The sequence below is a fragment of the Delphinus delphis genome, chromosome 3 (genome assembly GCF_949987515.2).
Source record: "Delphinus delphis chromosome 3, mDelDel1.2, whole genome shotgun sequence".
NCBI lineage: Eukaryota > Metazoa > Chordata > Mammalia > Artiodactyla > Delphinidae > Delphinus > Delphinus delphis.
In genome coordinates, this window is record NC_082685.1 from 86,566,998 (window position 1) to 86,711,176 (window position 144,179).

Consider the following 144,179-nt stretch of genomic DNA (forward strand, 5'->3'; position numbering starts at 1 on the left):
CCATCTCTTAATTTCTTGCACAGTGTCATAGTTAGTGTACGTGCTCAGTAAGTGTTGTCTTTTACATTGAAACTAGGAGTATGTACCCCCAAATAAATAATTTATGGCAAGAGAACTAGACAGCTCAGTTTCCTCTGGTAAATCCAGCTAAGGTGGCACTACCTAATTTGTGGGTGATGGTCAAGAATACTTATTATTATAAATTTCAGTGTAGTTATACCCAAGTTATTTGGACAAAATTAAATCACAATCTAATTTACTGAGTGTACTTAAACTTTGAGACAAAATGTTCTTATATATAAATATGGATATATATACGTACATGAAATGGAAGACTGATCCACTTCGTAGTTTAACCAGACATCTGCGAGAGTTTTGTAGCATACTCAAAAATGAAGATGGTGAGAATGAAGATTGTTTATGAGACCAATTAAGAAGTAGTCAGAAACATATCTCTAAATTACTGAAATAGCAATACAAAGAAGTGTACTCCTGCTCAGAGAGGGTGTGATAAAGGAGAATATTAATCTGAAGTCAAGGGTGTGGCTTTTAGATAACTCAGGCTAAATATCCCCATTCCTGTAAAGAATGAGATTGACAGAAAGTTGAAAAAGCTTCTCCCTTACTGTTTGGATGAATGCTAGCTATGCATTTCCGCCCATGCATTTCTTTTTCTTATGTGTTGTTGTTTTGCTTTGTTTTAGAATATGGAAGGCTAAAAGAAACTCCGTCCAGGGAATAAAGCTTTTGTAAGAGGATGTGAGAGATGATTTCCTACTGGGCTTGGCTTGGTTGTGAAGTTCCTGGGGGCAAGTGGTAAAATTAGTAATACCTGTACTCTATTTCATTTAAAAGGAATCCTTTGACACAGAATTTGCTGGTTATTTTGTAGCTTATAAATGTGCACTCCCGCATGTGCACACACACACACACATACACTCATGGATTCTTTTTCCCAACTGTCTCATTATTGACATTTGCAGACATGATTTGTGTTACTTTGGTTACGAGCTCCAATTAAGCCTCTATTGCTGTAAGTGACCTGGTTTATTATATTAGTTTAGGTGCTTACAGCACACACGTATTCTCCAAGTATGCTAAGATTATAATACCAAGGGCAAGTATTTAATACTAGCCGAGATGGAAGTAAAGTAACTGTTTTCAAATGGGGTTGACTGAATGAGAAGCAAAGATTGCTTTAAAGCTAAAGTATGAACTGTGTGACTGGTAACACAATTAATTTATCTCTTTAAGAACTTTTTATAGCTTCCTAATTATTCCTAGTTCATACAGCTCTCATGTAACATTACTTAGAGTGCCACATACATATACTTTACACAGCACATAAAAATATGAAGCTTTGGTGCAACATATCATTATTATTATTATTTACACGTTTTTCTTTTTTTTCTTGATAAAGTAATTTTTGCTATCTATTTACATTAAATACATTATTTCATATAATTCTCTAGCTAGTGGAATATAAGATGAATAATAATTTGTCTTCCCATCTAGAATTTGAGCCCCTTGAGGGCAGGGGCTACATTTTAATTTGTCAAAATGTCTTGTGCAAATTAATCGCTCAACTGATTTCTTTTTTTTTTTTTTTTTTTGCGGTACGCGGGCCTCTCACTGCTGTGGCTTCTCCCATTGTGGAGCACAGGCTCCGGACGCGCAGGCTCAGCGGCCATGGCTCACGGGCCCAGCCGCTTCGCGGCATGTGGGATCTTCCCAGACCGGGGCACGAACCCGTGTCCCCTGCATCTGCAGGCGTACTCTCAACCACTGCGCCACCAGGGAAGCCCGCTCAACTGATTTTATTGAATTGAATCTTTGTCTTGTCTAATTCAGGGAAAAAAAAAAAAGACCTTTCTAATCTCACAAGCATAATTATCTTTTTTTTTTTATAATTATCTTTTAAGTTCATTTGCAAACGATAGGTTGGAATTAATATATTGCAGTTGTAATATGTGGCTTAGCAATATTTCTATAGACAGTTTCATATCAGGAATTTTACTAATCTTTAAAAGTACATATTTAAATTACCATTTGATTGACATCCAAATTGAAACAAAGTACCTTGCACTAAATGCAAAGAGGGAATATTTCAGCTCAACAATGTTGCTCTTGTTTAAGCAACAGTGCTTGATTAGCTGGTAAAAATATTAGTTATGCTAGATTAAAAGAATTGAGGCTGTTTTGCTATTTAATAATTTTAATTAGGAAGATTTAGTCAGCTATAGCTTATAGATATCTTAGTTTCAAGGAGCTACAATGTTGCTTAATACCAAATATTTAAAAATTTGTTTGTACATGCTTAATATCTGTACTTAATATGACCCCTAAGGCTTTGGGTGTCTATAGAGACTTGAAAATAATTATCTAACAATATTGATATAACAGCAAGGAGTGGAAATACTGTGGATAAAGAAAACTAAATTCTTCAGGCCCCTGTGTTGATTTCCATCTTATTTTCCTCCATATAAAGAGATATAAATTGACATTTTCATAAAGCTAAATATAATTTTCTTCTCTGAGCATTATTTTGGAAAACATGTTTTTTCTGTTCCTCTCTATCCTTTAGAGCAGCCAGGATGGTGGCCACCTTTCTGAGAGTGTTGGATTCTTTCTCCTTCATACCATGTATCCATTTCTAGTTGAACATATTTTCTTCTTAAGAAACAGAATCTGTTGTCCTATCTACATAACTTTCTTGATAACAGAGTTCATGCAGGATTCAGGGAATGAGGAACATTTTCCCTCAAATCATAGTTTCTCTCTACTTTCTGAAAGAGACATTTATTGGGATACTGATATAGAAATGTATGGAGCAGACAATACCAATATTTATTTCTAGACTTCTAGTTGATCTTGTGCCAAGTAACAAAGCTTTGAAAACACATTTAGGTAGCTTCTTTAAAAAATCATATTTACAGACTCAAGCAATAAAATTAGGATGTTACCTACTAAATTTAAGTAAAATGGATCTAAAATTTTGTATCAATGTAGCAATGATTTTTCAAGAATAGGATATTCAGTTGGTTTTAATTTGGTGAGTTTTAGGGCCATTTACCATAAAGCAATGCCTTTCTTTATGTGCATGAAAATACTAGAAGCATGTGCCTAAGGCCTAAAGGAAGCAAAGTAATTCTGAAGGACTCAGGTAGTGTCCCTAACAGTAATGTGAAACAGACATTTTCCTTAGTTGTGTGACCTTGGTCCTCTCCATTAATCTCTCTGGGCTTCTTTTCCTTCATCTGTGAAATGAAGGGATTCGACTAGATGATTTTAAACTACTTCCAGCATTCATGATATGTATTCCCTTTTGTGGATTTTCCATTTACAGAGACTGACTGAGGTTGTACTCAGGAGAGAGGTAATTCCATGCAGATTAGACATCAGAACGTGCTTTCCCTACCTCTACATCATTTCCTGCAGGACCCTGAGGTAAAACTAATTGACGGTAGAGGTTATTTTTTTAAAATATTTCAACCAATGTATTTTTATTTCTGGTATATTGATAGTTAACTGTAATTTATCAAAGACAAATTTTTTCACTAGCCACAACTGAATTGTGAATCACAAATAATTGCTCTTGAACATAGTTTGGTTAAAATTTCTGCAGAGAATCATCATGTAAAAGTTATTAAAAGTCAGTATCATGATCCAGAAGCACAAATCAACCTTTCAGGATGTTTTTCTTTAAACCTACACTTACTGATGGAAAAAAAATAAAATTTAATCTGTTAAAATTAGATCAGTTAGGTTCAGTAAGTTAAACAAAAGGATACATTGAGTGAAAGAGAGAGGGGAATAAAACAAAAAAGAAAATCTATTATGTGTTAAGGCATTTAACCTGATGTATAATATAATTTGATGTAACATATTCTAATTAGTCTAAATATGGCCTGTTAAATATGTTTACATTGGCTTTATGATCTTCAACAGATAAAAAAAAGCATATACAAATGTTGAGGTTCTTAGAAATGGATGAGAATATTTCAAAGTTGGAACTTTTAAGTTCATTTATATTCAACATTTTTGTGAATGCTCAGGGACAGATAATAAGCAACACAGTTTTATTTGTATATGGTACTAACTTGGATGATGTTGCATACACAGGGGAGGATAGGGAAATAATTTTAATAAAGAACCTGGAGGCATTAGAAGTGTGGTAAGGAAATGATAAAACTGAGATTTAAGTTGTAAAAATGCAAATCATTACACAAGGGGAGGAAATAACCTAATGCAGCTACTCAGAGGGTGGGACAAACCCAAGAAAACAGTTAGGGGCAAAATAAATCTCTGGGTGATGGTGCAGAGCAAATGAGATATGAACCAGCAATGATAATAGGCAGGAAATGTTCCCTTGCACTTTTGAACCACAAAGAGGCATTGTGGCATAGGAAGATGAAGGGCATGGCACCTAAACATTGGATTTAGCTTCTGCTACACATCAAAAAAGTTGGCATGAATGCACAATTGGACACACAGCTGCTTAAGGGCCTGATGGCTAGGAAGCTGCCTCAATAGAGTGAATCTCTTTTACACGTCTGTTCAATTGACTCCTTTTAAATTGATACAGAGCAAAGGAATAGAGCATGAAATAGTGACTGTCCCTATGAGCAATGTCTCATTCCCAGGAATTAAAGATAAATTCCATATAAATAGCAGGTGAGCTTCATTCTTATTAAATACAACTCAGCCTTCAAAAAACTCGGAACACAGAAACAAGCATTTCTAACACATTAAGATAAGTTAAAAAAATCTAAGCAAGCAAGTTGCTATTTGGCTTTTAGTCACATACCACATAGTAACTGCTGAGTTTATATTTGTAGAACAAATAAATGAATAAATAGATACAAAGTAGAAATTTTTCTATCCATTTCACGGGTGAGAAAAGGTGAGGCTTCACAAAAGTTAATCAATATTTCTAAACTCACCCAGGAAATAAGTTGTAAAGCCAGAATTTAAGTATGCCTAATGCTAAAGTCCATGATTTTTCCAGTATTAAATTAGTTCATTGATTCTGTAACTGACCCAGTGACCAGCAATACTTTATAACAACCTTATGTCTCCTTATTTGCTTTTAGAGACTTTCTTCGGCTTTATATTTTACAAAGCCTTTGATTATGTTTTTCACTGACTTTAATCACCTTCTGTTAAGCATATGGTAGAAAGAATACCTGGATTTGTTTCCAAGTTCATATACACAACATTTAGAAACCACGGAAATGATAGATTTCACAAGTAAAAATTCTCATGTGAACTACAACGTCAAGACATAAGACTATTATTCATGTGTTATTCAAAACTTTTTTTAAAGCATGACAGTTATTTATTTATTTATTTATTTATTTTTGGCTGTGTTGGGTCTTTGTTGCTATGCGCGGGCTTTCTCTAGTTGCAGCGAGTGGGTGATACTCTTCGTTGCGCTGCATGGGCTTCTCATTGTGGTGGCTTCTCTTGTTGTGAAGCATGGGCTCTAGGTGTGAGGGGTTCAGTAGTTGTGGCACGTGGGCTCGGTAGTTGTGGCTCACGGGCTCTAGAGCACAGGCTCAGTAGTTGTGGCACACGGGCTTAGTTGCTCTGCAGCATGTGGGATCTTCCCGGACCAGGGCTTGAACCTGTGTCCCCTGCATTGGCAGGCAGATTTTTTTTTTTTTTTTTTTCGGTACATGGGCCTCTCACTGTTGTGGCCTCTCCCATTGCGGAGCACAGGCTCCGGACGCGCAGGCTCAGCGGCCATGGCTCACGGGCCTAGCCGTTCCGCGGCATGTGGGATCTTCCCGGACCAGATGAACCCGTGTCCCCTGCATTGACAGGCGGACTCTCAACCACTGCGCCACCAGGGAAGCCTGGCAGGCAGATTCTTAACCACTGAACCACTAGGGAAGTCCCTGTTATTCAAAACTTGTTTCTCAATGTTGACTCTAGTGATCAGAGTTATCACAAGAAGCACTAGTGAAATACATCCCTTGCAAGATGGCTTAAATTCATCAGGGCCTATATGTAAAGAAAATGCACAGCTTTTAAAAATTAGTCTTTGTTCAACTTCTCAATTTTTCTTTTCTTCTGACAAATAATTTGGTATTTGGGTGTACTTCTTTAGGTATGCCTATAAGATTTTCTGAGATGAAAAGGGATGTAGGGAGCTGAGTATTTCCCACTCATTTTGCGAAATAGCACAACATGAGCACCTTCACTAGACAGAATGACTGCAGATGGCTATGGTCCAAAGTGAGCAGTGTTCTATGGGCTTTTTAATTTTAGAGACTGGTTTTAACTAGGGAAGATAAAAATATTAGTATGTCAATTTTGTAGAATGAAACTTGCACATAATTATATATAGTGCTGATTAGCTGAAGAGTTTATTGTTCACCCTCCATAATTTGCTGTATCTGTCAATAGATAACACTTTGGAGAACCATCAAGTGATTTAATTATCTTCATGGGCACAATCAATATGAAGCCACTTAAACAAACACTTTTGCTTAAATTTAATAAATATGATTATAATTTAAAACACTAATGCCATAAGCCCCAAATGAAAATTAGCCTGTACAAAAGTTATTATGTTCTGTTCCGCATTGCTTTGGAAAAAAAGGAGAGAAAATGTCAAACATGTTGATGCATTGCAAGTAATTTTTAAGTGGCTTCATATTGGTTGTGAGAAAGCCTTGACCTTCGATATAGCAACTTTAAAAAGGTATACTTTTTTGAAAAATAATTATCTTGGTGCCATGTACCAGTTGGATCAGGTTGTCTCTCCTGATTCCTGATATCAGAGCAAAAGATACTGAGAAATCACTGAGATATGGTCAAGGTTAGGGTGTTGAATGGCTCTTCTTGCTTTTTCTAATTTTTTTGAGAACATATTAAATTCAAGGTAGTTCCTGAGCAAGCAGCTGAAGTTGGAGCCAAGCAGATAAGCTAGTGTCCCAGAGGTCTCACTAGCATTACACCCATCACCAGCAAATACATTGAAAAAGAAGTCACCTGGAAAATCAAAGTATTGTATCTTGTGAAAAAGATCAGCACATAGAGAGGGGCAGGCATTTCCCGTTCTTTGTCCAATGAATCCCAATATTCTGGCTTTGTGATTCTTAAATGTGCAGTTATACCAGCCTATGTATAAACCAGAAGAAAAAATTATATTTTCTCTAGCATTCAGTGGTTTAGAGAATTAAACATGTATAGGATGGTCAGAAGTGGGAAGAAGTTATAATGCTCTGATAGAAGATAAGCCTGAGTGTTGGGGGAAAGGCTGAGACCCATACATTAGAACAGAGGCTCAAGTTCAGAGTGGGATAAGCATGGGGTGCTTCTTGATTCTGACAGATAGAAGCTGGTACTTGACTTCTGCAGGCCTCTGCTTTCTAAGATTACAATTTTACCAGAGCCTCAGGGCAAGCCTGTGACCAAAATGATGAGTCAACGTCCCTCATAATTGAGGAGGAGAGATTTGGACACTGAAGAAGAGCTAGGTAAAGCTTGGCAAATATGTAAGAAAATGACACTTTAGTCCTTAACCTCATATGCTAGAATCTTCTACCCAGTTTGGTTGCAGCAAATTACACAGAAGTCAGTGGGCAAATACATCTGGAAAGGTGCCAAAGTATTCATGTGCTGAGGAAAGAGCAAAAGGAGCAAAGGGATTATCTTGGATGTGATCTCTGAAGTGTTAAGACAGTTTGAGACTGGTGAAAATCTAAATTAAAATGCTGAATCTTTATAAATTGTTAACTTTATACATAATATATAAGAATTGGGAGGAACAAGGTATTACACCTGCTGAAGTTCCTATAGTTATCCAGGGCTTTTAATATTGCAGTTTTGTGATCTTCCAAGAATAACACAATAATTTAAACAGGTCAAATATTATTGATATTAATGAAAAATGTACATTTTCCTATAATAATAGTAAACGAGGTACATAGATTTTAAAGCAAGAGTCCCAATATTGGTAGCAGGTCAGCAATACATGTGTATTGTTTGTTTGTATATGAACCTGAGTGTGCTTTGTTGTTGTTATTTTTTTAAGGACAGATAGCTTGCTCCACTCCTAGAGGTTCTGACTCCGCAGGTATGTAATGTAACCTATGTATCTCAGTTTTGTTTTGTTTTTTAATATCTTAAAGTGATACTAATATACAACCAGGTTTTATAATTACAGTTTGAAAGAGATTTAGAATTAAAAGCATGACCTTCAGAATAATTTTGTTCCAAATAACAATTCGAGCCAAAAGAGCAAATTAATCAAGTTACTTAATCTTAGATTTCTTGATATTAAGATTGGGGTGTTGACCGTACACAAAAATAAACTCAAAATGGTTTAAAGACTTAAATATAAGACATCACACCACAAAACTCCGAGAAGAGAACATAGGCAAAATATTCTCTGAAATAAATCATACCAATGTTTCTTAGGTCAGTCTCCCAAGGCAATAGAAATAAAAATGAAAATAAACAAATGGGACCAATCAAACTTATGAGCTTTTGTACAGCAAAGGAAACCATAAACAAAACAAAAAGACAACCTACAGACTGGGAGAAAATACTTGCAATAGATGCAGCCAACAAAGGCTTAATTTCCAAAATATACAAATAGCTCACACAACAACAACAAAACAAACAACCCAATCGAAAAATGGGCAGAAGACCTTAATAGACATTTCTCCAAAGAAGACATACAGATGGCCAACAGACACATGAAAAGATGCTTAACATCGCTAATTATTAGAGAAATGTAAATCAAAACCACAATGAGGTATCATCTCACATCAGTCAGAATGGCCATCATTAAAAAAATCTACAAATGAAAAATTTTGGAGAGGGTGTGGAGAAAAGGGAACCTTCCTACATTGTTGGTGGGAATGTAAATTGATGCAGCCACTGTGGAAAACAGTATGAAAGTTCCTCAAGAAACTAAAAATACAGTTGCCATATGATCTAGCAATCCCACTCCTGGGCATATATCCCTACAAAACTGTAATTTAAAAGATACACACACTCCTGTGTTCATAGTAGCTCTATTCACAATAGCCAAGACATTGAAACAACCTAAATGTTCATCAACAGATGAATGGATAAAGATGTGGTATATATTTACTATGGAATACTACTCATTCATAAAAAATAATGAAATAAAGCCATTTGCAGCAACATGGGTGGACCTAGAGACTATCATACTAAGTGAAATAAGTCAGAAAGAGAAAGACAAATACCATATGATATCACTTATGTGTGGAATCTTAAATATTACACAAATGAACCTATCACAAACATAAAGAACAAACTTGTAGTTGTCAAGGGGGAAAGGGGATGGGGGAGGGATGGACTGAGAGTTTGGGATTAGCAGATGGGAACTCATATATATTTATACGACTTTGCTGTACACCAGAAATTAACACATTGTAAATCAACTACAACAAAGAAAAAACAAAACAAAACAAAAACACAGAAACAGACCCATAGACATAGAAGAATATTTATGATTGCTAAAGGGGAGAGGGAAGGAGGGAGAGACAAATTAGGAGTATGGGATTAGAAGATATAAATTACTATATGTAACATAGATAAGCAACAGTGATTTACTGGATGGCACAGAGAGTTATATTCACTATCTTGTAATAACCTACAATGGAATATAATCTGAAAAAAAAAAACTGATTCATTTTGCTCTATACTTGAAACTAACACAATGTTGTCAATCAACTATACTTCAATTAAAAATGTATTTTACATGGAATGAAAAATATATATATGTGAATAAAATTTTTAAATTCTTTTGAGTGACACAAAAGGAAACAAATATATGGAAAAGCATACTTTGTTTTTGGAAAAGAAGACCAAGCAGGAAAAGTTTAAAATTCTCCCTAAATTAATCTGTACATATAATGCAATCCGATTTTTTTGAAAACAAAATATTTTTTGAAACTTGACCAACTTATTCTGAAGTTTATAAAGAAAAATAAATAATGAAAAAATTTAGAAATGTTCTGGGAAAAAAAGATAAAAATGACTAATCCAAACTGATATTAAAGCATTCTATAAAATTAGTCATTTAAGGGCTTCCCTGGTGGCGCAGTGGTTGAGAATCCGCCTGCTGATGCAGGGGACACGGGTTCGTGCTCTGGTCCGGGAAGATACCACATGCCGCGAAGCGGCTGGGCCCGTGAGCCATGGCCACTGAGCCTGCGCATCTGGAGCCTGTGCTCCGCAACGGGAGAGGCCACAACAGTGAGAGGCCCGCGTACCGCAAAAAAAAAAACAAAAAAAAAAACAAAAAAAAAATTAGTCATTTAAAAAGTAAACAGTGTGGTACATGAATATAGAAACTGTTCCATTGAGCAGACTATTAGGGTCCATATGAATTAGGATTTGATAAATGAGTGAAGTGCCAATGTAATCATTGGGAGAAAGATTAATTTTTCAATAAGTGATATTGGGACAACTGAGTAGGCAGTTAAATCTTTGGGAAAATTACTTGGAAATTTTACCGTGAAAAATGTTCCCTTTCCTTAATATGTAAAAAGTTAGTGAAAATTAATAAGAAATAAGGTAGCAACCTATCAGAAAATGCGCAAAGAATATGACAAAAATTTCACAGAAAATAGCAGGTAAGTCATTTAAACATATGACAAGGTACTCACCCCGTGTATAATCAGAGAAATAAAATACAAATGAAAACTATAATAAAATTCCAGTTTTCAACTGTTAATTGGCAAATATCAAGCAGTTTGAAAACACTGTGTTAGTGAAGTTGTAAACAAACAAGAGGCCTCAGATATCGCTGACTAGAATTTTTGTCTTTTGGAAGAAAGCTCAGAGACGTGTTTATAGTGTGCTCCCCTATGTATAATTAAAAACAGAGTATTTGCACAGTTATGCTTGTATGTTCATAGAATATCTTTGCAAGTCCACACACAATCATTGTTATTATTAGAAGCAAGTAGCAAGTAATCTGCTACTTAAAATAAACTTTTAATGTTTAAAATAAATTAAAATAAACTTTTAATGTTTTTGATCATACCTACTTGGTAGCAGTTTAAAATAGTAAATTGAATATACTTACAAGTATATTTACATATACCTGAATATAAATAATTTAAACATTTTCAAGACAATAACATCAATGGAGAATTTATAGTTTTCCATGCTGTGTGAAGGATATTAGTAAATTAACTCAGATAATCACTTGTATGGAATTCAAGAGATGGATTTTTATGCTAATAGTTGACTAATAACTATGTTATGCTAATAACTACTAGTTTATTATATTTTTTATTAACCCTCCATGAAGATTAATAGATGTGACCAGTAAGTTAAACAAATCTGACTCATGACACTAAATATTTAATTAGGAGAAAAACTTTTCCTGTCTCTTTGCAAAAGCTTTATAGTCTTCTTATGGATTTTCTGCTTTTGCTTAGCTAATAGTTTTCTAGTACTTGAGTTTGAATGTACTTACTCAATTCACCAAATACCATTTGCAGCCCCATAATAACAATCAGAATTTCAAGCTTGATTTTGTATAAGATCTAAATCTTCCCTCCCCTGTCCTGTTTCAGGCCTGGGGCCTCCAGTGAGAAAAAGAGACAACAATTCACCTATGTTCTCTACTTTTTTGTCAGCTCATTTCCTCTCCCATTCCTTGCTAGTATCTTTTTCCCAGATTTCTGGAGAGAAGAGGGAATAGAGCAACAGGTAAAGGGATGTGGCCAAGCGGGCAGCAAATGTTTTAAGACTGTTCATAGACTCTCCTGCTACGGCGGCTCCTGTTATGCCCCTCACAGATCCAACTGTTTTGACACAGGCTGAACTACTCCTCTGCAGCAGTTCCTTGTCACTTTCTTTGGCACCTGGGGATCAACTCTACAGCTTTATCCTCTTTTTGATAGGATTTTAATTTCTCTTGGTAGGTCTATTTTGCAGGACCCATGATGACCCCATGCCAGCTCTCTGCATATCTGGTGGTACACATCTGGTCCAAGAAAACCATGCTCTCATCCTTTCCACTGGCTAATTTTAGCTTTGCAAGAAGACCTCAATGAGGCAGCACTCTCCTGGTTCTGCCAGCAAAGCCTTGCCTTCCTGTCATTATTATCTTACTAGAAATGAGAAAACAGTCGACTCTAGTTTTTATAGGTGGGAACCCAACCCAGTATTCTAGCTCTGTCAATTACAGGGGACGTATTGCTTAGACCAAGTGGTCCCTTTGAACACCTGACTAGGTCTGTAATTAGAAGCTGGCCTCCTGTTTTTGTCCAAATCTTTTGAGAAGATGGCAAGAATAGTATTTTTCTAGCTGAAAGCCTGTGTAGAGAAAATGGGTAGGGATCCAGAAAGTCTGGCAGAGCCTTCAGACCTAATGCCAGTCTGACCCTGAGTAAAGGAGAGTGGGAGGGAAGGTTGTGTTGAATGGTCATAGACTGCTGTGTAGTCAGATGAAGGTTTGGCAAGGCCATGTTGGAGTCCTCAAGCCACTGTTGTCTGTGAGAGGAATCCTGTGACTCCTAAGAGTAGGTTTTCATCAATATCCCTGAATCCTTGAGTCATTGGCTAAGAACGGTCCATGCGAAGTGTGGCCTTCATATAAACCACAGCATAGCAGCTGGGACCCTTGACCAATACACTTTCTCTGGTTGGAGATCCGAGAGGCATATTCTCATGGCCACTTGGCATACCTCCCTTTTCTTCCAAGGTGTAAGAGTATGAACTAAGAGCATGGAAAGGACTCTCTCTAAATACTGGGTTGGCCAAAAAGTTCATTTGGGTTTTTCCATAGCTTACATAAAAACCCGAATGAACTTTTTGGCCAATCCAACATATCTCTTTACTAACAGTCTCCACAAAGGCCTGTACCTCTTTATATTTTCAAGGTGCATAAAGGGATTCAAGAGTCATGGAATACGTATTTCCCATTTCATCTGAAAACCTCTATGTGGTTATTTGGTTTTGCTGTTCTGTAACAGTTTTGACTGGAGGTCCTCTTTTGACACTTTAATTTTGACATTCTGTAACATATCTATTCCTGAGTCTAGTAAAAATCGTAAAGCTAAAGGTTAGCTAGTTATTTTCATCAAAATTGAATCTGATAATAAATTATTTAAATTATTATTAAAACACTTATTTTTATATGAGAACACACATGAGGGTCCCCAGAGAAGAAATTATGGTATTTGGCAGATCTGTTAATTAAACGTGTTATTGTGACTCATGAGGGCATTACACAAAAGTTTTTGTTTATTTGTTTTATATAGTTGAACATTTATATCAATTTATATGCAGTACTGGAAATGTAGGTTTTGCATATTTATCCATTCCTTCCTTTCAAATATGAATAATTTGTAAGAAGCCATTTTTCCATTGCCTTTCCTGCTCTTTTCTATGAAACATACTGATTTATACACAGTTTTACAAATGCAAACATATTCCAATCTGAAACTAGTAAACAAGAAAGAAAATGAAAATAACTTATTTTAAATGTTAAGAAGCTAATGTGTAACACATGAGCTCTTTGTAATCGAAACTAAAATAAATGATTGGGTGACAGACTATTTTGCAAAAATATTTCAATTTTGTTAATTTTCAAAAGCTATCCCAGGTTAGAGTAAATTGATAGAAAGAAAATAAAACCAAAGAATGTATTATTTTTGAACTCTGTCATCTTAATATCTAGGGAGACTTAATACCTCATTACAAAGTTATTGATTTTGGTGTACAGAACACAGAAATTGTATATTACTTATCCAAAATAATGGCATGTTTTAAACTGAATCTGTAGTTAGCCTAAGCAGGTTTCTTTGAGTGCTTGGAACATGAAACAACTTCCTAAATTACTGAACAATTTCTAATAATCCCAAAGCAAAAAAAAAATGGCACTTTTCAGCAATTAAGCTTTACGTATAGGTTGAAGTCAAATTTAATAGAGTGTTGCTGGATTATTTCTAAATTCTAGTCCCAAAATACTTTCTGGTCTAAAAGTCAGCATAATTTGGTACCTGATCAGAATAACTGACAGTTTAGGAACTCATCTGGTTGTATTTTTTTATACATTGAGACAATTATTTATGTATGCTTGTAAAAACAGAAGTATAAGTCACATCTATAATATTGAAATTTGATAGAGCTAAAATTCTAGGTGGTTCTAAAAATTAAATAAAATAAATTCATCTTACAAATTTAAATATCAATAGCTTAAAAATCTAGCTACAAAAACAAGCAAACAGGCAAGCAAAACAAGTTAAATTTTCCTTTTGGCTGGGAAGATAATCTCAGAAATGGAAAATGAGAACAAAAATGTGTTTTCCTTATCTGAAGAGGATGTAATATCTTCCTATAGAAAAAGCTTATCTCAAGAACAATTAGAAAAACTCAATAAAAAATTTAAAAATAATTTATTTAAAGCATGAGAAAGTTGCTGAAGCAATAAGAACTGAAAGGCCAAGATTCTGCAAAGGAGAGAATGGAGGTGAAGTGAGGTGACTTTCTGCATTTATCTGGAGTCATTTGTGATTCTAACCATTTCAGTACACTAGTTGAAGAATCCAGTCTTTACCTGGACAGAGGGCAACTTCTGGAAAACAGTGATACCAACAGAACTTTTAACAAGATATAAAATTTGAGAAAATGTTGGAACATGAGGGGCCAAGACCTCAGTGAGAAGGGATGAGGAAATAGCCTGATACAAAGCTGGTTTTCCCCTACCATTACTTACCCAATTTTGAAGCTGCTCAAGGTGAGGGGCTGAAAAGCTAAGCAGAAATATTTTTAAAAGAAGAGCAGAGTTTTCTGCTATCTCATTGTTCTGTCTTTTAAAAGTAGGGTTTGGGACTTAGTAGAGAGAGTCTGTGATGAACACATCAAGTTTTCAGCTGAAAGTCCTGGAAGTTCTTCACTTTAGAAATAACTATGAACTAGAGATTCATATGAAAATTACTAGCTGGCCTCTACTCAGCTCAGTCCCTGATTGGTTTATAATCATCAGATGCTACCCTGTCTAGCAAAGGGAGAATGAACCATTCCTAGGGAAATATAACAGAGATTTTTAAACACAGAATGTCCAACGTTCAATTAAAAAATGACTAGAGGTGTCAACATGCCCTCCACACACATGCACATGAACACACACACACACACACACACACAACTAAAAAGAGACACAGTTGATCCAAACACTGGAATTAATAAAAATACTTTAAAATAACTATGATTAATGTCAAAGAAAATAGACAAAGAGATGGAAAAATACATGAGAAGATGGAAAGTTTCATTAAAAAATGGCATCTATGAAAGAGATTTAAATAGGAAATCTAGGATTGAAAATTGAAATATCCAAAATAAAAATGTTCAACAGATGGGTTTACAGGCCATTAGACACAAGCAGAAAAGAGTATTAGTGAAGTGGAACACATATCTCTAGCAAATATCCAAACTGTAGCATGGGGAAAAAAGAGGATAAGAAGCATACAAAATACAATTAAGAGGTGTAATATAGATGTAGAATTGAAGTTTGAAAGAGAGTAGAGAGAAAGACTGGGACAGATGTAAAAATAGAAAAAAAAAAAAGCTTGAATTTTCCAAAACTGATGAAAGACACAGACTGGAGAATCTCTTTGAGCCCCAAGTGGGATAAATACAAAATATATCACACCTAGGCACACCATAATAAAATTATTGGAAGCTAATGACAAAGAGAAAATTTTAAAAGTAGCAAAAGAGGGAAAACAGGTTACTTTCAAAGAAACAAAAAATAATATTGCCAATCAAATTGATCAAAATTCCCCTACCCAGCAAAAATATTCGTAAAAAATAAAAATATAAAATAAATATTAAAAAATAAAATTTAAATAAAGGTGAATTAAGGATACTTTCAGACAAATAAAAACATAGAATGCACTGTCAGCATACCTGCATGAAAAAATTAGAAGGGAATTATTTAGGCAGAAGGAGAATGTTCCCAGGTTACATAAGTATATGAAGGAAAGTCCAGCAAAGGAGAGATTCATATAGATGAATGTTGACTGGACGGAATAATAATAATAATATTTGTGCAGTTGTACATATATATAAACTGCATGAAAATGGTGTGAACGGCGGGAGGTTGCATACAGAGTTGAAGTGTTCTATGTTGCTAGCACTGTAGAGGAAATGCTGAAAGTAATAATTTATATTAAATTATAATGATTCAAGATAGATGCTCTAATCTATAGTAATCATTAAAAGAATAAGAAGAGATGCTATAACGAATCAACAAAAGGAAAATAAAATCGTTATAACAGCAAAACAAAAACAGATTAATCCAAAAGAAAGCCAAAAAGCTTTACAAGAGCATAAAGCAGGTTAGCCAAATAGAAAACAAGTATTAGATGGCAAATATGAAGTAAAGTATACTTTATAATTACATTTAACATAAATGAACAAAATACTTCAAGTTAAGAATAAGATTGTTAGATTGGATTATAAAAGACTCAACAATATGCCACTCCTAAGAGAAGCATCTTAATATAAGACTATAGGGTGATTGAAATCCAAAAGATTGAATAATAGATAAACCATGCAAATACAAAGTAAAAGAAGTAAATTATATGGCTATATAAATATCAGAGACAATATTAAGGCAAGAGTATTGCTAGAGATAAACAGTGAAATTACATAATGATAAAGAGGTAAATCAATTGTAAAATATGACCATTCTAAATTTTTATGCCATCATTATGTAGATTCAAAATATACATGAAATTACCATTCGCATAACTTCAAAAGTTGATAATACCTGCAGTGAAAACATATCAGTAAGGACAGAGAAAATATGAACAACACAATTAACAAACCTGACCTAATTAACACACCTAATTGTCATATAGCGTGCCCTATATATAATGAACACCATTAACAGATCTAATTGTCCTATAGTGTGCCCTACATTTAACAATGACAAAATTCAAACTATTTTCAGGTTCACAACGGTGCATTTACCAAAATAATAGGAGATGATCTTTGTAAAGTAAAATTTTACCATCTTACCTAGGAATTGTTTCATGCTAACCTACCAGGTATCCTAGCAGAACTTCTATTAACTTAGGAGTGTATCTTGAACAAGGAAAATGAGCAAAATTCTATGGCACTTTTCTGTCCTATGAGTTAATGTTGCTAATGCAATTAAGGAAGACTGCAACCTCATGATAAATGTCTCACGGGCTGCTGTTTTTGCCATGGAAGATTCATGTTATTTCTTTTATTCTAAGAAATGATATTTGCACAGAGGGAGGAAGAAAAAAAATGTGTTTTTTTTAACTAAAAAAAAATTTACTTCCAAGTATTTATACTGCTGATTTCTTCTTTTAGTTGTGCATATATAATTTATATTGCCTCAAATAGAAATTCTCCTTGATGTTGACACTAGGATTAATGCACCTATCAGCCAGTTAGCCCAAATTGCCATTAAAAATGCAAAGGTCATGGGGTCTACTATTCATTGGCCAATGAGTATTGTATCATATTATGCCTATAATAAACCTCTAGCCTGCCTGGACATTTTGTAAAATGTGTGTGGCTAAAATGGGAAGTAAAATATAAAATGTAGATGGATCAGCACAATTAGAAAAGACTGCTTAAAGAGCATACCCTTTGAATCAATAACATCATCTTTGTTTAATAAGCACAGCCCCTTGATCTATCAGAAAAGACTCAGATTCATCCCTCATTAATGAAAGACTGTGCTGCAGGCTTTGTTTACTTAGAAAACCAAATTGGAGCAAATGCTGTTAGATTGTACTTGTATGGGTCTCGATAATTTGCAGTGAGCAAAATAGGTTTGCATCCTTGACAAACTAGAAATTATTTCATATGAAGTAAATTATATAAAAGTGAAACCAGCTCAATTTTAAGACAAGTTCATAATTACCTGTTTTTAAAACAATTGTCTGCAAAGTATGATAGTAATATAAGACTAGTCTAAAATAGAGCTAAAAATCCCCGGTAAAAAATCTCCTTTTGGGCTTTCCAGGGCCAAAGTGTCATCAACAAAGATAGATGTAGAACATTGAAATGTAAGATTACACAAAGTTTAAAGAAACTTGGTAAAATGGCAAAATCAGATACCTTAGTCTGAAGGAAGGTATATTTGCTACGTAAGGCAAATAATTAGGCATAATATGTAGTTCATACAATATTCAGAGAATTCATTTCACAGATTTGTCTCTGGAAATGCATATTAAACTGAGAACCCATTTTGAATTCTCTGATTTCTAGTCCGTATGTATCTTTGGCTAATGCATAGAAATGTGGGTAGGACTTGACATTTCAGTTTTTAATTAAGTATCTTGCTTGAATGTACTATAGAAAGGGAAAGTAAGTACTTCTTTGACTAAAATGTCATTATTTTTCACAAACTATACCAAAGGGCAGCTTAATGGGTTACAGTTTCACAAATAATTAGACTAAATTATAAAATGTCAAAATAAATGAACAGACATGCCCTTTGATGTGTTTTCTTTATTTAAAACCTTACTAATTTGCATATAGGCCAATTTGCCAAATTGGCAACATTTAGTTGTTCTTTCTAGCATTCATGTGAATCATCTTGTTTCATCTATTTAAGTGCTGTTTCCAATGTATAAAGCTGCCATTCCTAAGGTATATTCCTGTTAGTTTTTCTTTTGCTGAAAGGAAACTTATGTTTATCTGATAATCTCCCACTGTACAATAAAGACTATCTTTTCTACACAACATAATTTAAGCAGTACTGTTACAAACTTACCTAACCAAAATCAGTTCCCTCACTGACCCGAAATCTTCTCCATTAATTACTAATAATTTAAATGCCTAATTGTATATGTGGAGTCCCATTTCCTGAATTATGCATTCAAAATAAGGGTATGTAACCTTGTATACTTTCTTCATTATCTTCTACTATTTAGTCTTTATAAAGTTACTATCTTAATTATTTGCAACCTTTCAATGACCAACTTCTCATTGATTTCAGTTCATTATTTCTAACTCATCCTCTAAGCCATTAATACCTGATTTATGAACCTGTCAGCATGTAGTCAATAATCTTTCTGAAGTCATCAATGTCCTCTATGAGTCAGCTTTTGCCTCTAAAAACCAGAAAATCTCAGTGGTATACAAAAATCTGCATTTATTTCACACGTATTTATGATTCGGCTGAGGGGGCAGCTATAGTTGAATCCAGGTATGTATGCTCCATGCTCTTATTTTACTTGGACTAATAAGCTGTCCAGGGCACAGTCTTTTCATAGTGATGGCAAAAGTGCAGGATAAGTGGAGACATGAGATGCCGCTTTAGGCCTATGCTTGGAACTGGTCACTCTCATTTCCTTGCATATTTAATTGGCCAAAGTAAGTCCCACGGCCGAGCCCTATGTGAAGAGGCTGGGAAGTACATTTTGTCTTTTGTGCCACAAACTGCAAAGTTACAAAACAAAGGTCATCAATGCCAGGAATGGTGAACAACTGGGGCCATACAGCTCCCAACAGCCAAAAGGATGATTTCTTCTATGATGTCTTCCTTCTATGATGTCTTCCTTCTATGAACTCTTTAGAACTGATAGGTTTCTTAATCTCAGTTCCATCTTGCTTTCCCTCTACTCATAATTCTTTTGTGTCTTGCTTCTCAAAAGTTGGCACTTCATAAGCCTCCTTATAAAAGTCATTCTTTTCTCATTCTAATTTTTCTCCCTGAGTGGTCTCTTGTAGTTATGGTTTCTATTATTACATATATTCTGAAAACACTTAAATCTAAATTTTCAGCCCTCATTTCTCACTTGAGTTTCAGACTCAGTTTTCTGTATTAGACTTATCAGTCTTAAAGGACATTAAAAATTCCAAGCTCAATATGTCCACAACTAAATTATTGTTAGACATTCCAATTATCAAACCTATCCTGCTTTCTTTAAATATCTTAATGATATCATCTTATATCTAGATATTCCAGCTGAATTATGAAAAACAAACTTAGCAACTTTCCCTTCCAAACCCTCCAAATTTAATCAGTTGCTAAATCCTGTTGAGTCTACCAAATCCCTCTCCTAATATTTCCACAGCTCTTCCTCTAATTTATTTGACAAATTTTATTATAGCTAAATTGTCAAGGTATTGTGTTAAGCCATGTTAAATGCCCAGAAAGAATTTAGTCTCTTATAGGATGTAAATATTAAGGTAATGATAAAGTCCTAAATAGTGTCCAGAATATGAAGGGATAATTTTTAGCAAGATGAATCAGGGACAAGGCAATGTTCTAACTAGCTTTCGGAATATGTTATAAAATGTTATAAAATGTTATAAAACATATGGGTAGGATTTAGGTATGTGAGGAACACAAGATGGCAAGGAAGAAGAGCATTCAAGATAAATAAAATTACTGAGTATAATTACAAAAGAAAATTGGAGTATTTAAGATTAAATCCCAGGAAGTCTGGGATATAACCAATATTTGGCCTTCCTCCGATCGTATGGGTCCAATTATTAAAGTCAATCAGGCAGACATTTTCTGTTCTTTATATTTGAAGGGGTAGACACAATTTACACTGGAAGCGCAGAGTTGAGAGTCTACTGGCAGAGACAATGCCTGGTGGTGGAAGCGTTACTGATGAGGAGATTTTAGCAGTGGTGACACAAGTGTGTGTGAACTATACCAACACATATATTATGGTGTGATATTGTTTGTGTTGTTAGCTTTCCAGTTAATTTGTTTCTTACTAATTTTCTATTCCAGTTTTTAAACGTCCTAGTAATCTCCATCTCCTGAGCTGATCAACATGCCTCCAATGTATCATTTTTCTGCTTAAGTTAATCAGAAACAGTGTTATTTGCTTTCAACAGGGCCCTGTTGTTGGTCAGATTTTCTAGAAGCAGACTCCAAAGTGAGGATTTCTGTGCTAGAGATTCATTTAAGGAATAGCATTCAAGGTTAATGAATGGGTCAGGCAGGATAGCGAAAGGAGAGAGTAAGCATGGACATGATTTCAGGAAAAGTCCTATGGAGGGAATTTAGCCTCCTCCCCAAGGGGAACTCTCTATTGTAAGAGAGTAAGTTCTTTATTTACACCGATAAAGACTGTCTTCTTCAAGGCAATGATACTGGACTTTATACTTATATACAGCTCAGTTATTGGAGAAGTCCCACTTCAGGGGGACTTCTAGCTGTCTACTTATTTAGGCAAAACAGCTCCAGTAGTTGTATGGCAGTCCTCCAAGGAGAGTTGTAGGTGCAGGCTATAAGCAAAAACACAGAGATTCCAGGGGAGCAGAAAACTAACCCACAGAAATGACAAGAGACAGAAGGTTTTTAGATGAGGCGCTGACAGTGCTTGCTATAGACTACAATGGGTTAAAAAAATACTGGGTTTCAGATAATGTAGTTTCATGGAAAACTAAATGAAATCTTCAGTTGGTTATCTGACCTATTGGGGTGCAAGCAGTGGAATTACTGTTAGTATTCAGGCATTCTTATCTAGCAGACCATGACTTGCAGTGAGAGACAGCATGGAATAATGGTTAAGAGCATGGACTTTGAAATCCAACTCTCTTGGACAAATTTTAGCTCTGTCGCTTTCTAAAGAGTGGCCTTTGGTAAGTTACACAGTGTCATGTCTCAGTTCTTGCATGAGTAAAATCATGGCTAATCATAATATCTACATCAAAGAGTCTGTGTGACTATTGACTCAGTTAGTATTCCTGTAAAACTCAGGACAGCATCTGGCTCATGATAAGTAGTAAATGGTGCTTAATAAATAAATGCAGTTGTGAAATATCTAATTAAATTATCATCTGCAACTTCCTAACCATTTCTTCGGTATAGAATATTACAAATGACATAGATTCAAGGCAGGTGCATTTGAATGCTGGGTGCTAATGATTTTGAGCATATAAAAATACAGTATTTTTGGCTACCTGGCATAAACTTTGTTCTTCTTGTTGGAGGCAAGGGTTCCCATGGTGTGCGTCTTGAAGGGAAGAAGAACACTGCCTCCTTTTTCCTCTCTCTCTGTTGGCTCAGGTGTAAATGTATTAGCCAGGCTCACAAATCAGATACTTTTCCGGACTTTGACTCAGGATGGAGAGATTAAAGCTCCTGCAGCAGGTGAGAACATTCATAGAGGCAGTGGCAGTGTGAAGGGTAGGGGTGTACCAGTAATAGTATTTGAAATGGACTGTTACTTGAGAATGCCTTGGCTATGTTTTTGGCATCCAGTTTCCCTTGATTTCTGCTCATTTTCTGAGCCTGGTTCTCTAGTCATCCCAGTTGCTTTTGTGATTTGCCCGAGATTCTGAAAATAAAGTCCTTTAATGTTCTAGTTAGCTAGCCTTGACTACTGTTGCAACCAGGAGCCTATGTGGTCCACAAGCCTTGTCTTGGAAAAGTATATGGAGAGGGAAAAAATATGAGAGGAAATGCATAGAAGCTATTTAGTGAAAACAATTTGTCAGAGACATGTATATATACATTGTTGTACATGGGTCTAAGAATTTCTAAATTAACTAAATTTTAAAAACTACTCAATTCTCCCCTTCATAGTTGCCAATGGACAAGAAAATGTGTGCATTAAATGCAGCTTTTCTTGGATCATTATCAAAAAGCTAGTAGAAGGTATGCCTGAGGTCAATTTTTTTTAAACTAATGATCATTTGATTTTAGTGTCACTATACTTTGAATCAATGGCATATACAGTCATACATTCTTGGGCTAGATTGTCTGGATTTAAAATCTGGGTCCATCATTTACTACTTTATTTATTTCACTGAGCCTCTGCTTACTGATAAAAAAAGAATTATAACTATAAGTTCTATATATGGTTGTTGAAAAGCTTAAATGAGTTATTATATGTGAAGAGCTTAGAATGAAGCCTACCTCATAGTATCATAGAAGGAGAGTTCTTCTTCCCCTTTATCATTAATACTATTCTTGTTGCTTTTATTATTATTGTTATTTGCTAGTTAACTTGTACTAGTATATAACATGGTCTCAAAATTATTTTTATAACTAAAATCACAATATATCTGGTCTTATAATCTATAAACCAGATCTCTAGTTAATTTGTGTTATATGTTACACTGTCATTTGGCCTTTATATGTCTTCTTTAATAAATCTGATATTATAAATACAATAGTTAATATTTAGAAAGTAGGCTCATAGGAGTTAGGGTTAAAAATTGCCCCCACACATATCCCTACCATATTTCTTATATGTAAATCTGAGGCTTCTTTTCTAATTTTCTTAGAAAAATGCCTAAAGTAGTTAATGTGTACAAATTAAGTACAGATATAATTTGTACATTTAAATGAAATAAATCATTTTAATTTTAGAAGTATTACACAAAGCATTTTAAATTTAATAAAACTCTGATATGGGTTTTTAAGAACTTTCAATGTATTCTTTTTTATAATACTAAATTTCAGGTTAATACTGTAATATAATATTATGAATGTGGAGACTATTTTGACTGAGTGTATATTATACCATCCTACACAAGATAGTATACTCCATATGGAATAAACTAAGTACTTTATTCAGTGGCAAGAAAGTGTATAGAAAAATTTCAAGGTCAGAATTTACACTATTTTCCACTTCCAGCTCTCAAGTAGCGTTTTAAAAACACACTCAACACATTTTATCTGCAAGGAAGTACCAATCTAGGGAAGAAAATATTTTCAATTCTCAATCCTTCTAACAGCTTCAAGGGCAAAGTATTACAGGAGAGTTCTGGAAATTTTAGGAGATGTAACAAAATGAAACAAGAGCTGTGCTTCAGAATAATGAACAAGATACTGTGGCTCATAAATGTATCCTATGCCTAAAATACCAAGGAGTGGCATTCTTTATGTATTGGATCACTGTTGTATGAATATGAGGTTTTCTACTTTATTTTCCTGGTGGTAGTGATGGGCTGACCTAGATCATACGAACCAAATTTAGTTTAATTATCTACTTACTAATGTATGCTGAATACCAATAGGGAAGAGTCTGCAACATGGTTCCTGTCTCTGACTTCCTTTAATATTTTCACATTTTCTTTTAATGCCTCTTTGAAATGTACGGTACAGGAACAAGCAAAGCAAAGGCCAGATTCAGGGGATAACAGAAGTGTCCTAAATCATATGGGTGTTGTTAGAAGCATTTTCCAAACACTTGTACTGAAATTTAAATATTAACTAAAATATTTCCATCCATATCATAATTCTATAGACTCTGGTGATCCTTGTAAAAACAGATTCTATTTTAATTATAGTGTCTAGTGTGGCGGCAGTAGATGTGGCAGTAGATGGAATCACCGAGACTTGAGTTTAAATCCTAACTCCACCATTATTTAGCTGAGTGAATTTGGGCATAATATTTAACCTCTCTAATCCATAAGAATGACTATTAAAATATTGTTAAATTGTCTACAGGTATAGACGTATACAAACATTCATGGTACCATATGTATATTAGGTACACAATAATTTGTAACTTCTATGACTATCAGTGCTCTTGTTGATTCCTAAATAGCCTACTCATATTTTATTAATACCTAGACCTGGTGTTAGTTTGTCCTGTTTTAAAATAGATGAGACAAATTTTATTATTACAAAACTATAAGTTTTAAAATTATTTGAAGGAGGAGAATTTGCTTAGCCTGAGAAAGGAATTTACAGTAATCACTATATCTAATAGTGATATAATAAAAGTATTCCCATTCATATTTGGGGAAAGGCATAAGTCCCACTAAAACATTTAGTTTTAACATTTTTTTCTGAGACTTCTAGCCAAAGAATCAAATCAACAAAAATAAATGAGAAAGAAAGATGAAAAAGGATGAAGAGATAAAACTACTAATATTTGTGGATAATAGTATTTCTGGACATTTATCTATGAGTCCAAGAGAATTAACTGGCAAGTACAAGAACTTGAGTTCTACCAATCCTCACAAAACTTGTTTGGATTTTAAGATTGGCAACAATGACAGCTTTGTCCACAATCAGTTCTCCTTGATATAAATGAATGAGTAGGTAAAGCTATTTAGTTTCTCAGTGAAGAAATATATTCCAGAAATAATCATTATAAAATGAAAAAAATATTGCTTCATCACAACAACAAAAACTATAGACTGCCTAGGAATGATCCTTTAAAAAGGATGCAAGACATATATTTTTTTAATGATACAAATTTGTTTAAGGGCAAAATAAAGAAGACCTGCATAAACAGAGAGATATACTATGTTCATAGAAGAGAAAATACAATATCATCAAGAAGACAATTAATATAAAAGTCAAATTAAGTTCCAAACAAAATTTTAATAGGTTTTTGTTGAAACATGACAAACTGGTCTTAAGTTCATATGGAAGAGAAAAGAATCAACAGCTAATATTCTACAAAAGAAGAACCAGGTAATGGGAATTATCCTACCATATGTCAAGATGTTCCAAAGACACCCTTTTAAAAACTGTATTGGCACAAGAATAGATAACTATATGACTAGAAAAGAACAGAGGGTTCACATACAGAACCATGAATAAGGATGTATGATAAATGTAGTATTTCATTTCAATGGAGAAAAAATGGACTATTCAACAGATGCCATTTGCATAATGATGACATTAGCAAAAGAATGCAATCCCATATTTCATACCACTCATAAAATATTTTCAAATGTATTATAAACCTAACTATAAAGAAGGCAATGTATAAAATACTAGAGAAGACAGTAATATATATATATATTTATGACTGGGTATAAAGACCTTTAAACAAAACATGAAAACAAAGGGCTTAAAAGAAACTAATGATAATTGGGGTCATATCAAAATCAAAAACTTCTTTACCAGATAAAACACCCTAAATGAACTTAAAAAACAGGTCACTGACTAAAAGGAAAAAATACAAAATAATTTATAAATTTTTAACATTAATAAAGAAAAAATTAGTACTCTGATAGAAAAGGGGTAGATGATATGACTGGGTAACTCACAGAAAGGGAAATAAAAATGGCCAATGAACATATAAAAGGGGATCTCACTAATAAGCAAGGGGATACAAATTATAACAAGTTTTTTCATACAATAGAGAACCAAAAATCAAAGTTGGATGATATCAAGATTTGGCAAAGAAATGGTAAAATGGATATTCTGAGACATTAATGGTTGGCGTGTACAAATGATACAGTCTTATATAAGACAATCCACCATTATCTCTTAGCACTAAAGTAAGCACATTCTGTGATGGAGAAATTCCACTTCTCTGTCTCAACCTTTTAGAAATATCCACCAATTTCCATAAGAAGGATGTTCATTTCAGTGTTATCTCTACAAGTAGGAGATTCATAGTAAAAATGGGAAAAAGGTAAAAGATGTTGATATAGAAATAGTTAAATAAATTTTGGTTCATCTGTGGATTACTATGCACTAATTAAGAAAAATGATGAAGATCCTTATATGCCAACACAGATGACTATCCAAAGTGCATTTTTTAAAAAGTGAAAGATGAATATATATAGGATGACAACTTTTACATAAAACAAAACAAACAAAATACACAAAATATTATATATTTTCTGTGAAAGTATGTGTGTTTGTGTGGTCTGAAGGAAACTTAGAACTCTCTGAAATGATTTGTATTATTTCAATAATAATAATCATGCATTAATTATGTCAAGTTAAATTTATTATTAAAAAGAACACAAAACATAAAATTCTGCTTCAAAGGAGAGTTTTAAAGATTAAATTAGTCTCAGTACTTATAGTCATGGGTACATACATAATAGTGGTTATTCAATTAATGTCAACTCCTTTCACCCATATACAAACAAATAGGTAAAAGTCCTTTAAATATCTATTTCTTTCATACATTTATCATTTAACAGAAATTATGACAGTAGTTACTCTAATAGTCTGGATTTAGGAATTATAATTCCTGTCTGCCATTGATTTGGATTTGACTCTATAGCCCTAGGTCTAAAAATCTAATATAATTTGAAGAACTGTGGTAATTAAAAATAATTGAGAGAAAGACCATAGTTTTCAGTGTGTACATATAATATATGGTTGTATAATATATATAATATACATATATATGCACTGAGTGTGTGTGTACATACATATATACATATATATGAGCTGTAAAATTATAACCAATACTGAAAACTATCATCTTTCTCTTGGCCAATTATATATATATATATATATATATATATATATATATATTCATAAGTGTTGGTAATTACAGAAGACAAAGGAACACAGTTTCAGGTTCTCATCAATCATCATTTGCTTAGTGCAGGTTCTCAGCCTAAGTAGCACATAGAACTATTCAATGACTTTTTAAAAAACACTGATGCCAAGCACCCCTCCACTTCTGATAATCTTATTGGTGCCCAGGAAATGGTAGCTGTAAGTGATCCCAGATTTTATTAAGCAGCCAGTGTAGAGAATCATGGCTTTGTGGGATATCTGTGCAGGATTTTAAACAGAATATATACTTGTTAATCTATTGTAAAATCTTTCCTTAATCAGAGTTCTTTAATTATTTGTGTGGATAAAGAAAGCCTCTATTTGTTTTCAGTTGATGATCTTTGAGTTACCACTGATAATAATGTCATTCAGTTTCCAAAGGAATTTGAATTTACAATTTAGGGTACTTAAATTGAAAAGTTAAAAATCAGATAAACTTTGAAAGCTGTCTGATTTCCCAGAATAAATATAATTCATGCATATTACTAAATTTGATGTAAAATTTTTTCTATCTTCTAGCATACATATATCACTATTTCAGAATCACAAATTGAAATTTCCATCTTTAAGTACAAACATATTTTATCAGTTGACTTATAATTATTTTAATTGAATCAATGAAATGCATTTGCACAAATGACTATGAGGTTTTTTTTTTTCATTACCCCTTGCTTGGCATTTATTTTGTAAGGTTATTTTCATTTAGTTTAAATTTGGTTTCATTGAAATACATTAAGAATTTAGCAGATCATAATTCCAGTAAAAGCAACCTTTTTTTTCTCCCTGGTTATAAAAGTAGTAACTCTCAATGTAGGAGAGGCAGAAAAAACAAAATAAAAATCCAACCTCTAAGTATAGTTTGGTACATATCTTCCCACTCTCTTTGGCCAGGAATATATATTTTCATATTTTATATACTGGTTTGTGTCTGGATTTGCTTACAATCCATCACAAACCTCTCCCCAAACACAACATTGTAAAACAACTATACTCCAATTAAAAAAACAAAAACAAAAACACCTTTCCCTATAACATTCAGTATTCTTCTAAAACATGATTTTTGGCTATGTAATATGGTTACCCTATAATTTACTTAACCAATTGATTATTAGACATTACATAATAATTTTTAGTACTATAAATTATACAAAGAGACATACATAAAAAGGATTTGTTTACCTTGCTTTTTTTTTAAACATCTTTATTGGAGTATAATTCCTTTACAATGGTGTGTTAGTTTCTTTATAACAAAGTGAATCAATTTATAACAAAGTGAATCAGTCATATATATACATATATTCCCATATCTCTTCCCTCTTGTGTCTCCCTCCATCCCACCCTTGACTATGAGGTATTACAGCAGATGTATGTATTACAGCAGATGGACTTTAAGGTAATACTTAAAATAACTATAGTGGAAATATTAAGTTGGAATGTTTTAATGCCTTAAGTATCACAATATACTATAATCACAAAGTGGCTAATCCCATAACCATTTATTCCTGATTAAAACATAAATTTAGCTATAACTACTAAAATAATACTTAACAGTAAAAAGTTTCCATTGTTTTTAAGGGGTGGCAGCAGTAGAGATAAGATTACAAAAACACTTGATTTTCAGAGAGAAATTCTATGCTGTTCTATGATGCTCAAATAATTACCTATGCTTATATATATATATCCCATATAGAAATACATATGTTCAAATATATCCTACATAGAAACAGTTTGAGTTTCCACTGGCAATGTCTTTTAAAATCTCTGTTATTCTCATGATCAGATCTCTCTGTTTTCATGGGTATGATCTTATATTTAACAGAACAAACTTGGAAAAATGCTACTTATGTAGTTTTTTATTCTATATAAAACCCAATAAGGGTTTTGTGATAGACAAAATAATAGCTCTCTGAAGATATCAACATCCTAATCTCCAGAATCTGCGAAATAAGTTATCTTACTTACACATCAAAAGGAACTTTGCTGATGTGATTAAATTGAGAATGAAAGATTATCATGGAATTTCCAGATGAGCATAGTGGAACCACAGGGGTCTTTTTGAGGGGGAAGCAAGAAGGTCAAAGTCAGAAGGAGATGGGATGATGGAGACAGAGGTTGGAGTGTTGTACTTTACACATAGAGGAAGGGACAACAAGCCAAGGAATGCAGGTGGCCTTTAGAAGCTGTAAAGGAAAAGGAAAAGTATTTTTCTCTGGAGCCAACAGAAGGAATGTGGCACTGCTCATACTTTAATTTTGGCTTCACAATATTCGTTTCAGATTTCTAACCTCCAGAACTGTAAGAAAATAAATTTGTGTTATTTTGAGACATTAAGTTTCTGGAAATTTGTTACAGAAGAAATAGGAAACTAATGCAGTTTTCCACATATATTAGTTTTTTAAAAAAATAATTTCTCAAAATAAGAGGCCAGGCAATGCTAACCCAGTAGCAAAGCCTCAATGTACATCTTCTAATTCATATAATCTATACTGGTTCTGATCTAAGTGTTTAAACTGAGTTACTTATATTCTAATATATTTATTTCATTATCTAATTACTGGTTAGAAACATATAATTTATATTGCTTAAATTCTATTTCATATTCTATTATTTTCAATCATAAAATTAACCTAATATCATCAATAATTTGGAAAATAGAAAAAAGTCAAAAATTTTCTGATCTACTAATCTAATACAATAGTTTTAGAATATATATGTACTTCCTTCAAGTTTAAAAAATCAGTGTAATGTATTATATTAATTATAATATTTCTATATTCTTGTAATCATAGTATATGTTATTTTGTATCATTTTTAACATTTAATATTATTGACTGATTTAATAAACTTAGAAAATGATGACTAACTTTAAGTATTACTTACTCATAAAAATCAGATGCACTTTTAGGTTGTAAATAGATTCTGGAAAGCTTTTACCTAACTTCCAATTAGTCTAGGAAGATGTTATGGAAAATAAAAGATTTCAGTAAATATAAAAGGAGCAATCTGGTGACATGAACGGACAAGTGAAGAGGGAAGGGAACCCTAGGAGAAGAATGCTTATAGACATGTATGCAAATGTTTGGAAGTAGTAGTAGAATAACCAAAGAAGATGTAAAGTCAACCAAAAGAGCTTTGAAGAGGAGAAAATTTTATATCCGATCCCTAGCACACTTGGAAAGCACCTTAAGGTTTCAAGTCTATGGAAAAAGCAATGAACAAATTAAGATGTAAAGTGAGGTGGCAGAAATCTCAAGTGTAAGGTGCCTATAAGACGGTGGCTTCCTAGAAAGTGTTTACAGAAATTTTGGCTAAACCATTATGTGACTAAAATATGATATAAAGAGATACTGTGTTAACAGGTATAAAAACCTGTCAATGGATGATACATGAAGAATAAGATACTGTATACAGGAGTTAGATGCAGTTATTTTAAGGTATCTTGCTTAATGAATTATACTCTTGGTGATGTTGAAATTTTTTGAATAAGAGCGTTAGAGGAAGATTCCTCATCAATGATGGTTAGCAATCGTTAAGCCATGCTGAAACTAGGTAGGAGAAAAATGTTCTAATAAATATAATTTAATGTAAATCCTTGAGAGAGAATAAAATTGTCTTGGAACCCCAGAAGCCTGTGGGCAGTATTATGATATGCCTTTTTTCTTAAGGAGTTCAAAGACTTAAAATGACCATTAGCATTCTGAATAGCAGACAACAGAATCAACAGGCTTGGAGCTTCTCAGCATTGAACTGATTCTGTGAGAACACAACTGCTTCCTGCCCAGCTCAGACTCTGGGCACTTGACATGGGCACACAGCTTAATTGGCTGTGGTAGCCAGCCTCCATGATAGTCTTCAATGATCTTCTCTCCTAGTATTCACACCCTTGTGTACTCACCTCCTACTTTGAACCACAGTTGGTCTGAGTGACCTAGTATTCACACCCTTGTGTACTCACCTCCTACTTTGAACCACAGTTGGTCTGAGTGACCAATAGCATACAGCAGAAGTGATGGGATGTAACTTCTAAGTTCATATTATAAAAGACTAGGCTTCTGTCTTGGGTGCTCTCTTGCTCACTTCTGCTCACCCTTGGATCACTCACTTTGAGGAAAGTCAGCTCTTATTTCATGAGGGCACATAGGCAGAATATGGAGATCCCACATGGTAGAGAATTGTGGTCCCTGGCCAAGGGCTAGAGAGGAACTGAGGCCTGCCAACAACCACAGAAGTAAGTTTGGAAGTGGATTCTCAGCCCCAATCAAGCCTTGGAGATGCTTACAACTCTGGCAAACAGTTAACTGCAATCTTGTGAGACAGCCTGAATCAGAACCACCCAGGAATGCTGCTCCAAGATTCCTGACCCACAGAAAATGTGAAATAAGATAAAAAGTTATTGTTTCAAGCTGCCAAATTTGGAGGGAATTTGTTATACATCTATAGATAACTAGTACACTTGCTCTTAATGCTTCTGCTACATGAATGTGGAGTCTAGAAAAGGATTCTGCACAGGAGATATTAGACCACTGAAGAGCAGAGTTTTGCCAGATAAAGAAGGAAGAGGAAAGAGAGTCTTTCCAGCCAGGGGTAGCATTTCCACGTGTATCTCCTAATTCTTTTGATTTACTTTATGTTTAGGCTAATGAGATAATTTTTCCCCAAGTATACTTGACATGTTGTTGCTCTTACTATGCTTTTCCTCTGGGTTTCACTCTTCTACATTCATGTCTCTTTATTCCTTAGCCTTCCTTCTACTTTCTACTCAGAGATGCACTCATCTGTCAATCAATGATTCATTTTATAATTTTCTCCAACTGAAGTAATATTTTTCTCATTTGTGCTATCAAAGAAAGCTGCACATTTCCTCTTCATTTTTCATTGTTGGCCTGTTTTATCATAATTGGATACAGGTTTTCTAAATTAGATTTTAAGCTCTTTGAGAGAAGCATCTATGAAAGAATTGTTTGTTCTCTTATGCCTCAGCACTTGTAGGATTGAATTGAATTAAAATAATCTCGGGACATAAAAAAAAATTATGGCGTTACCTATGGTAAAATTGTAGTAATATCATTGTATTTCTTCATGTTTAATATAATGTAGAGGAGAAACTCAACTCTGGAATCAGAAGAACATAATCTCACTTGGATTAACCAGATGGTAATTAGACAGTTTTGGGTTTGTTTTTCTTTTCCTTTTTCTCTCTTTTTAAATTAAAAAAAAAATTTCCAGGTCTATTTTCTCATATACAAAATAATGTTAGACTTTCCTGAACAGAATTATAAATATTACAAAACATACATATAAAATAATCTTATTCAATTCATATATCTTATAAGGACTCAATGCAAGTTAGAAAACAAAATCAACATTCTAGTTGAGTTTCAGAAATGTAAATATCAACAGGATGGGTTAACTCTTTTGGATTATTCATATTAGAATTTTGATGGAATCTGCAGCCACTTATCATTTAATTCCTAGGCAAAACAAAATTTAGCACTAATTCATTTTCAAGTAGGTTTTGGAGAATAAGAAAATGCCACATTTCTTGGGGTATTTATATGCTGAAATTGCTAGGGTTTGAGGCTAATAGAACTACTTATTCAGTAAGTGGAACTTATAGACAAGTGCTTAAAATGGCCAACAAATTCTGGCTTGTATCAATTAATTTCTCAGAAGACTTTTTTTCCTTAAACAAAATATCATGAATGCACAGCTGCAGAATAGGTGAAAAACAGTTTAATGGTATACTTTTCAATCAATGAAGCATTTAAAAAATGTACATAGCATTGTTTCAGCAAATGGCCTGGATGTACACTTTCAGAATTTGGACTAATTCCAGTAGTCTCAGAGATTGAAAGAAAATCAGCCATACCTGTGGGAGTTTGTTTACAAACCCTTAAGTAATAAAGGGCAATCTGCCCTATTCTGGGGCTCTTTGGACTGTTATGGGAAATAAAGGCTATGTTTCCAGTATGCAAGCAAAAGCCCTGTTAAATACATCAAAATTCATATTTTGGGCAAAATCAATAGTGATAATTGAAAATGCTTTTTTTTTCCTAATAAAGTGTGTGAAAATGCTCTTGTTTTTCCTAATAAAGTGCACTACAAAGAGATACATAGCAAGCTATGCATCCTTAGAAATACTAATTGTTGATGAATATTCACCTCCTGGAAGAGCTTACTTTATGTGGAAATTAAATTCAAAGCATTCTTGTAAGCACTTGAGAGTCTGTTTAAAACAAAAAAATAATGAGGTGATATAAATTGTCACATTTGCAACATTATTTTTCATTGATATTGTTCCTCAAACTAGCTTAGATTTGTCATTTTTTAAAGTATTTTTTACAATCCTTTTCTGAGAATGAAATACATCTAAAATAAGGAGAACACTCCATTGTGTGGTGCATTGTAGCTGACTGCAAAATGCAGTCTTTGTCCACAGTGGAGAGAGTTAGGCCACGTCGTGGGTACAGCAATCTGCTGCGAGTGACAAGTTAGTTCCAGCAAGTCTGTTCTAGTGTGGGTTCTGGTTCTGGCTCTGACTTAGGGGAGCTTTCAGATGCTGAGGCTGATCCTGTTATTCACATACACTCTCTGTGAGTCTTTTTCTGTATCTGTCAACAATAATAACAAAAATATTTATTATGGAGTTACCACGTGCCAGGCACTCTACTTGATGCTTCCAAAAAACTTTGAATAAGATAGACATAGTGGGGCCTTTATAGAGCATACAGCCTCATGAATAAGTGAGACAATTCAATAGACTCTAGCTGTAATTATAATAAAACCACAGGAGAATTAAATGTTGCTTTGGGCATACATAGCTATAGTGCTAAACATAAACCAAGCGAAAGGTAGACCAGCACAGAGGAGGTGCCATTTAGTTGCGACCTGAGGAATGAGATAATATTAGTAAAGCAAAATGCAGATGCAAATCATTATTATTTGGCAAATTGGCTCAGTTGTAGAAGCCAAAATGACAACTGAATTCACAGGTCTACCTTTTGGCTGGAATTATTCACATCAGCAGTTGAAAGTGATTAAATCTTTTGATTTTATAAGAGGAGTCTTCACTATTACTGGTGAAAAAGCATGTTCTCACCTAGACAGGTGCATAGGGACAACTTAGATGCCATTCTTATGTTCTATACAATGGAAATTTTATTTTATTAATCCAAGTTTTTATAATAATATTCTATGAGATATGTGAAATTATTTCTAACTAGGCAATTCTGATTTAAGAAAAAATTAATTTTATTGAAGCCTAATATACCTTCCTATTTTTAAAAATGTTATTTGAAAATTAAATTAAATATATTAATATATTTAAATATATATTCGTTTTATATATAACTAAATATATTTTTAAAATGTAAAATCCAGTGTTATTACCCTAGATTGGAGCAGACAGCCTTATTGGGTATTTTAATTCAAGCAATAACTTCACTGAAAAGCTAACAATTCTCCTCCTTGTCTTCTCCCCTTATCATACCTTATTAATAATCAGAAATAATAGTAGAGGGTTTCTGAAATGAAAATAAAATTGTTGCAAGTTGTACCATAGTACTGGACTGAAATGAAGATCTAACATATCAATAATGGTTTAAATTGATAATAAATAAGCAAAGAGAAAATAAATGCATTGTGAGGACCATAGTCCCCAGACACCTCTATCTGTGTGGTGGGTGGGTAAGTGGAGCAGAGGGTCAGGGCCACAACAGGAGAGAAAAACTCTTAAATTAAGACTCCCTGAGAGACTTCAATAAGAGTATGATTAGCTCAGCGTTGCTTTCATTCTCTACTTCCCCCTCCCACTATAGACTTTAGTTTTAATAATGATTAAAGAATAATGCTTGAATCCCATCTGAATGGCTTTTGAGATTTAACTCACTAAATCTATTCATAGCACTGAGCTTGTAAGGGGGACTGAACAGATCTGCACAACTAATCATGGAATATTACACTGATACTTCATCTCCCACATCAATACCAATTACGACTGCACAGAGAGCATTGCATATTGTTTTAAGAGGATACAAATTTTTAATCCAATCAGGGAGTTCTAGATGAATGTGTTTGTATGTCTGTCATTAAAATTTGGTGGCTCATGCTGCTCAAGACAGACACATTTTGAATGTTTAAAATTTTCACAAATGTTATTTATCCATCAGAATTGAAAATTTCCTGCTCTCCACTGTATAGATTCTGCCTCATTAACATAAATAAAAAATAAAGCATAATGACAAGAATTAATTGCTTAATGTGTACAAACAGAAATATTGTCATAGGCATCTGGCAATCAATCGGAGAAGGTGAAAACTGCTAAATGAATGAAACCGGCAGAGTATGACATTCTTTTCTGGGGAAAAAAGCCTGCTGTTAGAGATTTTGCCTCTGTGTCCTATTGCTTTTTATTTTCAATGGGGTTGTGATCAGCATTTACATTCACATAAAAGATGTCTTCACTAATTATTTGTGCTACTAACATTTATAAAAAAAAAATTCCTTTTCTCAATTGACAAGTGAAGATGGATTTCTTTTAAAGCCATTTGTAAAACAAAATCATAAAGAAGAATGCTAACTTTTAAACATAAAGATCCATAAATCACAACACTTCCAAGTATGGACTTGAGATCATGACCATAAAAGAAATCCAGCTAGGGCTTCCCTGGTGGCGCAGTGGTTGAGAGTCCGCCTGCCGATGCAGGGGACGTGGGTTCATGCCCCGGTCCGGGAAGATCCCATAAAGCCACGGAAAAAAAAAAAACAAACCATATATCCTTTGCTACATTCAAGAAAATATCATCACAGAAATTTGATTATGAATTTTCAAGTTCCTTTTCCTGTTTACAAAGAAATGCTTTGTGAATTTCTAAAATGTTTTGGTTTCGACTTGACTAAAACTTCCAAAAATAAAATGAGAAGATTTGCAACTGATACAAGTATCTTCCACTATCTTTCTTTAGAAAATTTTGCCAACTTGCTGTTCCATGTTAACTCTTTTTATTTCTGTCTTCTCAATTAGGCAGAAAACTTTCTTGAGGACAGAAACAATACCTTATTTGAATTTGAATTTGAATTCATAGTGATGGACACAGAGCAGGTATACTATGTATTTTTGTTGAAGAAGTAAATGAAAACTCTACATTCTTTTCTTGTGGTTATACTAAATTATGTCTTTGTATTGGCAAGAAGAAAAAAATTAAGATTAGGATACAAAGTCCATTACAAAAGTTATGATTCAAAAATATTATATCACGTGAACACAGAATATTTTAGCTATTCTAAAAAACTAAAATGTCCAAAATATCAGCAATGGGCAAATGAAAATTGAAATTAAAGGCACATTACCATCTACATTAGCACCCCCTAAAAAAAACTTAATTGTAAATCTAAAATGATATGTATAAGATCTATATGAGAAAAATTACAAACCCTGATGAAAGATATCAAAGAAGAACTAAATAAATGGAGATATATCCCATGTTCATGGATAAGAAAACTCAGTATTATCAAGAGATCTGTTTTTCCCAATTTGATCCATAGACTCAACACAGTCCTTATCAAAATCTCAGCATATTATTTTGTGTATATTGACAAACTGATTCTAAAGTTTATATGGAGAAGGTAAACAACAAAATATTTAATGAGAAGACCAAAGTCAGAAGACTGACACTACCCAACTTCAAGACTCATATAAAGCTACAGTAATCAAGATAGTGTGATATTCAGGAAAAAAGAGACAAATAGATCAATGGAACAGGATATGGAGCACAGAAATAGACCCACGTAAATATAGCCAACTGATCTTTGACAAAGGAGCAAAGGCATACAATGGAGCAAAAACAGTCTTTTCAACACATTGCGCTTGAACAATTGAATATCCACATGCAAAACAAAGAATCTAGACACAGACCTTACACTCCTCACAGAAATTAACTCAAAATGGATCACAAGGCTAAACGTAAAACATAAAACTGCAAAACTCCTAGATGATAACATAGAAGAAAACCTAGGTAACCTTGCATATGGTAATGACTACTTAAATTCAACAGCAAATTATTTCCATGAAAGAAATAATTGATAAGCTGGACCTCATTAAAATTAAAAACTTCTGCTCTATGAAAGACAACGTTAAGAGAAGATAAGCCATAGATGGGAAGAAAATATTTGAAAAAGATACATCTGATAAAAGATTGCTATTCAAAATATACAAAGAACTTTTAAAACTCAAAAATAAGAAAGTAAACAACCCAATGAAGAAATGGTCAAAAGTTCTGAACAGATACTTCAACAAATATACAGATGGCAAATATACATAAGAAAAAATTTTCCATATCATATGTCATTAGCAAATTGCAAATTAAAACAATGAGATACCACTATACATCCATTAGAATAGTGAAAAATCAGAACAATTACAACATCAACTAAAGCTAGCGAAGATATGGAGCAACAAGAACTTTTATTCATTACTGGTGGGCATGCAAAATAGTACAGTCACTTTGGAAGACAGTTTGCCAGTTTCTAATAAAACTAAATATACTCTGCAGAGACATGGATGGACCTAGAGATTGTCACACTGAGTGAAGTAAGTCAGACAGAGAAAGACAAATATTATATGATATTGCTTAGATGTGGGTTCTAAAAAAATGGTACAAATGAACCTATTTACAAAACAGAAGTTGAGTCACAGACGCAGAAAACAAACTTGTGGTTATCAGGGAGTAAAGCGGGGGAGAGATAAATTGGGAGTTTGGGATTGACATACACACACTACTATATATAAAATAGATAACTAATAAGGACCTACTGAATAGCACAGGGAACCCTATTCAATACTCTGTAATAACCTATATGGGAACAGAATTTTAAAAGGAGTGGATACATGTGTATGTATACCCGACTCACTTTGCTGTAGAGCAGAAACTAACACAACACTGTAAATCAACTATATTCCAATAAAAAATTAATTTTAAAATACCCTCAAAACATTTACCATTCAAAATTTATAAAAAGTACTGATTTTATTGTGCTGCAATACATATTATTCCCATAAAGATTTTATGTAAAATAATTTGTGGTTTGAAACAACTTTATTTGTCTTTGCTACAAAAGCATTTTGACACTTAAAGAAACAACAAAAAACCAAATATACCCTTTTTTTAATTAAGTTTTATTGGAGTATAGTTGCTTTATAATGTTGTGTTACTTTCTACTGTACAACAAAATAAATCAGCTATACATATATCTCCTCTTTTTTGGATTTCCTTCCCATTTAGGTCACCACAGAGCATTAAGTAGAGTTCCCTGTGTTATACAGTATGTTCTCATTAGTTATCTATTTTATACGTAGTATCAACAGCGTAAATATACTCCTACCATGTGATCCAGCAATCACACTCCTTGGTATTTACCTAAAGGAGTTGAAAATTTATGTGCATACAGAAACCTGTACATAGACATTATAGCACCTTTATTCAAAATTGCCAAAACTCGGAAGCAACTAAGATCTCCTTTAGGAAGTGAATGCATAAACAAACTGTGGTACATCAAACAATATAATATTATTCAGTACAAAAAAGAAATGTGCTATCAAGCCATGAAAAGACATAAAATGCATAGAATGCATTTTATGCATTCCTTAAATGCATATTATGCATTCCTTAAATGCACAGAATGCAAACCTTAAATGCATATTACTAAGTGAAAGAAGCCACTATGAAAAGGTAATATATTGTATGATCCCACCTACATGGCATTCTGGAAAAGGTAAAACCATAGAGACAATAAAAAGAGCAGTGTTTACCAGCGATTATGGAGAAGACAAGGATGAGTAGATACAGCACAGAGGATTTTTCGGGCAGTGAAAATACTCTGTATGGTACTACAATGATTGATATGTGTCATTATACATTTGTCTAAACCCATAGAATTATTACACCAAGAGTGAACTCTAATGTAAACTATGGACTTTGGGTGATGATTTGTCAATATAAACTCTGGTGGGGGATATTAATGAGGGGACACGATGCATGTGTGGTTTCAGAGAATATATGGGAGACCTCTACGTTCTCAGTTTTGCTGTGAACCAAAAACTGCTCTAAAAAAAAAGGTTAATTAATTAAAAAAAAAAAACTAAGTTGAATTTTTCAAGTGGGAAAAATAAATATGAAAATGATCCAAGTCAGAAAAATTAATACTTCAAGTTTCTCACCCATTTTTATTTTTCCTGGTAGTTAAATCTTCAATTCCAATTGGACAAGACAGTGAACGTGGGCAAGTATTTCACTATTTGTTCTCATAAAATGTTATGTCAAGGCATTTTTTAATTATTTCCTTGCTTTAAAAATGAAGTAAGGTAAACTTTCTCTACTTGTGCATAGTATTAAGCAGTAACTACATTATTCAGGGTACTGACTGCAAGCAACAGAAAGCAGCTCTGGCTAGTGTTAGTAGAAAATTAATTTCTTAAAAGGATATTATGTCACAGAATTTCTGAGAGTTCTGGAAAACTGGACATGGAAGCTACATAGCCAGAAGCAGTGCTTCAGACCGCATTGTTGATTTGGTCCTGTGAAAACACCATGGCAACTGTCTCTGGTCATGGACACTCTCGTTTGCATCCCCAATACTACCAACTTTGGACACATAGTGCTTCTTCTTGAATAGCAGTCATTGATGGCTCTAGAAATTAGTTATACTATAGTTATTGCCACTTCTGTGATTCTTGCCAGAATTAATTCTGTTCAAATCTTTAACCATTAGTTTTTATACAAATTCCTAGAGCATTGGTGGAGGCTATGACTTATACTTTGTCTTAGGATGTAAAGAAGGCTGCAACAATGACTCTCTTGGATTTTCTATGTGGAAAGCAGTTCATTTCCTGCCCACTCAAGAACACAGATCCACAAATATCTTACATAACTTTATATATATATATATATATATTCAATATATATACACACACACATATATACACACACACACCATCAGCTAAGTAAATAATACTTGCATTTATTTTAACCATGAAATATATTGTACACACTTGGTCTCCTTTTTGTTGCTAATCTAGACTTAAAAAAAATAATGCTATTGGTGATGTGGTTTCATTCTTGTTCTGTTTTAATGGGCAAGTGATGAGACAGTCTAAAGATCTACTTTGTCAGTGGGGTATATTATAAATTGGAGGAATGAAGGATGGATGGCTGGGAAAAACAGAATTAGGCAACTACTAGTAAGAATGGATGCAATATTTTTTATGTTTATTTATTTAGTTAGTTAAGAACACTTCTGAGAATTTGTTGAATGCTTGGGCCCTGACCCCAGGGAATGTATATAGTTACAAAATTATGCAAATCATTTGAGGCAAATAAGCCCTGGATCAGAAGAATATGAATTTGTCAAATAATTATATGTGGAAAGTGAGAGAACTGGAAAAGTCTGATTTCAAATATTTCCTCCAGTATTTCAAATCTGGGTGATGAGAGTAAGCAAGAAAGTGATGAAGGGTTTTAGGGTGTGGAAAATATATTTGGCTTAAAATATTATTGATACTTCCTTTTAAATTGATATCTAAAACCTGTGTACTTTAAAATGGCTAACCTTCTTGATGGCAATAATAGATCAATTTGCTAGTGACTAATAGAATAGTGTTGAATAATTTGTCATGTCTTTAATATCAGTGTGTTGCAAATTGGGAAGATGCACAGTTTGGGGGCATGGCATTCTAATTTTTGGAAACACTGGGTAGAGAAGACTTTGGAGTAAAGTGGCAACAATGAGCATCAGAGCCCTGGTCTACAGCCTCTCAGAGTGAAGAGAATAAAGGAAAGCATATGGAAAAAGCTGAAGGCTTCATCACTGATAGTCCTAGTTATATTCAGCTTTCATTTTTAATAAAAATGGTCTCTCTTCAGCCTTTAAAGAGTTTCAAAGTTATTTCCTAATAGAAAATTAAGGGCTATGGAAAATTTGCTCATCTTGTTTTTCATGCAGCAGTAACCTCTTTCATTATTGAAGGAGGGTAAATTTGCATTGCTCCAGCCACGGCTAGATTTTTTTTTTTTTATTGGATTACCAAGAAAAGAAACGGAATAATCTTGTCTCAAGGTCATTTACAATAGGATAAGATACCATCAATTTAGATAGTTTAGTTGCCAATCTCATTATAAGTTGAAAGAGACAAGCTGACCTATTAAACTACTGCTCAGGATAAATTCATAAGCTTTTATGAGATAGTTATCTCCCAAACTCATTACATAGGACTGATGAACTAGTCTTTTTTGTTAGAGATTAGAATACGATGGGAAACTAGCCCTTAAATATTATTTTCTCCCTTTTTCTGGTTTTAGAATTGGTAAATGACACAGAGAAAAAAAAAACCAAAATCACAGTATGTTCATAAACACAGTGGGGTGGGCACTTGACAGATATTTGTGTAATTCTTCATCTTCATTTTGATTCACCTTTGAGTCAAATAGATTGAATTCACACATGCAATTCATTACTTTACAGCTCCTTGAGACAGATAAAGATAATTATTTATGATGTTATTTTGTCTTCATTTAAGATTTAGTGAGGTGTTGTATCATTAATGTGGATTTTGGAATATGTAGCATTAATACTTGGCAAGTTTTTTAGCATTATCTAGAATTTGTTAACTGATGGGAAAATTGGCAATTTTGACTTAATTTTGTTAATTTGTATATTTATTGGAGGCATTAATCAACCTTGAAAAATTAAATAAAAAAGAAAATGCAGTGGATTATACATTTATGTGTACATATTATCTGTATTATATATATGCATATATAAAAACCCTGCATGTGTTTATATTTAAAAATTAGAGTCAATTTCTGTAACAAGTGCTTTATTGAAACAAAAATATTAATCAACATATTGAATCATCGGCTTTTAGAGCCAAAAGAAACTATAAGAAATATGAAGTCCCCAACCTCTACTTTTTATAGATGATATCAAGGGAAATTAAAAGACTTGCCCAGCATTATAAGGCTGGTGGTTACAAGGGCTCAAACTCACTCGCTGCTTCATGGTTCAGTCCCCTTCCTATTATAGAGGCCAACACTTCTGTTTTCATCTTTCAAGAAGAGAAGGGATATCATCTTTAGTGCAGTAAGAAATCTTTGCCTCCTTTATATTTTGGAGCTTTTTAATTAGTAGACACTGTGCTTGTGATAATCTATATTAACTCAAGGCCCATTGCAAGTAGAGTATCCACATGGAAGATGGATACAAACTTTTTCTAGGTCCTTATTAAATAAGCATATTAAACATTTCAATTTTTCTTTTTTACCCTAAGTGTTCACTTCAATTGGTAAATGTCATCTATTGGGTCAGCTCAGGAAGTCTGTCTCTGCAGGTATCAAGTTTTATACCTGCCGCTTTAGATTATCCAATGTGCTCTCTCTATGATACATACTTGACTGAGGTTTTGTGATGTGACTCTACAGAGACTGTTAACAGAGCTTTTCCAGGTGGTCATGTTTCTCCTTTCACTTCTGTAATCAAACATCAAATATCTCACTGGACTCTTGCATATATATATATATAATATTCTTCAATATTTACCTGCATAAGACTATTTCTGGAATTGTTATAGAATTATTAGCTATTTAACACTTAAAGTCTTAAATATACCCTTGTTCAAATAAATATATCCTTATGTTCCTGAGATAGCTGTTAAAGTAATTCGCTTCTCCTAGCCAGTGACCTTTACAGAAAGAAGTTAGTAAGTCTGGACAGGACTATGAAGTGATTAAAAGTTACTCAACACACTGATTTACTTTCATTTAATAGCCTGACATTTCTTTAAAATTGAAATGACTATATTGTTTATATTAAAAATTAGAAACATTTTTACTATAAAAGTCATTTATCAAAGGACTTGTCCATTGGGATAAGTTCAGATTTTGCAAAGAGGTGATGCTACAACTGAAGAAAGAAAAAAGAAAACAGGAAAAACAAAACAGCGATTAAGGTGGATTTCTATTTAGAAAAATATAATGATTAATCTAATTTAGCTCATAACTGACATATTAAAACCTAAAGTACTTGGTGGTAGGTTAGAAAACCAAAGTAAAAAAAAATAAGTGAAATTAATTAAAATAAGTAATAAAATTAAGTTTAAAAAATCGAGCATTAGCAAAAATCTTATTTTCAATTTCTGTATTAACTTCTAATGTGCAACTTCATATTTCTGCTCTATGTTGTTTGAATACAAACTAGTTATATAATTTTAAATGTTTATTGATTGCAATGTGAAAACTGCAAAATGTTTATAGGATCAAGAGAAAGCCCCATGACATTATTTTTTTTCAGCTGGAACAAATAATTCATTTTTTATATATTGAGATTTACAATAGTGTATAATATTATTGAGGCATATGTGAAAGCACCTACCGTCCTTTTCTCCAAGAAATAAAATAAAAAGAGTTACAAAATATGATTTGATTTCTTTCCTCATTCCCTGCCCTTATACTACCTAGTCTCTCTAACAGGTTTATCTAAAAAGTCTCAGATTCTTTGTATTTACATGTTTATTGAGGACAAAATAAAAAAAATAACAATCTATGAAGTTATTTATGAAATCATCTTTAGTTATATTGAAAGACTGATGTAAAACTATTATTTTTATCAAGAAACAGCATAGAGATTAATATTCTAGGCCCTGATGCCAGAATGCTGGAGTACTCATTCTTTCCTCACCACTTACAATCTGAGAGACTTTGAGACAATTAACTAGACTCTCTATGCCTGTTTTCTCAACTGAAAAATGCTGCAAAATGGAAATGAGCATAGACCCTACCTCCTTGGTTTTATTTTTTAATGTTAAATCTGACAAAGCTATGCATATAGTGTGTTGGACAGTACAGGTATATAGTAAACCCTCAAAAATATTTATTAACTTATAAATTGAGTTCTAATTCTATAAGAGGGAATCCCCCTTGAAAATGGGCAGTATTGGGGGCAGTCTTTATTTATTCATGTGCATTTTAATAATAGCATAATCTCAATTTGGAAGGGAGAAAAAAAATGAATGAAAGAATTTGTATTCAACACACAGTTTATATCTGAGGAATTCCTAGGAAATTTACAAAGACCAGAAATTAATTCTGACCTGAAACAACTGACTCATTTATTAGAGGGTATATCTCCTCTTAAGTGGATGAGATTTTTTGATCTCTTTGAGAGCTGTATGTAGAATTCAAGACATGAAAATCTATCAAAGATTCCACTATTAACCTCAACTTATAAGTCTGAATCCTAGTGAAATCACTTTCTTGCTCTAAATTTTCTGAAACTATGTTCATAGAATAGAGACAAAATTCTCATTTTTCATTTTGAAGGGAAATTAGACTTAAAATGCAGGCTCCTGGTAGTGCACTTGCATGTCCACTATATAATGACAGCTGGAGCAAACAAGAAATTCTTTCTTTGTTTTATACAGGCCCTTCAGCCATATTTGATCTATTCTCTTCGTTCAAGGAAGAAAAGAGCAACTCCATGGGGTTAAAAGGTACAATAGTCCTAGTTAAACACACAATCTATTTATAGAAATACTGTCTATGGCTAATTTTAAAGCCTTGAAGTTAGGTGTAAAACTGGGTGAAGAATATCTCTGAGTATAAAAATCAAGATAGAGAAAACACTTCTCTCTTCAGTGCCCATTTTATGATATTTGAAGGGTTATTTCAAATTCTTGAAAATATTTCCTTCCTTCCTCCCTCCCTTCCTTCCTTCCTTCCTCCTTCCTTCCTTCCTTCCTTCCTTCATTCTTTCCTTCTTCTTTTATTTTTTTGGTATATAATACAGTATTGTTGACTATAATCACAATGCTGTACATTAGAGCTCCATAACTTATATATCTTCTACTTACAAGGTTGTACCCTTTGACCAACATCTCCCGAATTCCCACCCCTTGGGCCCTGGTAAACACCATTCTACTCTGTTTCTACCAGTTTGGCTTTTTAAGATTCCACATATAAGTGATGTCATACAGTATTTGTCTTTCTCTGTCTGACTTATCTAACTTACAATAACACCCTCAACGTCAATCCCTGCTGTCACAAAACACAGGATTTCCTTTTTTCTCAAGGCTGAGTAATAATCCATTTTATATATTATACATACAACATCCTCTTTATCCATGTATCCATTGTTGGACACTTAGGTTGTTTCTATTTCTTGGCTATTGTCACTTATGCTGAAATAAACACAGGGGTGAAGTCTTCTTTTTGATATCCTGTTTTCATTTCCTCTGGATATCTACCCAGATGTGGGAATGCTGGATAATATGGTAGTTCTATTTTTAACTTTTTGAGCAAACTTCATACTGTTTTTCATAGTAGATGAACCAATTTACATTCCTATTAACAGGGCATAAGGGTTCCCTTTCTCCACACCCTCACCAACACTTGTTATGTCTTGTCTTCTTGTTGATAGCCATTCCAATGGGTGTGAGGTAATATTTCATTGTGGTTTTGATTTGCATTTCCCTGATGATTAGTGCTGTTGAGCATCTTTTTATGTACCTGTTGGCCATTTGTTTGTCTTCTTTGGAAAAATGTCTACTCAGGTCTTCTGTCCATTTTTAAAATTGGATTGTTTGGTTTTTGTTTGTTATTGAGTTGAGTGAATTCTTTACATATTTCGAATATTAACCTATTGGATATATGGTTGGCAAATATTTTCTCCCATTCCGTAGTTTACTTTTTCATTTCTCTTGGATTGTTTCTTTTGCTGTGCAGAGCTTTTTAGTTTGATGTAGTCCTGCTTGCTTATTTTTGCTTTTCTTACTTCTGATTTTTGTGTCATATCCAAAAGATTGTTGCCAAGACCAATGTCAAGTAGGATTTTCCCTGTTTCCTTCCAGGGATCATACAGTTTCAGATCTTATGTTTAAAATAAGTCTTTAGGACTTCCCTGGTGGTGCAGTGGTTAAGAATCTTCCTGCCAATGCAGGGGACACAGGTTCGAACCCTGGTACGGGAAGATCTCACATGCCGCAGAGCAACTAAGCCCGTGCGCCACAACTACTGAGCCTGTGCTCTAGAGCCCATGAGCCACAACTACTGAGCCTGTGTGCCACAACTACTGAAGCCCATTTGCCTAGACCCTGTGCTCCGCAACAAGAGAAGCCACCGCAATGAGAAGCCCACGCACTGCAACAAAGAGTAGCCCCCACTCACCACAACTAGAGAAAGCCCGTATGCAGCAACGAAGACCCAACACAGCCAAAAATAAATAAATAAATAAACAAAAAAATAAAAATAAATAAATAATTAAGTCTTTAACCCATTTTGAGTTAATGTTTTTGAGTGGTGTAAGAAACTGGTCCAATTTAATTTTTCGGCATGTGATTATTCATTTTTCCCCACACCATTTATTGAAATTACTCTTTGCTCCCTTGTCAAATACTAGTTGACTGTATATGCAGGGGTTTATTTCTTTGCTCTCTTCTGTTCCATTGGCCTATGTGTTTATTTTAATGCCAGTACCATACTATTATAATCACTATAGTTTTGTAGTATAGGTTGAAATCAGGAAGTGTGATGTCTCTGGCTTTATTCTTTCTCAGGACTGCTTTGGCTATCTGGGGTCTTTTGTGGTTCCACACAAAGTTTAGTATTGTTTTTTCTATTTCTTTGAAAAAATATCATTGGAATTTTGATAGGAATTGCATTCAATCTACACATGGATTTAGTTAGTATGGGCATTTTAACAATATTACATTTTTAAATCAATAAAAGAATTACATCTGTAAATTACTTGTAGATACCAGATACCATTGAAACTATCAGATATATTTTATTCACTAACTTCTCTAATCTGGGGGACATTACTGGAGAAAGTGTACACAATGGGTGTGAGATCAAGCATCAGAGAAATGAGACTCCGCTACTCTCAGTTTAGTCCTGGCTAAAATGAAAATGCTAATGATTTAGGCCACATTTTCCCCTCACAACTCAGCTGCTTTGCTATTTGAAACTGCTGATGTATGAAGTAAAAATGTTTACAATGTAATGTTCAGAAAATACATCAGCTTGGAATATAACTATACTGATTATCCATAGCTTTCATGTGACTTGACACCTTCAGAAATTCATTAATGAGTGATGAGTGTTGATGACTATTCTTTATATGCTAGAGAGGAATCTAAAATTTAAATTCCCACACAGTTAAAAAAAAATGACTCCAAAAACACATAGAAAGATATCTAGCTAGGTAATTCCTAAAGTTCTTTTTATGGAGAGAGAGACTCTGTGTACAGGAAATTAACATTTCAACATATTTGCAAGCAAAATAAAAATATCCTATGATTTATATTCTATTCCAAATATAACAATGGAATCTTAATTTCTGTGATTATTTGAACTTTCACATTAGCCTATTTTTTTCATTTATCAGTTTTAAATAAATTAATTGATTTTTGATCAAATTTTATATATGATGAAACATATCTAGATATACTCAGAATTGTTCAATTTCTACAGGGAAACAGCACTGTCAGGATTTGAAATGGGTAAAATTGTTAATGGGTAATATTTAATAAATATTTTATATATAGACCTTCCTCTATATGATGGAGTTATAACCCAACAAACCTATTTTAAGTTGAAAATATTAAGTCAAAAATGCACTTAATACGCTTAATCTACCAAACATGATAGCTTAGCCTAGCCCACTTTAAATGTGCTCAGAACACTTACATTAGCCTGAAGTTGGGCAAAGTCATCTGCACAAAGCGTATTTTATATTGTGTTGAATAGCTCATGTAGTTTATTGAATACTGCACTGAAAGTGAAAAATAGAATGGTAATAGATTATCAGTTGTTTACCCTCATGATCTAGTAGCTGACTGGGAGCTGCAGCTCACTGCTGTTTCCACCCAGTATCATGAGAGAGTATATACCACATATAGTTAGCCCAGGAAAAAAGTCAAAATTCAAAATTTGTAGTATGGTTTCTACTGAATTTGTATCACTTTTATAACACTGTAAGTCGAAAAATCGTAAGTTGAAACATCATAAGTTAGAGACTGTATTTATAGCTATAGCTATCTATCTATTATCTATCTATCTATCTATCTATCTATCTATGCAGTGGTCCCTTGATACCCGCCGTGGATACGAAAATCTTAAGAAGATACTGAAGTCCCATTGTTGGCCCTCTGTATCCCCTGGTTCCACATCTGTACATTCAACCTACCGTGGATCATGTATGAAGTTTGTGATTCATACTCGGTTGAATCCCTAGATGCAGAACTTGCAGATACAGAGGGCTGACTAGAGGATTTGAGCATCTTCACATTTTGGTATCTGTAGGGGGTCCTGGAACCAATGCCCCTCAGATACCAAGGGATGATGGTACTGAGGAATGAGAGAGAGAGAGCATGCAAAATTCTAAGATACCACCACCAATGTCTTCTACAAAATAGTGATCAAAGCTCATAAACATGTAATGATCATTTAAATTATTTTCAGATGAAATATTCTTGTCAGTATCTACTTTTAATTGAGTGGAGACCTATAAAACAGTCCATTATATGAAGGCTTTTTTGTGTACTATTTAAAACCTTGCCATTTTGTGCAGACCCCATTGACTCGAATTTTAGGGAGACAGTTTAGGATATATTCATTGGCTTCAGTCTCTTATGATACACCTTTCAGTTGTTGTTGTGCTAGGAATTTGTCCTAATGCCTAACAAGTAAGCATCCTGCTCATTATTTAATGTACCCCTCTATAGGTATTTATCGAAAATCAAAATTTCCTATATATATGAAAAATTACATCTGTTGACTTTGGGATGGTAGTTTGATATATGCATTTGATATCATACTAGAGTTCTTAATTCGACATTTCAGACATCGTCAAAGATGATTTTAATATTGAGAGATTCATTTTTGCAAATAGTAAATGAGAAAGTGAAATCTTGTTCCAACTGAAAATTGAACTGCATTTTCAAATTTTTTAAGATAAGTAAGTTCATTGCTTTTGAAAGTATCTGGTTATTTTATTTAATGAAGAATCCATTAAAAAAATACTAAATTGCAATTATCGTGACTTAACAGGAATGAATACATAACACCAGTGTAACATCTTTTGTTTTTCTTTTACATTTGAAAGATCTCAGAAATGATAAAACTATGCCAAGACAGAGTTCTGTTCTTCACATTCTCAGGAAATGTAGGAGGTTGAAAGAAAATTGAACAGAAAATGGGGAACAGTGGAGTATATGTGTGTCCTCAGAATCTAAATTTGGAAAAGATACATTGATGTTTGTATAACTCCTGATTCACATTTTGTTGTTTAAAATTTTAAATCCAAATGATAGAGCTTTCTCTATTGGGACAATATGATAACTAGCAATTTCTTATGCTCCTTAATTTAATCACACTAATTAATCCCACCAGTATGACGCTGAGAGTTTGGTTTATATAATAATAAATGTATCTGTTCCTAACTCCTTTAAATATATAGATTCATTAACTTGTTGAAAAGATTTTATACACATTTCTTTCTTAGTAAGACTCAGACACAGATTAAACTCTGTGACATCTTGTAGGCATTTCTTCTTAGAACTATAGATGACTGCAGAAAAACTCCTCAAGCTTTGACTGTAAGAACAGAATTTTTTTTTTTTTTTTTTTTTGGCCACACAGCTTGCGGGATCTTAGTTCCCCCACCGGATTGAACCAGCTCCCTCGGCAGCGAAAGCTCAGACTCCTAACCAGTGGATCACCAGGGAATTCCCAAGAATAGGATATTTTTAATAGTTTAACTGCATATGTTAAATTACAAGACATTTTAACACCATCTTGAGGTCCCGGGATAATGTGACAAATCCATCAGAATATGGAATAAACCTCATTGTCAAAATCTTCTGCAACCAAATACATTTCTATGTTTATTAAGCATCTTCATCATATTTAAAAATATTGGCAACTGAAGTGGTCACTCCTAACAAAGATAGACTAATTCAAGAACCTTCATGAACTGAGGAGAGTGTTACGAGAAAACTAAGTTTAATCAGAACAAGGGTAAGCAGAGTTTGAGGTGAGAAGGAAAAAGAGGAGGTAAAGCATTCCTTTTCTTGTTTCCTCTAAGCTTTGTTTATCTGACAGTTTTGATTTTAAAGGGAGGAGAACAGTTCTTTGTAGGGCTTTGAACCTGCTTCCGAGATAAATGGCATTGCTCTCACCCATATATTATGTCATGGACAGAGTACTCCAAATAATCAGGGAGGAAGCACACCTTTAAACCTTTCAAGGGCTTCTCTGGTGGCACAGTGGTTAAGAATCTGCCTGCCAATGCAGGGGACACGGGTTCGAGTCCTGGTCCAGGAAGATCCCACATGTTGTGGAGCAGCTAAGCCCATGCACCACAACTACTGAGCCTGCGCTCTAGAGCCCACGAGCCACAACTACTGAGCATGCGTACCACAACCATTGAGCCTGTGCTCTAGAGCCCGGCTCCACAACAGGAGAAGCCACCACAATGAGAAGCCTGCGCACCACAACGAAAAGTAGCCCCCACTTGCTGCAACTAAAGAAAGCCCATGCACGGCAATGAAGACCCAATGTAGCCAAAAAAAAAAAAAAAAAAAAACCTTTCAGAATGACTGCAATAGAGCATGTCAAATCTTCTTACTCAGTACCTACCTGATCACACTTGTCATATATTCTCACTGCCTTTTCCTTATACATTCTAAATCTGTATAGTGAGTTGAATAGTGGTCCCCCTAAAAGATATGCCCATATCAAATCCCTGGAACCTGTGAATTTTGCCCTATTTGGAAAAAGGGTCTTCACAGATGTAATTAAATTAAGGCTCTTGAGGTGAAGAGATCATCCTGGGAAAGCCCTACATCCAATGACATGTGTGTTTGTGAGAGACACAAGGAAGATTTTCCAGAAATAAGAAGAGAAGTTTATGTGGAGACAGAGATGAGAATAGACTGATGTGGTCATAAGCTAAGGAAGCTGAGGACTGCTGACAGTTACTAAGAGCTGGAAGAGGTGGACAGGGGATTCTTCCCTACCTCTAGATTTCAGACTGTGGCCTCCATAAATGTAAAAGAATAAATTTCTCTTGTTTTAAGCTACTCAGTTTGTGGTGCTTTGTTATGGCAGCCCTAGAAAACTCGTACAATCATTTAGTGTTTCCCTGCAAACTACTTTATCAACTCTTTCCTTTTCAAATAAAATTGACAAGGGTTATTAAATGCCACCATTAGAATGCTGATGCTTCATTTCAAAGCTAATGAATTATTAGCTCAAACAGAACCTCCTGGTTTTACTAACCCAATCATTGTAGAACCATATATTTCATGTTCCTGAAAGTACTGTATGATTTTAAAGTGATCTTATTTAACAACAATTAAATATTCTCTTCTTGAATGTGACAAGAAAGAGAAGCAAACATGACATAACATAAGCATATTTGGCTTTGGCATTACTAATGAGAATGGCTATAATCAAACTATTTCCGCTGTGTCCAAATTTGCTCACTCTTTTCTTAATTCAGATCCAAATACAGTAACTTCTAAGAGTTAGGGTTACTTCCTAGGTAATGTAGGAGTAGGGTCATTTTGATTTACTTATCATCACAGTGATGGTTGCGTATCTAATTCACAAGTGTGTGTGTATAATATCAATATACATGTATATATTAATGTGTATATACAGTCCCATAATTCCTATTTCCTAAGTACCTGCCTCTCTCTTCCTCTATCATCTATCTATGCATATATATATATATATATATATATATATATATATATATATATGTTTCTATGTTCCAAGTGCATGTTACAAATGTGATATAATTTCTACCATATTTAAGAGTGTCTGAAAAGTGAAAAGAAAAGGAAGCAAATTACATATAGGTGGCTTTTCTTTCCTTAGGCACCACCAATATTTGTGCTATTTAAGCTTGGGAGAAAAAGTGGCAATAGCACTGATCACCTGGCCACCCCCATTATATCCTGGCAATAACTACATCCACCTCACCTTCCAGTGGGTGTGCACCATTACAATTTCCTCATTTTGAACTGCCCCCTCATCTCCTCCAGAGCTTGGTACAGCTTTTGTCTTTGTTTTGTGTTGAAGGGTATCCTGGCAGTTTACTTGTTAATACTGCAATCCTTTTATCATTTCTCTCAGGGATATAGTCTCATATCTTGGAATGCTTAAAGTATACATAAAGCAGGCCTCTATATTGCCTTTTCATCATATTTACCCCTACCGCAATTGGATGCCAGTGATATTCTCTCAAACTAAAGAGGCAAAAACTTTATTTAGGTCACTTATTACAAGAGCCCTGTGGAACCAGATCATTATACCTGTGATTACCAAAACAGACAAAGTTTTAACAGATTTTTTCCTGCTTTTACATAAAATAGTGAAATATGTAGTTGATTATATGGTTATAAGATGATGGGGAAGTCATATAAAACGGTGTGGTCTGGAGACAGACTGATGAGCTCAAATTACAGTTAGACCAACAGTGTGACCCTGGAAAAATTAGTTAATTTAAACCCTGTCAGTTATGTACAGGAAGAAGACATTTATTACATAGGATTGCAGTGAAGATTACATGAGATAATGAATATCAGGAACTGAGCATAATGTCTGTCACCTAGTAAGTGTTCAATAAACCAATCTTATGGTCATACAAACATGTATTTCTAAGTAAATTATTTGAGATGAAATAAAAGGATATAAATCTCACAAATGTAGGGTAAAATATAAGATTGTGTGGCTATATTATGTTTTTCTAAGTTCTTCAATTTTTCTATTCATAAGTAAGCATTTCAGATTCCTCTTTTATTTTTCTCTAAGCAATTAATTTAGGACTTTAAGCCTTTTTTCAACATTGAACCACTGTCTTGGAACTATCTTGAATTCCAAATGAAAGAGGCCTGAATAGAAGAATTATTGTATATTTTCCATTATGGAGGTTAACAATGGAAAGTATACCACATGTCAACTTGTTTTACTTGTATGAAGAATCTTCTTCAAAAGTATTCTTAGTATCAAGTCTTAAGCCTTATAGCTATGCTTGTTTTCTTTTCATTATGTTTTTACTGTATCCTCTAATTTTATTCTTTTAGAACATTTATAGTTTTCTCACACTAAATATATTGCCTTTGCTCTCCATGGCTGCAATAGGAGAATATACAACTGTTAATAATGAATTGCCAGTGGCTAATCTTAAGTCTTCCTTAGTTTGCAACAAGCATTGGATACTTGCCAGGAGGTGCCAGTGGAAATGTGCTGAGATAACAGCTCTGCTCATAGTCCTTTCAGATATACACTAATTCCACTGTGTGGTACGATTAAGGAAAGAAAATACAGATTCATGACTTGGAAAGTTTAGGTAAGGCTTTCTTTCCTTCTCTGCTTAAAAAAAATTAACAAAGCCCATAAAAATGATTTGCTTGAAAACTATCAGTCTACAATTTAGATTCTAGTAATATGCATTCTTGCAGTTAGGAGGGAGACAGAACTCTGATGTGCTTTACCTTATATAAATCATTTGAGCATTTCTATAAATATTTACCAGCAGGTATAAGTAAAAATGAAAAATAAATCATTTGGGTTGGTGAGCAGGGTACAGTCATAGCACTACGAAAATATAACTAAATAGCAAACCAGTGGCATGGCTGAGCAGCTAGCCTGGAAGTAACAAAAAATAAATTGGTCATGGTAGGAAATCAGCTAATGGAGCTAATAGAGAGCCACCCTCCTCCAAATAGAGGGACGTTATATGAACACTGGTGCTAAATGCACATCTGTGCCTAAATTGTGACCTCAGTAAAGGAAATTGGAAAGACTACCTCGCTGTTCATTTAATAGATATTTAATACATGAACGCTAAACAAGTACTTCTGGAAGTTCCCCAAACCCACCAAAGTCCTTTTGGATCACCAAATATTCGAGCTGGTTTGGATGCATTTCTGAACTGTTCATTCAAACTTGCCAAGGTAGAAAGAGCTAAGAAAAATACTGAGGCAAGCAAGGACAACTCAGGAAAACAGGCTCACTCCAGCACTTATACATTACATATATTAGATATGCCACTGACCTCTCATTAAAAGGCTAAAAACTAGCACATGTGAACTAATGGCTCGGTATTGTCCTTTAATCTTTAACCTGTACAGTCGGCTCTGTAAGGAGGAAAGATGCTGTAACATTAAGACAAAAATAAGAGTAAATAATATCCTCTAATTTATAGTTTATGGGTGAGGATTTCACATTTAATGCAATTGAGAAAAGTCAATTTTTATAGGTTTTTGTGGGGAACTTGAAATGCTTTGAAGATAGGTGCTTGATAGTTCAAGCATCATAGAGCAAAAGAGTGTATTCCTACAAAATTTATGTTGGTACCAAACATAAGGTTTGTGTACAGTAAAGCACAAACATATGATTAAAGTATAACTTTTCTTACTGTGGCTATTATTTAAGGAATTTAGAAAGGATGGATGATACAGGTGGAAAGAATAGGGTCTGAAAATAAATATTATTGCCTGACTATTTTAGTTTTGTCACTTATTACTCTGTAAAGTTTTCTTAAGCTCATTACTTTCCTCTGTCTCTCTGTCCCTTGGTCTCTCCATTCCTCCCTTTCTTCTTTTTAATTTGGTCTACATCTCCACTGAGTTATTTGAACCTGGAATGCCTTAATTAAATTTTGAGCTGGGACCTACTACTGAAGCATCAAGTTTCTTGGTTGCTCTCTAAATGATTAGAAGATGACTTGTCCAGAGAAAAATGGTTCAGAAGATTGAATCTGAAGAGAATAGCAAATGCTGTGCTCTTCACATCACTTTCTATCACTGAAGTATGGCAGTAGATGCTTCATTACTAGCATTCTCTTCTCTTTATCATTGATGAAGTTGAGCAGCATTAGCCAAGCATGACATTTTAGCCCTTTTTAAACAAATACATCAATCTTGTATTTTCATGTTCTCAGTTTATTATTGGAGTGATGGGTTCTTTGTGGGGTTAGAACTCAAATTAGATCTAAAATTTGGGTGAATGACATTTTATTACTGCAATTACTTTTGGAGAATAAACAAAGAGATATTTAGAGCCAGAGATCTTAGTTGAAAATAAAAGTATTTATGCATCTAAATATGGTATAAAAGAACATTTTATTAATTACAACAACTCTGGACATCGAATTGTCCTTATTGCCATTCTTCTTTTTCTTTTCAAAGTTGTGTTGTTTTCATAATGTTTTTCAAATAATAAGATGCATATATATCTATTGAAAAAGAATAAGCTAGGAATTCAGAAAAATGCAAAAAGACTGAAGAGGATAAAAATCACACATCATTTTTAGTTTAGAGATTACCATTGTTATAATTTTGCATACTCTCTTCAGTATCTTCCTTTTTGTGATAGATGTCATACTGCATATATAATTTAGCATGTTTTCATTTGAGGTCATAACATATTTTTACTGATATTAAAATCTCAAAAAACTCAATTTATATTGCATAATATTTCAGAATTATCTGCAAATAGCTTACTTTATTCTATATTTTTACTCATTCAGTTAATATCAATCTTAGTTATTATAAAAAGAATGATGAGAGAAGAGATCAAGATGGCAGAGTAGGAGGACATGGAACTCACCTCCCAGCATGAACATATCAAAAATATATTTATATGTGGAGCAATTCTTACTGAAAATTACCTGAAGCCTGTCAGAAAGAGTTTTGCATAACCAAGGCTGTACGAAATATCCACATGGAATCAGGTAGGAAGGGAAGAGAAGCAATCAGGTTGGGACCTGTGCCCCTGGGTGAGGATAAAAAAGAGGGGAGATTATAAGGGCAAAGATCCTCCCTAGGGAGTGAGAGGTTAGAGCCACATATTTGACACCCAGCTCTGGGGTCTGTCACCAGGAAGATGAGTCCCCTTTAGTAGGTTAGAAAACTAGTAGGACTAACAGGAGGGCTAAGAAACCTAGACTCTATTCATGAAGAGGACACACAACACTTGTTTACTTGCAAAACAAGTCAGGGAAAACATTGAAACTGCACCCCCAATAGCTGTCCACTCAGTAAAGAAGTCCTGGCTTAAACTGGCTCTGGCTCTATCCCCTCCATCTCCAGCCCCACCTTCTAACAAGGTGATAGCTGCCAGGACATTCTGGGGAAAGATATGACTTGTGTTCACATCAGATCCAATTCTCCCACCAGTCTGTGTGAAACACACAGACTCTATAGGGATGATTGCACACAAGGACACCTCTTAAGACCGGAATAGGTAACTATTTTACCTAATTTCATGGAGGCAAAGAAATTTAAACAAAGTAAAAAGACAGAGGAATTTTTTTCAATGGAAAGAACAAGAGAAAACCCATGAAAAAACTAATAAAACAGAAATAAATAATTTTCCAGGTAAAGCGTTCAAGGCATTAGTAATAAGAATGTTAGCTGAATATGGGAAAAGAAGAGATAAACTCATGAGAATTTTAACAAAGAACTAGAAAATATAAAAAAGAATCACAACCAAAAATACAATAACTGAAACAAAAATATACAAGAAGGAATGAACAGCAAACTAGGTGATAAAGAAGAATGCATAAGTGATCTGGAAGACAGAATAATGCAAATCACTCAAGCAGAACAGCACACAGGAAAACAGAAAAATGAGAACAGTTTAAGGGACCGGTAGGACAATATCAAGAGAACCAACATCTGCATTATAAGGGGTCCCAGAGGGAGAAGGGAAAGAAAGGGGTTGAAAAAGTATTTCATGAAATTATGGCTGAAAACATCCTGAAATATCATCCTGAAGAAGGAAACAGATATCTAGGTATGGGAGACACCAAAGGTCCTAAACAAGATGAATCCGAAACCATACACCAAGACATATCATAATTAAAATGGCAAAAGTTAGATCATTTAATCCATTTACACTTAAGGTAATTATCGATATGTATGTTCCTATTCCGATTTTCTTAATTGTTTTGGGTTTGTTATTGTAGGTCTTTTCCTTCTCTTGTGTTTCTTGCCTAGAGAACTTCCTTTAGCATTTGTTGTGAAGCTGGTTTGGTGGTGCTGAACTCTCTCAGCTTTTGCCTGTCTGTAAAGATTTTAATTTCTCCATCAAATCTGAATGAGAGCCTTGCTGGGTAGAGTAATCTTGGTTGTAGGTTTTTCTCCTTATCACTTTAAATATGTCCTGCCAGTCCCTTCTGGCTTGCAGAGTTTCTGCTGAAAGTTCAGCTGTTAACCTTATGGGGACTCCCTTGTGTGTTATTTATTGTTTTTCCCTTGCTGCTTTTAATATGTTTTCTTTGTATTTAATTTTTCACAGTTTGATTAATATGTGTCTTGGCGTGTTTCTCCTTGGATTTATCCTTTATGGGACTCTCTGTGCTTCCCGGACTTGATTAACTACAGACTGGCTGAATGGATACAAAAACAAGACCCATATATATGCTGTCTAAAAGAGACCCACTTCAGACCTAGAGACGCATACAGACTGAAAGTAAGGGGATGGAAAAAGATATTCCATGCAAATGGAAACCAAAAGAAAGCTGGAGTAGCAATTCTCATATCAGACAAAATAGACTTTAAAGTAAAGACTACTAGAAGAGACAAAGAAGGAAACTACATAATGATCAAGGGATCGATCCAAAAAGAAGATATAACAATTGTAACTATTTATGCACCCAATATAGGAGCACCTCAATACATAAGGCAAATACTAACAGCCATAAAAGGGGAAATCGACAGTAACACATTCAAAGTAGGGGACTTTAACACCCCACTTTCACCCATGGACAGATCATCCAAAATGAAAATAAATAAGGAAACACAGGCTTTAAACGACACATTAAACAAGATGGACTTCATTGATATTTATAGGACATTCCATCCAAAAACAACAGAATACACATTTTTCTCAAGTGCTCATGGAACATTCTCCAGGATAGATCATATCCTGGGTCACAAATCAAGCCTTGGTAAATTTAAGAAAATTGAAATTGTATCAAGTATCTTTTCTGACCACAACACTAAGAGACTAGATATGAATTACAGGAAAAGATCTGTAAAAAATACAAACACTTGGAAGCTAAACAATACACTACTTAATAACCAAGTGATCACTGAAGAAACCAAAAAGGAAATCAAAAAATACCTAGAAACAAATGACAATGGAGACACGACGACCCAAAACCTATGGGATGCAGCAAAAGCAGTTCTAAGAGGGAAGTTTATAGCAATACAATCCTACCTTAAGAAACAGGAAACCTCTTGAATAAACAACCTAAACTTGAACCTAAAACAATTAAAGAAAGAAGAATAAAAAGACCCCAAAGTTAGCAGAAGGAAAGAAATCATAAAGATCAGATCAGAAATAAATGAAAAAGAAATGAAGGAAACGATAGCAAAGATCAATAAAACTAAAAGCTGGGTCTTTGAGAAGTTAAACAAAATGGATAAACCATTAGCCAGACTCATCAAGGAAAAAAGGGAGAAGACTCAAATCAATAGAATTAGAAATGAAAAAGGAGAAGTAACAACTGACACTGCAGAAATACAAAAGACCATGAGAGATTACTACAAGAAACTCTATGCCGATAAAATGGACAACCTGGAAGAAATGGACAAGTTCTTAGAAATGCACAACCTGCCAAGACTGAATCAGGAAGAAATAGAAAACATGAACAGACCAATCACAAGCACTGAAATTGAAACTGTGATTAAAAATCTTCCAACAAACAAAAGCCCAGGACCAGAAGGTTTCACAGGCGAATTCTATCAAACATTTAGAGAAGAGCTAACACCTATCCTTCTCAAACTCTTCCAAAATATAGCAGAGGGAGGAACACTCCCAAACTCATTCTAGGAGGCCACCATCACCCTGATACCAAAACCAGACAAGGATGTCACAGAGAAAGAAAACTACAGGCCAATATCACAGATGAACATAGATGCAAAAATCCTCAACAAAATGCTAGCAAAAAGAATCCAACAGCACATTAAAAGAATCATACACCATGATCAAGTGGGGTTTATTCCAGGAATGCAAGGTTTCTTCAATATACACAAATCAATCAACGTGATACACCATATTAACAAATTGAAGGAGAAAAACCATATGATCATCTCAATAGATGTAGAGAAAGCTTCCAGCAAAATTCAACACCCATTTATGATAAAAACCTTGGAGAAAGCAGGCATAGAGGGAACTTGCCTCAACATAATAAAAGCCATATATGACAAACCCACAGCCAACATCGTCCTCAATGGTGAAAAGCTGAAAGCATTTCCACTAAAATCAGGAGCAAGACAAAGTTGCCCACTCTCACCACTCTTATTCAACATAGTTTTGGAAGTTTTAGCCACAGCAATCAGAGAAGAAAAGGAAATAAAAGGAATCCAAATCGGAAAAGAAGAAGGAAAGCTGTCACTGTTTGCAGATGACATGATACTATACAGAGAGAATATTAAAGATGCGACCAGAAAACTACTAGAGCTAATCAATGAATTTGGTAAAGTAGCAGGATACAAAATTAATGCAGAGAAATCTCGGGCATTCCTATACACTAATGATGAAACATCTGAAAGTGAAATGAAGAAAACACTCTCATTCACCATTACAACAAAAAGAATAAAATATCTAGGAATAAATCTACCTAAGGAGACAAAAGACCTGTATGCAGAAAATTGCAAGACACTGATGAAATATATTAAATATGATACAAATAGATAGAGATATTCCATGTTCTTGCATAGTAAGAATCAACATTGTGAAAATGACTACTACCAAGAGCAATCTACAGATTCAATGCAATCCCTATCAAACTACCACTGGCATTTATCACAGAACTAGAACAAAAAATTTCACAAGTTGTATGGAAACACTAAAGACCCCGAATAGCCAAACAATCTTGAGAAAGAAAAACGGACCTGGAGGATTCAGGCTCCCTGACTTCAGACTATGCTACAAAGCTACAGTCATCAAGACAGTATGGTACTGGCACAAAAAGAGAAATATAGATCAATGGAACAGGATAGAAAGCCTAGAGATAAACCTACACACAAATGGTCACCTTATCTTTGATAAAGGAGGCAGGAATGTACAGTGGGGAAAGGACAGCCTCTTCAACAAGTGGTGCTGGGAAAACAGGACAGGTACGTGTAAAAGTATGAGATTAGATCACTCCCTAACACCATACACAAAAATAAACTCAAAATGGATTAAAGACCTAAATGTAAGGCCAGAAACTATCAAACTCTTAGAGGAAAACATAGGCAGAACACTCTACGGCATAAATCACAGCATGATCCTTTTTGACCCACCTCGTAGAGAAATGGAAATAAAAAGAAATATAAACAAATGGGACCTAATGAAACTTAAAAGCTTTTGCACAGCAAAGGAAACCATAAACAAGACCAAAAGACAACCCTCAGAATGGGAGAAAATATTTGTAAATGAAGCAACTGACAAAGGATTAATCTCCAAAATTTACAAGCAGCTCATGCAGCTCAATATCAAAAAAAAAATAAACAACCCAATCCAAAAATGGGCAGAAGACCTAAATAGACATTTCTCCAAAGAAGATATACAGAGTGCCAACAAACACATGAAAGAATGCTCAGCTTCATTAATCATTAGAGAAATGCAAATCAAAACTACAACGAAATATCATCTCACACAAGTAAGAATGGCCATCATAAAAAAAACTAGAAACAATAAACCCTGGAGAGGGTGTGGAGAAAAGGGAACCCTCTTGCACTGCTGGTGGGAATGTGAATTCGTACAGCCACTATGGAGAACAGTATGGCGGTTCCTTAAAAAACTACAGATAGAACTACCATATGACCCAGCAATCCTACTACTGGGCATATACCCTGAGAAAACCAAAATTCAAAAAGAGTCATGTACCAAAATGTTCATTGCAGCTCTATTTATAATATCCAGGAGATGGAAGCAACCTAAGTGTCCATCATCGGATGAATGGATAAGGAAGATGTGGCACATATATACAATGGAATATTACTCAGCCATAAAAAGAAACGAAATTGAGCTATTTGTAATGAGGTGGATGGACCTAGAGTCTGTCATACAGAGTGAAGTAAGTCAGAAAGAGAAAGACATATACCGGATGCTAACACATATATATGGAATTTAAGGAAAAAAAATGTCATGAAGAACCTAGGGGTAAGACAGGAATAAAGACACAGAGGATATGGGGAGGGGGGAGGGTAAGCTCTAAGCTGTGACAAAGTGAGAGAGTGGCATGGACATATATACGCTACCAAACGTAAAATAGATGGCTAGTGGGAAGCAGCTGCATAGCACAGGGAGATCAGCTCGGTGCTTTGTGACCACCTATAGGGGTGGGATAGGAAGGGTGGGAGGGAGGGAGATGCAAGAGGGAAGAGATATGGGAACATATGTATATGTATAACTGATTCACTTTGTTATAAAGCAGAAACTAACACACCATTTTAAAGCAATTATACTCCAATAAAGATGTTAAAAAATAACAATCATTTTAAATGTCAATTGACTAAATGCAGTAATCAGAAGATGTAGGGTAGCTGACTGGATAAAAACCAAGATCCATGTATATGCTACTTACAAGACACTCACTTCAGAGCAAAAGCCACACACAGACTGAAAGTTAGGGTATGAAAAAAGATATTTCATTCAAATGGAAATGAGAAGAAAGTGGGGGTAGCAACAGTCATATCAGACAAAATAGACTTTAAAACAAAGAACAAAGAAAGGCATTATATAATGATAAAGTGATCAGTAAAAGAAGAGTACATCACACTTGTTAACATATATGCACCAAATACAGGAGCACCTGAATATATAAAGTAAATATTAACACACATAAAGGAGAAATTGACAATAACACAATATAGTAAGACTTTACCACTCCACTAACATCAACAGACAGATCACCCCACAGAAAATCAATGTGGAAACAATGGTCTTAAATGACACATCAGACCAGTTGGACTTAGTATATATATATCTACAGGACATTCCATCAAAAAAACAGAATACACATTCTTTTCAAGTGCACATGGAACTTTCTCCAGGATAGATTACATACTTCAAGAAATAAGAAAAATCTCAAACAACCTATACCATCATGTAAAGCAATTAAAAAAAGAGCAAAGCATAAGGTCAGTATAAGGAGGAAAATTATAAAGATCAGAGAGAAAATAAATAAAATAGAGAACAACCACAACAAAAACAGTAGAAAAGATCAATGAAAACAATAGCTTATTTTTTGAAAAGATAATCAAAATTGATAAACCTTTAGCCAGGCTTAACAATAAAAAGAGAGAGGACACCCCCTAAACAACAACAAAAGAAACAAAAGAGGAGAAATAACAACTGATATCATAGAGATAAACATAATCTTAAGAGATTACTATGATTAGTTATATGTGAACAACTGGATAACCTAGAAGAAATGGACAAATTTCTGGAAACATATAACCTGACAAAACTGAATCAGGAAGAAATAGACAATCTGAACAGATCGACTACTAGTAGTGAAATTGAATTTGTAATTTAAAATATCAGGACCAGGGGCTTCCCTGGTGGTGCAGTGGTTGAGAGTCTGCCTGCCGATGCCAGGGACACAGGTTCGTGCCCTGGTCCGGGAAGATCCCACATGTCACAGAGCGGCTGGGCCCATGAGCCATGGCCGCTGAGTCTGCGCGTCCGGAGCCTGTGCTCCGCAGCGGGAGACCCGCGTACCGCAAAAAAAAAAAAAAAAAAAAAAAAATCAGGACCAGAGAGCTTCACAGGGGAATTCTACTAAACACATAATGAAGAGTTAATACCTGTCCTCAAAATATTTCAAAAAATTCAAGAGGAGGAAACACTCCCAAATTCATTCTATAAGGCCACAATTACCCCAACATGAAACCAGACAAAGATACTACTAAAAAAAAGAAAATTACATGTCAATACCTCTGATGAATACAGATGCAAAAATGCACAACAAGATATTAGCAAAGCAAATTTAACAATATATAAAAAGGATCAAACACCATGATCAACTGGGATTCGTTTCAGGGATGCAAGGATGGTTCAATATTCTCAAATCAATTAATGTGATATACCACATTAACATAATGGAGGATAAAAACCACACAATCATCTTGATAGACACAGAAAAGGCATTTGACAAAATTCAACATTCATTCATGCTAAAAACTCTCATCAAAGTGGGCATAGAGGGAAAATATCTCAACACAATAAGGTTATTTATTACAAACCCAGAGCTAACATTCTAAATGGTGAAAAGCTGAAAGCTTTTCCTGTAAAATCAGGAATAAGGCAAGTATGCCCATGCCTGCCATTTCTATTTACCATTGTACTGGAAATCTTAGCCACAGCAATTGAACAAGAAAAAGAAATAAAACACATTCAGATTGGAAGGGAAGAAGTAAAACTGTCACTATTTGCAGACGACATGATGCTATATATAAGAAAACTTAAAGTTTCCACCAAAAAACTATTATAACAAATGAATTCAATAAAGCTGCAGGATATAAGATTTATAGAAATCTATTTCTTGTCCATACACTAAATTGAACTATCAGAAAGAGAAAGCAAGTAAACAATCCTGTTTAGAATTGCCTGAAAAAAAATAATAAAATACCTAGGAATAAACTTAACTAAGGTGGTGAAAGATCTATACTTTGAAAACTATAAAACATTGGTAAGGAAATTGTGATGACATAAATAAATAGAAAAATAGTGCATGTTCATGGATTGGAAGACTAATATTGTTAAAATATCCATACTACACAAAGCAATCTACATATTCAATGTACTCCCTATCAAAATACATATGACATTTTTCACAGAACTAGAGTAAATAATCCTAAAGTTTATATGGAACAAAAGACCCCTAATTGCTAAATCATCTTGAGAAAGAAAGAACAAAGCTGGAGGTATCACACTCCCTGACTTCAGAATATACTACAAAGTACAGTATTCAAAACAACATGGTATTGGCACAAAAACAGACACAGGTTAATGGTACGGAATAGAGATCCCAGAAATAAACTCATGTACTTTTATGGTCAATTAATCTATGAAAATGGAGGCAAGAATATACAATGGGGACAAGACAGTATCTTCAATAAGTGGTTCTGGGAAAACTGACAGCTACCTGAAAAGGAATGAAATTAGGACATTTTCTCACACCATATACAAAAATAAATGCAAAATGGATTAAAGACCTAAATATAAGACACAAACCCATAAAACTCCTGTAAGAGAACATGGGCAGAACACTCTTTTACATAAATCACAGCAATATTTTTTTAGATCTGCCTCCTAAGGAAAAATAAATAAAAGCAAAAATAAACAAATCAGAACTAATTAAACTTAAAAGCTTTTGCATAGCAAAAGAAACCATTGACAAAATGAAAAGACAGTCTACTGATGAGAGAAAATATTTGCAAGTGATATAACCAATAAGAGGTTAATAACAAAAATATATAAATAGCTCATACAACTCAATATCAAAAAACCATAAAACCAGACTAAGAAATGGGCAGAAGACGTAAATAGACATTTTTCCAAAGAAGACATACAGATGGCCAACAGGCACATGAAAAAATGCTCACCATTGTTATTTATCATATAAAATGCAAATCAAAACCATAATGAGATATTACCTCACACCTGTCGGAAATGCTGTCATTAAAAAGTCTACAAATAACAAATGGTGAAGGATATGGAGAAAAGGGAACTCCAGTACACTGTTGTTTGGAATGTAAATTGGTGCAGCCAATTTATGGAAAAGAGTATGGAGGTTCCTCAAAAAAAACTAAAAATAGACTCCCATGATCCAGCAATTCCACTCCTAGGTATATATCCGAAGAAAACAAAAGCACAGTTTGAAAAGATACATGCACTCCAATGTTCACAGCAGCATTATTTACAATAGCCGAGACAAGGAAACAACCTGTGTTCAGCAACAGATGAAGGTTTAAAGAAGAAGTGGTATATGTATACAATGGAATATTATTCAGCCATAAAAAGAATGAAATCTCCTATTTTCAACAATCTAGATGGACCTAAAGGGTATTAAGCTTAGTGAAATAAGTCAGACAAAGACAAATACTCTCTATGTGGAATCTAAAAAATAAAACAAATGAATGAATATAACAAAGCAGAATCAGTCTCACAGATATAGAGAACAAAATAGTGGTTACCAGTGGGCAGAGGGAAGAGGGAAAGGGCAAGGTAGGGGTAGGGGATTAGAGATGCAAACTACTATTTAAAAAATAAATAAGCAACAGGTATATATTGTACAGCTCAGGGAAATATCACCATCATTATTTTGTCATAACTATTTAAATTATTATATGGAGTATAATCTATAAAAATGTTGAGTCACTATGTTGTATACATGAAACTAAGATAATTTTTAAAATTAACTATACTTCAATAAAAAAGTGAACGATGGCCATTATTATACATAAATATATATTTCTGATTACATCCTTAAATAAAGAGCATTTTCTTATCCCTTTATGCATAATGTTAAATTTTCACACACGCACACAAACACACACACAAATGCAACATTAACTCTCACAGAAGCAATGTTCATTATGTGGTACATATGACTGCATTAAAATTCTCATTAAAAATGAAACAGAAAAGAAAGAATGAAAAGAACAAAAATCTTTTGCTAATTTAAGTAGAATATCACATTTGTTTATTAAACTTTTACTAATCTCTCTTTCTTCTAGATCTACTTCTCCCTTTTGTTATTAGATCCTATAATGCCTTAATTAAATTTTGGGCTGGGTACTATTACTGAAGAATCAAAGGTGCAGTATGGACCATTGCCATGTTGTGTGTATGTAAGCTCACTACGTGTAGGATATTGTAATGTGATACAGGAGATGTGGTAGGAATATACAAAGGTTAAAACCAAGTTTTAAACTCTATTCTCATGGTCATCACACAGGTAACACCAGAGTGTCCTCTTTGGCAAAAATAAAGGCCTGGCAAAATCCTTTGATGAGGTGAATCAAATAAATGAATCCCACATGCTCAATTAATTCCTTCTCTGGTAAACTGATTAATTCCTCTGAAGACATCTTTAAATAGAAATATTGTTACAAAAATTCTCTAGGTAATTTTACATGAAATTTCTAAAGGGTTGTTAATTCTGGTGAAATATGTCAAGTTGGTATGACCATTAACATAAACTTGAAATAAAGCATATAACAGGAAGTCATGAAAAAGGAATATGAAAGCCAAGAAAAATATCAAAACAAAGCTTAATCAAATAAACTTTGCAATTATAGCCCAGGGCACTGTGAGTCTACTTAAATTAAGATTAGTGAAGCCGTCTCAAGACTTTATAGAGAGACATGGAAATTGAGAGAGGTTCCAGAAGATAGGCAATAAATCAAATCAAATAATCAGAAAACAAAGTGACTGGCGAGCTTGAAGTCAATGTACGAGAAGAGTTTAGAAGATACTGTTAAAAAGATGCTTTAGTGTAATAAGAAAAGTGAATCAGTGGTAACTAGGATCCATGTGAACAGGCAAAAATAAACAATTTTTGACTAACTGCATCAATATCATATATAATTTCTGTATTATCAGATTGAGAATATGGTAAAGAAATAATGTTTCAACATTGTCATAAGATTGAGATACTTTTTATAAAATATTTATGGAAATATGGGGAAATAGCAAATAGATGATATAAAAACTAAATTATTTGTGTATACATATGTATTCTCACTACATGAAGAGTACTTTACAGCAGTATAGGAAATATGATAGAAACATCTAGAGGGAAAACCGTGTTTTAAACTTTATTCTCAGAAATATTCAGAAACAAGCTAAATAAGTGCCAATTTCAAGGAAAATTGGTAATAGAACCTTATCAAAGATTGTCATAATCAACATTTTGCCAATGACTTGCACTGTATGTATGATGATTAAAGTATTAAAATAAAATACTTTGAGACATTTGGTCATGAATTACACTGATTATGTGCAAATGGGAAGAATATTTATTTATTGGTTGAAAAATCATGAACCAGAGGATGAGAGTCTAAAGAGATGGTTAACTCTAAAACAATGATTTAAAATTTTAATTATGTTTCAACTGGTTAAACAATAAATGTCCACTGCTATCTGGTAGGCCTAGAGTTCTCTTAATTGGCTTAATTCATTAAATTTTCTATGTTTTAAAACTTGCTTTAATTTAATATTCTAAAGGATAATCTCCCAAAATAAAGTTAATAGATTTCTTCACATTATCTTAAGCATCTTATTGGTGTATAATGGTTTGTTTCATTTGATTTATGAATTCATTGGAGAAACTGACAGCTTTACAGTATTTATAACAGAACATGTCATATTTTTCCATTTATGAAAGTCATTTTTGTGCATAAGTACAATTTTGTAGTTCTCTTGATACAAGTTTTTATATTTCTTTTAAAGTTTCTTGCTAGGCTAATTATATTTTCCACTACTATTATGAATGAGAATATCCTTCCATTGTATTTCATAATTGAGTTTTATTACAATGCATGAAAATATATTGGGTTTTGAATGTTATCCAATCGGCTTATTATATAAATTAGTCCAAATGCTTTATAAATTGATTGTGTTAGTCTTTTTAAGGTACAATTCCACATGCAAGATGAAACTCAACAATGTCCATCAATTAAATCTAATACAGCAGTTGAAAGAGATATGGCTTAGGTACAGCAGCAATTATGAAAATAATTTTATTATCTTAGTCACAATTAATTGTTCTTTCTTAAGAATTAAGTACCTACCACTATTCAAAGGACTGGTGATACAGCAGTGAACAAACAGACAAAAATCCCCACCTTCCTGGAGCTTATTATTTTAGTGGAAGTGGACAATCCAAATTCACATCTCAGTGGGAAGAGAAGCCATTGGAAAGTTTTGAGTAAAGTAGAGACACGATCTGACTTTTTCTAGGGCCTGCTTTAACACTATACCAGCATATGGAGCATAGACTATAGGGGATAAGATTTGAAACAGACCAATTAGGAGATTGTTGCAAATGGTCTAGGTCAGGGGTACCCAACCTCCGGGCCTATTAGGAACCTGGCCGCACAGAAGGAGGTGAGCGGCGGGTGAGAGACCGAAGCTTCTTCTGCCGTTCCCCATGGCTCGCATTACCGCCCAAACCATCGCTTGCATTACCGCCTGAAAAATCCCCCCATCCACCGCATTACCACTTGAACCATCCCCTCTCCCATCCGTGGAAAAATTGTCTTGCATGAAGCCAGTCCCTGGTGCCAAAAAGGTTGGCGACCGCTGGTCTAGGTGACAGGTGATGGTGACTCGAACCAAAATGAGAGGTTCAATTTCTCATCATTAAACCATAGTGGGAAATTGCTGTGGATTCTGGATTTATTTGAAGGAAAAGATGATAGGATTTGTTGATAAAGTGGACATGGAGTGTCAAAAAAATAATGAAAAGATTTGACATAAATTTGAGTCTGATATCTGTAAATAAACAATGACCACTCTTAGATTGCATTTTAAGAAATATCCAGTGCAATAACACTGGGCCACCCTGTATTCCTATCTGCAATATTGCTTTCATTTTTGGATATCATAATTTAAATGGATTAGAGGCTGAATGAAATCTGCACAGAGGAGTGTCTCCACGATGGTCAAAGGCACTGGAATCATATCATATGGCACACATTTTAAGAAGCAATTGATATTTAACCTAATGACTAGAACAGTCAGGTGAGAAATAACAGGTTTTCTCAAATACACTGTGTTATGTGGAAGAGAAATTATGCTTTTTAAAAGCGGACCCCACGAGGCAGAACTAGTATCTGATGAGTAAGAGAGACACAGATTTTACTCACTCTGTGAGTACATTGTGAGATCTGAATGTTATAGTGAGATATGAATTGTTAATGTCACATCTGGTCTGAAATGTAATAATCTGTCCTGGGATACAGTATTCCTCTTTATTCAAGGTATTCAAGCCCAGTTTACATGACATCTTGATAGAGATATTATGGAAGGATTTCCATGTCAATTGAGTGACTCTTCCAAATTGAAGGTATTGGTTATTCTACAAAATTGTTTGATTACTCCATTTGATGTCTGGAATATTAATGGATGGCTAGGAGGATATAATACTTAGGGGTGCTTTGAAAACTAGTTATCTTGACAAACTCTAGATAATCATTCTAAATGACTTTTTTTTTCTTTGAAAAAATAGAATTAGCAGTAAAACTGCCTCAGGAAATATTTATTATGCTTTGCTACAAATATTTCCATGTTGTTTCTTTTTTTCTCCGATATACTGAGGCTTACCTAAAGTAAACCTCTCTTTAAATTACTTATGTGAAAAAATAGTTTGCCTCCAGTATGCATAGTTGTGATAATTCCTAGTATGTTTCATTATCTCACTTGATTTGAAATAAAAAATGCCTAGAGACATTTTCTTTTTTTTTTAACTTGGTTGGATTCAACTACAATATTCATTAGATTGTAACAATGGAATTGATATAGTAATTACCTAAGGCAAAAGTTTTGCAAATCAAATTTAAAATTTTTTTCAAGCTCTCAAATACTCCATGTGATTACAAAAAATTAAAACTTCTTATGAAACATGCAAAAATATTTGACATTTGGCCTTATCAAATTAGTATATTATTATTATAACATTAAAGTGATAATTTGATATTTCTAGATGACAATTATGTTTCAAAAATAACACACCCTTATTTTGGAAACAAAGTTAAAGAATGGCTGCATCCATATAGTAAATTCATAGTTTTAGTGCATTTATCATTTAAAGTTTAAATAATTTTAAGCTTCCAACTTATACATTCTCTGATACTGAAAATTCTGTAGTTTGACTGAATCTCAAGATAGGTTCTAAAGCACTACTGACCTCAAGTATTCTACTACTGCTTTGCTTTGCTGTGCTGAGTGTTCCTGTCTGAAACAGTACAAGGTTCCAGCCTTCAAGCTTTTCTCCCTTGAATCCTATTTTTTCATTAATAAGCCCACTTTGGGGGATAAAAGTTTAGATTTATCAGGTATTTACATTTGAAGGAGTGATATCTAGCAGAGACCAGCTGTAATGAATAAAGGCTTTATTGTGCTGAAGGAGAAGGAAAGCAAAATTATGAGGTGTGGCATTACCAGGGAGAATAGGAGAACTGTTTTGTAGAGAACTTGATTCATGAGGTTTGAGGGAGAGGAAGATGATGGGAAATGTGGTAATCTGGGGAAAAAGGAGATAAGTGGAGATTCTGCTTCTCTCTGTGGTTAGCTGATTTATTGTGGGGATGAAGATTATATGTCAAGGGATCTAATCTAATCTAATCTAGTTTTATCTAATCTAGTCTAATCACCATTTGTTGTAGAAAGCAGAAAGAGCCATCAACTAGTAGAGAGTTTCTCAGAGAGGACTAAACTGTTCTTAAGGGCTATTGTATAGAAAGGGCAAGGTCATAGCAATGCTTACAGGTGATAAGCCATATCTCCTTATGAAAATATAGTGCTGTGTCTAAAAGAGGTTAATCCTCACTTTTGCATGTACTTGTTTACAGGTGAATTAAAGCAAAATTTTACAAAGCTCTTCTTGTACTAGAATTTGGAAGGCCTCATACGCCACCTTCGAAGGTGAAGTTTGTGACACTTAAGTTTGCAAGGGATAGGCATGGAATAGATTGAGGATTGGGGGGAGGGTTGAGTGGAAAAAACTCTCCTCTATGTTTGGGGGAGTAGGAATACTGGATTGGCAAACTTAAAAGAAAAACATTTCAGTAAAAGGAGAAGACATTGAAAAGGAAAAGATGGAATTTATAAGTGCCACATCCTAATATCTCAGTTCTCCTTTGTAAAAGATTAAGGAAATATTTCATTGTGTTAAAGTTATAAAACTCCTTTGTTCCTACCTTTTATACATTGTTCTTTTAAAATCCACAATACGCTTACAGAGTTTTGATCCATAGAAGATAACAGAATGGGCAGTAATCTCCCTCTAACTTCGAGTCTTTTTTTGTTGTTTTTTTTTGCAGTACGCGGGCCTCTCACTGTTGTGGCCTCTCCCGTTGCAGAGCACAGGCTCCGGACACGCAGGCTCAGCGGCCATGGCTCACGGGCCCAGCCGTTCCGCAGGATGTGGGATCCTCCCGGACTGGAGCACGAACCGGTGTCCCCTGCATCGCCAGGTGGACTCTCAACCACTGCACCACCAGGGAAGCCCTAACTTTGAGTCTTTACATGGGGATTGTTTCATTGTCTCCCTTGCAATTTAGTTTTATTTAATTGGCATTTTTATTGATATATTTGTAAATTACATTAGTTGTAAGGAATAAAGCAAAGAGATCCTGTGTACTCTACTCGGTTTTGCCCCAATGATATTTTTCAAAATTATAGTATAGCATAGTATCAAAACTAAGATATTAACACTGATTCAATCCACCCATTTTATCCATGTTTCCTTAGTTTTACTTGAACTCATTTGTGTGTGTGTGTATTTAAGTTTTATACAATTTTATCTTATCCTGTTTCTCTGCATCCTCAATGATGTTTATTCTTGTCAATATTTATTTTATCCATTCTGATATATGTAGTGATAGCTCATAATAGTTTTAACTTGCATTTTCCTGACAGTTAATCATGTTAAACGCATTTTCATGTGCTTATTTGTCATCTGTATATCCTCTTTGGTGAAATATGTATATAGATATATACACATGTCTTTTGCCCATTTTTTTATTGCTTTTTCTTAAGCATTGAATTTTGAGCATTTTTAATATTTTCTACATACTAGACTTTGTCAGATATGTGGATGCAAATATTTTCTTCCAATCAGTAGCATTTCTTTTCATGTTCTTATGAGCTTTTGCAGAGCAAAAGATTTTAATTTTGATTAGATCCAATTTGTTAATTTTTTTCTTTTATGGATTGTGCTGTTTTTGTTGTCTAAAAATGCTTTGCTGAAAAACCTGAAGATTCTGTTTTTTTCTCTGAAAGTTTTCTTTCTTTTTTTTAAAACATTTAAGTTCATGATCCATTTTGAGTTGTTTTTTAATAAGTTGTTGAGTTTTAAGTCGAGGTCCATTTTTTCATTTATTGATACCCATTTCTCCAGCACCATTTGTTGAAAAGGTGATCCTTCCTTTATTGAACTGCCTTTTTACCTTCCTACAAAATAAGTTGAACATATTTCTGTTGTCCTATTTCTGAGTTTTCTGTTCTGTTATGTGAATCTATATTTTTCTTCCTCTGACAGAAGTACAATGTCTTGATTACTGTAGCTGTATAATAGGTTTTAAATAACAAGTAAAGTGATTCCTCCCATTTTATTCTTATTCCAATATAATTAGAGCTATTCTAGAGACTAACTTTCCATATAAATTTTAGAAATGTTTTTGTCTACAAAAATCTTTGTTGGAGTTTTTGTAGAGGTCCAATTAAACCTGTAGATCCTTTTGGGGAAAATTATTATTTTCACAGTCTTGCAATCCATTAACTTGTTATGTCTTCCCATTTACTTAGGTTTTCTTTGATTTCTTTCATCTGCATTTTATAATTTTAATATACATATTCTGTACATATTTTGCTAAATGTGTACCTAAGTCTTTCATTATGTTTGAAGTAATTGTAAATGGTATTATGCTATTAATTGCTGTTTTCTCCATGTTCATTGTTAGTATATAAAAATGTTTCTTTTTTATTTTTTTGCACTTTAATTTTATATCCTGTGATCTTCCTAGTTCTAATTCTAGGAGGCTTTTTGTAGATTCCTTGTGGTATTCTACAATCATGTCATCTGTAATTATAGAGATAGTTTTATTTCTTCCTGTCCAATCTGTATATCTTTTTCTTACTTTATTTCAGTGGCTACATCTTCAGTATTATATTGAATAAGAGTGTTGAAAATCAGCATTTTGCCTTGTTCCTAATTTGGGGGTGACAGCATTTTGACTTCCTCCATTAAGTATGATGTTAATTTTAGGTTTTTAATGTCTTCATCATGTTAAGCATTTAGTACAAATGGGTAATTGAGTGGTTAAGAATATTGTAGTCTTCTCTGCTCTTGGATAAAAATCCAATTCTCTGACCTCAGCTTTTGAAATCTCAGTCCCTCTGCTAGTAAGAGTAGTACCCTTCTCCTTTTCCTGACCACAAAGACACTGTGTCTGCTTTGGGAGTGTTATTGCCTGTAGTATATCATTTAAGTTCCCTGAGATAGTACCTAAGGGTGAGAGGAAAACTTTTCAAAACTAGAGAAAATGTGTGGGATTGTTTTTGTGCACCTTTTGTAATAAGTGTTTCTCTTTAGCAAGAAGCTACCTGTCAAATAATTGCTGTCATTATACTATACCTCTTTGTTGTTGGGATAGGAAACAAAACCTTCTCTAACCACTGAAGGTTGCCCAAGTTTGTTAAAAAATCTTTTGGTTGAACAACAGCATAGCTTAGGTCAGTTAACATACAGCTTTGCAGAGACAGGGCTATGAATTACCTGGCATATGTATACCACCGAAATCAGTATACCACTGTTCAACCCTTGTGACAAGACAGAAGAAGAGTGTCAGATCCAAACACAGGAGCAAGTAAGAGCCAATTTCCCTGAGCAACACCTCCCTACTGTTGAACTCGTAACAACTTTTTGTACAGAAGGAAGGTTCCTTGCCACAATAAGACAGTGTATTTTGAAGTTATTCTAGAGCCCTGGAGAGAGTTGGAGCAGCAATGAGAAAATGTTGAGTGAGTTTCTGTCTAAACATGTTCTGTAGCAAGTGAATCTACATGTGTTATAATATAGACTGAGAGAAAGGAACATGGGAAACAGATATGCTAACTGTAAGAATGATCCATTTTACTCCCTAAAAGGCCTAAGGCAGAAGACACTTCCATCTTCTCCTTTCTAGGGTCTACATACTCCTTTCTTGCCCTCAAAAGGGATGTGTAGAATCACAGTGCTCCACTAAAAATGTCAGGATGCTTCTGACTAAATCTACATTTGGGGGCAAAATATCTTAATATCTAGCCTAAGATATTATTTTCTAGAGTAAGGCCAAGACCTTTGGTGGAAAATCTTAGTAATTTCACAGATTCAGAGTCTTTTCACACTAAAAATAATTGCTTGTATCATTCATCCAACAAATATGTATTGAGTATATATTACATGTAAGAACTTATGACTGAGTGAAACTGAGCTGATAACCAACCATGTCACTGTCAAAAACAAACAAAACCCCTCAATTCTGAAGAGTGTCTCTTTAACGGAAAAGAAATGTTGCTATTGTGCATATTTAAAAAAAAAAAGCTCTGAGCATTTTAGAAGTTTGACTAAACTGTTTTCTGAGTAAACTACTTCTATTTACATCACTGTGAATAACTGTGTGATCTCAGCTTATCCTTGAATTTATCTAGTGTCTTAAAATCTACTAGAATGAACCTGACCAATGACCATGGTTAAGAAAGAAGTCGAGGGGTTTCCCTGGTGGCGCAGTGGTTGAGAATCTGCCTGCTAATGAAGGGGACACGGGTCCGAGCCCTGGTCTGGGAAGATCCCACAGGCCGCGGAGCAACTAGGCCCGTGAGCCACAGCTATTGAGCCTGCGCGTCTGGAGACTGTGCTCCGCAACGAGAGGCCGCGATAGTGAGAGGCCCGCGCACCATGATGAAGAGTGGCCCCCGCTTGCCACAACGAGAGAAAGCCCTCACACAGAAATGAAGACCCAACACAGCCAAAAATAAATAAACAAATAAATAAATAAGCCAAGCATTTGAAGCCCTTTAAAAAAAAAAAGGGGAGCTTCCCTGGTGGCGCAGTGGTTGAGAGTCCACCTGCTGATGCAGAGGACACGGGTTCGTGCCCCGGTCCCGGAATATCCCACATGCCGCGGGGCGGCTGGGCCCGTGAGCCATGGCCGCTGAGCCTGCGCGTCCAGAGCCTGCGCTCTGCAGCGGGAGAGGCCGCAGCAGTGGGAGGCCCACGTAACGCAAAAAAAAAAAAAAAAAAAAAGTCGTCGAATGGCAACTTCTTAGAATAGAACCATTTACTTAACAACTTCCTTCCACTAATCTATTTCTATCTGGTACATAGCCACATATAGTTTCTGCTTTCTTACTCTGAACTCCTTCATTTTGAGTTTTGGAACAAATGCATATTTATATCTTTCTCAGATTGTCAGCATTATGTTCAACATTGCAGTTGATAAAGTATTTAGTTTGCGAGTTTTGTGTTTATTTATTTTAACCAATTTTGGTATGCTTTTGTAGCCTAAAGTTCAGAAGGTTCATCAACCAAGAGATATAAATGTTGTCACATTAGCATAAACATGGAAATTTCCCTGAGCTGTTATCTTCTACCTGCACAATTGCAGGATTTCATCCCCCTGAAAAGTCTCTCTAGGTATTGTTGAGACTCCTTAGGGAGTGTTTCACATTTGTTCAGTGCTGATTTTACAGATCAAAGTATTGTTTCTCCCACCCATGCCTTCACTGTTGACTGATTGAATCAACTTGTCATTCATCATTCTGCTGTGTTTGTCCTGACCTTGGTATCTCAGTGTAACTCCAAGAAGCCAGGCACTACTTTTCTTTCAGCCATTTAAGTGACCTTCATAAAAAAACCAGACTCAGGAGACTACATCCTGTATGATTCATTTATATGACATTCTAGAAAAGGCAAAACTATTTGTACAGAGAACAGAGCAATATTGGCCAGTGGCTTAGGGTAAAGAGAGGGCTGAGTACAAAGGGGCACAAAAGACCTTTTGGTGGTTTGGAGTTATGGAACTATACCTTGATTGTAGATGTGGATACTCAATTGTATGCATTTGTCAAAACTCATAGAACCATATATTTATTGTATGTAAATTTTACCTCAATTAAAAAAAATACCTTTCATAAAAATATTTTCTTTAACTTCTGCCTATCTCCATAGTGGAGTACAAACAATTTCTGTGTCTGAGTTGGATGTTTGGGGGAGGACACAAATTATAATCTCTTTCTCATTCTTTTGGCCTCACTTCATGAACCTCCTCCTTACTTTTTTATCCAAAACAGAAAACTTGATGTAAATTTGTTCATAACAGTAGACTGCTTGGCCCAATGATTCCAACTCAAAATACACAATGAAAAAAAATATTTACATTTTCTTAAATTCAATTGAAAACAACCCAAGCTTCATTGTAAAAAATGTTCTTTAATAATGTTCAATTTTTAATCCATAATTTACATAATAGTTGTATATTTTAAAAGATCCATCTGATTGACTTGTACAGCTCATTCTGGTAGTGAATTTGTAACAGGTGGATAGTCCAACAACTAAACATGCCTGATTCCAGAATAACATTTCTGCTATCTTGATATTATAGTCTCTGCTTTGAAAACTTCCCAAATGGTACTCTTTCCATCTGTATGGAATTACAAACTTTAAAACAATCTTTATATACAACAGGAATTTCTTTCATTTAAACCTATTTACTCTGCTTCTTCATTTTTTTAGAATTTGAAATGGTTCTTATCTCTTTTCATTAAAAAGTCTTTCAAACATGTGAAACAACTGAGATGTCTTTCTTGAATCTTCTCTCCTTCAGCCCAGAGGCCTCCCCTATATGATATGATTTTTATTTCCCTATAGCAACTTGATCCTCTTTTCTTATCTAATTTGTTATTGTTATTATAAGTTGTATTTATTTGTTTTTCATAATTTTTAAAATTTTACTGCCCAGAACTGAACACAGTTCTTGAGGAGATCTGATCAGAAGAGATCAAAACTAGCACACCTTTCACTGTAGCTATTGTTTCTATTCATATACACTTAAGGTCACATTTGGGTTCTTTTTGACACTTATGTGACTCGATTTTTTTCTTTTTTTGTAGATTCTATTCCAGCTTCATGTCTTTCAGAAATTTGATCAATATGAATTGAAGATTCTCATTTCAGTTACTGGATAAGGTATTATCTTAAGGCCTAGGATGTAAGAAATGTAAGAAATGTAAGAAAATATTCCTCTAGATCAGTGTGATCCATTAATTAGAAACCTCTGGGTATAGTTTTTCAATCTGTTATGAGTTCACTTAATTGTGTAATTGCCAACTCATATATCTGCATTTTATTTACAATAATGTCATGAGAAACTTTTATGGATCTTAACAAAATCCTGAATTTTTTTGTCTATTGCATTTTTCTTATTTTCCAGTTAGTAAGCCTATCAAAAAAAGAAAATGAATTTAGTTCAATGAGCCTTTTTCTTAGTCAACCAATGGTAATGATCACTATTTTCTTTTCAAGCTGCTTACAGATCACTCTTTTAACTATCAGCTCTGAATTTTTGCCTGAGAATGATGTAAAACACTCAGACTTTCAAAAAATAAACACTTTTCCTTTTCATAAATCGAAACTGTAATTTTCCCATCCCCAACCTCATGAAGTTTTTGTTTTCAATGAATATTGATATATTTTTCCCTCTTCAAAGAATATTCCACACATGAAAAGACATTTAATAAGGAAATGAACATTTCTACACTAGTCTATAACAAATCCTACTAAATAATTCATAAAAATCAATAAGAAAATGACAAAGCCTGATGGAAATATGCAAAGAATATGAACACCTCCCAAATAAAATGAAAATAAATGTTTTAATGAATATAAAGTCACACATTCAAACAACAAATTGCTCTTTCTCACTTATAAAGTTACCAAAATTTGTTATTTTATTTATCAAAAGTTTTAAATTGTATTCTTTGTATTATGTTTTATTCTAGGGATTGGGTATTCATTGATATGAAACATTAGATATGTAGACATTTTCTTGCCTTTGTGAAGGAGGCAAACATATGCATATTCAGGAGAATATTGCAGTCAGAGGGAAATAGTTTAAAGGCTTTGAGATAAGGGATGGAAAAGAAGGCCAGTGTAGCTGATGCACAGTGAATGGTGGAGAGAGGGATAGGAACAAAATTAGAGAGATAAACAAGGACCATATTGTATTGATTCTACTGTACAATGTTGAAGAGCAGGGGGCGCAGTTGGACTATAAAAACCAAGGGAGTGTTATGATTTGATTTATCTTTTGAAACACAATCACTTTTACTGCCATGTTTAGAATTGACTATTATGGCCAAGTGTGGAAATAGAATTGTAGTAGACTTGTGTAGTAATTAAGGCAGGAGATAATGATATCTTGGACTACTGTGCTAACACTGGAGATGGTGATAATAAAAATGTTAATTTGTTTCAGAATTAAAATATTAAAGCAAGAATAAAATTTTTGTGGAGTCACATAATATTAATATTTTACTTTATGCCTGTTACATTGTCTGTAAACACGTTCAATTTTTACACATCTAAAGTACTATTACTGTTATTTTCATTTGTAGTTCCTTTTTGAAATTATTTCTTTATACCTTTGTTCATTTGTTTTATTACATTGATTGTTTTCTTTAATTTGTAAAAGCTCTTTCCATATTTTGGTTATAAATATTTTGTGTATTATATGCATTTTGGATTAGCCAGACTTTTTAATGAAAAGGCAGAAATATATATTACAGACTATTTGTAACACATTTTTGTTACTTAAAACTAGGACTATGTGTTTTTAATTAAGGGTAATTAGAGGATTGGAAAATGCCATACTTAACGGTTGCAGAATAATTGCAAACATGGCTGCGCCATAATTTACTGACCTGTTTAACTTATATTGGTCATACAGGTTATTAAATTATTTGTTACCATGAAAAAGTGCCTGCCATAAAGCATTTACTGTTTTATCCATTATACTTTTAGTCTAGGATCCTAGAATGAGAATTAGTGGATTCGAACACATGAAATTTTTAAGCATCCTAGTAAACATTCTTAATAAATATGAAAGTTATTTCTTTTTACTTTCTTCTTTTATGCACTTCCATTGGAAATAATTTAATTGGAAATTAATACTTCTAAATATTACAGTGCTTCAAAATATATTTTGTTTCACTTGATCTTTGTATAAAATTAATCATTCCTATTTTGCTTACTGTATTACTTCCTCTAAAATTCCAGTGGCTCTCAGATTCATGCTATTTTTTTCCCTTTTGAGTGACAACTCCCCATATGCTAATTTTGTGAAAATGGTGCTGCATGTTTAATAAACCTCCAGCCTAGATGGTTAAAAAAAGAGAGAGAAATTAATGTTCCCATGTTAATATTTAAGTATATAAATTAAAGATAACTCTCCAAGGTTTTTCCTGAATCAAGGAATTTGTGCTTGTGGTTCTCCCTCTGATTTCTCCTACCCTCGACTTCCTCAGTCTGCTATCCTCACTTCATTATGTCTCTGCTCAAATATGAGCATGTCTGAGAGGACTTTTCTTACCACCCTTTATAAAATAGTTCTCTGTCCTCATCCTTCTCTGTCTACACACTTTGCTTTTTCTTTATATCCTATAGCATATTTCAGACAGCAAAAATATTTTTGTGTGTTAATTTGCTTATTTTGCTTTTCTGGACTAAAAAATCAGCACCATGAGGACTTTGTCTGATGTGTTTATTGCTATATTCTCAACATCTAAAATATTTTCTGGCAATTATAGGTGTTCAATAGATACTTGTCAAATTAGTGAATTAGCAAATTAATTATATGATTCTTATTCAAGCATTTATTATTTCAAAGTAAATTTTACTCTTTTATTTATTTTCATGTCACTAGGGATAATACTGACAAAGATATTGTGATCTTTATTGTTTTCTTGTACTTCTGAGAATTAAAAATTCTTTAATCTAAAATAAAAACAATTGGGAAAACCCAAACTTAATTTGGGAGAAAGACGTATTTCTTTTTGAATGTGAATATTTTAATGATTAATGCATAGAAAACAAGGTACAAACTCTCCCATTGTCACTGCTATGTGATCTTGTTGAGCAGCTTGTCTTAGTTTGGTCAACCACATACTATGTGATGGTGTGGTACTGCCATGTCAAAATGGTTGTAGCTGTCAAAAGGGAGACTCTAAAGGCAATTTACATGTTTTAAAGAAAGGTTTCAAAAAGATTCAGGAATTATACATAAACTCACAAGCTAAAATCTGTTATTCATTATACACAATCTTAAGAGCTGTTCAGAGTTTGAGTTGTGATTGGTTGGCATGCTGGCATTTAATGTTCCGCATAAGCCACAGGCATAGCTAGAAATGCTGTTTAATGTTTTGAATCACTACTTTTATTACTCAAACTTTAAAAAATGCCCTATACAATAAAAAGCTTTTGATTTATATTAAAATGCAAAGGAATCTAATATAAAATAATTATAACCTCATAATATTTTAGTTCTGGACAACCACTCCCTGACTCTGAAATATTTTATGGTTTACATAAGACAGGTTATTTATTACACATAGATACCACCATGTGTCCTAATTATTGATAGGCAGACATTTTTCTTTATTACTAGTTTATGAAAATTTATTCTCATTTTACTTCAATTTTCTCTATCATTTATCTATTCTCTCTCTCTCTCTCTCTCTCCCTCTCTCTCTCCCCAGACATTATCAAAATTGGAAGGGGTGGTTACAATACATTAGAACAATGTAGCAAACTAGTATTGATCATCAAAGTGTTCCATAATTGATTGACTGGGTCTCTTAGATTCATAGCTTAGACATTCAAGGAGTTCAGCCATTCTCCCCTATTCATTCAGAGTAAACTCCTTCCCTGTTAACATTAGCAGGGATCAAGTCAGATTAGCTGTCAGTGGTGAATACAGCCTTGAATTATAATAAGGCAAAATAAAAATAAGTGTAAGAGTGATAATTCAAGGGTTTTACTGCTAGGGATGTGCTACAAATCATATTCCTAGCTTTCAAGAAACCAATGTGAGAAGAGCACAGATCCAAAATTTACGTCAAAGTTAATTTTTTTGAGCTCTTTGTGGCATTTTTGAAGTCTACTTTCTTGGTTACTAATGTTTTCTAAAGAGGCACTATCATTCTTTCAAATCCTTATAGAATATCTGGAAGAAAACAAAACAAAACCAAAAAAGCCTAAAACAATATCTAACACATCGAAAAAGAGAACGTGTGTGTGTGCGTGTGTGTGTGTGTCTGTATTGTATGGGAAACTCTCTTACTACTTATCTAGCTTAGCAGGGGAAGAGAAAATATGTGTAGACTCTCATGTTTGCATAATGGTTTTACTGAATTCCTTTGGTTTGCTGAAAAGCTTATTAATGATGACAAATTCCAGGGGTTCTCCTCAAGGACTATCTGCAATACTATATCATTTCCCAGGAAATTTATCAACTATGCTAACCCCAATTTTACTTATCTTTCAGAGAATTCTTAAAAACAAAGTATGCCAAAAATTGGTAGGTTCAAAAAATATCTGGTTTATTATTTTGTTCAAAGTAGTGTGTGATGGAACAAGCTAAATAAACATACCTTTATATTTAGGAGTGGAAATTACAGAATTCTCCTTAGCAAAATAATTCCCCTTAGTAGCTTGGTAGAAAGTTCTTTCTTTGGGCTAAGATAATTTTCAGTATAATTTAAGCTTTTTACCACTTGTTTTGGGTTTTGTTTGTTTTCTGGGCACACAGAAAGCTTCCCATTGTTGCTGGGCTTCTGTTGCCTTTATGGAATAGTTCTTCAAAGTGATTAATCTTGTATTATTGATACAACTGTAAATTTTGTGATTAAATATGGCTTTGAAAATGCAAACCTCTTGTAACAATTTTTAATTTATTCATATTAAAGCTAAAAATACTGATAGTATCTAGTAAAATTTCTAAATCTATTTACTCTAGTAAATTTGTTTTAAAATTTCCATGAAAAATTGATGTTTTTTTATCCATAATGAGTAGTAGGCAAAACTACATGATTTTAGACTCTGCTGCAAACTGAGAAAGTTATAGCTCTCTTGTGACCACAAGTTTGAAATACAGAAGTCGGTTTAATAAAATCACTTTTGTGTCCTTTCAGTCTCCAACACATAATGTTTCTACATTTGTATGCTTTTGTTTTATTATAGATGTCATATGGAAGGTTTAGACATGAGCTATTTTGAAATCATTTCAGGCAATTTCCAATTCTGTGTTTAAGAGTCTATTGAGTCTGGGCTTCCCTAGTGGCGCTGTGGTTGAGAGTCCGCCTGCCGATGCAGGGGACACGGGTTCGTGCCCCGTTCTAGGAAGATCCCACATGCCGTGGAGCGGCTGGGCCCGTGGGCCATGGCCGCTGAGCCTGCGCGTCCAGAGCCTGTGCTCCGCAATGGGAGAGGCCACAACAGTGAGAGGCCCGCGTACCGCAAAAAAAAAAAAAAAAGTCTATTGAGTCTGTTATTAGGATTTTGAAAATTATTGGCACACATCTAGTTAATTGTGGTTGTGCAACATAAGAACACAACAAATGAGACCACTGTTAGGTCACTGATCAGTGTCTCAGCATTTGATCATCATGATCAGTGAATAAAGCTGAATTGAATTGAAATGGTTAATTTCACAGCACGTTTAAGGTATGAGTTTTCTGTACATCTTACAAGAATAGAAAATGCTAGTGTCATGTGGGTTAAAATACATTAATTCCACATAAAGCACTCTACAAAAGGAAAGGATATTTGATTTGTATGGCTTTAAAGTTTTAACAGATGAGTCTATCCCTGTGAGACCACAGACCATTTACCATCACTAGATTGATTTCTTTCAATGCTAAAGGCTTGATGGTATTTTTCAGTTCATTGTGAGTAGAATGATACTTCAAATACACATTAACTAAACAGTCTTCAGAGGCTGTATTAAGGAGATGAAACCCTAAGTGACAGAAGGGATAGTAGCATTTACTAAGAGCAAAAATTTTGATAAGGTTTATATAATTAAAACTATTGTAATAATCTCTAAGTTTCTTTATAGGTATTGAAATAATCAAATAGTTTTGTGCTTTGTGTGGTACGAATACATTCAAAGAAAAAAATATTTTAGTATTTTTTAGTGTTTCTTTTAAGTTGTTAAAGGTGTTCTGTCCTTTTTTTCTGAAGTTCTTTGGCTTTCAAGATGGATACAGTTGCGAGGTGGATGGATACCGCAAATGACAACTGATATCAATTAAAGGGACCATGGGTTAAGAAACTGAAAAACAGGGACTTCCCTGGTGGAGCAGTGGTTAAGAATCCACCTGCCAATGCGGGGGACATGGGTTCGATCCCTGGTCCAGGGATCCCACGTGCCGCAGAGCAACTAAGCTCGTGTGCCACAACTACTGAGCTTGCGCTCTAGAGACCGTGAGCCACAACTACTGAGCTCGCGTGCCATAACTACTGAAGTCCTCACACCTAGAGCCTGTACTCTGCAAGAAGAGAAGCCACCACAGTGAGAAACCCGCGCACCACAATGAAGAGTAGCCCCCACTCACCGCAACTACAGAAAGCCCATGCGCACCAACGAAGACCGAATGCAGCCAAAAATAAATAAATAAATTTACTATAAAAAAAAAGAAATTGAAATCCAAAGGCTACTACCAAAGGATATTTTACTTTAAAAATCTTCATTTAAATTTTAAATGACATGGGAAATCTTGAGAGACAATTATACAAAGTAAGGACACCAAATTAGACACAATAGTTATCTTTGGATATGAGAATTTGGGGACATTTTAGTTTTCTTTAATGTTTTTCTATATTTTCCAAATTTTTACTTTTAAAAACTGAAAAATATATATTAAAGCATGATTGTTTTAAGGAGGAAAACCAGTTAGGGCAGTTAAGGAAGTCATCTAACAAAAATTCTGCCTAATGAACTACAGCCTACCTTAAGGTGACTTCCTAGGAGAAGGGCTGAAGACAATGAAATTTTTTGGAACAGAATCACATGAAACAAATAAACATGGGTGTTAAATTAATTTCTAATGATAACCATTCCCAAATTTGTCCACATCAACTAGGTTATCTGTGGCTCTAAAATTAATTTGAACCTCAATGATCAAGTTCATTGTACAATGTTATCAAGATTAGATAGTTAATTTTCTATCTCACTTTGTCCCTTTGGGTTATAAAGTATATATATGGATTGTGTCTGGGTGTATATATATACACACATCATATATATACATATATTTATTTTTTCTTGGGTGGTGGGATAGAATTAAACTTCTCACACTTTAGTTCATCCAGGTTGTATTTGTTCTTCATTCCCTGGCTTCCTCATTCAATAAGAGTTCTCTACATTGATTTTGTCCTCTTCTGAAGTTCTTCAGTGCTTATGGTCTGAACTGCCCAAGTGGGTAATTTGTGTGTAGAGTTTATGTTCTAGTGTATGCTAGCTCTGTCTCTGTAAAGGTTCTGATATCCAGTTCTTTTTTACAGTCTCCTTACCATGGTAGACACTCAAAAAATATTTATTGATAGATTGACTTGAAAGAATGTTTGGATGTCATGTCAATTTATTATGATAATGTGCACAGTGTTCTACTCTCCAATATAAAAGTAAAAACCATTTTCTATTCCGGATTAACATTCATTGTTTCACTGTGCGTCTTGTAAAAATACTCATTAGGGAATTAAACTTTTTGATTTTTAAAATCTGATTTAGTTTACACTGGCTTAAAATTAATCCTGAACAACAGTCTTTCCTCCTCTCAGTATATCACTAAAATCCAAACAAGAAAGAGAAATAAAAACAAACAAATTGAACATAAATACTTTAGCTAAACTACCGTTAAATTATGGGATGAGTTAATCATAATTATGAATTCAATGGCACTATTTTATATCAAACAAGCAAACATCAATAAACAAATAAATCTAAGCAAACTAGATCTCACCTATGATACCTGGGCTTTGCCCCATAAAAGAGAGTAAGTAAGCTTGATATTTTATCTCCTCCCCCAACCCAGTGTCTCCCTCTTGCTTTAAAGACCCAGTTCCTTTCCACGACAAAAACTTGGCTGCGAGTGCTGTTTTTTGTGTTGCCCAGAAAATTGATCTCTCTCAATTAATGGCTTTCTACATCTCTTGAGAGTCTGAAACTTCCAAAAAATAAAAAGAAAGTTTACAGACACTGGGGGCAAAACATTCAATTATAAGCCATTCCCATTAACAAAGAACTTTCTGGGAGCCAGAGGAGGGGGAGACACTTAGTGGCAATGCATGCTGGGGAGGATAATTTGTCATTATTGAGCTTTACTGGGCCAGAGACTCCACGTTGGGGAGGTAGATGTAGGACCAGCACCCTGTAAAAACAGCAGAGCTACACTGGATCCTGGTGGGAATGGGACCATGTTTGGGGCTATTAAAGTCAGATTTCCCTTGGGAAGTAATTTGGTTAAGCAGTGGATTTGGTCTCATTCAAATGGTGAGTGAGGGAAGTTGAGAACATATTCAGATGTCAGTTTCTAATAAAGTGTCTATAGAGATCTTGTCTGCTTAGAGGAGGGGGCCCATGAAAACATACCACAAAAAATACAGAAGAAATTCATAATTTCAAAAATCACTATTTCAGGTGCAGTTTATCATCTAAGAAAATATATTCTTAACAAAATACAAAAACTATTTACTAATAAGAAGCAAAAATAAAAACTATAGTGGCAACTGAAAGGCAATAGAAAGAGATAAAAGATTTTCAGCCCATCTGAAATTTAATAGATTAAAATTCACTCTAAAAGAGGGCAATAACAAGATTATTTCAGAAAGACAAAGTCCACAAATTCCAAAAAGTACATTATGGAATTTCAAAATTACAACAAACTGAGAAACAACTGATGAAAAAAGTCAAAAATGAAAAGGAAATACCATAAGCTAAAAGTCTAAATAATTCCAGAAATACCGAGAGGGTCAATGAACGTGTGTGTGTGTGTGTGTGTGTGTGCGCGCGCGTGTGTGCGCCCAGGGAGCAGGGTTGGTGAAGAGTGTGACAAAATTGTCTAAGGTTATAGTAGCAATTGTTAAAGACCTGCTATTTCCTTTATGTTTAGATAAAATACAGATTCAATAATATGTATTAATAACGGAACAAGAAAATAAAAATCAATAGAGAAATAAAACCTATAAGAAAATATTAAAGAAATTACAAAGATTCTAAGATGGGACAAAACAAAGACAATCTATTTGTTACTTAGAAGAAATAAATCTCAAACCAAATGACAGAAAGGTGAAAAATAAAAATAACAAAATTAGTCACTATGTGCCAGATATATGCAAACAAAAAGGGACATATACCAAAAAAAAAAAAAACCCTAAAACCCCACCCAAACAAACAAAACAAAGATGATGCTAGGTTAAAGTTGGTTTTCAGTCGCAAATGAAGCAATGGAACATAATTATATATTCATAAAATATGCAATTGATTTGGGGGTAGAAATAATTTTTTATAAAGATAAAATTTTTATTATCAATACGTAGTGTGCTAGGTTGAATTCCAAGATGACCCCAAATGACCCCTGGCCTTATGCAGTCCTCACCCCTTGAGCGTGGGCAAAATCTGTATCTGAAGAGATACTACTCCCATGATTATGGTGGGTTATAGGACAAAAGTAAAGAAGTAATTATGGGCTCATATCAGTTATTTTAAGATAGGGATATTATCTTGGATGACCCTGACCTAATCATATAGGCCTTTAAAAAAGAAATGAGCTTTTTTCAGGAGAGAGATTCAAAGCTTGAGAGAGATTTGGCACCACTGACAGCCAACAAGAAATCAGGGACTTCAGTCTTAAAACTGCAAGCCAGTAACCTTAATAAGTGTGGAAGCAGGTTCTTCTTCAGAGATTTCAGAAAGGAGCACAGCCTACTGAAATACCCTGATGTCAGTCTTCGAAGATCCCGAGCAGAGAACCTAGTCATATCATGCCTGAACTTCCGATATAAAATTCTGTGAGTTAATAAATGGGTGTTCTTTTAAGCCTCTAAGTTTGTGATAATTTCTTAAATAGCCATAGAAAATCAGTTACACATGGAAATAGTGTGCTAAATTACTGAATTCAGGAGATCTGTACAAGGTCATCAAGGTATTGTGGAGAAACAGGTGAGATGAGGAGGGAAATTCAAAGTGCTTGCACTACAAAATCATGAGCCACAACCTCAGCTGAAATCCAACAAGTAGAAATTAGAACTCGGTAAAAATTGCACTGTTCATGAGCACTCCTGGTTGCTTGGTCTGGCATTCTGGGTATAGGTTCCGGAAGTGTTTTAGAGGGGTTTTTATCATTAAAAAAGAAAAAAAAAGGATAAGACTACAAGGTGATGGTTTTGGATCCCTGGGGACCCATAAATATTTTATAGCTCCTGTAACTTGGTCATAGCACCTATAAAAGTAAATATATTTGTGGTTCCATATTGCTTATCCTTCTTATATGGCACTATATCTCATGAAATGAGACCCTTGAAGCAGCAATGATTAATACTATATTAAAGTACCGAGGGGGGACCTTGAAGACAGTGGAAGAGTAAGACACGGAGATCACCTTCTTCCCCACAGATACACCAGAAATACATCTACACGTGGAACAACTCCTACAGAACACCTACTGAAGGCTGGCAGAAGACCTCAGACCTCCCAAAAGGCAAGAAACCCCCCACGTACCTGGGTAGGCCAAAAGAAAAAAGAATAAACAGACAAAAGAATAGGGACGGCACCTGCACCAGTGGGAGGGAGCTGTGAAGGAGGAAAAGATTCCACACACTAGTAAGCCCCTTCGCGGGCGGAGACTGCGGGAGGCGGCGGGGGGAGCTTCGAAGCCGCGGAGGAGTGCACAGCAACAGGGGTGCGGAGGGAAAAGCGGGGAGATTCTCGCACAGAGGATCGGTGCCGACCGGCACTCACCAGCCCAAAAGGCTCGTCTGCTCACCCGCCGGAGCGGGCGGGGCTGCAAGCTGAGGCTCGGGTTTCGGTTTCGGTCAGAGCGCTGGGAGAGGACTGGGGTTGGCGGCTTGAACATAGCCTGAAGGGGTTAGTGAACCACGTCTAGCCGGGAGGGAGTCCGGGGAAAAGTCTGCACCGGCCGAAGAGGCAAGAGACTTTTTCTTCCCTCTTTGTTTCCTGGTGCGCGAGGAGAGGGGTTTAAGAGCGCTGCTTAAAGGAACTCCAGAGACAGGCGCGACCCACGGCTAAAAGCGCGGACCCGAGAGATGGGCGCGAGCCGCGGCTAAAAGCACGGACCACAGTGACGGGCGGGAGACGCTAAGGCTGCTGCTGCCGCCACCAAGGGGCCTGTGTGCGAGCACAGGTCACTATCCACACCCCTCTTCCGCGGAGCCTGTGAAGCCCGCCACTGCCAGGTTCCCGGGATCCAGGGACAACTTCCCCGGGAGAACACACGGCGCGCCTCAGGCTGGTGCAACATCACGCCGGCCTCTGCCACCTCAGGCCCGCCCCACACGCAGTGCCCCTCCCTCCCCCCCGGCCTGAGTGCGCCAGAGCCCCCGAATCAGCGGCTCCTTTAACCCCGTCCTGTCTGAGCAAAAAACAGACGCCCTCCAGCGACCTACACTCAGAGGCAGGGCCAAATCCAAAGCTGAGCCCCTGTGAGCTGTGAGAACAAAGAAGAGAAAGGGAAATCTCTCCCAGCAGCCTCAGAAACAGGGGATTAAAGCTCCACAGTCAACTTGATGTACCCTGCATCTGTGGAATACATGAATAGACAACGAGTCATCCCAAATTGAGGAGGTGGGCTTCGAGAGCAAGATCTATGATTTTTTCCCCTTTTCCTCTTTTTGTGAATGTGTATGTGTATGCTTCTGTGTGAGATCTTGTCTATATAGTTTTGCTTCCACCATTTGTCCTAGGGTTCTATCCGTCCATGGTTTTTTTAAAAATTTTTTTTCTTAATAATTAACTTTAATTTTAATAACTTTATTATACTTTTCTTTCTTTCTTTCTTTCTTTCTTTCTTTCTTTCTTTCTTTCTTTCTTTCCTGCCTGCCTTCCCTCCTTTAGAAAACGAATCATCCCAAATTGAGGAGGTGGTCTCTGAGAGCAAGATTTATGATTTTTTCCCCTATACCTCTTTTTGTGAGGGTGTATGTGTATGCTTCTGTGTAATATTTTGTCTGTATAGCTTTGCTTCCAACATTTGTCCTAAGGTTCTATCCGTCCCTTTTTTTCTCTAAATAAGTATTTTTTAATTCAATAACTTTATTATACTTTTTTATTTTACTGTATCTTTTCTTTCTGTCTTTTTTCCTTCTTTCCCTCCTTCCTTCCTCCCTCCCTCCCTCCTTTCTTTCCTTCTTGACTTCTTTCCTTCTTTGCTTCTTTTTCTTTCTTCCTTCCCTCCCTCCTTTCTTTCTTTCTACATACTTCTACTAATTCTCTCTACTTTTTCTCCCTTTTATTCTGAGCCGTGTGGATGAAAGGCTCTTGGTGCTCCAGCCAAGAGTCAGGGCTCTGCCTCTAAGGTAGGAGAGCCAACTTCAGGACACTGCTCAACAAGAGGCCTCACAGCTCCACAAAATATCAAATGGCGAAAATCTCCCAGAGACCTCCATCTTAACACCACCACCCAGCTTCACTCAACGACCAGCAAGCTACAGTGCTGGACTACCTATGCCAAACAACTAGCAAAACAGGAACACAAACCCACACATTAGCAGAGAGGCTGCCTAAAATCATAATAAGGCCACAGACACCCCAAAACACACCACCAGACGTGAACCTGCCCACTAGAGAGACAAGATCCAGCCTCATCCACCACAACACAGGCACTAGTCCCCTCCACCAGGAAGCCTACACAACCCACTGAACCAACCTTAGCCACTGGAGACAGACATCAAAAACAGCGGGAACTACGAACCTGCAGCCTGCAAAAAGGAGACCTCAAACACAGTAAGATAAGCAAAATGAGAAGACAGAAAAACACACAGCAGATAAAGGAGCAAGATAAAAATGCACCAGACCTAACAAATGAAGAGGAAATAGGCAGTCTACCTGAAAAAGAATTCAGAATAATGATAGTAAGAATGATCTGAAGTCTTGGAAATAGAATGGACAGAATGCAAGAAACAGTTAACAAGGACCTAGAAGAAATAAAGATGAAACAAGCAATGATGAACACACAATAAATGAAATTAAAAGTACTCTAGATGGGATCAATAGCAGAATAACTGAGGCAGAAGAACGGATAAGTGACCTGGAAGATAAAATAGTGGAAATAACTACTGCAGAGCAGAATAAAGAAAAAAGAATGAAAAGAACTGAGGACAGTCTCAGAGACCTCTGGGACAACATTAAAGGCACCAACATTCGAATTATAGGGGTTTCAGAGAAGAAGAGAAAAAGAAAGGGACTGAGAAAATATTTGAAGAGATTATAGTTGAAAACTTCCCTAATATGGGAAAGGAAATAGTTAATCAAGTCCAGGAAGCACAGAGAGTCCCATACAGGATAAATCCAAGGAGAAATATGCCAAGACACATATTAAACTGTCAAAAATTAAATACAAAGAAAGCATATTAAAAGCAGCAAGGGGAAAACAACAAATAACACACAAGGGAATCCCCATAAGGTTAACAGCTGATCTCTCAGCAGAAACCCTACAAGCCAGAAGGGAGTGGCAGGAAATACTGAAAGTGATGAAGGAGAAAAACCTGCAACCAAGACTACTCTAGCCAGGAAGGATCTCATTCAGATTTGATGGAGAAATTAAAACCTTTACAGACAAGCAAAAGTTGAGAGAGTTCAGTACCACCAAACCAGCTTTAAAACAAATGCTAAAGGAACTTCTCTAGACAAGAAACACAAGAGAAGGAATAGACCTATAATAACGAACCCAAAACAACTTAGAAAATGGGAATAGGAACATACATATCGATAATTAACTTAAATGTAAATGGACTAAACGCTCCCACCAAAAGACACAGATTGGATGAATGGATACAAAAACAAGACACATATATATGCTGTCTACAAGAGACCCACTTCAGACCTAGAGACACATACAGACTGAAAGTAAGGGGATGGAAAAAGATATTCCATGCAAATGGAAACCAAAAGAAAGCTGGAGTAGCTATTCTCATATCAGACAAAATTTTACAGTTTGTACTGTAAAAAGTACAAACACATGGAGGCTAAACAATACACTACTTAATAATGAAGTGATCACTGAAGAAATCAAAGAGGAAATCAAAAAATACCTAGAAACAAATGACAATGGAGACACAACGACCCAAAACCTATGGGATGCAGCAAAAGCAGTTCTAAGGGGGAAGTTTATAGCAATACAAGCCCACCTTAAGAAGCAGGAAACATCTCGAATAAACAACCTAACCTTGCACCTCAAGCAATTATAGAAAGAAGAACAAAACAACCCCAATGTTAGCAGAAGGAAAGAAATCATAAAAATCAGATCAGAAATAAATGAAAAAGAAATGAAGGAAACAATAGCAAAGATCAATAAAACTAAAAGCTGGTTCTTTGAGAAGATAAACAAAATAGATAAACCACTAGCCAGACTCATCAAGAAAAAAAGGGAGAAGACTCAAATCAATAGAATTAGAAATGAAAAAGGAGAGGTAACAACTGACACTGCAGAAATAAAAAAGATCATGAGAGATTACTACAAGCAACTCTATGCCAATAAAATGGACAATCTGGAAGAAATGGACAAATTCTTAGAAATGCACAACCTGCCAAGACTGAATCAGGAAGAAATAGAAAATATGAACAGACCAATCACAAGCACTGAAATTGAAACTGTGATTAAAAATCTTCCAACAAACAAAAGCCCAGGACCAGATGGCTTCACAGGCAAATTCTATCAAACATTTAGAGAAGAGCTAACACCTATCCTTCTCAAACTCTTCCAAAATATAGCAGAGGGAGGAACACTCCCAAATTCCTTCTACGAGGCCACCATCACCTTGATACCAAAACTAGACAAGGATGTCACAAAGAAAGAAAACTACAGGCCAATATCACTGATGAACATAGATGCAAAAATCCTCAACAAAATACTAGCAAACAGAATCCAACAGCACATTAAAAGGATCATACACCATGATCAAGTGGGGTTTATTCCAGGAATGCAAGGATTCTTCAATATACGCAAATCTATCAATGTGATAAACCATATTAACAAATTGAAGGAGAAAAACCATATGATCATCTCAACAGATGCAGAGAAAGGTTTTGACAAAATTCAACACCCATTTATGATAAAAACCCTGCAGAAAGTAGGCATAGAGGGAACTTTCCTCAACATAATAAAGGCCATATATGACAAGCCCACAGCCAACATCATCCTCAATGGTGAAAAACTGAAAGCATTTCCACTAAGATCAGGAACAAGACAAGGTTGCCCACTCTCACCACTGTTATTCAACATAGTTTTGGAAGTTTTAGCCACAGCAATCAGAGAAGAAAAGGAAATAAAAGGAATCCAAATCGGAAAAGAAGAAGTAAAGCTGTCACTGTTTGCAGTTGACATGATCCTATACATAGAGAATCCTAAAGATGCTACCAGAAAACTACTAGAGCTAATCAATGAATTTGGTAGAGTGGCAGGATACAAAATTAATGCACAGAGATCTCTGGCATTCCTGTATACTAATGATGAAAAATCTGAAATGGAAATCAAGAAAACACTCCCATTTGCCATTGCAACAAAAAGAATAAAATATCTAGGAATAAACCTACCTAAGGAGACAAAAAACTTGTATGCAGAAAATTATAAGACACTGATGAAAGAAATTAAAGATGATACAAATAGATGGAGAGATATACCATGTTCTTGGATTGGAAGAATCAACTTTGTGAAAATGACTCTACTACCCAAAGCAATCTATAGATTCAATGCAATCCCTATCAAACTACCACTGGCATGTTTCACAGAACTAGAACAAAAAATTTCACAATTTGTATGGAAACACAAAAGACCCCGAATAGCCAAAGCAATCTTGAGAATGAAAAAAGGAGCTGGAGGAATCAGGCTCCCTGACTTCAGACTACACTACAAAGCTACAGTAATCAAGATAGTATGGTACTGGCACAAAAACAGAAAGATATATCAATGGAACAGGATAGAAAGCCCAGAGATTAACCCACGCACATATGGTCACCTTATCTTTGATAAAGGTGGCAGGAATGTACAGTGGAGAAAGGACAGCCTCTTCAATAAGTGGTGCTGGGAAAAGTGGACAGATACATGTAGAAGTATGAGATTAGATCACTCCCTAACACCATACACAAAAATAAACTCAAAATGGATTAAAGACCTAAATGTAAGGCCAGAAACTATCAAACTCTTAGAGGAAAACATAGGCAGAACACTCTACGGCATAAATCACAGCAAGATCCTTTTTGACCCACCTCCTAGAGTAATGGAAATAAAAATTAAAATAAACAAATGGGACCTAATGAAACTTCAAAGCTTTTGCACAGCAAAGGAAACCATAAACAAGACCAAAAGACAACCCTCAGAATGGGAGAAAATATTTGCAAATGAAGCAACTGACAAAGGATTAATCTCCAGAATTTACAAGCAGCTCATGCAGCTCAATAACAAAAAAACAACCCAATCCAAAAATGGGCAGACGACGTAAATAGACATTTCTCCAAAGAAGATATACAGACTGCCAACAAACACATGAAAGAATGCTCAACATCATTAATCATTAGAGAAATGCAAATCAAAACTACAATGAGATATCATCTCACACCAGTCAGAATGGCCATCATCAAAAAATCTAGAAACAATAAATGCTGGAGAGGGTGTGGAGAAAAGGGAACCCTCTTGCACTGTTGGTAGGAATGTGAATTGGTTCAGCCACTATGGAGAACAGTATGGAGGTTCCTTAAAAAACTACAAATAGAACTACCATATGACCCAGCAATCCCACTACTGGGCATATACCCTGAGAAAACCAAAATTCAAAAAGAGTCATGTACCAAAATGTTCATTGCAGCTCTATTTACAATACCCAGGACATGGAAACAACCTAAGTGTCCATCATCTGATGAATGGATAAGGAAGATGTGGCACATATATACAATGGAATAGTACTCAGCCATAAAAAGAAACGAAATTGAGCTATTTGTAATGAGGTGGATAGACCTAGAGTCTGTCATACAGAGTTAAGTAAGTCAGAAAGAAAAAGACAAATACCGTATGATAACACATATATATGGAATTTAAGAAGAAAAAAAAATGTCATGAAGAACCCAGGGGTAAGACAGGAATAAAGACACAGACTTACTGGAGAATGGAGTTGAGGATATGGGGAGGGGGAAGGGTGAGCTGTGACAGGGCGAGAGAGAGTCATGAACATATACACACTAACAAACGTAAGGTAGATAGCTAGTGGGAAGTAGCCGTATGGCACAGGGATATCGGCTAGGTGCTTTGTAACCGCCTGGAGGAGTGGGATAGGGAGGGTGGGAGGGCGGGAGACACAAGAGGGAAGAGATATGGGAACATATGTATATGTATAACTGATTCACTTTGTTATAAAGCAGAAACTAACACACCATTGTAAAGCAATTATACCCCAATAAAGATGTTAAAATAAATAAATAAAGTGCAAAAAAAATTAAAAAATAAAGTACCTACTGAGAAACTCTATTAGGGGAAAAATTGAAAGCTACAAGTATAGTTAGAACACATTTAGAATGTATTTTTTTTTTCAGTTTTTGATAGATGAAGTTTTTAAAAAAATATATGTAGAAGATTAATAAATAGGCTATTATTAAAGAACCCATAAACAAAACAACTTACAAGCCAATAAAGACAACAGACTGTCTTAGAATGTCAGTGGATATTTAGAAATATTAAAGCCATGCTAGGCCATTAAAAAAACCTCAACAAATTTTAGATGGAAAATGTTATACGGAACATTTTCTATCAGCATGTAATGAAAATAGAAATTAAGGGTAAACAAACAAAACACAAAATGATCTGAAGCTAAAATTCTTAACCCTCGTATAAGAGAAGAAATCAAAAAGAAAATTATATATTTTTAGAAATTAATTTCACTTAATTATAAGTCAGAAGTTATGAAATATGACAAAATATTGGAACTAAAATTAATATATTTAATTATATGATTTTTATCATATTCAATAAACTGTAATTACTCTTTATAAAAATAAGTTACTGAAATAAATATGAAACAAGCTAGGAAAATGTCTACACATATAATAATATAACATACAAATATCTGCCTAACAAAAAAGGAAAAATTACCTCTAAAGTTAAGGATTAAAAATACATTAAAAAAGGAGAGGCAGTAAAAAATAGAAGAGTAGTGTAATTAACAAACCTATTTCTTTTAAAAATTCAAAAAATAGAGAAACTCATAGTAAACCAAATGAAGAAATAAAAATAAAGTACACAGTATAGAAATATAGAAATGGGTATAACTCGGTAAGATGCAATCTTTTAAGAGAATACTCTAGTCTCATGATTTTATGATAATTTATCCAGATAAATATTTTATGCTAGTAGATGGGGATGATACAAAAATACTTTACACTCATTTGGTGGAACCAGCAAAGCCTCAGGATTCTTGATTGCAAGTAACAAAAACACAACACAATCCGGCTTGAAGAGACGGAGTACGTTTTCTCACATATATTTATATATTCAGGGATATAGACCTATATAACCCAAGGTTCCCCTCCTGAAGAGGTTTCATATCACCAGTCTCTCCCTAGAGTTTTTGGTTTCACTTCCCCAAGTAGTGCTTCCTTTGGGAGGTTTTCTTATTGTGATGTTTCTACAGTTGAATATACAATGTGATATTCACTCATTTAAGTAACAGTTTCCTTGTATTTCAAGCTTAGCAATCATCTTTCAGATTTAAAAAATATATATATTTTACAATATTTGTATAGTAAATAGGATTCTCTCCAAAACAGAAAAAAAACCTGTTCCTTTGTTATTAAAAAGCAATCAAAATTGTCACTATGAAAAACTCAACTACATGAGGTTTATCAACCTGAATTTCTAGACTTCCTATGAATCAACAATTCTTTATGTGAAATTAATCATTAATGAGAAAATCATAAATTAATAGGACCTATGATTATTTTATGCTTATTATCTTTCTTAACTCTTTTTAAAATATGTTTTAACACTCTTCAGGTAAGATTTTTTTTTTTTTTTTTTTTTTTAGCGGTATGCGGGCCTCTCACTGTTGTGGCCTCTCCCGTTTGCAGAGCACAGGCTCCAGACGCACAGGCTCAGCGGCCATGGCTCACGGGCCCAGCCGCTCCGCGGCATGCGGGATCCTCCCAGACCGGGGCACGAACCCGTGTCCCCTGCATCGGCAGGCGGACTCTCAACCACTGCGCCACCAGGGAAGCCCCCAGGTAAGATTTTATACAGTCCCAATTTATGTATTATAAAATGCCAGGAACTTTGGGTATGTGTTTTATAAGATTGCCATTTTTAAGATGAGTTGTTGTAGCTTATTTTAAAACAAGTATTTATTTTTCATTTCTAGTGTAGAAAAGTGTTGGCATTGGTATTAGAAAAAATAATTGTAACATGCCACTTCTGTATTACCCAATTCTTGAATAATATTCCATTTAGCAATTGTTAATTTTAGATTTCTCTTAGAAAACTATACATTAAATAAATTAGAGCTATTTAGAAGAAACATGGGCATGGTACTTGCTGTAAGATTTTATGAAATTTAGTGAAATTCTTGTTTCAGAGTCAGATTGTTGTTTCAACTATTACACATTAGTACTTCTTAACTAATACATTACATTGATATAGTTAAAATGGTAATTAAGACTGTTGTTTCTAGTGCTACAAAATGCCCAAGTGAACATAAGAATTAGCTGGAGAACAAGTTAAAATACACATTCCTGGACTTTATTTCCAGAGATTCAGATTAAGTAGGTCTGGGGTAGAGGGCTTCTTCATTTTCCTAAGAAATCCCCCGGTTATTCTGAGGCTGCTTATGGGCCACTTTGGAGTTTTGAGACAGATGTAGAGCAGAAAACAGAAGGTCACTCTTTCATTTTCCCCCTCCCAACTTTTAAACAGAGCTCTCCTACTTTTCTACTATTTATATATTAGGGATATATATATATATATAAACTCTTATTTGATGAAAGAGTTGCATGAGTGAAAAATTGTTTGAATATTACTGCATTATTCCATCATAGTTAGAAGTAGAAAAAAACAGAGAAGATTACTTCATCTCTACAGAGAGGCCTGAGTTGTGATAGTACTTACTCAAAAAGCAAGGGTAGAGCTTAATGATATATCAGTGAATATTTCATTATATTAATTTCTAGAAAACCAGTAATACTGTTAACGAAAAGTTTGATTAATACTAAATTTTGGCCAAACATCGAAGGAACATAAAGTACTGAATAATCATTAGGCAAATCTTCAACATCCTTTCTTCTTAGAGAAACAGCAAGAAAATTTAAATTGATCATTCAAAAGAAAACATTAGAACTCTTTTTCTTATTAGGATGTAGAAAACAGTGTAAGAATGTCATTTACCCTGTAATAACAAGAAAAAAGCCAGGTATTTGGGAAAAAAGTCATAATTTTTCCTGAAACCATCACAGTGCTACAGCTGCAAGGTAACTAAGTAAATTGAATTACAAAGAATGACCAAAAGGAATGATGAGATACATTTTGTTTACTTTGGCAGGAAGAGGTGGTCACCATACAAGCAGGTAAAAAGAAATCAGCCAAAATTTTAACAAATTCTTAAAGCCTTGTTATAGGTTAACATGTTCACTTTGAATAGATGGGAGCCCAAGACATAAGAATGTCTGCACTCACAAACTCTCTTCCCAGTCCTGTGACAGGTACTGATAACAAAGATTGGGGGCAGGGCCAGAAACAGTGAGAGTTGGTTTGGGAGCTCAGTAGGCCGGAAGCGGTCAGCTGGCACTGAAGGTAGGCACTGATCATCATCTTCTTCCCTAGACCTGCTGAAATATGAAAGCTTAAAGTCTTTGGTGGAGGGGCAGCAAATACTTTCACTTCCGTGGTCAAGGCAAAGATTCACTGCTTCACCGGGAGGGGTAAAAGTAGAAATCCTCTACTCCTGAGGAGGATCAAGGAGCCCTTCCCTACTCATAAGAAGAAGAGGTCATCTCTTATGAGGAGCTGGTCAAGAAATTCTTCTGCCCAGGAATGCAACAGACACAAAGCACAGATTGGTTGCCATTAGAAGAGTGAGCATTCTGGTGCATAGGTCTCTAAATAAGACTGAAGTTGTACCAGGAAAACAGAAGCCTCATAGCTCCCAGCAACAAGAAAAGCAGTCTACCACTGGGGGAGGGGTGCAGTGAGAGACCCCCCCCCCCAACAGTGGCACAAGTGTGCAAGAACTGCTAAAAGCTGAAGGTGGACCAAGAATAATGAGAAAAACCATCCAGAATTGCAAACCACATTCTGAGCACAAGGTAACATTAGGTCTTGCCTGAAGGAACCGGAGCCTGTGGTGCATAAATAAAGAGAGAAATGGAAAAATGGAAATCCAGCGCAACATCTGATCAGTTCAACTCAACCTCTCCCACAATAATGGTCTGATAGGAGATGAGACTGCCCCTTTCAGGTATAAATATTGACTTTGGTCTTTCTCTTCTTCTGCATACAATGTCTATATTCAATCAAGATTCTCTCTCTCTCTCTCTCTCTCTCTCTCTCACACACACACACTCACACACACACACACACACACACACACACACACACATACACACTCCCATTTCAAGGAATAAATATTCAAAATAATAAGATTTAGGGACCCATATATTAAAACTATCAGAGAGGAACTTTAAAGTAACCAAGGTAAATATGTGAAAATATCTAAATACAATGAAGAACTGAGTAAAAAGAACCAACAAGAAAAATAAAAATGAATATGTCAAATTTTGATTGAAGAACCATTTAAAAAGAAGAAATGATGAAACATCATTAGAAAGATTTTGCATGGATCAGATATGCCACAGAACATATTGGTTTCTATTAAACCTATCATCTAGTTATGATATATATTCAATGTATCTATATTTAACTATAGATCCTTTTCCCATCTCTATTTTTAACTCTGTTTTGCCTCTGACTTGATGATATCTTAGTACTCCAGTCCTCATTATCCCCCCTCCTATATATTTCCTCAGGAAATATTGTGCATGCCAGACAATTTGTCACTTAATTATGTGTATTCTGCTAATTTATATATTAGAATCATCCCCCAGATTCTCTCTTGACATGTAACAGGGGATGTAGGAAATATTGCTTTGCTTAATTAGACGGTAATTCTTCAAAAAGTTATTCAAGTTTAAGGCAGAACTGACTCCACAACTTCTATCTGAGCACTGGCAATGTTCTGTTGCATCATTTTTTTTCATCTATTTGTGTACCTCTATTAGATTTTGATCCTTTGAGAGCATAGAACATTGTTTTATTCATCTTTAAACCTACAATATCTAGGACAGCGTCTAGCATGTACTATCTACATAATAAAATTGTGCTGAATGAATGCATGAGTGAATAGATGAATGAAAATTTGCCTGTGGTCCAGGTGGAGTCCTTAGCACTATCCTCCTGTGTTTTCACGTGGACTCAGTACAACTTAACTATGTGATGCTGGGCTGGATAATCATCTGACCACCTGGTAAGCAGGGGCTGCAGGACCCCTTGTCTATTTTCTACATTCAAGAAGTCCTGGCAGAGGCCGCTTCCTTCAACATAACAACAATCCACATTGTAATTTTCATTTTTATATGACCTGCCTGATAGAAAGTCTCCATTGTAATAGTTCTTTATTTTCATCACTATGATATTAAGCTTAGATTTGATTAGATGCCATTTACTATAATGCTGATGAAGGTTCTCTTTATGAACACTTCTTTTTATTATCCTTATTATGTTTTTAGGTTTTCATGGTGGTATATCATTATTTGATGGTAAAACATGACTATTTTATTTTATCTGTAGCTAAAAGATATTTCTTATCAATGTAAGATTTCTATTCTTAAATCCAAATTTCTTTCCAGTTTCCTTTATAAGAGAAGAGTATTCTGAAGAAGTTTACACTGAGAATGATGAACATTTAATGAAATTATGGAGTGCCGAATTTTAATGAAATACTGCTATAGGATTAGTGTGTGGAATATCTTCTAGGTGAATTATGTTGGAATTTCCAATTAGGGTACTAGAGGTAGGCATGGATTTCATTGCAGTTAAACATTTGCTGACAAGCCAGTCTTTCAATTTAGCTTTGTGCATTGAGTAAAGAAATTTGATCCTGTTCAGCTTTCAATAGAAAATGTTTTCCTTTTAGATCTACTTCTTCTCTGGGAAGCTTTATACTTGACCAAAAAAGATTCTCTTTGCCTGCCTATCTTTAGATATATATTCAAATAAATAAATAAATGATAATTTTCACTGGGAAAAATAACCAGTATTATTATGCTGCTTTAAGATAGTACAAAAACAAGATGTCCAAAGAAAGAAAACTACAGGCCAATATCACTGATGAACATAGATGCAAAAATCCTCAACAAAATACTAGCAAAAAGAATCCAACAGCACATTAAAAGGATCATACACCATGATCAATTGGGGTTTCTCCCAGGAATGCAAGGATTCTTCAATATATGCAAATCAATCAATGTGACACACCATATTAACAAGCTGAAGGATAAATACCGTATGATCATCTCAATAGACGCAGAGAAAGCTTTTGACAAAATTCAACACCCATTTATGTTAAACACCCTCCAGAAAGTAGGAATACAGGGAACTTTCCTCAACATAAAAAAGCCCATATATGACAAACCCACAGCCAACATTGTCCTCAATGGTGAAACAGTGAAACCATTTCCACTAAGATCAGGAACAAGACAAGGTTGCCCACTCTCACCACTAGTATTCAACAGAGTTTTGGAAGTTTTAGCCACAGCAATCAGAGAAGAAAAAGAAATAAAAGGAATCCAAATTGGAAAAGTAGTAAAGCTGTCACTGTTTACAGATGACATGATACTACACATAGAGAATCCTAAAGATGCTGCCAGAAAACTACTAGAGCTAATCAATGAATTTGGTAAAGTAGCAGGATACAAATTAATGCACAGAAATCTCTGGCATTCCTGTATACTAATGATGAAAAATTTTAAAGAGAAATTAAGAAAACACTCCCATTTACCATTGCAACAAAAAGAATAAAATATCTAGGAATAAACCTACCTAAGGAGACAAAAGACCTGTATGCAGAAAATTATAAAACACTGATGAAAGAAATTAAAGATGATACAAATAGATGGAGAGACATACCATGTTCTTGGATTGGAAGAATCAACATTGTGAAAATGACTCTACTACCCAAAGCAATCTCAGATACAATGCAATCCCTATCAAACTACCACTGGCATTTTTCACAGAACTAGAACAAAAAATTTTACAGTTTGTATGGAAACACAAAAGACCTCGAATAGGCAATGTAATCTTGAGAAAGAAAAATGGAGCTGGAGGAATCAGGCTCCCTGACTTCAGACTATACTACAAAGCTACAGTCATCAAGACAGTATGGCACTGGCACAAAAACAGAAAGATAGATCAATGGAACAGGATAGAAAGCCCAGAGATAAACCCATGCACATATGGTCACCTTATCTTTGATAAAGGAGGCAAGAATATACAGTGGAGAAAAGACATCCTCTTCAATAAGTGGTGCTGGGAAAACTGGGCAGCTACATGTAAAAGAATAAAATTAGAACACTCCCTAACATCATACACAAAAATAAACTCAAAATGGATTAAAGACCTAAATGTAAGGCCAGACATTATCAAACTCTGAGAGGAAAACATAGGCAGAACACTCTATGACATAAATCACAGCAAGATCCTTTTTGACCCACCTCCTAGAGTAATGGAAATAAAAACTAAAATAAACAAATGGGACATAATGAAAGTTAAAAGCTTTTGCACTGCAAAGTAAACCATAAACAAGGCAAAAAGACAGCCCTCAGAATGGGAGAAAATATTTGCAAATGAAGCAACTGACAAAGGATTAATCTCCAAAATTTATAAGCAGCTCATGCAGCTCAATAACAATAAAACAAACAACTCAATCCAAAAATGGTCAGAAGACCTACATAGACATTTCTCCAAAGAAGATATACAGACTGCCAACAAACACATGAAAGGATGCTCAACATCATTAATCATTAGAGAAATGCAAATCAAAACTACAATGAGATATCATCTCACACCAGTCAGAATGGCCATCATCAAAAAATCTAGAAACAATAAATGCTGGAGAGGGTGTGGAGAAAAGGGAACACTCTTGCACTGTTGGTGGGAATGTAAATTGATACAGCCAGTATGGAGAAAAGTATGGAGGTTCCTTAAAAAACTAAAAATAGAACTACCATACATCCCAGCAATCCCACTACTGGGTATATACCCTGAGAAAACCATAATTCAAAAAGAGTCATTTACCACAATGTTCATTGCAGGTCTATTTACGATAGCCAGGACATGGAAGCAACCTAAGTGTCCATCGGGAGTCCATTCAGTCTCCCAGGATATTCTATGAGAAACTTTGAAATTAGATTTAACAGATTAAATAATAATACTAAGTACTTGCTCTAATCCAAGCTATATGACTATAAGGCTAACAATTACCTATATGACTATAAGGCTAACAATGCAGCTTTACCACAGTATCAGAAAACATTTTTTCCCCATAGCAAGTAGAACATTTCTCTCTATCCTGAGTTTTCTCTCACTGTTTCATATTTTGTACACTAATCTGTAATAACATTCATTCCAAATACAGCCTAGATTTTTCTAGTTATATATATAATTAGAAATATACATATATATTCAATATATAGATGAACATTATACTTTTAAATAGAAATACAGTTTTTGGGTTTCTGATTATAAAATATATGTCAAGATAGAGTAAATAACCATTCAATAGTAAAGAACTCCAAGTCACTTTGGTGTAAAGCAACAAATACTTCTTTATTTCTCATGAAATATCACAGATTTCTTGTGGACTCTGCTCCCTTTCTTCTTCTCTGTTGGACTTTGACTAAGAAGCTACTATCTGAAGACTTGCTCAAAGTCAGTACAATGTAGTGCAAAACAGTGAAGTGAAATATACTTTAGCTCTTAAGATTTCAGCCCAGAAGTAACCCAGGTAATGTATGCTGACATTTATGGTGGTGCTAAGTAAACTGCTGGGGCACAGGGAAGTCCAATCCCACCATAAGCTTAGACAATGAGGAATAAGAAATAGACTGTAAACTACACTGATACAATAATTTATTTTGTAAATGTCTTACTAATCGGTATTTTTTCTTTCCTTCTTTCTTTTTCCTTCCCTTCCTCCCTCCCTTCCTGCTTCCTTCTTTCCTTCCTTCCTTCTTTTTTCTTTTAAACATGTATTCTAAACATCTCTGAGTTTCTTGGACGTGTATTTTGTTGTCTTTTATTATTTTTGAAAATTCTCAGCTGTTATTTTTTAAAAATATTTCTTCTGTCCATTCTCACTTCTTTCTCTGGAATTCAAATAACTTGTATGTTAGAGCATTTATATTGTCTTATAGCTCTTGGATGTTCTGTTTCATTTTTTTCTCTCAAAATTTTGCTTCTTTGTGTGTAAGCTTGCATAATTTCTAATAACATATAAGTTCACTGATTCTTTGCTTGGCTGTGTTGTGACAACTGAAGAGTTCATCAAAAGCATTTCAGTATAGCCACTTGGTATTTTTTTCATATTTTCATCCCTCTGATGAAATTCCTCATATGTTAATACATATTGCCATGTTATTCGTTGGAGCCTTCAGCATAGTAATCATTGTTTTCAAAATTCCTGTTGTATAGTTTCAACATGTGCATAATATCAAGATATTAAGTCCCTACTTTCTCTCTACTTTGTCTGAATTCAAATATCTTTCTATACCATGTGAGTTGTGGTTGTTGTTTGGCTTACAATCCGAGGTAGTTGTTCACTCTCCAGTCTCGTGGAGTACCATCCTATATAGTTGCATAGCTGAAAAGTCTTCAGTTGATTTACCTTTTTAACCGTTATTGACAATGTGTACAACTATACTACCCAAACTTAAGTCATTTATTCTGATAGATGGATTGATTTTTTCATTTGGAAGATTACCTAATAAAGAACCTTTTTCAGAAGTACAAAAGAGTATTTTGTGATGTAAATGTTCAAAATTATTTTTAAAATAATCAAAAACATTAAATGTCTTTAATTTTGCCCTCACTTATATTTTTTGACAGTGTATACAATCTTTTACCCTTAGAACTTTATAAGTATGTCCCAAAATTTTTGGCTGAAATTAAGAAGCCTAAAGCTAATCTTGTTATATTTATTTTTTGAGATAATTTAGCTGTTTGTATAATTGATTTATCAATTTATTCTTGGATTCTCAAACTTTACCTTGATATGCTTGGCTGTTTATGCTCACTGAATATTCTTCCCATACTTTTAGTTCAGTTATCTTCCTTTAAAATCTGGATTTAAAACTAGTCCTGAGTTTGACTTCCAGGATCTTCCAGCATCAAAGGAAAAGATAAAGCTAAATTCATAGCATTAGTTGTTCTTGATTATAAACTACAAACATATAGAAAAATTTCTAAAATCTCCATTATCCTGGAGTATCTCAAATATTATTAGGAGAAAAAAAATGTCATAGGCATCCTGGAAGGAGAACATAAAATCCTAGTGATATCTTCTATGGTATCCAGCCTGCAAAATGGTCCCCCAAATTCTTGCCTTCTGGTATTATCACATTTGTGTAATTCTGTCTAGACTGAATAGTGCTGAACTATATGACCAAATTGTAGATGTGTGGCTGCCACTTTCATCTCTTGGCTTTTTCTTTTGGAAGAAGCCAGCGACCATGTCTTGAGGACCCTCTAATACCCCATGGAGATTGGTCATGTAGGAATAATCTGAGGTCCCATGATTAAATTAACTTCCCAGCTATCTGAGTGAGCCAACTAGGAAGCAAATCCTGCAGCCACACTGAAGCTTTCAGATGACTGCCATCCTATTTCACAGCTTGACTGTAACTTTGTATGAAGAACTGTGCCAGAACTGCAGAGTTTATCTGAATTCTAGAAATTATGAGAGATAATAAATGCTTAATATCATTTAAAATCACTAAGATTTGGGGTCAATTCTTATGTAGGAATAGATAACTAACACACCTTTCTGTCAAGAACTGCATAGAGTTTAAGACTCTATCTTGCCTACAAGCTAACAAGTTAACCTGCTACAGTTTCATAAATTATGGCAGAGCAAATAGACTCTGGGGTTAGAAATAAATGTTTATTATGGCACAGAAGGAAGCATGAGTTCCAGTTTTGCATGGGCTTTCTTTGTCCCCCAAGTATCATGAGGATGATGTAGAGTTTGGCCCAGACAGATGATATACACTCAGTAGTCTTGTGTCACAGCTGAGAAGCCCCAAATTTAGGAAACTCCCCAGTCTCATATGGGGCTGCTAGCAAACATACCCAACTTTTGTCCCAGAGGGAGACAATATCTTTATTGCACTGATTTGGAAACAACTATGTCCTCTGCTCAGGGGGAAGACAGTGGCTTTATTTTCCAAGGATGCTTGTATAGCAAACATAGCAGTCAGGGACAAACATTATCACAAGACATCTAAAAACACCATGAAAAACTTCCCCCAACACTCCCTCAAAAACTTTTACTCTTTAAAGGGGTATACAAAAGCAGGTATCAATTCCAGGGTGCCACTTTTGTAACTGGGGGACTTAATGCTCATAGACATAGTTTGCTGAGGTAATAAAATTAAATTTCAACACACAGCATTTTATTCCTAATGAAATCAATAAATATTCCTACTTTAAAATATTTTAAATTAAAATACATAGAAAGGAAAAACATTTAACAATATTGTGTATTGATTAAAAATATATTTTCAATTTTGTCCCACTAGCAATAACTCATTGAAAAAACAGAAATGAAAACTTCTTCCTCATATCAGTAAAAATAGCGTTTCCCCTTCCTTAATCTAAGAATGCTTAGGGTAAGGAAATATTTACTTCACATAACATCTGGTTAAGAAAATACATTTCTAATGAGCATCAAATTGCCATTTACTAATATTGCATATGAATAAATAATATTTACTAGGATTTTTCACTAACCGTTAATAGGATTTATACCAAATTATGCCAGACTTTTGTTAAGTCTTTCAGAATATAGAGACTATGCAGTCTGGACTTCTACATGTATCACAATTTTATAATTAAGCAAGAGATAATAAGGTATAAATATTGTTTACATTTGAATGCCAGTACAATCAAGGGTTGTGCATTACTATATAGCACTGTTAAAATTTTGATCAATCCTCAGTATTCAAGTATTGAATGCAGTGTTGAATACTCATGGATCGTTAATGTTGATTACTAACTGTCATCACCACTGCACAGAATATTATGGAACTCAGTTTCCCTTCTGAACTGACACTGCTTTTTCCTTACAATATTAAAAAGAAGGCTTTTGATATTACTAAAATGATGCATACTAGAACTTAAAAATAATAGGGCTTCCCTGGTGGCGCAGTGGTTGAGAGTCTGCCTGCCAATGCAGGGGACACGGGTTCGTGCCCCGGTCCGGGAAGATCCCACATGCCGCGGAGCAGCTGGGCCCGTGAGCCATGGCCGCTGAGCCTGCGCGTCCGGAGCCTGTGCTCCGCAATGGGAGAGGCCACAACAGTGAGAGGCCCGCGTACCGCAAAAAAAAAAAAAAAAAAAAAAAAAGATTCATTCTAATGTTTTCGTGAAGTCTATATTAAGAACTCTGGAAGCTTGACTATTTTATTAAATTTATATACTTATATATTTCAATCTACAGTCCAAAAAGAAAATAAAATGGTAAAGGGGGTAAATGATAAACTGCAGACTAGAGAATTTTATACAGTATGTAAAAAATTTCTTGCCAATGACATTTTGCTAAGGTGACATTTCTTTGAAATAAGAAATTATATTTTAAGAGTAGAATATGATACTTTAATTGTTTCTCAAATGCTCCTTTTTACTTGGTAGTTTTCTGAGTCAAAGCAAAATTCGGTGACAAATAATGCATTAACCAAATAACTGAATATAAAACTAAAAGTACTAAGTAACAAACTATTTTACTGGAAAAAAAGTCCTATTATAAGTTAAACATCCTAGGCATTTTTCTCTCTGTTCTCCTGGGCAGAGTTGACTGCTACTCCTCCCTTTCATGCTTATAGAAGGATTTTATGATAGTGGCAACTAATCTAAGCCCTTAGATATGTTGTTTGACAAGTATGCTGATTATTTGAAATTAGGGGTGTACTGCAGCTAAATGGATTTGCTTGATTTGATATGTTATTACATAATTATTATTTGAAAATTCAATAAAATACTAAAACAAATAAAGCTACTAATTTTAAGAACAATATTTTTTGTGTGTTACACCCTCTGTCTCTAGACTGTAAAAGAATGCAGCTGTGCTGATTAATTATTTAAAAACTACTTGCAGAGTTAATCCCTGATCTACCAAAAAAGCATTTACAAAACAACTCAATTGTTCTAACTCTTGGTTTTAATTTTGATTCTATTAAAAATGATACTCATCTGTTATGTGCCATGATTGAATTTAGTCCTTTTCTAGAACATAATCGCTTAGAAGAATTATCAGCTACGGAATTTTACCAATGTATGAAACAATAAATTCTATTTTAGCTTCAACATGTAAGATTTCTCATTTTTGCATCCTTTCAAAATATTTACAGATTTATATTTCATGAGAGATTTCCAAATTGTCAATATTACCCTGGTTAACAGATAGGTAAACTGTAAAAACAATAACAAAATCTTCATTATACCATAGATTTCATTATAATAAAATTGCATATTTCTCTTAGATTCAATGTATAATTTGTTTAGAGAGTAAAGTAATAAAATAGATTTTAGTCTCCAACATAATTAAGAAGCCATTTTCACACTAATTTATTATAGTTTTCTAAGATTATAAAGTTTATGTTGAACTTGCAGACAGCTGTTTTATGAAGTATCTCATTATCTATAAAATTGTAGTTGTGCTACAAATAATGTTGAAATTTTATTATATCTGCAAGCTATACAAATAGACTTTTAGTTCTTAATTTTTACCTTATATTTGTGCTTTTGTTTTCTTCACAACACAATCTGCTTATTGTATTCCTCTTAAGTTTAAGCCTAACAACTTCCTTTGAAAAGACTTTTTACATCTATTTGAGTTGAGTGAAACTCAGCTCTTCCTGAGATCCAACACTTCCTTGGGTATACTTCCATGATTAATACCAAGTAGTATACAAACTACTGGCTATCTAATGAATATGCATGAATATCTCTTTGCATGTGATGTCAAGAAATTAAGTGGGATATTTAATGGTTTCTGAAAGTTAATTTCTGCAAAAAAGAAAATGCTTTTTCCATGCAAATTTAGAGAATTGTTTCTAAAGATTAAAGTTTTCCTTCTTCCCTCCCCCCTCCCTTCTTTCCTCATCATAGAACACCATCACTGAAAACTGAGAAAAGAGAAGGCCAGCTCTGTGCAAATCTGGAAAATTTAAAGACTTCACCTGATAGACAGGGGACCTTAGAAATTACAAACTTTCTTAAAAGACCATATTCAAAACTCTGTTTTAAGAACAAACCAAAAAAACTACCGATGGTAAGAGAATGAGAATATTATGGATAATTATAATGGTCTCTGTACATGAAAGCCACCCACACAGTTGCAGATGTCACTTGTAAATAATGAACACAGGATGAGCAGGAGAGGATCAGCAAAACTCGAGCCACGTCAGAGGAATCAAATAAATCTGAGCAGCATGAACTATCATCTGTCTAAGCTTGGGCTAAGAGAGACTGGAAAATTATGTATCTACTATTCATAGTTGTCTTTTAGCTTAAATATAAATTCCGGCTCTTTTCTTTGTCACTCTATCTAGAGTGTCTGCCAACACACAAACACATGCTACATTCTAAAACATTATTTATTTTACTCATGGCACTCATCACAATCTGAAATTATCTTATCACTTCATGTGACTGCTTATACATTTCTTGTCTGTTTTTCTTTTTTCACCACTGGAAAGCAAGCTCTAGGAGGATGGGTTCTTACTGGGTTTATACAGGCACTGTTCTACATGGTAGCTAGTAGCCACAGGTAGCTAGTTAAATTTAAATGAATTAAACTTGAGTAATATAAAAATTCCTTTTCCATATTTTAAATGTTTAGTAGCCACAGGTTACCATATTTTGCTACGTGAACTTTAATTTCTATTAGTAGTTACATTTATAGTTCAAAATAACTTTTTAAAATTTATTTTTCTTATTTAACCAACACAAAAGTACAAAACTCAGCATTAAGTCCTCCCAAGTCAAATGAGGAAATTAATTCACTCGTTTTATTTCTTTTTGCCCTCCTGAATTATCACTTTCATCAGTTTCCAGACTGGGATGGGGGCACCTAGATGTATGGTTTCATTAACATTGTCTCAGCAGTTTCTCTCTGAAGTTGCTGAAAAGTCTGCATGTGGGACCAGATACATAAAATTGATAGGTTAGCTCTGAATGATTTACTTCATAATTGTTTTTGCCAGAAGTTGGCTATAAATACTCACTTTGGTGAGGTTTCTTTTGAATGAAACTCCTCTATTTGTTGGTTTTATATTGTAACTTTCTATGTATGTTTACATCACTTCTGATGCCCTGAGGAAGCTTCACTCCACCTTGGAGGATTCTAGATTGCAGAAAAAAGTGAAATTATGCTACTACTTAGCCTATCATATTCTCCTTCAATCCTACAATTCTTGTCTATAAGCAACGGTCAAACAAGTTTTAAAAGGGTCACTTATTAAGGTTTAGCTTATTTTACTTCCTTTCAATATCATCTAAATTGTCATATAACATGATGTGAATGATTTTCTGTCACTCTTCATTTCTGTTCTATTGCTAATTTTTCCCATTTAATTGTATATCGGATGGTGATTTTTATACAATGTGCTAATACCACCGTTCTTCCCAGAATTTTTAAAGTTCTGTTGTCCCATTACTCAGCCATTAAAAAGAATGAAATAATGCCATTTGCAGCAACATGGATGGACCTAAAGATTGTCATATTCAGTGAAGTTAGTCAAACAGAGAAAGAGAAATATATGATACTGCTTATATGCAGAATCTAAAAAGAAATGCTACAAACGAACTTATTTGCAAAACAAAAACAGGCTCACAGACTTAGAGAACAAACTTATGGTTATTGGGGGGAAAGCTGAGGGAAAGGCATAGTTAGGGAGTTTGAGACTGACAATGTACACACTTCTATATTTAAAATGGATAACCAACAAGGACCTACTGTATAGCACAGGGAACTCTGCTCAATATAATGTAACAAACTAAATGGGAAAAGATTTGAAAAAGAATACATACATGTATATGTATAACTGAATCACTTCGTTGTACACCTGAAATGATCACAACATTGTCAATCAACTATAATCCAATGTAAAATAAAAAGTTAAAAAGAAGTTGTGTTGTCCCTCAAAACTCTGAATTAAGAAAAACAAATCTAGGTATTTTTATGTATAGTCAGTTGGAAATTTTGCATCTGACTTTGAAATGCCATTAATAACTTTATGTGTTGTCCATAGCTCCTCTAACAAAAATTTGCTTTGTTGAGATTCATTTCCCTAGATAATATACATTGAAATACTACTGAATTTTCATTATTATTTCTTATCTTTTCCTACTAAACTTTAGAAAAAAATTCTATTTCCACCCTAACAAAGAATCTGGCACATAATATGTACTCAAAGAATGACCAATGAATACATAAAAGAAAAAATGAATGAATGAGGATCTAATAAATTAGTACATCTATATGAACATTCTTTTAGAATATAAAAAAGGAAACTATCCAGATTCTCTTTTATGTCTAAGACAAAAAGGATATGAATAAAAATAGCAGAGATCATTGGTAAAAGGTTTTACAACCACCTTATTGACAAAGGCAATTTTAAGAATTGTTATATGTGGGAGATTTTACTCTCCTTGCTACCTAACAAGTAAGGCTGCCTTACTGTCATGGACAGTGGGAGAAGACATGAGACTCTTGAGTTGGAGACAAGGGAGTTCATTACTCACAGCAATACAGTAGCCTGAGTGACTTCAAACTTGCATCTGAGAGAGACATTGTCATCATCTGGAAAGCAAAATTCTGCCCCTTTACTGGAAGAATACACTATCTCTATCTTCCAAGACTGTTTGCTATACAAACATTCGTTAAAATGTAGTCTGGAATAAAAGAATGACAATGTCTCTGCTGGCAAGATGTGTAGAAATATGAGATATATATGGAGAAATATCTCCCAATAACCTTAATGTGTTTGACTGAATAATAAAGAAATATACATTTCACAAATCACTATATAATTATTTCATAATAATTATTTATACCTCAATTTCAGCAAAATCATTAAATGTGTTGTTGTAAATAACCCTTCCACATAGTTTTTGTTCAATTGAAAGTAATGCCAAATTATACATCTTTTCTTTAGTCATTATAGTTCTTAGATTATATTTATTGATATTAATTTGATAAAAACTTGGCTGAAGAAGTTGCAGTGAAGTTGTCTATAAAATTCTTGAAGCAATTCTTAGATTCAGAAACAAACTAGGATTTTGAAGTTGGATCATATGTATTACCATCATAAAAGAGAATATTTTAATTTCGTCACATTATTCACTAAATTATATTGCCATTTTTACCATCTCTAAAATATATTTGTACGATAAAACAATCACACATATTTCATTTAGACATATATAATAATAATTATATAATAATTAATAAATAATTATTTATATAATTAATATTTATTTACTTTTAATATTAATATAATTGATATTTTAATTAATTATATAGTTATATAATTGTATATTATATTATATATATTATTATATATAATTATAGTAATTATATATAATAATAGTAAAAATAATTCACATATATGTGAATTATTTAATATTTTAAAATATTATTCAACTGCCATGAGATGTTAATTACAAACCATTATTTATTCTTTTAGAACCATGTATTAGAACACAAAGAAAAGCAATACAAGGACCATTGGCATTGACATTTCATTGAATCTATAACATTTATTCCATATATGAGAAAGACCATATCGTCAAGTCTACTGTTATTTTCTTCTATTGCATAAAATCTGTTATTATTCCTATTCAGTGGAGTTTATATTCATCTCTAAGATTTCCATTTTTTGACCTTATTGTATTTTTGTTTTCATTACGTTTATGCTTTTCTTTAAATTCTTGAACATATTTAAAATATATGTTTTTTAGTTTTTATTTTTTTTTTGCCAATTGCAGATTTCTGGACCTGTTTCTCCTAACTGATAATTCTCAGATTATGGATCACATTTTCCTGGATTTTTCATATGACTAGTACGTTTTGACTGAATGCCAAACATTGTAAGTATTATGTTTTTGAGTATCTGAAATTTGCTGCTTTCCTTTAAAAGTTTTGATCTTTTTTTTCAGTGGGAAGTTATTTCTGGATTAGCTTGATCCTTTGATAAATTGTCATATCCATTCTTAGACTATGTTTACTCTAGGAATAGTTTATCACTGCTCAAAAGTGTGTATACCATTTCTGGTGACTCCTTAAAGCCCTAAGTGTTCAATAACATCCTCTTACCCTTCCTTGTCTGAATTCAAACGTCTTCCTACACCGTGTGAATTTTGGTTGTTGTTTAGCTTACAGATATAAGTTAGTTGTTCATTGTCCAGTCTTGTGGAATGTCATCCTACATAGTTGCATAGCTGAATACTGAAGAGTCCATGTAGATTTCTGGAACTCTTTTTTTTTTTTTTAACATCTTTATTGGAGTATAATTGTTTTACAATGGTGTTAGTTTCTGCTGTATAACAAAGTGAATCAGCTATACATATACATATATTCTCATATCCCCTCCCTCTTGCATCTCTCAACCACCCTCCCTATCCCACCCCTCTAGGTGGTCACAAAGCACCGAGCTGATCTCCTGTGCTCTGTGGCTGCTTCCCACTAGCTATCTATTTTATATTTGGTAGTGTATATATGTCCATGCCACTCTCTCTCTCTCACTTCGTCCCAGCTTACCTTTCCCCCTCCCCGTGTCCTCAAGTCCATTCTCTATGTCTGTGTCTTTATTCCTGTCCTACCCCTAGGTTCTTCAAACCTTTTTTTTTTCTTTTTTAGATTCCATATATATGTGTTAGCATACAGTATTTGTTTTTCTCTTTCCGACTTACTTCACTCTGTATGACAGTCTCTAGGTCCATCCACCTCACTACAAATAACTCAATTTCATTTCTTTTTATGGCTGAGTAATATTTCATTGTTTATATATGCCACACCTTCTTTATCCATTCATCTGTTGATGGACACTTAGGTTGCTTCCATCTCCTGGCTATTTTAAATAGAGCTGCAATGAACATTGTGGTACATGACCCTTTTTGAATTATGGTTTTCTCAGGGTATATGCCCACTAGTGGGATTGCTGGGTCATATGGTAATTCTATTTGTAGTTTTTTAAGGAACCTCCATACTCTCCTCCATAGTGGCTGTATCAATTTACATTTCCACCAACAGCGCAAGAGGGCTCCCTTTTCTCCACACCCTCTCCAGCATTTATTGTTTGTAGATTTTTTGATGATGGCCATTCTGACTGGTGTGAGATGATACCTCACTGTAGTTTTGATGTGCATTTCTCTAATGATTAGTGATGTTGAGCATCCTTTCATGTGTTTATTGGCAATCTGTATATCTTTTTTGGAGATGGAACTTTTTTTGTTGCATAAAAATATCTTGTAGGGTATTTTTGCCCCATATATTCCAGCTGCCTCTACATCTATGAATATCTATGATCTTTATCTTTTGAATACTGGCATATCTTGTTGATATTGCAGGTTCAGTTCCAGACCACTGCAATAAAGTGAATACAGGGATAAAGTGAGTCACACAAAATTTTTGGTTTCCCAGTGCATGTAAAAGTTATGTTTACACTATACTATAGTCTATAAAGTATGAAATAGCATTATGTCTTAAAAAATGTATATACCTTCAATAAAATATCCTTTATTGCTAAAAAATGCTAACCATTATCTGAGCCTCAGTGAGATGTAGCAGCAACATCAAAGATCACTGATCACAGACAACCATAACAAATAAAAAGTTTGAAATAGTATGGGAATTACCTAAATGTGACACAGAGACATGAAGTGAGCAAAGGTTGTTGGAAAAATGGCACCAATAGACTTGCCACAAAACTTCAATTTGTAAGAAAGGCAATATCTTCAAAACACAATAAACCTAGGTGCAATAAAATGAGGTAGGCCTATATAGAGAGAATCTGATTTATTTTCCCCCTACTACACTAGAATCAAGAAAGTGCTTCCTGGCATTCAGCAATCTGGGGGTAATTATACAAGTAATTATAAAATTCATCCTGCTTATTTTTCTTCCTTCAGGAAGAAATTTTTTATGGCAGGAGAACTGGTCTAGTAACATGTACCCCCTTATAGTTGGAAGCAGAGTCATCTGGTTCTTTTTTATATTTTTAATTTTTCTGTTATGATTCTTCACCTCTTACCTCTTGATGCCTATATTTTTCTTTGAATCTTTGACCTTAATTCTTGTAACTTTCCTGATTGCTAATTTCAGTGACATTGCTACATCTCTCTTAACTTATTTTTCCTTTTAGCTATAGATCACAGCATCCTACTTTTGTATATGGGTATCAATTTATGATTATATCCTGGTCCTTGTGGATGTTAACATTGTTGAGAGTCTAGATTCTGTTGATTTCTTTTAAAAAATGATGATTTTTGTTGTTACAGCCAGTTAATTTATCATTCCTGTTGAGTTTTGTTTTTAGAATTTACTAGGGCAGTTCTAAAGTAGCCTTACTCTAGTAAGAGAGTAGTCTTATTTCTAAGGACAGGGCTTTCTGTCATTTCAATAAACGTCCAGAGTGATCAGTGAATTATCTCCATAGTGGCTGGATAAACTCCAGAAGTTTGAAACCTCCAGAATTCCCATTCAGGATACAGTCTCTCAGTAGTTGTTCTCAGAAAGGTCTCATGGAATATCAAAAGGCTCAAAGTATTCCTATATAGATTTCTGGTGCTCTTTCCCTTTGTATCTCCTTTATGTATCATATCTTGCTTTTCAATTTTCAGCTCCCTCAGGAATCCCATATTGCAATTTACTTATTTCCTCTTTCTGGGGAGATTGCTTTTCTTTTTGAACTCCCCTTCCTTTCCTCGTGGTTCAGAAAGTTCCCCCAGGTAGAAATCTTGGTGAATGTGATGTTTACTTAATGTATTTCCTTTCTTTTACAGATAATAGCCTTGTTCTATGTGTTGTTCAGGATCTGAGTTACTTCATATAGTTTTTCCAGCTTTATTGTTGTTTAGGTAGGAGAGTAAGTCTGATACCTGGTATTCCACATTTGAAGGATATTTCTTCTGAGTGTAGGACTGTATATTGGAAATGTTTCCAGCATGTAAATATGTCATTAAACTACCATCTGTCTTTGATTGCTTTTGTTGAAAAGTCAGCCATCATTCTTACTGCTCTTTTGAAGGTAATACATCTTTTGTTTCTCTGGCTACTGTCAAAATTTTCACTTCATCTTTGATTTTTCAACAGTTTCTCTCTGATGTGATTGAATATGATTCTTTTTATATTTAACCTGCATGCAGTTAAATAAAATATTTGCATCTGTCTGGGATTCATAAAGAAATTCTCATCATTTTAAAAAAATTATTTGATGTTAGTTATTCAAATACTGATTCTGTCTTGTTTTCTGTCTCCTCTCTCTCTGGGAATCAAATATCACATAGGTGAGAACTTTCGATGGTGTCTCACATATCTCTTGCATTTTACTTTATTTTATATTATTTTTCTCATTCTTGTTCCTCTCAGTGTTTCAGATTATATATATTCTATTGTTCTATTTCTGGTTTTCTAATTATACGTCCTATTGTGCCCAATCTCATTCTGTGTGCTTTTATTTTCAGATTTTTTTAAAGGATATCTGGGTGGTTTTTCTAATTTCTAATTCTCTGTTAAAATTTTTATCCTTTAATCTATTTTTCATTTTTTTCTTGCAGATTTTTATCATGATTTACATGTTAGTCACAGTTTAAGTCCCTATCTGATAATTCCAATATCTGAATTATCTGTAGCTCCTCACCTATTGTCCTTGTTTTATGTTAATTTTCAGGCATTTTAACCTCTTTTTAGTGTTTCTCATGAGATTTGAATGTATGTTGAACATTGTTAAAATGTCTAATTAGACATTCACACAAGGAAATGTATGTAGACTGTTTATTACAGAAATTTTCATCCAAATGAAATATCTGAAATAGACTATAGCAAAAATTGGTGGTGGATTAAAAATTTTAAATATAGCCTCACACACTTACTCATGCAAAAATTTTCATTTGACACTTGCATTTTCGTGTTTTTTAAAGAACACTCTAGGAGAAAAATTAAAAATATATTTGAGAGACTTGGTATAAAGTCTAACTATGTGAAATTGCCTTAAAAATTGTTGTAATTTCATATGGTTCACTCTAATCCATGCAGAAAGACCAGCTAAGAGGTAGTTTTAATGTTCCAGAGAAAGAGCATGGCAAATTGTATTAATTGGTATCAATGGATATATAAAGAAGTAGAGTAAAGAGACATTTTAAAAGAAGCAAAAGGATATGGTAACAATGTGAGTTGTGAGGAAGGGAACGGTGGAGCCAAGGATGGCTTTCTTATTTATGACCTGAACATATGAGCGGATTGTGTGTCATCTGTGAAATATGAAGCACTAAAAGAGGATCAGTTTTGTTTTGGTGGGTGGGGCAGCAATGATGAATCAGTAGAATTTTGGTCATGTTCACGTAGTGTTTGAGGTGCCACTAAGACATCCTAGTGCAGAAACCTGGATGGCAGTTGGATAAGCATTTGTAACAATCATGGACATGGTTTTTTTTTGTTTTTGTTTTTTTTTCGGTACGCGGGCCTCTCACTGTTGTGGCCTCTCCCGTTGCGCAGCACAGGCTCCGGATGCGCAGGCTCAGCGGCCATGGCTCACGGGCCCAGCCGCTCCGCGGCATGTGGGATCTTCCCAGACCGGGGCACGAATCCGTGTCCCCTGCAACGGCAGGAGGACTCTCAACTACTGCGCCACCAGGGAAGCCCATGGACATGTTTTTTTTTTTTGAGACAGAGAAGTTGTGTTGAAACTTGGGAATGTGTGACATCATTTAGGAAACTGTGTAGTGTGAGATAAGAGGGCCTTTAAGGAGGTGGAAAAAACGAAAAATTGGCCAAAGAAGGAATATCAAATGTTGTAGAAAACCAACAGACTGTTGTGGCATAGGGAAGATTAGAGATTGTTTGTAATTGGTGACCCTGATACAAGCAATTAAAGTAGAGTAGTTGAAGCACTTCCTTTATTGGAGTGGGTTGAAGTAGGTAGTGAAGTACTATAGAATCATTAAAGATGATGAGATCTATATTTATTTACATGGAAATGTGTTCATAATGTATCAATACATTTTTAAACATTAGGTTGAAAAGCAATATTAAAATAGAATCTATTTTATAAGAATATATACACAGAAATATATATATGTATATATATAAATATACACAGAAAATTATGAAATGACTGTAGAAATTTAGCAAAAACTATATACTGCACAGTTTGCTTACAGCTTTATATTATTACCTCAGAGGCTTTCTAAGAGAAATAAGTGGGATGAGAAAACTTACAATTTAAGTAAGTCTATGATCACACAATTCTATTGAGGAAATCTTGCCCTCTCTTCACAAAAACCCCATAATTTTGGCTGAAGTTATTTACATGATTGGATACATTCATAATTATTTTGTTATGTCTGTGCATCAAAAAAGAGAAAACTTTAAAACTAAGTCATATATCAACCACAGAAAAGTCTTTGTTCAATAACCTTTCTCATCACATAAAAAGTCGAAGTTCTGGAATAATTGGTCAGTTTTCAAATAAGACTAAATGATGGAGGAAAAGTACATGAAGGAAAGTATGGTCATATTTCAATAACAATTATTTCAAAATGCCCAATGTTCAAGAAAGTGTTGAGTTTTTTGAAAATATCTTAGAGCTTGATGAAAATATCAATATGGCTAAAAATTGAAAACCTGGAACATTATGTTTAGTAGGACTATGCCTTGTTATATACTGGAAGAATTCAACCATGTTACAACTGGTTGATATGGATGTAAGGTCACAATTATTACACATTTTTCTTTATAGCTGTGACATCAGTTGTGAAAACTGATCATGGTATCCCTACTGAAACTCCTGTGGCTTGATTGTGCTGGTACTGCTCAGATAAAAGTTAGGCTAGCAAATGCAAAATAAAGTGGACATGTCAGGTCAAAAAAACACATATGTAAAATACCTCATTTCCTGGAGGTAGATAGATTACTGCTCCAGTTCCTTATTTTTTTTTAAGCATACAGATTTAATTAGAAATTGAAGTACCATTGTAAATGTGACACTTTTCTATCAAGAAATAATGCAGATTAATTTATCAATTAAAAAAAACAAATATGATCTAAATTTGGATAGTATATGCTGACTATATGTTATACTTAAAACTATTTTATGTTTATATGAATATACTTTAAAAATCCTCTGATATATATATGTGTATATACATACATAATATATGTATATATGTTGCTATGCTGAGACATACAAATATTAGACAAAAATATCAACAGTGAGGTTTTTATTCATAACAATGATTGTAGAAAAGCCTAGGTGTTAGTGAATAGCACTTCTCAGACAGACGTTTCAAGTATTTTTCATCCTGCTCCAAGATCTAAAGCAGGGGGTAAGCCAGCCACTTTCATGGTTCTGGTTTAATAGGACAAATTCCTCAATAGCTTTTTCTCTGCAAATAATTTTTCACAAGCAACAGCACTCTCCCAACAGTTTCTGTTACTGTGATTGACAGAGAATATGTAGGAAGTTAGCTAATACACCACCACAGTATAAGAAGCAGTGTTCCAGTATTACCATTTTTGAAGTGGTGGCAGGTGTGAATCAAATTAGCATACAAAGAAGAAAAATCTCTTTGCTAGGTACTTCTCTCACTTCCTTTCAAGTGTTTATATTAGGAGCTCATCTGGCACCTTGCAGTTTTGCCTCCCTCATTTGGATCAGAATTAACCGGTACCGGGTAAGAAAATATGTTTTGAATGTTGTCATTTCACATATTTGATACGGATGGGGAATGGTATTAATTATTATCTTAGCCTCCAGCATTTATTATGTGAGAATCCCAAAAATACTTTCACAGAAAAATGCAAGCTGAAATAAAAGGTTACAGAAGACTTGCTCTTATTTACCAAGTTTTCATGTCACATTATAACAACTACCAAGTGAATAATTATCACATAACTAAAATGGAATTATAAGAATAATACTGGTATTTGCTTTTGTTTGGACATTTGTTTTTTGATTTTATTCAATAAATCCTTCTATGGAAAGAGCCAATATTTATTAAGAACATAGACCCTGCTACAGCTTTACATGAATTATGCCCATTCCCACAGATTTGCAAAAAGATAACTTTATTTCCATTAACACCTTTATACAGCTATCCTTTCCATTAACACGATCATGATGCTACTGTGTTGCAGATTTTGAACCAAGGTCTGCTTATTCTAAAGTCATGAAACACACCAACTTTCTGATAATTGATGCAAACATTAAAATAAATAAATTTTTGATAATATAAAAATTATCATGGTGAGTGTTTTAACTTATAATCCCTAACCTTAGTAACTCTGATATTAATTCCTTTATAGTACTTAATACAATCCAAAATTTTTGATAATATATTATTGATCTCTAGTTTTTGTCTCTCTCACCTTGAGGGCAGGTGCAGTGTGGTTTGTCTTATTCACCACTGTATTTCCATCATCTAGAACATTTGTTGGCACCAGGCAGGTGCACAATAAATGTTTGTTGAATTTTAAAAGATATTTTAAATGGATAAGAATTTCAAATTTGTTTTGTTCTTATAGCTTTATAAATCTTACATTGTTTTAATTATAAGAAATTAAAATTAAGTATATATCTGTAAATCCTCAGGCAATGACAATAAAATACAATATCTTGTGATTAAAAAAACGTTCCAAAGATGTGATTAGAAACGTATTAAAATCAATCTCCCATCGTATTTTTGAAATATATTACCACTTGAAATATATTGCCACTTACAAGACTTTTGAAATTATTGTATCAAATACAAAGTTAAGCCTTTAAAAGTTATCAAAATTCTAAAAATTTATAATCTAAAATATAATTCATTATAAACAATTTAGTTGGAGCAAAGACATTCTGGTATTTTGCTTGAAACATATTTTTAGGCTGAATTTCAACCACCCAAAATAAAATGGATATTAACCACTTCATATTTGATTAAGTGAGATCTTCCTTCTCCAAGTCCTATCATTCTACCATCCTCTCCATGACTTCGTTTGCATTCTGAATTTCCTTGTCTCTTTTCCACAATACTGATTAAAACTTTACTACTGTTAAAAACTTCTTTATTACCTTAATCAATATTTTATTGCAGATTTACTTAAATTTTTTCAATCTGGTTTCCTTGAACTTTTGACTTATCTCCTCCAATTTTACCCAAATAGCTATATTCTCCTGTAGCCTGTTACATTTTTGGGAGGATAACAAGAAGTTACTTTGAAAAAATGATTCTATTCTAGTAGAAATTACTTTGTAGTTATAGACACTCTCTGAATCTTCATGGCAATATGCCCTTTAGTTTGAGATTTCAAAAGCATATACTGTTTTGCTGTTATTTTATTCATCCTCAATTAGAAACAGAGCTATCCATGTCAGTATTTGTTAGGAAACAGAATTTAAAAGGACACTTGATGGTGACTGAACAAAACCCAATTCACACTGGCTCAAGTGAAAAAGAGAATTTATTGGCACATCTACCTACAATTTCCAGTGGTTGATAGGTATGGATAGATCTAAGGACACAAATGACATTATCAGGAGTCACTCTTTCTATTATTCATCCCTCCTCCATTTATTTTGGGCTCATGTAGGCAGACTTTTCACAAGTTTTGCCAAGATGGCCTTCACATGGTTTGCTCTGAGAAACTTTTGCTCAAAGAACTTCATTTGTCCCATAGTGTAGTTTCAAAAAAATTTTTATGATTGATTGGATTTTCTTCTTCTCAAGCTAATTGTGGAGCAAGACTTTGGCCAGAGGTTTTTGAATATGTTGGTTAAGCCTACATTTCATGCTCATCTCTAATAATGTAGAAAGGGACTGGTCTTGTCAACTGCTTGAAATGAGAATTAGAGGAGGGTTTCCTGATAAAAGAAGATGAAGGGGATATAGTTGCTCGATAGAAGGATGACAATTATCTACTACATATAGGTCATATACATTTTTCTTGATTTTGCTCACTATCTTGCAAGCCCAAGGTTCTTGGATTCAAGACTAATGAACTGAAGTTTGGTCTATTATTTTTTATTAAAATAAAGCTGGAAATGATGGAAAGTACAAAGGGAGTTTTAAAAAATTGGTTCTAATTCAAATATTGAAACTACCTATTTATATAAACTTGAGTAGGTCATTTACATTTCAGGACCTCCATTTCCTTGTGTATGAATTTAGGTAATTATATTTTCTGTAAAAGCCTAACTTATGATCAATCAGCTTGTGAGGTGCTCTTATGTATGCCAACAACTCTCTGTGTGTGTCAGTTTCTTGAGCATAAAATAAAGTTCAGGGTTCCTGTCCTTTCTGGCATTTTGGTGTACAGTGAAAGTAAAATAAAACGACTGTAAGGAAAGTACCATGAAACATGAGAAAAAGAAAAATTTTCATTTTCACACTGCAAGAACTAAATTATGGATCATTTTCTTCAATTAATTCTCAGACAACCTCTCTTCAAAACAACCTGAAACAATGCAAAATTTTGTTGATGTGGTATATATTAGTCCTATAAATCCCATTTGTGTACAATTTAATTATATCTGTAACTGTTTCTTTATCTTCAACCCTTCAAATACTTATGGTACTTTGTAAGTGAACCAACTTACCTAATAGGTATAAAAAAATAATAACAATAATAGCATGTAATATTTATTAAAGGCTTATTTTAAACTAATTAAGAAATGGAAATGCATACCCATTTAATCCACAACATAAACTTTTAATTAGTTTGGATGGTTTCTTGAAATAATATTTGTGAAAATGTAGTAGTACATGTCTTAATTTTCAGTAAAATAGGGATATATTCGTGTGACTATTGACTGTTTATATGGGGCATTAAAAATTATGTGATATCTTATCTGCATATTAACTAATGATTGTCACTCTGCTCCTGAAGTATGTGCTTAAAAACACATTTGCTGGGAGCTTCCCTGGTGGCGCAGTGGTTGAGAGTACGCCTGCCGATGCAGGGGACGCGGGTTCATGTCCCGGTGCGGGAGGATCCCACATGCCGTGGAGCGGCTGGGCCTGTGAGCCGTGGCCGCTGAGCCTGCGCGTCCGGAGTCTGTGCTCCGCAGTGGGAGGGGCCACAACAGTGAGAGGCCCGCGTACCACAAAAAAAACAAAAACAAAAACAAAAACAAAAAAAAACACATTTGTTGTTGCTTTTACAATGTAAATTAAATAATTCAGCTTTTTCATTTCCACCAGTTCCACTGGAATGCATATATTGATTTCATTAAGTTTTAATCTAATTATTTTGTTATTCATTAAACAATATTTGAGTCATTTTTACTATCTGAAAAATTTATCAAACTTCCACTTTGCTACTAATTTTTTATCTAGTACATTTAACTTATCAGATGTACAATTTACCATAAATTTCACTCTATAATATTTAACATATTTCTCATCAAACTCAAATAATTTTAATATGAAAAATCACAGAGTCCTTGTATGAACAAAAGCCCTCCCATTCACTCTTTGCTTTCTCCCACATTTCCCCGTGGCATTACATATTATATAACTTATAAGGTAAGCCGTTATTCTGAGAGCCCCTGCAATAATGTACATTCATTCTTTGTTTTAGGATGTAGTAATTACTTACAGTGCTTCAGTTATCATTGTAATGTGAACAGTGCAATTGTCACTGGGTAAAATGTACTCTTTGAACATGATAAGTATGTAGGCATGATTTAGAGGTTTGTTGAATGGAAAAACATTAAAGGACAACTCATAACAAAGGAGTCCATATGAGTAGGGCTAACCAGAAAACAGTAGAAATAAATTTTTTTGATACAGTTATCCTCAAAATGGGTTCTGAAGAAATATTGAATTTATCTGTAGTTTATTCTTTGATAATCTATTAAGTCACCTTATTTTTAGTGTTTCATGAAGTAATAGTGGACTCTGCATTGCTATAAAAATCAGTGACACTTTTCACTATATAAAGATTGCATAATTCACATGTAAAACAAGATCAAGAATCATGTTGCAATAATTTCAGATAAAAAATGCATTTGGAATTTTATTCATAAATATTAAAATATTTTAATGTGAGAAAAAATAATTACTTGATGTCCATATTTAGATTCTTAAAATTAATCAAATATACTATACTTCAGTGTAATGCAAGGCAAAATAATGTATTTAATGGATCCAAACAATAGATTGAGAAATAAGTGTTTTTATTTAAAATGTTTAAAATTTGCTTCTTTTCAGATTTTTTGCTTTATTATGTTTCTTATCAAAGTAATCAATGATATTAAACCAAAAGGCTAATGTTTCCATTGTTCTATTTCACTGATACTGACACAGTTTAAGTATTGAGGAAATAGGTTGAATTTGTTATATAGCCTCAGGAGGATATATGTGCGTGTGTGTGTATACAAATACAGGTCAAGTTTTATATATATATATATATATATATATATATATGCCAAGTTAAATGAATTTTTAGCAGCCTGAAATATTTCTAATGGTCAAACTTTGGTTCCTTGTGTGTTGATATGATGGAAGGCTATGTCTTTAGTATTGTTTTCAAACTATGCTTTACATATGCTTCTTCTATTGGTTTCAAAAAATTATTTTTATCCTTTAGCTGGTATTAAATTAACATGCTTCTTACTTAAAAAAAGCAAGCCACTAAAATATAGTCTATTTCATTGACATGTCTTCTGTAGCCTAAAATATGTATTCAAACAGCAGCTGGAAATGTCAACTGCATTTGACACTGGCCAACTGATGAAAATGGTTTGTCCTATTGACTTAACTCCCACAATTAGAACTGTTCACCATGGCTGCTGCATAGTGTGCTTTTAGCTACAGTGACCTGTGCTGTTACAAGAAATGAGTTTTGGAAACGGTCTTTATCCTCACAAATAAAGTTAGTGCATCCAGATTTGGAAACTGACAGCAGTAATATTCCCCAACTAAAGCTGGAGCTTAGCCCTGTTATACTTATTAAAAAGCCTATTCATACAAATTAAATCCATTCCATATCCTGGACCCTGATGACAGCTCCATTTTTTTCTTGTCTGGTTTGAATTACCTCAAGTCTGTACCCAGAAAGAATTTATCCCTTTCAAGAGACTTCTCCAAGCCTATAATAAATTCACGTGGGTCGTCCCATCAATGGAGTGAATTTGCATTATTATTTCATTATGAGTAGGAAAGAAAGCGGATTAGATCTCTTCTAGCATTGGCAGAGCCTAATTCAACCTGAACACATGATTAAAGCTGGCATTTATGACTATAACTGTCAAAGAAAACTAATTGTAAACTGAGAGCTGTGGATAATTACGGCTTTTGCTATTAAACCATTTCTCTCCTATTTATCACAGAACCAACTACAGACTTTACTACTGTTTGCATTTAGTTCTCTGATTACTATGAATCTACTTATGCAAATGAAATTTGATCTATAGTCTCAATTGAGGACTTTGTGTAAACTTAAGTTTAATCAGGCTTTAGTGTGTATGTTTTGCTTTTTCTTTCCCTTTTAAAAATTTTTTGGAAAAGGTGAAGTAACACTAAGACCAGAGTCCAAGACACTGCATTTTGTATTGTTTTAATTACAAACCCTATAACAGCTGTCTGATAATAATTTTGACACATATGCTATTTGAACTAACTTTCATAAGAGACTTTTAAAAATTATCCCCTATTATATACCGCAGAGTATACAGTAAGGCCTTTAGGTACATACATGTTTACACATTTTATGTTTATATATATTTACACAGGTAGAAATAATTATGCATATAGAAATACACACATACAAATATGCATACAGAAATATATGTGAGGTGGTGGTGGTGGTGCTATGAATTGGGAGATTGGGATTGACATATATACACTAATATGTATAAAATAGATAACTAATAAGAACCTGCTGTATCAAAAATAAAATAAAATAAAATTCAAAAAAAAAGAAAAAAGAAGAAATATATGTATACAATCATACATACACATACATGTATCCATGCAGGCACATGCATACATACATACAAATAAATGTATGGATATATCACCAGTAAACACTGTTAAGTACTTAATGATGTAACAAATATCTTTATAGTTTCATGGGAAGCTGTATGGGTAGTGGCTAGTCAAACAAGCTCTGAAGTATGTCTACTTAGGATTCAATTGCACTTTTACCATGTACTAGCTATACACATTTATCCAACTTCCTTATTTTGAAAATGTGTAAATATTATTATGAGCAGGATAGTTAAATGAAATAATTGTTGTAAACTAACCTGCACACAGTAAGTGCTCAATTAATGTGAGCTTTTAGCTAGTTTCTTAGGATTCTAGTATTGAGACTGTGAATCGCTGTTTTTGTATGAATTTGTTTGGCAGTGTATTTTAAAGTGGAAATATAACAATAGGGATAGGTATAATTAAATTACATGCTTCAATTTTACGGGCCAGTTCTAATACATGAAATTGTATTCATCAAAGGTGATTACTTAAAAGCTTAAGTAGCAGAATTTAATTTTTATAACTGTAAAAATTATTTATGAATAATAAATTATACATAAAAGGAAAAAAATAATTTCTTTTGTTTAGTGCCCTGGTTTTCAATTCAGGGAATAGTTTCACTGAATCATATGAAATACTTCTGATAATCAATGAAATTAATTGTATGTTGATAAGAACAGGCTAGAGAGTGGCCAAGATGATGGAGTAGAAAGACCCTGAGCTCACTTCCTGTCACTAGTCCACCAAAATCACAATTATCTGCAGAACAACCATTGATGAAAAAGACGAAGCTACCAGAAAAGATCTTCTACAACTAAAGACATAAAGAAGGAACCACGGCAAGATGGGTAGGAGGGGCAGACTCATGATCTAAACAAATCCCATACTCCCCTAGTGGGCAACCCACAAACTGAGAGAAATTATACTGCAGAGGCTCTCCCATAGGAGTGAGAGTCCTCAGTTCCACGTCAGGCTCCCTAGCCCAGGGGTCTGGCACCAGGAAGACAAGCTCCCAGAAGATTTGGCTTTGAAAGCCAGCAGGGCTTAAGTGCAGGAGCCACAAAGGAGTGAAGGAAATAGAAACTTCACTCTTAAAGGGCACACACAAAAGACCATGTGCACTGGGACCCAGGGCAAAAGCACTAATTTGATAGGAGCCTGGGTCAGACTTACCTGCTGGTCTTGGAGAGTCTCCCAGAGAGGCAGGTGTCAGCCACAGCTCACCCTGGGGACATAGACACTGGTGGCAGACATATTTAGGAACAGCCAACCACATGAATATTGCTGCTGGTCGCTGCTACCTTGGCTCCTTAGAGCCAGGACCTGGCCCCACCCAACAGCTTGTAGGTGCCAATGCTCAGATGCCTCAGGCCAAACAACTAACCTGGTAGTGACATAGCCCCACCCATCAGAGGACAGGTTGCCTAGGCTTCCTGAGCCCACAGCCACCTCTAGATATGCCACTAGACATGGCCCTGCCCACCAGAGAGCCAAGACCCAGCTCCACTCACCAGTGGGCAGGCACCGACCCTTCCCACCAGAAAACCCTCATTAGCCTCTAGACCAGTCTCACCCACCAGGGGGCAGACACCAGAAGCAAGACAACTATGATCCCACAGCCTGTGGACCAAGCCTGCCAACAGCAGGCCAGACCCTATCTTGGGACCAGTTGGGTCCTGGCCCTGCCCACTAGCAGGCCAGCACAACCTTCAGGATAACTCAGACCCCATACCCAACTGTGTCAGGAACTGGCACCCCCTCCCCCACAATGATCTGAAATGAGCTTTGGTGTCCCTGGAGCCTACAGCTAGACTCCAGGAACCAGCTCTTCCTGCCAGTAGTCTGGCACTAACCCCAGGATATGGCTTGATCTGCCAGTGGGTGGGCAACAGCCCCACAGTCTTTAGGACCCTGAATCTGCCCACCAATGAGCCAGAACAAGCTCTAGGGTTCTGCAACCAGCCACCTTATGACCAGGCCTCGCTAAACAGCAGCCAGCAGCATCCACACAAGGCAGGGCCTGTCAAGCAACTGGACTAGGGGACAACCAAGCTTAGCTGATCACCTACATAGCCAGTCACAGCAGAAGGACCTGTGCAGCCCTCTTAGGGGAAACTTCTAGAGCATACAGCTTGGGTGATGGGGAGTGCACTGCTGGCATGTATAAGACATGTCCTATAGAAGGCCATTTCTCCAAGGTCAAGAAATATAGCTCACCTACCACATACATAAAAACACAAATAGCAACTTAGACAAAATTAAGTGGCAGAAGAATATGTTCCAGACAAAGAAAAAGATAAAACCCCAGAAGAAGAACTAAGTGAAGTGGAGATAGGGTTCAGAGTAACAAATATAAAGATGATCAAAGAACTGAGGAGGAGAAAGTATTCACCGAGTGAAGTTAGAAGTTTTTTTTACAAAGAGAAAATATAAGGAACAACCAAACGTAGTTCAAGAATACAATAATTGAAATGAAAAATACACTAGAAGGAATCAATGGTAGACTAAATGATACAGAAGACTGGATCAGTGAGCTGGAAGACAGAGCAGTGGAAAGCACTGTCACTGAAGAGGAAAAAGAAAAAAGAATAAAAAGAAATGAGCACAATTTAAGAGATCTCTGGGAAAACATCAAGTGAATTAATATTCACATTATAGGGGTCCCAAAAGGAGAAAAGGGAGAGAAAGGGCCTAAGAATATATTTGAAGAGAAAATAGCTGAAAACTTCCCTAACCTGGGAAAGGAAACAGTCACCCAAGTCCAGGAAGTGGAGGGAGTGCCATACAGGATGAACCCAGAGAGGAACACACCAAGACACAATGTAATCAAAATAACAAAGATAAAGAGAGAATATTAAAAGCAACAAGGGAAAAGCAACAAATAACACACAAAGGAACTCCCATAAGGCTATTGGCTGATTTTTCAGCAGAAATTCTGCAGGCCAGAAGGGAGTGGCATGACATATTTAAAGTGATGAAAGAGAAAAACCTACAAACAAGAATACTCTACCCAGCAAGGTTCTTGTTAAGATTTGATGAAGAAGTCAAAAGCTTCACAGACAAGCAAATGGTAAAAGAATCTAGCACCACCAAATCAGCTCTACAACAAATGCTAAAGGAACTTCTCTAGGCAGAAAAGAAAAGGCCACAACTAAAAACAAGAAAATTATGAAATGGAAACGCTCACTGGTAAAGGCAAACATACAATAAAGGTAGGAAATCATCCACACTTAAAGCTAGTAGGAAGGGTAAAAGATAAAAGTAGTAAAGTCATCTGTGTACACAATAAGAAGTTAAGGGATACATAAAACAATTAGATGCAAAATATGATACCAAAAACAGTAATCATGAGGGAAGGAAAGTACAAATGCAGGGGTTTAAAAATTTACTTGAAATTAAGAGCTCAGTAACTTAAAACAATCTGATATATCTATCTATCTATCTAGATAGATAGATAGATAGATAGATATAGATATATAGATTGCTGTACAAAAACCTTATGGTAACCACAAACCAAAAATCTATAACAGATATACAGACTAAACACTCCAAACAAAAGACACAGAGTGGCTGAATGGCTACAAAAACAAGAGTCATATATATGCTGCCTGCAAGAGACTCACTTCAGATCTAGAGACACATACAGACTGAAAGTGAAGGGATGGAAAAAGATATTCCATGAAAATGAAGATCAAAAGAAAGCCAGGGTAGCAACACTTATATCAGAAAAAAAGTATACTTTAAAATACTGTTACAAGAGACAAAGAAGGACACTACATAATGGTCAAAGGATCAATCCAAGAAGAAGATACTATTATTTTGTAAATATATATGTACCCAATACAGGGGCACTTCAATATATAATGCAAATACTAGCAGACATAAAGGAGACATTGACAGTAACAAAATAATAGTTGAGAACTTTAACACTTCACTTACATCAGTGGACAGATCATCCAGACAGAAAATCAGTAAGGAAACACAGGCCTTACATACACATTAGACCAAATGGCCTTAATTGCTATATATAGAGCATTCCATCTGAAAGCAGAGGGATACATATTCTTTTTAAGTGCACATGGAACATTCTCTAGGATAGAGCACATGCTGGGCCACAAAGCAAGCCTAGGTAAATTTAAGAAAACTGAAATCATATCAAGCATCTTTTCTGACCACAATTCTATGAGACTAGAAGTCAACTACAAGAAAAAAACTGCAAAAAACACAAATATGTGCAGGCTAAAAACACCAGTGGGTTATTCAAGAAATCAAAGAAGAAATCAAAAAATACCTAGAGACAAATGAAAATGAAAACATGACAACCCAAAACTTATGGGACGCAGCAAAGCAGTTCTAAGAGGGAATTTTATAGCAACATAATCTTACCTCAGGAAACAGGAAAAATCTCAAATAAACAACCTAACCTTACAACTAAAACAACTAGAGAAAGACCCTTCTAAAGGTCAATGAAGATAACATTTTATTTTATTCCCTATCACCCAGCAATATTGAAACTGGAACCCATGAGTTATGGGATTCTGTACTGTCCCAAGTTTTGATTTTAACCTATTCAATTAATGATTAAATTAATTAGTTTCTATTACAACAATATTAGCTTATAATTAACTTTGGAAGATATATGTAATATTAAAAAATGGAGACTTTTAAATCAAATATTTTTCTTACTCTTTTCTTTTTTTAAAATGAAATAAAAGACCTTTTAAAACTATTCCTAGTTTCATGAACTTACAGATAAGTCTTTGCATTTGTGTATTACCTTTCCCTCTCCGTTCATAAGCATAAATGCAGTTACATTAGTTATGCACATGCATGGTGTGTGTCACTTTTTCACTTATTATTCGTTCATAAACATTGATCTCTGTTTTTTTTTTTTTTTTTTTTGTGGTACGCAGGCCTCTCACTGTTGTGGCCTCTTCCGTTGCGGAGCACAGACTCCGGATGCATAGGCTCAGCGGCCATGGCTCATGGGCTCAGCCACTCCGCGCATGTGGGATCTTCCCGGACTGGGGCACGAACCCATGTCCCCTGCATTGGCAGGCGGACTCTCAACCACTGCGCCACCAGGGAAGCCCTGATCTCTGTTTTTATGTAATCTCTGTATTATCATTTAAATGACCTCTTAAAATGCCACTGAGTCAACATTCCATAATTTAGTTGAACTATACCCTACTCTTATGAGACTTTTAGACTGTTTTAAAATTATGTCTACAGAGAACTAAAAAAATCTCAGAGCATATACCTTTTCTTGAATTATTTATTTAGGCTTAATTATTTGGAATCAGATGACATTTGAAAGGTACGAAACCAACTATGATTTAAAAAAATTTGCCATACATATTATTCTCCAAAAGGATGGTATAAGCAATGAGGCTTTTCCTAACAGCATTATAGTGTCATCTGGTTTTTTTTAATTATTTTGTTAATTTGTCAGTGGTACAAAATATTAAAATGCATTTCTTAATGTTAGGTTAAAGACCAAAGATAACAAATCAACAGTTATGAAATCAAGTTCATTCTCTGTATATACATTAAGTGATGTCTCATTGTTTGATTTTTACTTTCTGAGAGCTTGCACTTTGCTTATGGATCTTGAAGGACCACTGATAAATTATGCTTGCATTTCAGAAGTCTTAATTTCATACTAAAATGGCAACCTAAGTCAACAACTCGGTAGGAAACCTTTCTCAAGAAATAAAGCATCACTAAATACAGTATTTAGCTTCTTTAATTGAAGTTAAAAAATTAAATAAAAAATTGCTTATTCTAATGTATAAAATAACATTTTTGTGTATCTTTCAAATTATCATTACAGATTTTAAAGTAAGTAGCTCAAAATATATACACACATTTTCTCATTCAGATCATGGTATGAAAAGATAAAAATTATTTACCCAATAGAGCTGGCATCAATATGAATCAAAGAAGCATAATTTTTTCATAATGATATTGTCATAAATTCCTGTAATTCAGTAATGATTAATAGAGTTTTTACTAAAAATGATTCTCAGATAAACTTTGTTTAAATTTTCCACAAGAAACAAATTTCAGTGTAAAATTATATATTTTTTTTCTTGCATCAAAAATTCTAGACTCTTCTCTCATTAATATAAAAAAATTAATTCTGCCAAATTGTTTGCAGTATCAGATAAAAGTTGTTGAAAATGTTATTAAACATTTGTATGCATATTATTTATTAGATATTTTGTTAGAAATACAGCTCTTCACTATTTTTATTCATTGATCATCATTAAAGATACCTCTACAGATGAGCAGATATAGATGCAAGGAAGTTATCAAGTAAACTATGGCATAAAAAGGATTAAAAATGGAAAAAATGAAAAAAAAAAAAAAAAATGGAAAAAATGTTATAAATTTTTCTGTGTTCTCAAGAATATATGAACATAATTTCTCAGAAAATGCAATAGATAGAACCAGGGTATTATTGTATTTAAGAGGAGTGATACATCATTGCTCAGCTATCATCCAAAGCCTGCTTTTACATTATTAAGCAAAAAGTATACAACCCAAATCAGAGTAAGAAAAACTGAAGCCCCAAAATATTGAATGAGATCCTAGGAATTTAGCAAGTCTTAAATGGCAGTGACTAAAAAACTACTATACTACACAGCAATGTAGATGCTTTCATGACCTCAGTGGAGGTCAGTACAATGGGGACTAAGTGAGGTTTACAGTTGATGTGAGAACTCTTGGTGCTTTGGCTTGAATTAACGACTGGTGGCTATACACAGAAACTTTTTTTCTTTCACTCTAGATGGTAAATTTAAATAAAATCTTTTCTAAAGAGAGCTTTAGTAATACAGGAATTTGACAGGATAGTAAGAACCATGAAAATATTTCTTTTCACTATATTCTTACTTTCATTTCTTAACAATATGTTTCAAAATAGTATACACTAAAAAAAAAAAAAAATCTCTATCTTTAAGTGCCAATTGCCACCAAAAGCCCACAGGCCTTCATCATGCAAATTCTGAATGACACAAAATGCAGAAGACTTATTTTCTGAAGAGGGTATCTATCCTAGGGAGGCATTCATATATGAATAGTATGAATTATGGGTACTTCACAGAAAACAAGGGAATCAAACAAGCAAATATATTCTGGAATAAGTACAAGTCCTTTCCACCTCTGTTTTGAAAACACTAACATTTAAGCCTTTATTCTTTAGGCAAGATACTAAAAGATCCCTCTTTGAAAAACATAGCAACCTAAGAGAAAATACTAGAGATATTAACATTGGGGATTTCCAGCTAGATACTTTATAGTAACGTCCAGTTGATAAGCCTCACAGGTACATAGGGTTTCTAGTTGCCTTATAGCATCTTTCTCTTAAAATGATAATGGCAAGCAAGGATCAGCATATATCTAAGGAAAACAAACACCAAATAAATTAAAGGAAGAAGTAATTTTCAGTAAACTATCATCCAGTAGTATGCTGGGGCCTACCAGCTTGGGGGTAAGAGCCAATTGTTAGTATCTTCTCCCTACTCTTCATTCGGTGCCTACATGTTGGTATCCCTAAACTACATGTTGGTACCTTGAAATCCACCATGGTGGAAGTATTTTACACCACTGAAATTGGCTAACTCAAAAAATACAACATTATCATTCATTTTCTCAGAGATATACTGGAAGTGTTATGTCTACAAACAGGAGGATGCTATATTTTTAATAAAGAAAAATCAGAAACAAAAAACATACTTTTCAAAATAAAAACTGTGAAACTGGAATAGAAAAATGCAACAGAATTTTTGGAAAGTTTATTCTCCTCCAAACAAAGACAAAACAAAACAGAGTAAAATATAGGACATAAAATTAAAATTAAACCGCTAGTCTAGTTGTTCAAAATCCTAGCACTAGAAAATCCATAAAGAGGCAGCAGAGAAAATGGAGCAAAGAAAATAATAAAATTATTCATTAATATTTCCAACAGCTAAAAATCATGTTTCCTAACTGAAAGCACTTACTAAATATCCAGAACCATGGGAGAAAACAGATGCATACCACGCTATATCATCACTAAATTTCAAATCATGAAGACAAACAGAAAATCCTATAAATTTCCTCAGAGAAAAACTTGTCTTATAAAAAGGCACAGGAAAAATAATAATTTTTACTGTTTTAATTTTAGTGTAGGATACTTGAAAGTAAAAGAGCAACATTATCAAGTTACTGAGCAAAAATGATACCCAGTCCAGAATTCTACATCCAGTTAAACTCTCATACAAAGATTAGGATAAAGACAAATTCAGACAGGTGGCAAAGACTGTTGACATCCTCAACCTAAATGAGAAATCAAACAAAAAAATTTTAAAGGGGGAATACATGTGACAGGACCCAAGAATCAGGGAATCCAAATATGGCAGAGTGGCAAAGGGAGACTCCAGGATGATGATGAAGAAAGAACCTTACATAATTGTGTTCTACAGGTAGAGGTCAAAGTCCAGATTGAAGCTGGTGAGAAGCAGCCAATAGAGACTCTTTAAGAAGATTCAACTGACAATACACCTACTAAGTCTAAATGTGTTTCAAGGAGATTTGGACACTTGGCTGGATGTTTTAAGTTACATAACTAGAAAACTATCCAAATAAACAGCAAGAGAAAAAAAGATAAAATTCGTTCTGAGGAAAATAAGAAGTTAAGGAAATAAAAGAAATCATTATATTATGCCCCATGGCTCAGTGGTGAATAGCACTGATATAGTCATTATTTTAAACTCTGGATAATGTTACAAGAAGGCCCTCAACTCTCATCTCTGGCTGACTTTGAGGAGCTACACAAGCAAGTGAAGGCAAAAGAAGGAGGAAGTGATATGAATTGCCTGGCTGAGTGTTAAGTTTGTGCCCCAGAATGAACACAGATCCCCTTGGCAAAGACTGGGAGACTTATCTAAGGAAAGCTCTGTTCATTCAGTATCTGACAACTAAGCTAACCAAGCAGAGATTTCAGTGGTTACACATGACAAACAACACAGACTTTACAAAACCAGTTCAGAAAAGTCATAAAACAAACCACCATCAACAACATCTACAACAAAGAGCAAGAACAACAAACCCTGACGGGGAGGAGGGGGAAGAATCTGATTTCTGGACTTGCCATATTGTGTTTTTAAATCCACAAATTTTAGCAAAAATTTAGGAGACATGAAAAAACACTAGAAAATATGACCCATACTTTCACATGAAAAAGGGCAATCAATAGAAACTGTCCCTGAGAAACCCAGATGATGAACTAACTAGACAAAGACTTTAAATCAGCTACTTTAAAAGAAATGGAATAATATTCAATCATGAAGAGGAATAAAGTACTGGAATATACTAAAACATAGATGAATCTTGAAAATATTAAGCAAGGTGAAAGAAGCCAGTCACAAAGGACCGTATATTATATGATTCCATTTACATGAAATGTCCAGAAGAGGCAAACCTATGGAGATAAAAAGTAGATTAGTGATTTCCTAGGAACGGGGAGGGTAAGTGTGAGGGAATGGTGAATGACTGCTTATGAGTAGGGATTTTTGTTTTGATGGAGGTGGGAGGGTAAGTAATGAAAATGTTCTAAAAATGACTTTGGTGATAGTTGTTCATACATATGGATCTAATAAAACCACTGAATTGTATTCTTTAAAAAGAATTTGATGTAATTGCATGAACAGTGTGGGAGGGAAGTGTGCTTGTTTGTTGTAGGAATTATGGAGGGAAAGAGAAGGTAATAATAAAAATGAAATACCATCTTTTTTAGTGAGAAATAAAAATAGATAATGTCTAAAACTGAAAAATTGGGATGTAGCTATACAACAATATTAAATATGGATTTGATGAAACATTTTAAATATTAACACAGAGTTGAAAGTAGGTGACTCTGGGGAGGGAAAAAAATTACAGGGTAGGTGATACAGAATTTTCATAATAATCCTTATGGAACTATTTGATCTTTTAAACAATTTGCACCCTCAACTTTAATTTAATTAAAAATGTTTGAGTAGAAAAAAGTTACACATACACACGTTTATGAGTATTGGATCTGGAATCAGACAGGTTGGGCTAATTCTGTGATAACTAATTCTGTAATCTTAGACACATTATTTAATTTCTCTGTGAGTCAGTTTCTTGCTTTGAAAAAAAGAAATGATACTAGAACCTACTGGTCATTTTTATGGAGATTTAATGAAATCTGTGTAAAATGAATGGAACTTCTTGGTATACAGTTAGATGTTGTTGTGATGACTACTATTACTACTATTACTTCATTATAATGTAACCTTCTCATTCCAGACATCCAGTCCTTCAGTTCCCCACCACAAAAGAACACTGGTAACCTTCTGTGTCATCTAGAGATAGTTCTTATATATATGAAATTATACATGTATGATATATAATTTTACACATATGATATTTTATATATATATATATTTGTATACATGTGTAGGTATACATAAATATACATATTTTTCATTTTTTTTTACAAATGGAAACATAACACAGGTAACATTTTTATCTAGCATGTATCATTTAAAATATAATGGATAGCATGTGAAGAAATAGAGAACTATTTTTTTTTTTTTTTATGCTGCAAAGTCTTCCATTACATAAATATACCATACTTTATCTTCTTCCCTACTGGTGGACATAAAGTAGGATCTAGTCTTATACTCTAAAGAAGTAGTGCTGTAATTTCTCAAATGAGGGAGTACATCCGTAATATAATCTAGAAATTGAATCACTAGATTAAATGATATGCAGTTTAAGACATTTTAACAAATATATTGAATTATAAGAGTTTTTCAAATCCCAAAACTTAGCATGCTGCCTACTCTGCCAGCCTCCACAGCCTGAGACCTTACTGAATTAAGTAGTAATTGAGTAATTACTCAAAGATACAATATAGGTGTCCTTTTTCAAAAAATCAGGTTAACCCATTTCACCACGTTGGTGAGAATTCTAGCATGAGGCTAGAATGAATGAATGAACATATATACAATGATGTTAATTCATTAATTTTTTATTTTAAAAAATATTGGTTGAGCATCTACTGTGTGCTTGTAGGTGGTGGTTACAATAAAGATAACATAATATTCTTCAAATTTTTAAAGTTTAAAAGTAGGAGTCTTTAGTCCACTGTGATTTAGGGAAAGTTGGAAGTTTACTCTATGCTGAATGTTTATTAAAAGACATACTTAGAAACAAAGAAACAAAAAAGAAAGAAAAAGTTCTTTTTTTTGTTTGAATTATCTGATTAATTTCATTTCTTTCTTTTTAGCCTAAATACATTGTAAAAACATATACCTTATGAGTTACAAAACTATTTTGTTTAGGGGCACCTTCAAGATGGCAGAGGAATAAGACGTGGAGATCACCTTCCTCTCCACAAATACATCAAAACTACATCTACAGGTGGAACAACGCATACAGAAAACTTACTGAATGCTGACAGAAGACCTCAGACTTCCCAAAAGCAGCCTTAGAAGCAGCAGATTAAATCTCCACAATCAACTTAATGTACCCTGTATCTGTGGAATACCTGAATATGATGAACGAGTCATCCCAACATTGAGGCAGTGGACTTTGGGAGCAACTGTAGACTTGGGGTTTGCTTTCTGCATCTAATTTGTTTCTGGTTTTATGTTTATCTTACTTTAGTATATAGAGCTTATTATCACTGGCAGATTTGTTTGTTGACTTGCTCTATTCTTTAAAAAATTTTTTTATATATATTTTTTTCTTTTCCTTTTACTCTTTATGGGAGTGTGAATGTGTATGCTTCTTTCTGTGATTTTGTCTGTATAGCTTTGCTTGTGCCATTTGTCCTAGGGTTCTGACTGTCCGTTTTTGTTTTTTTTTAACTATAGTTTGTTGTTTTTTTGTTTTTTTTTTGTTTTTTTGGTGGTACGCGTGCCTCTCAGTGTTGCGGCCTCTCCCGTTGTGGAGCACAGGCTCCAGACGCACAGGCTCAGCAGCCATGGCTCACGGGCCCAGCCGCTCCACGGCACATGGGATCTTCCCGGACCGGGGCACGAACCCGCGCCCCCTCCATCGGCAGGCGGACTCTCAACCACTGCGCCACCAGGGAAGCCCTTAACTATAGTTTTTAGTGTTTATTATAACTGGAGGATTTGTCTTTGGTTGGGTTGCTCCTTTCTTTCTTTTTTTTCAAAATTACTTTAAATTTTTTTTATTTTTAATAATTTTTTTATTTTAATAACTTTGTTTTAATTAATTTATTTACTTTCTTTCTTTCTTTTTTTTTCTCCCTTTTCTTCTGAGCGCTGTGGCTGAGAGGGTGTTGGCGCTCTGGCCGGGTGTCAGGCCTAAGCCTCTAAAGGTTGGAGAGCTGAGTTCAGGACATTGGTCCACCAGAGATCTCCCAGCCCCATGTAATATCAAACGGTGAAAGCTCTCCCAGAGATCTCCATCTGAATGCTAAGACTCAGATCCACTCAATGACCAGAAAGTTACAGTGCTGGATACCCTATGCCAAACAACTACAAAGACAGGAACACAACTCCACCCAACAGCAGAAAGGATGGCTAAAATCATAAGAAGGTCACAGGACCCCCAAAACACACCATCGGACGTGGTACTGCCCCCAAGAAAGACAAGATCCAGCCCATCCACCAGAATGCAGGCACCAGTCCCCTCCATCAGGAAGCCTACACAACCCATGAACCAACCTTACCTACTGGGAGCAGACACCAAAAGCAATGGGAACTACAAACCTGCAGCCTGTGAAACGGAGACCCCAAACACAGTAAGTTAAGCAAAATGAAAAGACAGAGAAATACACAGCAGATGAAGAAGCAAAGTAAAAACCCACCAGATCAGACAAATGAAAAGAAAATAGGCACTGTACCTGAAAAGAATTCAGAGCAATGATAGTAAAGATGATCCAAAATCTTGGAAATAAAATGGAGAAAATACAAGAAACGTTTAACAAGGACCTAGAAGAACTAAAAGAGTAAGCAAACAATGATGAACAACACAATAAATAAAACAAAAAATTCTCTAGAAGGAATCAATAGCAGAAAAATTGAGGCAGAAGAATGGATAAGTGATATGGAAGATAAAATAGTGGAAATAACTACTGCAAAGTGGAATAAAGAAAAAAAAAGAAAAGAATTGAGGAGAGTCTCAGAGACCTCCAGGATAACATTAAATGTACCAACATTTGAATTTTAGGGGTCCCAGAGGAAGAAGAGAAAAAAAAAGGGAATGAGAAAATATTTGAAGAGATTATAGTCAAAAACACCTCTAATATGGGTAAGGATATAGTCAATCAAGTCCAGGAAGCACAGAATACCATACAGGATAAAACCAAGGAGAAACATGCTAAGCCACATGTTAATCCAACTATCAAATATTAAATTAAAAGAAAAAATATTAAAAGAAGCAAGGGAAAAGCAACAATTACCATACAAGGGAATCGCCATAAAGTTAACAGCTTATCTTTCAGCACAGAAGGGAACAGCAGGACATATTTAAACTGATGAAAGGGAAAAACCTACAACCAAGATTACTCTACCAAGCAAGGATATCATTTAGATTCGACAGAGAAATTAAAACATTTACAGATAAGCAAAAGCTGAGAGAATTCAGCACCACGAAAACAGCTCTCCAACAAATGCTAAAGGAACTTCTCTAGGCAGGAAACACAACAGAACGAAAGGACATACAATAACAAACCCAAAACAATTAAGAAAATGGTAACAGGAACATACATATTGATAACTAACTTAAACGTAAATGGATTAAATGCTCCAACCAAAAGACACAGACTGGCTGAATGGATACAAAAACAAGACCCGTTTATATGCTGTCTACAAGAGACCCACTTCAGACCTAGGGACACATACAGACTGAAAGTGAGGGGATGGAAAAAGATATTCCATGTGAATGGAAATCAAAAGAAAGCTGGAGTAGCAATTCTCATATCAGACAAAATAGACTTTAAAACAAAGATTATTACAAGAGACAAAGAAGGACCCTACATGATGATCAAGGGATCAATCCAAGAAGAAGATATAACAATTGTAAATATTTATGCACCCAACATAGGAGCACCTCAATACATAAGGCAAATGCTAACCGCAATAAAAGGTGAAATTGACAGTAACACATTCATAGTAGGGGACTTTAACACCCCACTTTCACCAATGGACAGACCATCCAAAATGAAAATAAATAAGGAAACACAAGCTTTAAATGACACATTAAACAAGATGGACTTAATTGATATTTAAAGGACATTCCATCCAAAAAGAACAGAATTCATTTTCTTTTCAAGGGCTCATGGAACATTCTCCAGGATAGATCATATCTTGGGTCACAAATCAAGCCTTGGGAAATTTAAGAAAATTGAAATCATATCAAGTATCTTTTCAGACCACAATGCTATAAGACTAGATATTGATTACAGGAAAAAACTCTGTAAAAAATACAAACACTTGGAGGCTAAGCAATACACTGCTTAATAAACAAGAGATCACTGAAGAAATCAAAGAGGATATCAAAAAATACCTAGAAAAATATGACAGTGAAAACACAGCAGCCCAAAACCTATGGGATGCAGCAAAAGAAGTTCTAAGAGGATAGTTTATAACAGTACAATCACCTTAAGAAAGAAGAAACATCTCAAATAAACAACCTAACTTTACACGTAATGCAAATAGAAAAAGAACAAAAAAAACCCCAAAGTTAGCAGAAGGAAAGAAATCATAAAGATCAGATCAGAAATACATAAAAAAGAAATGAAGGAAATAATAGCAAAGATGAATAAAACTAAAAGTTGGTTGTTTGAGAAGATAAACAAAATTGATAAACCATTAGCCAGACTCATCAAGAAAAAAAGTGAGAAGACTCAAATCAATAGAATTAGAAATGAAAAAGGAGAAGTAACAACTGACACTGCAGAAATACAAAGGATCATGAGAGATTACTACAAGCACCTATATGCCAATAAAATGGACAACCGGGAAGAAATGGACAAATCCTTAGAAAAGCACAATCTTCCGAGACTGAAGCAGGAAGAAAGAGAAAATATAAACAGATGAATCACAAGCACTAAAATTGAAACTGTGATTAAAAATCTTACAACAAACAAAAGTTCAGGACCAGTTGGCTTCACGGGCGAATTCTATCAAACATTTAGAGAAGAGCTAACAACTATCCTCCTCAAACTCTTCCAAAATATAGCAGAGGGAGGAACACTCCCAAACTCATTCTATGAGGCCACCATTACCTTGATACCAAAACCAGACAAAGATGCCACAAAAATCAAAACTACAGGCCAATATCACTGATGAACATAGATGCAAAAATCCTCAACAAAATATTAGCAAACAGAATCCAAGAGCACATTAAAAGGACCATACACCATGATCAAGTGGGGTTTATTCCAGGAATGCAGGGATTCTTCAATATACGCAAATCAATCAATGTAATAAACCACATGAACAAAGTCAAGGAGAAAAACCACATGATCATTTCAATAGATGCAGAAAAAGCTTTCAACAAAATTAAACACCAATTTATGATTAAAACCCTCTACAAAGTAGGCATAGAGGGAACTTACGTCAACATAATAAAGGACATATATGACAAACTCACAGCCAACATCATTCTTAATTTTAAAAAAATGAAACCATTTCCACTAAGATCAGGAACAAGACAAGATTGCCCACTCTTACCACTATTATTCAACATAATTTTGGAAGTTTTAGCCACAGCAATCAGAGAAGGAAAAGAAATAAAAGGAATCCAAAATTGAAAAGAAGAAGTAAAACTGTCACTGCTTGCAGATGACATGATATTACACATAGAGAATCCAAAAGATGCTATCAGAAAAGTACTAGAGCTAATCAATGAACTTGGTAAAGTAGCACCATACAAAATTAATACACAGATATTACTTGCATTCCTATACATTAATGATGAAAAATCTGAAAGAGAAATTAAGGAAACACTCCCATTTACTACTGCAACAAAAAGAATAAAATACCTAGGAATAAACCTACCTAAGGAGACAAAAGACCTGTATGCAGAAAACTGTAAGACAGTGATGAAAGAAATTAAAGATTATACAAACAGATGGAGAGATATACCATGTTCTTGGATTGGAAGAATCAACATTGTGAAAATGACTCTACTACCCAAAGCAATCTACAGATTCAATGCAATCCCTGTCAAACTACCAATGGCATTTTTCACAGAGGTCAAAGAAAAAATTTCACAATTTGTATGGAAACACAAAAGACCCCAAATAGCCAACACAATCTTGAGAAAGAAAAATGGAGCTGGAGGAATCAGGCTCCCCGACTTCAGACTATACTACAAAGTTGCAATAATCAAGACAGTATGTACTGGCACAAAAACAGAAATATAGATCAGTGGAATAGGATAGAAAGCCCAGAGATAAACCCATGCACATTTGGTAACCTTATCTTTTATAAAGGAGGCAAGAATATACAATAGAGAAAAGACAGCCTCTTCAATAAGTGGTGCTGGAAAATCTGGACAGCTACATGTAAAAGAATGAAAGTAGAACACTTCCTAACACCATACACAAAAATAAACTCAAAATGGATTAAAGAGTAAATGTAAAGCCAGACACTACAAAACTCTTAGAGAAAAACATAGGCAGAACACTCTTTGACATAAATCACAGCAAGATCCTTTTTGACCCACCTCCTAGAGAAATAGAAATAAAAATAAACAAATGGAACCTAATGAAACTAAAAGCCTTTGCACAGCAAAGGAAACCATAAACAAGATGAAAAGAAAACCCTTAGAATGGGAGAAGATATTTGCAAATGAAGCAACTGACAAAGGATTAATCTCCAAAATATACAAGCAGCTCATGTAGCTCAGTATCAAGAAAACAAACAACCCAATCCAAAAATGGGCAGAAGACCTAAAGAGACATTTCTCCAAAGAAGATATACAGATTGCCAACGAACACATGAAAGGATGCTCAACATCACTAATTATTAGAGAAATGCAAATCAAAACTACAATGAGGTATCACCTCACACTGGTAGAATGGCCATCATCAAAATATCTACAAACAATAAATGCTGGAGAGGGTGTCGAGAAAAGGGAACACTCTTGCACTGCTGGTGGGAATGTGAATTGGTACAGCCACTATGGAGAACAGTATGGAAGTTCCTTAAAAAACTCAAAATAGAACTACCATATGACCCAGCAATCCCACTACTGGGCATATACCCTGAGAAAACCATAATTCAAAAAGAGTCTTGTACCACAATGTTCATTTCAGCTCTATTTACAATAGCCAGGAGATGGAAACAACCTAAGTGCCCATCATCGGATGAATGGATAAAGATGTGGCACATATAAACAATGTAATATTACTCAGCCATAAAAAGAAACAAAATTGAGTTATTTGTAGTGAGCTGGATGGGCCTAGAGACTGTCATACAGAGTCAAGTAAGTCAGAAAGAGAAAAATAAATACTGTATGCTAACACATATGTATGGAATCTAAAAAAAAAAAAAAAGAAAGGTTCTGAAGAACCTAGGGGCAGGACAGGACTGAAGAAAGACACAGAGGTAGAGAATGCACTTGAGGACATGGGTAGGGGGAAGGGTAAGCTGTGACAAAGTGAGAGAGTGGCATGGACATATATACACTACCAAACATAAAATAGATAGCTAGTGGGAAGCAGCCTAATAGCACAGGGAGATCAGCTCGGTGCTTTGTGACCACCTAGAGGAGTGGGATAGGGAGGGTGGGAGGGAGGGAGACGCAAGAGGGAAGAGATATGGGAACATACGTATATGTATAATTGATTCACTTTGTTATAAAGCAGAAACTAACACACCATTGTAAAGAAATTATACTCCAATAAAGATGTAAAAAAAAAAAAAGAAATGAGCTATCAAGCCATGAAAAGACATGTAGGAACCTTAAATACATATTACTAAGTGAAAGAAGACAATCTGAGAAAACTTTATACTGGGTGACTCCAGCTATATGACATTCTGGAAAAGGCAATAATGCTATGAAGATAGTAAAAATATCAGTGATTGTTGCCAGGGGTTGGGGAGACAAGGGAGGGTTGAATAAATGGAACAAAGAAGATTTTTAGGGCAGTGAAAATATTGTGTACCATGCTATAATGATGAATACAGGTCATTATATGTTTATCCAAATCCATAGAATGTACAACACCAAGCGTGAACCCTAATGTAAACCATTGGACTTTGGGTGATTACAGTGTGTCAGTGTAGGCTCATCAATTGCAACAAATGTATAACTCTATTGGGGTCATCAATAATGGTGGAGACTATGCATGT